The sequence below is a fragment of the Oncorhynchus gorbuscha genome, unplaced genomic scaffold (genome assembly GCF_021184085.1).
Source record: "Oncorhynchus gorbuscha isolate QuinsamMale2020 ecotype Even-year unplaced genomic scaffold, OgorEven_v1.0 Un_scaffold_141:::fragment_3, whole genome shotgun sequence".
Classification (NCBI taxonomy): Eukaryota; Metazoa; Chordata; class Actinopteri; order Salmoniformes; family Salmonidae; genus Oncorhynchus; species Oncorhynchus gorbuscha.
Window position 1 is genome coordinate 1,093,980 of NW_025744684.1, and position 137,881 is coordinate 1,231,860.

At 47.3% G+C, this 137,881-nt stretch overlaps 7 protein-coding genes across 16 annotated transcripts in view; 5 read left to right on the plus strand and 2 right to left on the minus strand.

Annotated features, from left to right (window-relative positions):
• Positions 1-9,832: 9,832 nt before the first annotated feature.
• LOC124017005 (band 4.1-like protein 4B) lies at positions 9,833-14,605 on the plus strand. The gene is made up of 6 exons (XM_046332336.1): positions 9,833-9,844; positions 9,930-10,040; positions 13,087-13,238; positions 13,354-13,489; positions 13,625-13,752; positions 13,876-14,605. The coding sequence occupies exons 1-6, from the start codon at positions 9,833-9,835 to the stop codon at positions 13,937-13,939; spliced, it is 603 nt and encodes a 200-aa protein (XP_046188292.1). The 3' UTR covers positions 13,940-14,605.
• Positions 14,606-16,532: 1,927 nt separating this feature from the next.
• On the minus strand, positions 16,533-35,110 carry LOC124017017 (epithelial splicing regulatory protein 1-like). 4 transcript variants are annotated; one of them, XM_046332355.1, is made up of 15 exons: positions 34,730-35,110; positions 34,281-34,409; positions 33,277-33,393; positions 32,367-32,478; positions 31,034-31,195; positions 30,881-30,935; positions 30,414-30,524; positions 30,184-30,316; positions 29,324-29,686; positions 23,486-23,710; positions 23,137-23,392; positions 21,001-21,178; positions 20,332-20,458; positions 19,253-19,379; positions 17,998-18,135 (listed from the first exon to the last, which is right to left on the minus strand). In XM_046332355.1, the coding sequence occupies exons 1-14, from the start codon at positions 34,859-34,861 to the stop codon at positions 19,278-19,280; spliced, it is 2,202 nt and encodes a 733-aa protein (XP_046188311.1). In that variant the 5' UTR covers positions 34,862-35,110; the 3' UTR covers positions 17,998-18,135; positions 19,253-19,277. The 4 variants fall into 4 exon arrangements, with proteins under 4 accessions (XP_046188308.1, XP_046188309.1, XP_046188311.1 ...); XM_046332354.1 differs by having other exon boundaries at positions 23,125-23,392; XM_046332352.1 differs by lacking the exon at positions 19,253-19,379 and having other exon boundaries at positions 16,533-18,135; positions 23,125-23,392.
• An 860-nt stretch (positions 35,111-35,970) lies between these two features.
• Positions 35,971-61,707, plus strand: LOC124017022 (protein virilizer homolog). Its single transcript, XM_046332359.1, is given in 27 exon segments — positions 35,971-36,079; positions 36,712-36,824; positions 39,187-39,273; positions 41,055-41,103; positions 41,215-41,377; positions 41,489-41,608; positions 41,798-42,037; positions 45,593-46,311; positions 46,411-46,548; positions 46,928-47,154; positions 47,232-47,914; positions 48,638-48,720; positions 52,473-52,955; positions 53,044-53,199; positions 53,392-53,627; positions 54,074-54,323; positions 55,265-55,482; positions 55,613-55,745; positions 55,898-56,047; positions 56,145-56,299; positions 60,164-60,260; positions 60,344-60,507; positions 60,603-60,672; positions 60,675-60,848; positions 60,850-60,955; positions 61,055-61,207; positions 61,348-61,707. Coding segments are annotated over 27 exon segments (5,403 nt in total). The 5' UTR covers positions 35,971-36,016; the 3' UTR covers positions 61,521-61,707.
• A 189-nt stretch (positions 61,708-61,896) lies between these two features.
• LOC124017023 (RING finger protein 151-like) lies at positions 61,897-67,967 on the minus strand. 3 transcript variants are annotated; one of them, XM_046332362.1, is made up of 7 exons: positions 67,772-67,967; positions 66,003-66,211; positions 65,634-65,840; positions 65,374-65,489; positions 63,771-63,933; positions 63,465-63,585; positions 61,897-63,386 (listed from the first exon to the last, which is right to left on the minus strand). In XM_046332362.1, exons 3-7 carry the CDS (start codon positions 65,837-65,839, stop codon positions 62,991-62,993), a joined length of 1,002 nt encoding a protein of 333 aa, XP_046188318.1. In that variant the 5' UTR covers position 65,840; positions 66,003-66,211; positions 67,772-67,967; the 3' UTR covers positions 61,897-62,990. The 3 variants fall into 3 exon arrangements, with proteins under 3 accessions (XP_046188318.1, XP_046188316.1, XP_046188317.1); XM_046332360.1 differs by having other exon boundaries at positions 65,374-65,513; positions 67,772-67,966; XM_046332361.1 differs by having other exon boundaries at positions 65,374-65,513; positions 66,003-66,214; positions 67,772-67,966.
• A 218-nt stretch (positions 67,968-68,185) lies between these two features.
• Positions 68,186-106,712, plus strand: LOC124017055 (DNA repair and recombination protein RAD54B-like). Of its 5 annotated transcripts, XM_046332426.1 has the most exons (15): positions 68,186-68,269; positions 68,745-68,917; positions 70,456-70,651; positions 87,115-87,336; positions 87,531-87,830; positions 87,944-88,106; positions 88,270-88,495; positions 90,228-90,314; positions 90,467-90,587; positions 90,668-90,807; positions 103,292-103,582; positions 103,651-103,814; positions 104,586-104,847; positions 105,026-105,290; positions 106,334-106,712. In XM_046332426.1, exons 2-15 carry the CDS (start codon positions 68,750-68,752, stop codon positions 106,546-106,548), a joined length of 2,820 nt encoding a protein of 939 aa, XP_046188382.1. In that variant the 5' UTR covers positions 68,186-68,269; positions 68,745-68,749; the 3' UTR covers positions 106,549-106,712. The 5 variants fall into 5 exon arrangements, with proteins under 5 accessions (XP_046188382.1, XP_046188384.1, XP_046188383.1 ...); XM_046332428.1 differs by lacking the exon at positions 103,292-103,582; XM_046332427.1 differs by lacking the exon at positions 90,228-90,314.
• LOC124017056 (fibrinogen silencer-binding protein-like) lies at positions 76,510-80,015 on the plus strand. Its single transcript, XM_046332432.1, has 2 exons — positions 76,510-77,466; positions 79,463-80,015. Exons 1-2 carry the CDS (start codon positions 77,051-77,053, stop codon positions 80,010-80,012), a joined length of 966 nt encoding a protein of 321 aa, XP_046188388.1. The 5' UTR covers positions 76,510-77,050; the 3' UTR covers positions 80,013-80,015.
• A 24,467-nt stretch (positions 106,713-131,179) lies between the features above and the next one.
• The window catches only part of LOC124017038 (cadherin-17-like), a 37,225-nt gene continuing 30,523 nt past the window's right edge, over positions 131,180-137,881 (plus strand). Inside the window, exon 1 of the mRNA XM_046332389.1 lies at positions 131,180-131,267. The gene's annotated coding sequence lies outside the window, so the exon portion shown is untranslated. The remainder of the gene's footprint in view (positions 131,268-137,881) is intronic.

Sequence of the window (137,881 nt, forward strand, 5' to 3'; positions counted from 1 at the left end):
CCTCGGGAGCCAGGTTATAGACACCATAGGTAGCCAGGTTATAGACACCACAGGTAGCCAGGTTATAGACACCAGGTTATACACACCACGGCAGCCAGGTTATTGTCACAATAATGAGTGAAGAGGTGTGGAGTCAGGCGCAGAGAGCAAAAGATGTGGGAAAAACAACACGCTTTAATGTCCCGGAAACATAACATGTACAAAGTGAAAACATAAATGAACAGAAATATAAACGGACAGCGTGAAACCCAAAATGCAAACAAAATACACTCAACCAACAAAACAGACGAACAAGCCCGCACGAAACAGAAGCGGGCTAAACAGACTATATATAACCGTATCCTAACAACCAAACTAGAAACAGGCGCTACCAATTAGACAAAACTAAACGAACACAGAACAACGGATCGGCGATAGCTAGTAGACCGGCGACGACGACCGCCGAGCGCCACCCGAACAAGAAGGGGAGTCACCTTCGGTAATATTCGTGACAGTTATACACATCTCGGCAGCCAGGTTATAGACGCCACGGCAGCCAGGTTATACACACCACGGCAGCCAGGCTATACACACCACGGCAGCCAGGCTATACACACCACGGCAGCCAGGCTATACACACCTCGGCAGCCAGGTTACAGACACCACGGCAGCCATGTTACAGACGTCACGGCAGCCAGGTTATACACACCACGGCAGCCAGGTTATACACGCCTCGGGAGCCAGGTTATACACACCACGGCAGCCAGGTTATAGACACCACAGGTAGCCAGGTTATAGACACCAGGTTATACACACCACGGCAGCCAGGTTATACACACCTCGGCAGCCAGGTTACAGACACCACGGCAGCAAATGTTATAGACGCCACGGCATCCAGGTTATACACACCACGGCAGCCAGGTTATACACGCCTCGGCAGCCAGGTTATACACACCACGGCAGCCAGGTTATAGACACCACAGGTAGCCAGGTTATAGACACCAGGTTATACACACCACGGCAGCCAGGTTATACACACCTCGGCAGCCAGGTTATAGACGCCACGGCAGCCAGGTTATACACACCACGGCAGCCAGGTTATACACACCTCGGCAGCCAGGTTATAGACGCCACGGCAGCCAAGTTATACACACCACGGCAGCCAGATTATACACACCTCGGCAGCCAAGTTATACACACCACGGCAGCCAGGTTATAGACACCACAGGTAGACAGGTTATAGACACCAGGTTATACACACCTCGGCAGCCAGGTTATAGACGCCACGGCAGCCAAGTTATACGCACCACGGCAGCCAAGTTATACACACCACGGCAGCCAGGTTATACACACCTCGGCAGCCAGGTTATAGACGCCACGGCAGCCAGGTTATACACACCACGGCAGCCAGGTTATACACACCACGGCATTCAGGTTATCGACACCAGGTTATACACACCACGGCAGCCAGGTTATACACGCCTCGGCAGCCAGGTTATAGACACCAGGTTATACATACACCACAGCAGACAGGTTATACACGCCTCTGCAGCCAGGTTATAGACACCACAGGCAGCCAGGTTATAAACACCTCGGCAGCCAGGTTATACACACCACGGCAGCCAGGTTATAGACACCACAGGTAGCCAGGTTATACACACCACGGCAGCGAGGTTATACACACCTCGGCAGCCAGGTTATAGACGCCACGGCAGCCATGTTATACACACCACGGCAGCCAAGTTATACACACCACGGCAGCCAAGTTATACACACCTCGGCAGCCAGGTTATAGACGCCACAGGTAGCCAGGTTATAGACACCAGGTTATACAAACCACGGCAGCCAGGTTATACACACCTCGGCAGCCAGGTTATAGACGCCACGGCAGCCAGGTTATACACACCACGGCAGCGAGGTTATACACACCTCGGCAGCCAGGTTATAGACGCCACGGCAGCCATGTTATACACACCACGGCAGCCAAGTTATACACACCACGGCAGCCAAGTTATACACACCTCGGCAGCCAGGTTATAGACGCCACGGCAGCCAGGTTATACACACCACGGCAGCCAGGTTATACACACCACGGCATTCAGGTTATCGACACCAGGTTATACACACCACGGCAGCCAGGTTATACACGCCTCGGCAGCCAGGTTATAGACACCAGGTTATACACACCACAGCAGACAGGTTATAAACACCAGGTTATAGACACCAGGTTAAACACACCACGACAGCCAGGTTATACACGCCACGGCATTCAGGTTATAGACACCAGGTTATACACACCACGGCAGCCAGGTTATACACGCCTCGGCAGCCAGGTTATAGACACCAGGTTATACACACCACAGCAGACAGGTTATACACGCCTCTGCAGCCAGGTTATACACGCCTCGGCAGCCAGGTTATAGACACCAGGTTATACACACCACAGCAGCCAGGTAATAAACACCACGGCAGCCAGGTTATAGACGCCACGGCATTCATGTTATAGACACCAGGTTATACACACCACGGCAGCCAGGTTATAGACACCAGGTTATACACACCACGGCAGCCAGGTTATAGACGCCACGGCAGCCAAGGTATACACACCACGGCATCCAGGTTATACACGCCTCGGCAGCCAGGTTATACACACCACGGCAGCCAGGTTATACACACCACGGCATTCATGTTATAGACACCAGGTTATACACACCACGGCAGCCAGGTTATACACGCCTCGGCAGCCAGGTTATAGACACCAGGTTATACACACCACGGCAGCCAGGTTATACACACCACGGCATTCATGTTATAGACACCAGGTTATACACACCACGGCAGACAGGTTATACACGCCTCTGCAGCCAGGTTATAGACACCACAGGCAGCCAGGTTATAGACACCAGGTTATACACACCACGGCAGCCAGGTTATACACACCACGGCATTCATGTTATAGACACCAGGTTATACACACCACGGCAGACAGGTTATACACGCCTCTGCAGCCAGGTTATAGACACCACAGGCAGCCAGGTTATAGACACCAGGTTATACACACCACGGCAGCCAGGTTATAAACACCACTGCAGCCAGGTTATAGACACCAGGTTATAGACACCAGGTTATACACACCACGGCAGCCAGGTTATACATGCCATGGCAGCCAGGTTATAGACACCACAGGTAGCCAGGTTATAGACACCAGGTTATACACACCACGGCAGCAAGATTATACACATCTCGGCAGCCAGGTTATAGACGCCACTGCAGCCAGGTTATACACACCACGGCAGCCAGGTTATACACACCACGGCAGCCAGGTTATACACACCACGGCAGCCAGGTTATACACACCACGGCAGCCAAGTTATACACACCACAGCAGCCAGGTTATACACACCAGGTTATACACACCATGGCATTCAGGTTATAGACACCAGGTTATACACACCACAGCAGCCAGGTTATACACGCCTCGGCAGCCAGGTTATAGACACCAGGTTATACACACCACAGCAGCCAGGTTATACACGCCTCGGCAGCCAGGTTATAGACACCACAGGCAGCCAGGTTATAGACACCAGGTTATACACACCACAGCAGCCAGGTTATAGACACCAGGTTATACACACCACGGCAGCCAGGTTATAAACACCACGGCAGCCAGGTTATAGACACCAGGTTATACACACCACGGCAGCCAGGTTATAGACGCCACGGCAGCCAAGGTATACACACCACGGCAGCCAGGTTATACACGCCTCGGCAGCCAGGTTATACACACCACGGCATCCAGGTTATACACACCACGGCATTCATGTTATAGACAACAGGTTATACACACCACGGCAGCCAGGTTATACACGCCTCGGCAGCCAGGTTATAGACACCAGGTTATACACGCCTCGGCAGACAGGTTATAGACACCAGGTTATACACACCACAGCAGACAGGTTATACATGCCTCTGCAGCCAGGTTATAGACACCACAGGCAGCCAGGTTATAGACACCAGGTTATACACACCACAGCAGCCAGGTAATAGACACCAGGTTATACACACCACGGCAGCCAGGTTATAAACACCACGGCACCCAGGTTATAGACACCTGGTTATACACACCAGGTTATACACACCCGGCAGCCAGGTTATACACGCCATGGCAGCCAGGTTATAGACACCACAGCAGCCAGGTTATACACATCACGGCAGCCAGGTTATACACGCCTCGGCAGCCAGGTTATACACACCACGGCAGCCAGGTTATAGACACCACAGGTAGCCAGGTTATAGACACCAGGTTATACACACCACGGCAGCCAGGTTATAGACACCACGGCAGCCAGGTTATACACACCACGGCAGCCAGGTTATAGACACCACAGGTAGCCAGGTTATAGACACCAGGTTATACACACCACGGCAGCCAGGTTATAAACACCACTGCAGCCAGGTTATAGACACCAGGTTATACACACCACGGCAGCCAGGTTATACATGCCATGGCAGCCAGGTTATAGACACCACAGGTAGCCAGGTTATAGACACCAGGTTATACACACCACGGCAGCAAGATTATACACATCTCGGCAGCCAGGTTATAGACGCCACTGCAACCAGGTTATACACACCACGGCAGCCAGGTTATACACACCACGGCAGCCAGGTTATACACACCACGGCAGCCAGGTTATACACACCACAGCAGCCAAGTTATACACACCACGGCAACCAGGTTATACACACCAGGTTATACACACCACGGCATTCAGGTTATAGACACCAGGTTATACACACCACAGCAGCCAGGTTATACACGCCTCGGCAGCCAGGTTATAGACACCAGGTTATACACACCACAGCAGCCAGGTTATACACGCCTCGGCAGCCAGGTTATAGACACCACAGGCAGCCAGGTTATAGACACCAGGTTATACACACCACAGCAGCCAGGTTATAGACACCAGGTTATAGACACCACGGCAGCCAGGTTATAAACACCACGGCAGCCAGGTTATAGACACCAGGTTATACACACCACGGCAGCCAGGTTATAGACGCCACGGCAGCCAAGGTATACACACCACGGCAGCCAGGTTATACACGCCTCGGCAGCCAGGTTATACACACCACAGCAGCCAGGTTATACACACCACGGCATTCATGTTATAGACAACAGGTTATACACACCACGGCAGCCAGGTTATACACGCCTCGGCAGCCAGGTTATAGACACCAGGTTATACACGCCTCGGCAGCCAGGTTATAGACGCCACTGCAGCCAGGTTATACACACCACGGCAGCCAGGTTATACACACCACGGCAGCCAGGATATACACACCACGGCAGCCAGGTTATACACACCACGGCAGCCAAGTTATACACACCACAGCAGCCAGGTTATACACACCAGGTTATACACACCACGGCATTCAGGTTATAGACACCAGGTTATACACACCACAGCAGCCAGGTTTTACACGCGTCGGCAGCCAGGTTATAGACACCAGGTTATACACACCACAGCAGCCAGGTTATACACGCCTCGGCAGCCAGGTTATAGACACCACAGGCAGCCAGGTTATAGACACCAGGTTATACACACCACAGCAGCCAGGTTATAGACACCAGGTTATACACACCACGGCAGCCAGGTTATAAACACCACGGCAGCCAGGTTATAGACACCAGGTTATACACACCACGGCAGCCAGGTTATAGACGCCACGGCAGCCAAGGTATACACACCACGGCAGCCAGGTTATACACGCCTCGGCAGCCAGGTTATACACACCACGGCATCCAGGTTATACACACCACGGCATTCATGTTATAGACAACAGGTTATACACACCACGGCAGCCAGGTTATACACGCCTCGGCAGCCAGGTTATAGACACCAGGTTATACACTCCTCGGCAGACAGGTTGTAGACACCAGGTTATACACACCACAGCAGACAGGTTATACATGCCTCTGCAGCCAGGTTATAGACACCACAGGCAGCCAGGTTATAGACACCAGGTTATACACACCACAGCAGCCAGGTAATAGACACCAGGTTATACACACCACGGCAGCCAGGTTATAAACACCACGGCACCCAGGTTATAGACACCTGGTTATACACACCAGGTTATACACACCCGGCAGCCAGGTTATACACGCCATGGCAGCCAGGTTATAGACACCACAGCAGCCAGGTTATACACATCACGGCAGCCAGGTTATACACGCCTCGGCAGCCAGGTTATACACACCACGGCAGCCAGGTTATAGACACCACAGGTAGCCAGGTTATAGACACCAGGTTATACACACCACGGCAGCCAGGTTATAGACGCCACGGCAGCCAGGTTATACACGCCATGGCAGCCAGGTTATACACACCACGGCAGCCAGGTTATACACACCACGGCAGCCAAGTTATACACACCACGGCAGCCAGGTTATACATGCCTCGGCAGCCAGGTTATACACACCAGGTTATACACACCACGGCATTCAGGTTATAGACACCAGGTTATACACACCACAGCAGCCAGGTTATACACGCCTCGGCAGCCAGGTTATAGACACCACAGGCAGCCAGGTTATAGACACCAGGTTATACACACCACAGCAGCCAGGTTATACACGCCTCGGCAGCCAGGTTATACACACCACGGCAGCCAGGTTATAGACACCAGGTTATAGACACCACAGGCAACCAGGTTTTACACACCAGGTTATAGACACCGCAGGCAACCAGGTTATACACACCATGGCAGCCAGGTTATAGACACCACAGGCAACCAGGTTATACACACCACGGCATTCATGTTATAGACAACAGGTTATACACACCACGGCAGCCAGGTTATACACGCCTCGGCAGCCAGGTTATAGACACCAGGTTATACACGCCTCGGCAGACAGGTTATAGACACCAGGTTATACACACCACAGCAGACAGGTTATACATGCCTCTGCAGCCAGGTTATAGACACCACAGGCAGCCAGGTTATAGACACCAGGTTATACACACCACAGCAGCCAGGTAATAGACACCAGGTTATACACACCACGGCAGCCAGGTTATAAACACCACGGCACCCAGGTTATAGACACCTGGTTATACACACCAGGTTATACACACCCGGCAGCCAGGTTATACACGCCATGGCAGCCAGGTTATAGACACCACAGCAGCCAGGTTATACACATCACGGCAGCCAGGTTATACACGCCTCGGCAGCCAGGTTATACACACCACGGCAGCCAGGTTATAGACACCACAGGTAGCCAGGTTATAGACACCAGGTTATACACACCACGGCAGCCAGGTTATAGACGCCACGGCAGCCAGGTTATACACGCCATGGCAGCCAGGTTATACACACCACGGCAGCCAGGTTATACACACCACGGCAGCCAAGTTATACACACCACGGCAGCCAGGTTATACATGCCTCGGCAGCCAGGTTATACACACCAGGTTATACACACCACGGCATTCAGGTTATAGACACCAGGTTATACACACCACAGCAGCAAGGTTATACACGCCTCGGCAGCCAGGTTATAGACACCACAGGCAGCCAGGTTATAGACACCAGGTTATAGACACCACAGCAGCCAGGTTATACACGCCTCGGCAGCCAGGTTATACACACCACGGCAGCCAGGTTATAGACACCAGGTTATAGACACCACAGGCAACCAGGTTTTACACACCAGGTTATAGACACCGCAGGCAACCAGGTTATACACACCATGGCAGCCAGGTTATAGACACCACAGGCAACCAGGTTATACACACCACGGCAGCCAGGTTATAGACGCCACGGCAGCCAGGTTATACACACCACGGCAGCCAGGTTATACACACCACAGCAGCCAGGTTATAGACACCAGGTTATACACACACGGCAGCCAGGTTATAAACACCACGGAAGCCAGGTTATAGACACCAAGTTATACACACCACAGTCAACCAGGTTATACACACCAGGTTATAGACACCACAGGCAACCAGGTTTTACACACCACGGCAGCCAGGTTATAGACACCACAGGCAACCAGGTTATACACACCACGGCAGCCAGGTTATACACACCACAGGTAGCCAGGTTATAGACACCAGGTTATACACACCACGGCAGCCAGGTTATAAACACCACGGAAGCCAGGTTATAGACACCAGGTTATACACACCACAGGCAACCAGGTTATACACACCAGGTTATAGACACCACAGGCAACCAGGTTTTACACACCACGGCAGCCAGGTTATAGACACCACAGGCAACCAGGTTATACACACCACGGCAGCCAGGTTATACACACCACAGGTAGCCAGGTTATAGACACCGGGTTATACACACCACGGCAGCCAGGTTATACACGCCTCGGCAGCCAGGTTATAGACACCACAGGCAGCCAGGTTATAGACACCAGGTTATACACAACATTGCAGCCAGGTTATACACACCTCGGCAGCCAGGTTATAGACGTCACGGCAGCCAGGTTATACACACCACGGCAGCCAGGTTATACACACCACAGCAGCCAGGTTATAGACACCAGGTTATACACAGCACAGCAGCCAGGTTATAAACACCATGGCAGCCAGGTTATAGACACCAGGTTATACACACCACAGGCAACCAGGTTATACACACCAGGTTATAGACACCACAGGCAACCAGGTTTTACACACCACGGCAGCCAGGTTATAGACACCACAGGCAACCAGGTTATACACACCACGGCAGCCAGGTTATACACACCACAGGTAGCCAGGTTATAGACACCAGGTTATACACACCACGGCTGCCAGGTTATACACGCCTCGGCAGCCAGGTTATAGACACCACAGGCAGCCAGGTTATAGACACCAGGTTATACACACCACAGCAGCCAGGTTATAGACACCAGGTTATACACACCACGGCAGCCAGGTTATAGACACCAGGTTATACACACCACAGGCAACCAGGTTATCCACACCAGGTTATACACACCACGGCAGCCAGGTTATACACACCACGGCAGCCAGGTTACAGACACCACGGCAGCCAGGTTATACACACCACGGCAGCCAGGATATAGACACCAGGTTATACACACCACAGGCAACCAGGTTATACACACCAGGTTATAGACACCACAGGCAACCAGGTTTTACACACCACGGCAGCCAGGTTATAGACACCACAGGCAACTAGGTTATACACACCACGGCAGCCAGGTTATACACACCACAGGTAGCCAGGTTATAGACACCAGGTTATACACACCACGGCTGCCAGGTTATACACGCCCCGGCAGCCAGGTTATAGACACCACAGGCAGCCAGGTTATAGACACCAGGTTATACACACCACAGCAGCCAGGTTATAGACACCAGGTTATACACACCACGGCAGCCAGGTTATCCACACCAGGTTATACACACCACGGCAGCCAGGTTATACACACCACAGGTACAGGTAGCCAGGTTATAGACACCAGGTTATACACACTACGGCAGCCAGATTATAGACACCAGGTTATACACACTTTGGCAGCCAGGTTATACACGCCTCGGCAGCCAGGTTATAGACACCAGGTTATACACACCACGGCAGCCAGGTTATATGTTAACACTGTGTGTGTGTGTGTGTGTGTGTGTGTGTGTGTGTGTGTGTGTGTGTGTGTGTGTGTGTGTGTGTGTGTGTGTGTGTGTGTGTGTGTGTGTGTGTGTGTGTGTGTGTGTGTTTAGAACACAGAGCCCCTCCCTCTCCTGTAGATGAGTTGGAGGTCTGTCTGCTCCACCCCCTGGAGACAGACAGTAACACCTCTCCCTGGCCTTCGCTACATGTCAACATGGACAACAAGGTACGTTTACACACCAGGTCAGACATATTTTAGCAGTTGTTTTAATACACATTTGGACTCCATCTCTCTCTCTCTCATCTCTTAGGCAGAGGAGAAGCTGTTGTCTGAGAAGTCTCTCCAGCCCTCCTCTCCCTGCAGCCCTCCAGACCATCTCAAGTGTAACATCTACAAAGCTCAGATGGAGGCTGTCTATAGAGTGAGTACTGACCCCTAGTGATGGAGGCTCTCTATAGTAAGGACGGACCCCTAGTGAGTGACGGATGCTGTCTATAGAGTGAGGACTCACCCCTAGTGATGGAGGCTGTCTATAGAATGAGGACTTACCCCTAGTGATGGAGGATGCTGTCTATAGAGTGAGGACTCACACCTAGTGAGTGACGGAGTCTGTCTATAGAGTGAGGACTGACCCCTAGTGATGGAGGCTGTCTATAGACTGAGGACTGACCCATAGTGATGGAGGCTGTCTGTAGAGTGAGTTCTGACCCCTAGTGATGGAGGCTGTCTATAGAGTGAGTACTGACTCCTAGTGATGGAGGCTGTCTATAGAGTGAGTACTGACCCCTAGTGATGGAGGCTGTCTATAGAGTGAGTACTGACCCCTTGGGATGAAGGCTGTCTATAGAGTGAGTACTGACCCCTAGTTATGGAGGCTGTCTATAGAGTGAGTACTGACCCCTTGGGATGGAGGCTGTCTATAGAGTGAGTACTGACCCCTAGTGAGTGACGGAGGTTGTTTTTGAGTGAGGACTGACCCCTAGTGAGTGACGGAGGTTGTTTTTGAGTAAGGACTGACCCCTAGTGAGTGACGGAGGCTGTTTATAGAGTGAGGACTGACCCTTAGTGATGGAGGCTGTCTATAGAGTGAGTACTGACCCCTAGTGATGGAGGCCGTCTATAGAGTGAGAACTGACCCCTAGTGAGTGATGGAGGCCGTCTATAGAGTGAGTTCTGACCCTTAGTGATGGAGGCTGTCTATAGAGTGAGTACTGACCCCTAGTGACGGAGGCTGTCTATAGAGTGAGTACTGACCCCTAGTGATGGAGGCTGTCTATAGAGTGAGTACTGATGGAGGCTGTCTATAGAGTGAGTACTGACCCCTAGTGACGGAGGCTGTCTATAGAGTGAGTTCTGACCCCTAGTGACGGAGGCTGTCTATAGAGTGAGTTCTGACCCCTAGTGACATAGGCTGTCTATAGAGTGAGTACTTACCCCTAGTGACGGAGGCTGTCTATAGAGTGAGTACTGACCCCTTGGGATGGAGGCTGTCTATAGAGTGAGTTCTGACCCCTAGTGACATAGGCTGTCTATAGAGTGAGTACTTACCCCTAGTTATGGAGGCTGTCTATAGAGTGAGTACTGACCCCTTGGGATGGAGGCTGTCTTTAGAGTGTGTTCTGACCCCTAGTGATGGAGGCTGTCTATAGAGTGAGTACTGACCCCTAGTGATGGACGCTGTCTATAGAGTGAGTACTGACCCCTAGTGATGGACGCTGTCTATAGAGTGAGTACTTACCCCTAGTTATGGAGGCTGTCTATAGAGTGAGTTCTGACACCTAGTGATGGAGCCTGTTTATAGAGTGAGTACTGACACCCAGTGATGGAGGCTGTCTATAGAGTGAGGACTGACCCCTAGTGATGGAGGCTGTCTATAGAGTGAGTACTGACCCCTAATGATGGAGACTGTCTATAGAGTGAGTACTGACCCCTAATGATGGAGACTGTCTATAGAGTGAGTACTGACCCCTAGTGATGGACGCTGTCTATAGAGAGTACTGACCCCTAGTGATGGAGGCTGTCTATAGAGTGAGTACTGACCCCTAGTGATGGACGCTGTCTATAGAGAGTACTGACCCCTAGTGATGGAGGCTGTCCATAGAGTGAGTACTGACCCCTAGTGATGGACGCTGTCTATAGAGTGAGTACTGACCCCTAGTGATGGAGGCTGTCTATAGAGTGAGTACTGACCCCTAGTGATGGAGGCTCTCTATAGAGTGAGTACTGACCGCTAGTGATGGAGGCTGTCTATAGAATGAGTACTGACCCCTAGTGATGGAGGCTGTCTATAGAGTGAGTACTGGCCCCTAGTGACGGAGCCGGTCTATAGAGTGAGTACTGACCCCTAGTGACTGAGCCGGTCTATAGAGTGAGGACTAACCCCTAGTGAGTGTGTGTTTACAGTAGCCGTGTAAAAGCTAACATCCTCTCTCATCCTCTTGTCCTCTCCTCTTCTCCTCTGTCATCCTCTTGTCCTCTCCTCTTCTCTTCTGTCATCCTCCTGTCCTCTCCTCTTCTCCCATCCTCCTCTTCTCCTCTGTCATCCTCCTGTCCTCTCCTCTTCTCTTCTCTCATCCTCTTGTCCTCTCCTCTTCTCCTCTGTCATCCTCCTGTCCTCTCCTCTTCTCTTCTGTCATCCTCTTGTCCTCTCCTCTTCTCTTCTGTCATCCTCCTGTCCTCTCCTCTTCTCTTCTGCCATCCTCCTGTCCTCTCCTCTTCTCCCATCCTCCTCTTCTCCTCTGTCATCCTCCTGTCCTCTCCTCTTCTCTTCTCTCATCCTCTTGTCCTCTCCTCTTCTCCTCTGTCATCCTCCTGTCCTCTCCTCTTCTCTTCTGTCATCCTCTTGTCCTCTCCTCTTCTCTTCTGTCATCCTCCTGTCCTCTCCTCTTCTCTTCTGCCATCCTCCTGTCCTCTCCTCTTCTCCCATCCTCCTCTTCTCCTCTGCCATCCTCCTGTCCTCTCCTCTTCTCCCATCCTCCTCTTCTCCTCTGTCATCCTCCTGTCCTCTCCTCTTCTCCCATCCTCCTCTTCTCCTCTGCCATCCTCCTGTCCTCTCCTCTTCTCTTCTGTCATCCTCCTGTCCTCTCCTCTTCTCTTCTGCCATCCTCCTGTCCTCTCCTCTTCTCCCATCCTCCTCTTCTCCTCTGTCATCCTCCTGTCCTCTCCTCTTCTCCCATCCTCCTCTTCTCCTCTGCCATCCTCCTGTCCTCTCCTCTTCTCCCATCCTCCTCTTCTCCTCTGTCATCCTCCTGTCCTCTCCTCTTCTCCCATCCTCCTCTTCTCCTCTGTCATCCTCCTGTCTTCTCCTCTTCTTCCTCTCTTGATGAAGGATGCTCCGCTGACACCCAGAGGGAGGACCTGTAGTCTGGAGATCAACGACAGGCCAGTACTAGCAGTGATACAATACTCCTCCCAGTGTGTGTGTTTGATGGTGGATGATAATGGTATGTATGTATCTCAGGTATCAGAGCTCCAGTCAGGACTCTCGAGACTCTGCCACTTCCAGTCTGACCACAGAGAAAACCTCCCTCCGCCCCGACCACAACTCAACCACAGACAGACCCGCCAAGTCTAACCCTAACACCAACCGCAGGAAAAGACTGGTCAGGCAGTTCAGCTTGTAAGTACTGTCATAACCTAGCCACTACACAAAAACCTATGATGTTAGTTATTCACTACTCATGTGATACATTTAGAATGCTGTGGCTGAACACTGTCCTGTAATTGGTCCTCAGTAACCATGAGGACGAGGATAATCTCCCAGAGGCCCTTGCAGCGATCTCTTCCCGGAGCACTGGGAAGTGTGGATCTAACAACTCACTGGACAACCAGACACAACCCTCCATATACCCTCAGGAAACAAACACACAGGTTATCATACCCCAGAGCACTCAACAACACACACTTTTCATAGCAGAGCATTTGTCCATTTGGATCAGAGCCTTGTCTAAGCAAATACCAGGATAATAGTGGATTGTGAACTAAACTGTTTTGTGTGTGTTGCAGATGGACATGCAGATACTGGAGCTGAGGAGTCCATGCTGTGAGCGTTCTCACTCTCCCCACCTCTCCCCTTCCTTCTACCACACCTCCATCCCTCCCCTGGTACCCTGCCTCTCCTCTCACACCAACAGGTAACACACATTCAGGTTACACACACACTCAGGTTACAGACACACTTAACACACAAATCTCAGTCATGTAACATTCCTCATGATGATCTGTGTGTCCCTGTCTGTGTGTGTGTCTGTGTTTAGTGAGGAGGAGATGAGGTTGGGCAGAGAGAAGATCCTCAGGGCTCTCCTGATGACGGAGCTCTGAGTCCGTGACCCCGATGACATCATGGATGCCTCATGGACCTGGTGTGAGACGACCTTCAGGAGTCCCACGTCCACTGGCTGCACTCAGCAGTCAGCATTTACTGTACATAATGCAGTCAACCTTTCTAGATTTGCATACAAAATAATTTGCTTAAGTGTTATTTTAAAAGGAACATGTTTTATGTCTACCCACACTACACACCCTGTAATAACATGCTCCCACACTACACACCCTGTAATAACATGCTCCCACACTACACACCCTGTAATAACATGCTCCCACACTACACACCCTGTAATAACATGCTCCCACACTACACACCCTGTAATAACATGCTCCCACACGACACACCCTGTAATAACATGCTCCCACACTACACACCCTGTAATAACATGCTCCCACACTACACACCCTGTAATAACATGCTCCCACACTACACACCCTGTAATAACATGCTCCCACACTACACACCCTGTAATAACATGCTCCCACACTACACACCCTGTAATAACATGCTCCCACATTACACACCCTGTAATAACATGCTCCCACACTACACACCCTGTAATAACATGCTCCCACACTACACAACCTGTAATAACATGCTCCCACATTACACACCCTGTAATAACATGCTCCCACACTACACACCCTGTAATAACATGCTCCCACATGTACATAACATGCTCCCAATAACAATAACATGCTCCCACACTCCATGCTCCCACACTACACACCCTGTAATAACATGCTCCCACACTGTAATAACATGCACACCTGTAATAACATGCTCCCACATTACATACCCTGTAATAACATGCTCCCACACTACACAACCTGTAATAACATGCTCCCACATTACACACCCTGTAATAACATGCTCCCACACTACACACCCTGTAATAACATGCTCCCACATTACATACCCTGTAATAACATGCTCCCACATTACATAACATGCTCCCACATTACATACCCTGTAATAACATGCTCCCACACTACACACCCTGTAATAACACACCCTGTAATAACATGTTCTGAGAGAATCACATATCCCTGCAGACAAGACAGACAGACAGGCAGACAGACAGGCAGACAGACAGGTGACGATGAAAGATGAATGTTAAAGTAGTAAGGTTACTGCTGCTACACAATCAAAGCCCTAACTGTTTAAATGATGACACAAACAATTTGTCATGACCTATTGTATTGTCATGTTGATCTGCTCTGATGAAACTGCTACATGCTGGTAACTGTTCCCAGGTGAAAAGCTGCAGTCCTGGCCTTGTCCTGTAGATGGAGACAGACCCAAACAGACTGCAGCTTGGATCAGTTATAATTGCCCATAACCACTACCTGGATAAGGCCTTTTTACATCCTCCTTATGGTTAATCTTAGAACTAATCTGATCCGAGGCCTGTGGTTACATGGCACTAACTGGTAAGTTTGGGTCAGAGCTCAGGTTATACAGCTCTGCCATGTTTCTGTGCAGTTCCTTGTTGCTGTTCTTGTCTATGCTCTATACCCCTGTGTTTAACCTTAATAAAGACAACATGTTAACTTTAACAAACATTCTGGTCTCTGCTCGGGAAGTGCGTTACTGTGTGTGCGCGTGTATCAGGTGAATCAAGAGAAACTGGTGCATAAACAGGATCAGGTAGAGTGTTGTGGAGTGAACGAGAATGTGGGTGGGGTCGTAGTGTTATACAATGCTAGTTCTGCCCTCGGGGTCCTAGTGCTTCTTGTTTTCTCTCTTCCTCTACCCTCATCTCCCTCCATTTTTTACTGCTATAATTATCTGTTTCAGGATGACAATAGTACTGTTATAGTGTGAGAAAAGGTGTGTGAGGTACTGAGACTCAGTACACCGTGGCAGGGAGTTCTCAGTCTTCCTCCTCCAGCCACATTCTGTCAACAGCGGCCTCACCTTAGCAGTACGAGAGAGGTGTGGGAGTGTGTGAACGCAGCAGATCACAGACCCACTCATCATAGGCTATTCACTCCAATTTGCTCACTTGATTGTTGTAATGAATAATGAATTCGCAGACAGTGCGTTTGATTGGTAAACAATGAGTTTCCCAGACAGGCTTGTTTCACATGTTCTATTTATTAGTGTCAGTGTGGTCACAGGATAGGTCCCTGGACAGCCAGGGACCCACAGTCACAGCAGACATCAATGTATTACATCATTATGGGCCATTTATAGCTCTACTGTCTAATCTGGCCTTCATGGGAGTAAAACACACTGGTTTCAATAGTCTGAAGCGCGGTCCTCTCCTTGCCTCATCTCCTTAGTCTGCACTGATCTGAAAACTCATGATAGATGAGAACAATATGTCCTTTTATGTCAGTGAAGTAGACTGTTGAGATGCAGGCACAGTGGCATTACAGTAAGGAACCAGAGAGCACAGTGGTAAATCTCCATCACAGTGAGTTGGGACCGAGCTGGGTAAGGCAATAGGAAGTGGTGGAAATCAATTGTCATACTTGAGTAAAAGTGAAGATGACTTAATAGAAAATGACTTTAGTAAAAGTCTAAAAGTGTCTGGTTTTACATGTCCTTAAGTACACTGGTGAAAAAAGTACTCAACTGTTGTAAAAAAAGTACATTTATTTACAAACGCAGTATTTTCTTTTCTTGAGTCTGCCAGATCAGAGGCAGTAGGGATTACAACGTGTTATATTGATAGGTGTGTGAATTGGACCATATTACTCTCCTGCCTGAGCATTCCAAATGTAACTTGTACTTTTGGGTGTCAGGGAAAATGTATGGAGTAAAGGAGTAAAAAGCACATACTTTTATTTATGAACGTAGTGGAGTAGAAGTAAAAGTTGTCAAAAATATAAATAGTAAAGTACAGATACCCCGCAAAAACGACTTAAGTAGTATTTGAAAGTATTTTTACTTAAGTACTTTACACCACCGGCAACAGGAATAGTAATCTCCTGGCTCTGGGCTCAGCTTGGCATCACATACAAAAGGCAAGGGTGGAGTGGAACTAGGCAAACATAAACAGGTTAGATGGGTGGGGTGTGGGAGTGATTCAGCATTTGACTTTTATGTCAGACACTATGCTGTTGATATACAGTATAATCTGTATAGTAATCTGATTGGTTAGCAGTGCTTTATATTTTCCATAACATGTAAACATCTGAGTGTAGCTTAGCACTACTAACTTCTTCATGCAGGAGGCTTCCTAATACAATGTTCTAGTATTGGATTGTACAACTATAGAAAGTATAAAGAAATAAAATGTAATATAACGTTTTCAGACAGACAGTATAAAATATATACATACAGTATCTAGAGAGAGTAGTGCACTATGCACATTCCTCTCTCTCTCTCACACGCACTTACGCACACATCCACACACTTATACACACACACACGCATTCACAAGCACTTACACACATACACAAATGCATGCAAGTCATGAAGAAAGGTTCCGATGAATAATTAGTACTAAACGCAGCTCTACTTCTAACAGACGTCTCCTGAAGTGGTTGTAACATCTTAGAACGTCTCTCTAGAAAGCTTTTAAAAATACTATGTGCAATATAAGACAGAGCTGCTGTTTGGCTGAGGCAAAGCTCTGATATAAAATACATTTCTGCTCTCATGCATATACACTGTATATACCACAAAACTCAGACAGGGAACACACATCAGAGCTGGAGGCCAGGACATTCCCCACATGTCCTTTGGGGGGTGGGGGGGGGTGCATGTGTGTGTTGTGTGATATTATGGTGAAGGAGTGTCAAACCTTCGGCACAGTTTAATATAGAGCCATGTCTTATATTTAAAAAAGGAAATATAACCACTTTTCACTGTGGCCCTCCAGATCTGGGTGAAACCCCAATGTGGCCCTCCAAATCTGGGTGAAACCCCAATGTGGCCCTCCAGATCTGGGTGAAACCCCAATGTGGCCCTCCAGATCTGGGTGAAACCCCAATGTGGCCCTCCAGACCTGGGTGAAACCCCAATGTGGCCCTTGGGGTAAAATGAGTTTGACACCCCTGGTATAGTGTGTGGGTAGTGAGTGTCAGTGTGTGGATCTTTGAGCCTTCTACAGCATGTTTAGGTCCAGGTAGTGCCCTCCCTGCTTGGTCAGGAGAGGGGGGAAGGGCATCAGAGCATCACCGCTGCTGGACTGACCAATCATACTGCTCAGTACAGGCAATGCCTCCATAGGACTCTACAGAGTGAGGGAGAGAGGCAGGGAGAGAGGGTGAGGAAGATAGAGAGAGGAAGAGAAAAGAGAGAAAACGTCAGTACAAGGAAAGGAGTCTATGTGGTTTGAAGGTTTCCTTGTCCCAGCACCAGAGGATTCCATCACCTAGTCCACCACCTCCCCACCTGACACTAGTACAGCAGTGATAACACTATCTAGCACACTACAGCGCCCCGGGGAGGAAACGGGAACACACCTTGGAAGGGCTGAGTCAGACAGCACCAGGTAGAAATTGACCATATAGAACAGGTACGGTTCTAGGTTCCACCAGAGAATGTGGTTAGAGCGTTGGGCCAGTAACCAAAATGGTTGTTAGGTCCAATCCCCGAGCTGACAAGGTAAAAATCTGTCGTTCTGCCCCTGAACAAGGTGGTTAGCCCACTGTTCCTTGGCCATCATTGTAAATAAGAATTTGTTCATAACTGACTTACCTAGTTAAATTAAATAAACATCTGATCCTAGATCTGAGGATATGATTGGGTGTGTGTGTATTCTGATCCTAGAGGTTAGGATTGGGTTTGTGGGGTAATCTGATCCTAGATCTGAAGTTAGGATTTGATGTGTGGGATAATCTGATCCTTGGGTTTGTGGGGTAATCTGATCTGCACTGTAAAAATATAGATGTCAAGAAGGAAATTAGCTGGAATAGGATTGTGATTTTTCTCAACAAATATGTTGTTTAACAAACTCACGATCCTATTGCAGCTGGTTGCCACAGATCTATGATCAGATTATCCAACACACCCCATCCTAACCACAGATCTAGGATCAGCCCCCCCCCCACACACACACACACACAAACACACAATCCAAATGTGAACCATCAGGGGGTAGAAGACATCTGATCCTGGACCAGTGGTTGAGGGGGGAACATCTACTCTGTGTCCTGATCAACACAACCTTCTCTGGTGGAACCATCATCTTTTTTTACAGTGTGGTTTGGGGCATTGCAATCCCCCCTAGCTAGACTCTACCCCGTGACCCCCTAGTAACCCGGAATCTCAAAACACACCCACAACCACGTCGTCCCGGAGACGAAGGAAAAGAGAAACGCCCCATGACCCTGTCAGCCAATCCTTACCTTCCGCCTGCCTAGGACACACCCCTTAAATACACACCCACTCTTTGGGCTGCGTGAGCAGAGTCCGGGAGGGATCGTGATCATGCATGTTAGCATGAGCGTGCACAAGGCCATCCTCAGTAGCGTACTATAGTGTTGAGGGGGACAGAGACACAGGGGACTGAGACAGAGACAGGCTGGGCTGTGTGTTCAGAAGAGTCAGCCTTTACAAGATGATTACTGCTGATTTATCTACAGTATATAGTATCACCTCAACTTCCAAACTAGTGTTCATTAGCACAGGCTGAACTCACTGGCTATTTCCTAGTGTATCAGTGAGGAGCAGCCAAATCAAGTCCAAGCAGGCAGTGGAGATCCACCCAACAGAATGCCTGTGGGTGTTTGTGAGGGAGGGAACAGAACAGGGAGGGTAGACCTGACTAACTTGTTTGATAGCCTCCAGGTAAATACAGTGGATACCTGACAGTATAGTACACTCCTTCATTAGCAGATTGGAATACTTCCTTTGGATCGACCGTGAGACATGAGAGGACACGGCAACACAAACTATACCGTGAGACATGAGAGGACACGGCAACACAAACTATACCGTGAGACATGAGAGGACACGGCAACACAAACTATACCGTGAGACATGAGAGGACACGGCAACACAAACTATACCGTGAGACATGAGAGGACACGGCAACACAAACTATACCGTGAGACATGAGAGGACACGGCAACACAAACTATACCGTGAGACATGAGAGGACACGGCAACACAAACTATACCGTGAGACATGAGAGGACACGGCAACACAAACTATACCGTGAGACATGAGAGGACACGGCAACACAAACTATACCGTGAGACATGAGAGGACACGGCAACACAAACTATACCGTGAGACATGAGAGGACACGGCAACACACAGCGCGCACACACACACGCACATGCACAAATGCACACACACACACTCACGCGCACAAACGCACACACACACACACACACACACACACACACACACACACACACACACACACACACACACACACACACACACACACACACACACACACACACACACACTGTTTACCTGGTATCCCTGAATGGTGTTGAGCAGTTCTTTATAGGCAAGGCCATGCATACGGACCACTCCCCCAGGGGAGGGCAGAGGGGTGGGGGAGGGGTAGTAACCTATAGTGTTGGGAGAACCTGGGGGACTGGAGAGAGGGAGGGGGAGAAGAGAGGGGAGGAGAGAGAGAGGGTGAGAAGAGAGGAGAGAGAGTGAGAAGAGAGGAGAGAGAGGAGGAGAAGAGAGGAGAGAGGGTGAGGAAAGACAGGGTGAGAAGAGAGGAGAGAGATGGAGAAGAGAGGAGAGAGAGAGAGAGTGAGAAGAGAGGAGAGAGGGTGAGGAGAGAGAGGGTAAGAAGAGAGGAGAGAGATGGAGAAGAGAGTGCAAAGAGAGGAGAGAGAGAGGGAGAAGAGAGGAGAGAGAGAGAGAGTGAGAAGAGAGTAAAGAGAGGGAGAAGAGAGTGAGAAGAGAGGAGAGAGAGAGAGAAAGGTCATTGTGGTCTTAGTCTTCTGATACCACACTACTGTACAGTCATTAACTACCCTTGTGTATGTCCCCTCCCTCCCAGCCCCCAAGCCACTTACAGTATATGACTGGATGGTTAATGGGGCTAACAGTTCTTATCTGGGGCACTGATATCATTAACTACCCTTGTGTATGTCCTTCCCCACAACCTGTAATAGTCCTTACCTGGGATAGTATGCAGTGTAGTTCATGTAGAGCTGAGTGCTAGCTGGGTAGTAGGCGTGTCCAGGTCCTAGGGGGCGGGGACTCAGCAGCACCTGCCCAATGGGAGGGAAGAGGCCGGCAGCCTCAGCCGGCATGATGGAAGGGATGGGTGGGAAGGAGTAGGAGGGAGGAGACAGACCTGGGGAGGGGGGATTGTGGGTGGGTGGGGGGGGGCGGGGTAGTTAGACAACACGCCAAGGCAAGGACACGGAAAGGACACATGCCCAACACGGCACACAGAGAACTAGAGATCCCCTGGTCCCATCTAAAGATGGCTGCTGTAAGCAGACTACAGTGTGCTTCCCAGTCGTCTACAATGGCAATGTGACATGGTCCGGTCGTTGTTTGTTTCTAAAAGAGGCTTCTGCAACAACGACCCTCCTCAATGAACACCTTTAGTTTCTACAGACGTGTGTTTGGGCTTGACTCCTGACCCCACTAATGACCTCAATATTATATCACCATGACTGTTTTACATTTGAGTCATTTAGCAGACGCTCTCATCCAGTGAGACTTACAGTGTTGAGTGCACACATTTTCATACTGGTCCCCGTTCGGAATCAAAACCCACAACCCTGGAATTGCAAGTGCCATGCTCTACCAACTGAGCTACATGGGACTACACACCAGAGCTCAATGACTAGACATCACCATCAGTACACACCAGAGCTCAATGACTAGACATCACCATCACTACACACCAGAGCTCAATGACTAGACATCACCATCACTACACACCAGAGCTCAATGACTAGACATCACCATCACTACACACCAGAGCTCAATGACTAGACATCCATCACTACACACCAGAGCTCAATGACTAGACATCACCATCACTACACACCAGAGCTCAATGACTAGACATCTCCATCACTACACACCAGAGCTCAATGACTAGACACCCCCATCAGTACAAACCAGAGCTCAATGACTAGACATCACCATCACTACACACCAGAGCTCAATGACTAGACATCATCATCACTACACACCAGAGCTCAATGACTAGACATCACCATGACTACACACCAGAGCTCAATGACTAGACATCTCCACCACTACACACCAGAGCTCAATGACTAGACATCACCATCACTACACACCAGAGCTCAATGACTAGACATCTCCATCACTACACACCAGAGCTCAATGACTAGACATCACCATCACTACACACCAGAGCTCAATGACTAGACATCTCCATCACTACACACCAGAGCTCAATGACTAGACACCCCCATCAGTACAAACCAGAGCTCAATGACTAGACATCACCATCACTACACACCAGAGCTCAATGACTAGACATCATCATCACTACACACCAGAGCTCAATGACTAGACATCACCATGACTACACACCAGAGCTCAATGACTAGACATCTCCACCACTACACACCAGAGCTCAATGACTAGACATCACCATCAGTACACACCAGTGCTCAATGACTAGACATCCCCATCACTACACACCAGTGCTCAATGACTAGACATCTCCATCACTACACACCAGTGCTCAGCTCCACCCACTTCTTCCACAGCCCCATTGATTGGACACACTCCGACTGGAAGACTCAAGCCCAATCCGAAATCAATCCTGAGTCCCTCCCTTCAACTCACTTTTGTAATATTGCTTACACACCTATCCAATACTTCCAGTACATTGGGATCCATTTGGAATTAGGCAAGAGGCCTCACACATGCAAAGCACACATAAACCATTGGAACACACTGTTTTTAATCAGAGTGTGTGAAGAAGATGTTTACATTGAACAGTCAATGAACTACAGATTTCTCCCCGCATGCAAATTCACCAAAATCACACAGAATATTCCCAAACCACAAGGAGTAAGACACACAAACACTCACACACACACTCATACCCCAGGTTCCTACCCCTCTGGTCAGGTCAGACGCTCCTACCCTCCCAGAGTTCTAGATCAGAGAGAACCCAGACAGAAAAGAAGACAGGGGGCAAGATTTAACCTCTGACCTCTATCCCCTCACCCTTTCCTGCCCCCTGGTCTGTGGCAGCCCACCTACCCTGCGGTCCCGAAGCGCCCAGCTCCCAGCAGCACTTACGTCTGGACTTACATGGCGGCGGGCTGAGCCCTGTCCCACTCCTGGTCCGGGTGTGTGTGTGAATGTGTGTGTGTGAGAGGGAGCCTCCCATCAACACCAGACCCATCTCTTCAGCGCTACAGGGGAACACCTCCACATAGCGGCTGTTAACCCCTCGCTTGCCAGCCTGGCCCGGACCACACATCACCTGCTTGTGGACCCGCTGGGAGGCAGAGAAAGCCCGCTCTGCTGAACGCATCTGGATGAAACAGTCCCCTGACGGACGACCCTATGGAGATACACACACACAGCAGGGTAACTTTAGTATCAGTATGCATAGTGTGTGTGTGTGCGTGAGCAGGCTTATATAGTGTGTACCTACCTGTTGGTTGACCACCATGTGTACTCCGTGTGGTCTGATGTCGTGTGTGTATTCTCCTAGGAAGGCCAGTATGTCCTCTATGGTGGCGGTGTAGGGCAGCCCCCTCAGCCTGAGGCAGTCCCTCACACCACCAGGAGAGGGCAACAGAGACACAGAGGGCAACATTGACACCAGGGGGGCTGGAGCCACGGGGATCAGAGGGGCTGACGTGTACCTGTTCAACACCTACACACAGAGAGAGTTATACGGTTAGATGGTTATAAGTGCTGGTTCAGCAACAACATACACACATAAACAAGCATATTATCTCTGGAGTTCCTGGTTTTAATCTGCCAGGGGTATTCCGATTAAGTGTGTGTAGGTGTGTGTGTGTGTCTGTATTGAAAAGGTGTGTGTGTGTTTGTGTGTTGACAGTAGGGATCTGGCTGGTTGCCAACAGGATATCACAATGTTTACCGTCCTGGAGAAGAACTGTAACCCAGCCCCCTCAGGGTCACTCACTACCACTGAACTCTGACCTCTTGACCTCTCACCTTCAGACATCTAAAACCACGAGAACATTTACCACAGAACCTGTACTGTGTAGGAGTCTAAAACCACTAGAACATTTAAACCTGTACTGTGTAGGAGTCTAAAACCACTAGAACATTTAAACCTGTACTGTGTAGGAGTCTAAACCACTAGAACATTTAAACCTGTACTGTGTAGGAGTCTAAAACCACTAGAACATATAAACCTGTACTGTGTAGGAGTCTAAAACCACTAGAACATTTAAACCTGCACTGTGTAGGAGTCTAAAACCACTAGAACATTTAAACCTGTACTGTGTAGGAGTGTAAAACCACTAGAACATTTAAACCTGTACTGTGTAGGAGCTAAATGGCATATATTAGGAGTGTAAAACCACTAGAACATTTAAACCTGTACTGTGTAGGAGTCTAAAACCACTAGAACATTTAAACCTGTACTGTGTAGGAGTCTAAAACCACTAGAACATTTAAACATGTACTGTGTAGGAGTCTAAAACCACTAGAACATATAAACCTGTACTGTGTAGGAGTCTAAGTGCATGGGAATGTTACTACACTGAGAGCTGAGACACCTGCTTATCAATGAATAGGGCTATTAAGACTATGAGAGGTGAGGTGAGGTGAGGCGAGGTGAGGTGAGGTGTGTGTGTGTGTGTGTGTGTGTGTGTGTGTGTGTGTGTGTGTGTGTGTGTGTGTGTGTGTGTGTGTGTGTGTGTGTGTGTGTGTGTGTGTGTGTGTGTGTGTGTGTGTGTGTGTGTGTGTGTGTGTGTGTGTGTATTAGGAGGGTAATCTTTCACAGACCAGAGCATTTAAGTGTTTACTCAACAAACCTCCCATTAACCAGAACGCCAGGCGATGAGGAGGATAGCAAACACACACACACACACACACACACACACACACACACACACACACACACACACACACACACACACACACACACACACACACACACACACACACACACACACACACACACACACACACACACACACAGAGACACACATGCATGCAAACACACAGCCACAGACACACACACGCACACAGACACACACAGCCACACACACACACAGACACACACGCAAACACAGCCACAAACACACACAGACACACAGACTCACACACACAGACACACACACAATCACACAGACACACACACACACTCGCTCATCCAGTTGTTAATTAGAGTAAATGCCCGTGTTCTATTGAAGCTCTGTGTCACACCCTTAAACCTTTAAATCCTCTGCTTAGGTTTCCTACAGAAACCCCCACCAGGACTATACCAACACACACACCCTCTCTCTTTCTACCTGTTGCACCTTAGCAGACAGACAAACACACCCCTCCTCCGACATACAGATATACCTGTCGCACCTTAACAGACAGACAAACCCTCCCCCTCTTCATACCTGTCGCACCTTAACAGACAGACAAACCCTCCCCCTCTACATACCTGTCGCACCTTAACAGACGGACAAACCCTCTCCCTCTTCATACCTGTCGCACCTTAACAGACAGACAAACCCTCCCCCTCTACATACCTGTTGCACCTTAACAGACAGACAAACCCTCCCCCTCTTCATACCTGTTGCACCTTAACAGACAGACAAACCCTCCCCTCTACATACCTGTCGCACCTTAACAGACAGACAAACCCTCCCCCTCTACATACCTGTTGCACCTTAACAGACAGACAAACCCTCCCCCTCTACATACCTGTTGCACCTTAACAGACAGACAAACCCTCCCCCTGTTCATACCTGTCGCACCTTAACAGACAGACAAACCCTCCCCCTCTACATACCTGTTGCACCTTAACAGACAGACAAACCTTCCCCCTCTACATACCTGTTGCACCTTAACAAACAGACAAACCCTCCCCCACTTCATACCTGTCGCACCTTAACAGACAGACAAACCCTCCCCCTCTACATACCTGTCGCACCTTAACAGACAGACAAACCCTCCCCCTCTACATACCTGTTGCACCTTAACAGACAGACAAACCCTCCCCCTCTTCATACCTGTTGCACCTTAACAGACAGACAAACCCTCCCCCTCTTCATACCTGTTGCACCTTAACAGACAGACAAACCCTCCCCCTCTACATACCTGTTGCACCTTAACAGACAGACAAACCCTCCCCCTCTACATACCTGTTGCACCTTAACAGACAGACAAACCTTCCCCCTCTACATACCTGTTGCACCTTAACAGACAGACAAACCCTCCCCTCTTCATACCTGTTGCACCTTAACAGACAGACAAACCCTCCCCCTCTTAATTCCTGTTGCACCTTAACAGACAGACAAACCCTCCCCCTCTTCATACCTGTTGCACCTTAACAGACAGACAAACCCTCCCCCTCTTCATACCTGTTGCACCTTAACAGACAGACAAACCCTCCCCCTCTTCATACCTGTTGCACCTTAACAGACAGACCCTCCCCCTCTTCATACCTGTTGCACCTTAACAGACAGACCCTCCCCCTCTACATACCTGTTGCACCTTAACAGACAGACAAACCCTCCCCCTCTTCATACCTGTTGTACCTTAACAGACAGACAAACCCTCCCCCTCTTCATACCTGTTGCACCTTAACAGATAGACAAACCCTCCCCCTCTTCATACCTGTTGCACCTTAACAGACAGACAAACCCTCCCCCTCTTCATACCTGTTGCACCTTAACAGACAGACAAACCCTCCCCCTCTTCATACCTGTTGCACCTTAACAGACAGACAAACCCTCCCCCTCTTCATACCTGTTGCACCTTAACAGACAGACCCTCCCCCTCTTCATACCTGTTGCACCTTAACAGACAGACCCTCCCCCTCTTCATACCTGTTGCACCTTAACAGACAGACAAACCCTCCCCCTCTTCATACCTGTTGCACCTTAACAGACAGACAAACCCTCCCCCTCTACATACCTGTCGCACCTTAACAGACAGACAAACCCTCCCCCTCTTCATACCTGTTGCACCTTAACAGACAGACAAACCCTCCCCCTCTTCATACCTGTTGCACCTTAACAGACAGACAAACCCTCCCCCTCTTCATTCCTGTTGCACCTTAACAGACAGACAAACCCTCCCCCTCTTCATACCTGTTGCACCTTAACAGACAGACAAACCCTCCCCTCTTCATACCTGTTGCACCTTAACAGACAGACAAACCCTCCCCCTCTACATACCTGTCGCACATTAACAGACAGACAAACCCTCCCCCTCTTCATACCTGTTGCACCTTAACAGACATACAAACCCTCCCCCTCTTCATACCTGTTGCACCTTAACAGACAGACCCTCCCCCTCTACATACCTGTTGCACCTTAACAGACAGACAAACCCTCCCCCTCTTCATACCTGTTGTACCTTAACAGACAGACAAACCCTCCCCCTCTTCATACCTGTTGCACCTTAACAGACAGACAAACCCTCCCCCTCTTCATACCTGTTGCACCTTAACAGACAGACCCTCCCCCTCTTCATACCTGTTGCACCTTAACAGACAGACCCTCCCCCTCTACATACCTGTTGCACCTTAACAGACAGACAAACCCTCCCCCTCTTCATACCTGTTGTACCTTAACAGACAGACAAACCCTCCCCCTCTTCATACCTGTTGCACCTTAACAGACAGACAAACCCTCCCCCTCTTCATACCTGTTGCACCTTAACAGACAGACAAACCCTCCCCCTCTTCATACCTGTTGCACCTTAACAGACAGACCCTCCCCTCTTCATTCCTGTTGCACCTTAACAGACAGACAAACCCTCCCCCTCTTCATACCTGTTGCACCTTAACAGACAGACCCTCCCCCTCTTCATACCTGTTGCACCTTAACAGACAGACCCTCCCCCTCTACATACCTGTTGCACCTTAACAGACAGACAAACCCTCCCCTCTTCATACCTGTTGTACCTTAACAGACAGACAAACCCTCCCCCTCTTCATACCTGTTGCACCTTAACAGATAGACAAACCCTCCCCCTCTTCATACCTGTTGCACATTAACAGACAGACAAACCCTCCCCCTCTTCATACCTGTTGCACCTTAACAGACAGACAAACCCTCCCCCTCTTCATACCTGTTACACCTTAACAGACAGACAAACCCTCCCCCTCTTCATACCTGTTGCACCTTAACAGACAGACAAACCCTCCCCCTCTTCATACCTGTTGCACCTTAACAGACAGACCCTCCCCCTCTTCATACCTGTTGCACCTTAACAGACAGACCCTCCCCCTCTACATACCTGTTGCACCTTAACAGACAGACAAACCCTCCCCCTCTTCATACCTGTTGTACCTTAACAGACAGACAAACCCTCCCCCTCTTCATACCTGTTGCACCTTAACAGACAGACAAACCCTCCCCCTCTTCATACCTGTTGCACCTTAACAGACAGACAAACCCTCCCCCTCTTCATACCTGTTGCACCTTAACAGACAGACCCTCCCCCTCTTCATACCTGTTGCACCTTAACAGACAGACAAACCCTCCCCCTCTTCATACCTGTTGTACCTTAACAGACAGACAAACCCTCCCCTCTTCATACCTGTTGCACCTTAACAGATAGACAAACCCTCCCCCTCTTCATACCTGTTACACCTTAACAGACAGACAAACCCTCCCCCTCTTCATCCCTGTTGCACCTTAACAGACAGACAAACCCTCCCCCTCTTCATACCTGTTGCACCTTACATTTACATTTACATTTAAGTCATTTAGCAGACGCTCTTATCCAGAGCGACTTACCTTAACAGACAGACCCTCCCCCTCTTCATACCTGTTGCACCTTAACAGACAGACCCTCCCCCTGTACATACCTGTTGCACCTTAACAGACAGACAAACCCTCCCTCTCTTCATACCTGTTGTACCTTAACAGACAGACAAACCCTCCCCCTCTTCATACCTGTTGCACCTTAACAGACAGACAAACCCTCCCCCTCTTCATACCTGTTGCACCTTAACAGACAGACCCTCCCCCTCTTCATACCTGTTGCACCTTAACAGACAGACCCCCCCTCTTCATACCTGTTGCACCTTAACAGACAGACAAACCCTCCCCCTCTTCATACCTGTTGCACCTTAACAGACAAGACAAACCCTCCCCCTCTTCATACCTGTTGCACCTTAACAGACAGACAAACCCTCCCCCTCTTCATACCTGTTACACCTTAACAGACAGACAAACCCTCCCCTCTTCATACCTGTTGCACCTTAACAGACAGACAAACCCTCCCCCTCTTCATACCTGTTGCACATTAACAGACAGACAAACCCTCCCCCTCTTCATACCTGTTGCACCTCAGCGGCGGTGCTCTTGAACAGCTCAATGTATCTCTTTCCCAGGATGTCTTTGTGCTTCCTGAGAGCGCACTGAGCATGCTCCTCACTGGCGAATAGGACAAACGCGTCGCCTGTCGGCCTTCCATCAGGGAAACGCACAAATAGGATGCCATCCTTGTCACCACTGACAGGACACGCCTCTTTAGGCCCCTCCCCTTGGGAGAAGAAGGCCAGCACCTGGTCAGGTGTGGCGGTGAAGGGAAGACCTCTCATCCTGATAATCACCTGGTCCTCTCGAGACAGAAACAACGCCACCTCACTGGAGGTACCGCCTGCTATCTTAAGGAAGTCTTCTCCTGTTGCCTTGTACACCTGCAGCAGAAAAGACATGGCATTAACTCTTGCTCTTTGTGCTCCAGCTGTTATTTACAGGTTATGTTTACTTATTTACTGGTGTTGTTAGTATCTGAGCCACACCATAGATAGAGTTAGTAAAAGGTTGATAATAGGTTATTAACAGGTCACCTCTATGTATCGTTGGTTAGTGGTAGGGTGAGTTAAAGGTTGAAAATAGGTTATTAACAGGTTACCTCTATGTACCGTTGGTTAGGGTTAGTAATAGGTTATTAACAGGTTACCTCTATGTACCGTTGGTTAGGGTTAGTAATAGGTTATTAACAGGTTACCTCTATGTACCGTTGGTTAGGGTTAGTAATAGGTTGATAATAGGTTATTAACAGATGACCTCTATGTATCGATGGTTAGGGTTAGTAATAGGTTGATAATAGGTTATTAACAGATGACCTCTATGTATCGATGGTTAGGGTGAGGGTTAGTAATAGGTTGATAATAGGTTATTAACAGATTACCTCTATGTATCTGTTGCCCATGTGGTGTTTGTGTCTCTGCAGGGCCATGTCTCTGTGCTCTTCACTGATGAAGCGGACCATAGCCTCTCCGTTCCTCCGACCCTGGGCGTTCAGACACAACGCAGCACCACCTCTGGACAACACATATTAAAACAATTTCAATACACTACACACCATCATAACAGAAATTAGTCAAACACAACACACCACTAGACAATGAACACACATACTTGGCAATGTTGAGTCCTCTGAAGAAGCGAGCGATGTCCTGGTCAGATGACTGCCACGGCAACCCCCTCGCTCTGATCACTGTGTTGTCACTCACACGCTCCATCTTACTGCTACACACATGCGCGCACACAGACACACACCAGTTAGCATCAAACCACTCACACGCTCCATCTTACTGCTACACACATGCGCGCACACAGACACACACCAGTTAGCATCAAACCACTCACACGCTCCATCTTACTGCTACACACACACCAGTTAGCATCAAACCACTCACACGCTCCATCTTACTGCTACACACACACCAGTTAGCATCAAACCACTCACACGCTCCATCTTACTGCTACACACACACCAGTTAGCATCAAACCACTCACACGCTCCATCCAACTATGTAAGAACACCAATGAATAGTGTCTTATCATCTACCTTACTGCTAATCTATCTTAACGAGTCTAGTTACCAAGTGCCACTTTCAAACTTCTCAGTGACTCTCTCTGGATTTGAGAATGTGTGACCTACAACAAACAGAAGACCAGAGCAGAAGTCAAAGATAAGCAACAACGACAACATTGTGAGAAAAGTCAGAGTTTGTGTAAGTTAGTGTGTCACTCACATAAGGGTTCCAATAGCAGGGCTAGAACGATGTTGGCCATGGTCTGGACCTGCAGTGCTGCTGTGACCGGTGACAACATGGCCGTCGGATCCAACACAGCCGTTGGATCCAGTACGGTTGGCGGCTCCAATATGGCTACTGGCTCCACAGTTACACTGAGAGCTGAGGAAACCGTGGTCAAGGAGAAAACTACAGGAGAGGAGCAAGCAAGGTGTGTGTGCATGTGTGTGTGTGTTAGTCCTGCTTCCTGGTAGGTGTGTAGGGCTGGTCCTGTTGGCTCAACACACAGCATGTTCCTCTTGGAGCTACAGTGAGACACGTCAATTGTGTCTCTATTTGCATTTCAAAACCTCTAGTCCCACAGCCAACACCCTGAGGCCTGCAGACACTTCCCCCATGGGAGTGTGTCAGTATCACACACACTTTAGTGCTCTCTCTCTCTCTCACAACCACGCACACGTGTTAGCGAGCACACACACACACATGCACTAACAGCATGAAGCTACACTACAGAAGCAGGGTTCATGCAAAGCTGTAAAATGAACCAAGTGTCATTTCTGTGTGTCATTGCTGTGAGTGTCTTTGCTGTGAGTGTCTTTGCTGTGAGTGTCATTGCTGTGAGTGTCATTGCTGTGAGTGCCATTGCTCTGAGTGTCATTGCTGTGAGTGTCTTTGCTGTGAGTGTCATTGCTGAGAGTGCCATTGCTGTGAGTGTCTTTGGTGTGAGTGTCATTGCTGTGAGTGTCTTTGCTGTGAGTGTCATTGCTGTGAGTGTCATTGCTGTGAGTGTCATTTCTGTGAATGTCATTGCTGTGAGTGTCATTGCTGTGAGTGTCATTGCTGTGAGTGTCTTTGCTGTGAGTGTCATTGCTGTGAGTGTCATTGCTGTGAGTGTCTTTGCTGTGAGTGTCATTGCTGTGAGTGTCTTTGCTGTGAGTGTCATTGCTGTGAGTGTCTTTGCTGTGAGTGTCATTGCTGTGAGTGTCTTTGCTATGAGTGTCATTGCTGTGAGTGTCTTTGCTTTGCTGAGTGTCATTGCTGTGAGTGTCTTTGCTGTGAGTGTCATTGCTGTGAGTGTCTTTGCTGTGAGTGTCATTGCTGTGAGTGTCTTTGCTATGAGTGTCATTGCTGTGAGTGTCTTTGCTGTGAGTGTCATTGCTGTGAGTGTCTTTGCTGTGAGTGTCATTGCTGTGAGTGTCTTTGCTGTGAGTGTCATTGCTGTGAGTGTCTTTGCTGTGAGTGTCATTGCTGTGAGTGTCTTTGCTGTGAGTGTCATTGCTGTGAGTGTCATTGCTGTGAGTGTCATTGCTGTGTTTCTCAGTTGTAAGGATACATTCTGCCATGTACTGCACCTCCAGGCTCTTGGTGTCTGCAGATGGGAAGTGCTTCCTGAACTCTTTCCTCAGGTCAAAAAAGGAGTTGAAACATTCTGGCAGTGCCAGGTTCTGCCGAGGAAGACAACTGCAGACATTACACACTGGGCACTGACGTCAATTCAACGTCTATTCCAAGTTGGTTCAGCGTAATTCTATTGAAATGACGTGGAGACAACGTTGATTCAACCAGTGTGTGCCCAGTGGGTAAAGTCACATACATTAACCCAGGGGAACTGAATGTGGCATATGCTTGGATCACCAGTGTTTGAGTCTTGCACGGACCAAATATACTGTAGTATGTTCCTTTAAAAACGTTCTGACCATACTATTATTGATTGGACAGTAGAGAGGAGGAAGAGAACATGTGCAGCCAACCATTGACAGATGTTAGGTGTTGGGTCGTATCAGGAGCTACGCTGTCTGTTTACTACCCTCATATACATATTTACTCATGTCAATAAAGTTAGGTTCCCCATGGGTCTGTACATCATACTAGATGTGAGGGGGGGGACTCAAGATGTAATAGGAAAACGGTGTGTGTGTGTGTGTGTGTGTGTGTGTGTGTGTGTGTGTGTGTGTGTGTGTGTGTGTGTGTGTGTGTGTGTGTGTGTGTGTGTGTGTGTGTGTGTGTGTGTGTGTGTGTGTGTGTGTGTGTGTGTGTGTGTGTGTGTGTGTGTGTGTGTGTGCGTGCGTTCATGTTCAAACAAAGCCAAGAGAATATGTCAAGACAACCTCCCATTTCAACATCATGTAGAGCAGGATCTTGACAAAACATTTGACATAACACATGTCTTTATGGTTCTGTGAACACCAAACGCTTCTGCTGGAGGTAATTGTGCTCCCCGCCCTGCCAGCCTGTACCCTTACCTTGCCCGCAGCTTCGGGGTGGAGAACCTGGCGAATGTGGAGCTGCCCGTCCGTACACACACACACTGACGTGCCCGCGCCTAAGCTGTTCACCTCATTGGTCAATCTCAGATGAAACTATTCATAACATAGGAAGAGAACAGCTACAATGTAAACTCTTGAAATCAAGATCAGATAATACATCTGTAATAAACAATTACAGAACAACTCACTGGTAATATTGAAAATCCACTAACATTTTATTGGTTAAAAGTGTGATCATTATTCTGGTGATGATGAATAACAATGCAACCATTTATAATTTCATTATTCAGCAAGCGGCATAACATTGACCACAGTATACAATTTCATCCAATGAGTTATAACTGTTTCCTACTGACTAATAAACAACCTATTAATGCTGTTTATAGACTATTTAAACTGAGTCTACCTTAATGGAAAGTATTACCATGAAGACAAAATATTTACAAAAACATCCAAATATAGGCTTACAAATTACTGCTTGTTATAAAATCAAATTTGAAAGGCTTGTTGTTACTTTCAAGTGGCTGGAAACGATTTGTGGGGTGATGTCATCGATGTTTGTGTGTGTATGTCTGTCTATTGTCTTTTGTCTATGTATGGTTTATATTTTTGGTTTCAGAGAACAAGCACTTTAATTGCTGCTAGTTGTATAAGCCTCATTATGCAAATAGGGTGTGCATTTGCATTACTAAGCTCTAAAGATCCACACCTTCTCATCACTCAATGGACTTTTATAAATGTCCCTCAGGCTGTCAAGTGAAATTCCATCAAATATATAGGGATCAAAAACGATGATTCATTATTAGCCAATTATAATTAGATATCCCAGGATCAAGGCTTAAATAAACAATCAATTGTTATAAATCCCCAATCAATGCATTGGTGCACCTGATTTCAAGTGAATGGATGGTAAAGCAGAATATGATGAGTTCAAAAATGTATTTCATAAAAAATCACGAGACAACAGATACTGTCTGTACCTGGTTTAGCGCGTTCTCCAAGCCTGTGACTGTAGAGACAGACTCCTCGCTGTCCTCTCTCTCCCCCAGACAATCTTCTGTAAGATCTGAGTGCTCAGGCCTTATTAACACCTCATTCACCTTTCCCAACTGGACCAGAGAGAAAACACACACACTTCAGTACATTTAAAATAACAATGTGTACACTTAAAAAACACACTTTAATATGCAGAATGGAGTAGCCGATTTATGGCACACTTATGATCAGTTTTGTCATTAGACCTCATAAACAAAAGAAAGATAGTGTATTTTAAACCAAATAGGGCACATTGATGCAGAGAGCATTCTGGTTATGTTGGATGAATATTTTGTCTTTCTATAGATGACCTCATCTAGCTCCTCCTGAAAAAAAGAATAATAGTCATTATCCTATTATCTTAACGAAGAAATGAAAATGTTTTAAAGATGACCTTTTTGTTCTTCAGGTCCACGAGCTGCCACACCAACTGCTCGAGCTCCGTCTCGTCCGAACCCAAGAGGTCTCCGCTCGCGCCAGATGTGGTCGTGAACAACACCGCCAGGTAGTCTACCTGAGCCGTCATTTTCAGGGTAAATACAAAAAGAAACTACTCTAATTACACCCAAAGAAATAGAAAATAACCTATAGCTACACCCCCAGAACAGTACAGAACCCAAAGAATCCAGCCACCCACACCCAGACACCTATGCGCAAAGGTGTGCTCAGCAACTCCAGATATTTTTAGTTGCTTCTTGATTGCTTGATAATCTATGCAAAGTCTCCGGCACACCTCATCGCAGTGTAATGGCTGAATGTTCCCTTTTTGTGATGCACCTACCTGTGTGCGCTGCGCACCACGTGACCCAGGTAGCTACCTGCATGGGGCGTATTCATTACGCCTATTCCGTTGCATAGCGCTTCTTAAACGAAAGCAAACGGGACGAAACGGAGAAGGGCCTACCTGCATTTGTCCAATAGAAACTCTTGTTTCCTCTGTTTGCTTCCGTTTGGTTCTTAACCTGTTAACGGTGTCGGTAATGAATATACACCCTCTCTTTCTGAGTGCTGTCCCTATTGGTGCTTTCAAACAGGGACGTGGCATGGCATCGCGACAAACCCATCGGCCCGACCTGAACAACATACATGAGAAGAACAACAATCTCATATACCTACACACTGATCTTTGCCTAGTTTTTATCTCTATTCATGAGTAGACGAGTGCATAGGCTATTTCCAAATGCTACAATTGACATATAGGCTGCAGTGGGAAATTTTATTGAAAACAATGTAATATAACATAATGTTGTTTTATGCATTTCTGCTACTGCTGAGAAAATATTGAGACCAGCCAATCGTGGCAAATCAGTGAAATCATTACAATAAAGTTTATAAGGCCTATTTACCAATAAACACTGATGAAAAATATGTAGATCCATTGTTTTAATTTAGGCTATTGTAAAATACATATATCAAATAGTCAAAGTCAGGCTACTGCCTGTTTTATTACGGCATCTTTAATAACCTATTATGAGAGTGCCATTGGCAGAAGCCTGAATAACGTTGAATGAACTCTCCAATATGCACCGATATCAGATCAGTTTGTATTTTTACATATTAGAAAAAAAAGTTAGATTTAAACTGATTCGGGGTCTGTCTTTACAGCTCACCGTCGGGTTTTAAAACCCGGAAACCGTTGTGGCTAGATCCGGAAGTTTACCCCAAGTGAAAACAGAAAAACATGGCGGGTGACACTTTAACGGAGCTACTTTTTCTGGATACGTTCAAACATCAAAGTGCAGAGGTAGCTAAATCTGTTAATAGCACTTGCTATTTTATCCCAGGAGTGTACTTTGCTGAGATTCCAGTTAGCTAGTTAACTACGACTTCTGATCCCCCCGTTCCCCTAGGCTAATGCTAACACGGTGGCCACCTTGCATAATAACTCAGTCGTCCATCCAAACTAAGTGTGATGCATTGTTTCCTAAAAAAGGTATTACGTTTTTAAGTAGGTCACGGGTTCTTATATTCAGTGGTCTCTTCTACAGTTGCAGCGGGGATAGGGATACGCAAAACTAGCTAGCCATAACAGATAACGGGACAGTCGGCAACAGCGTGTGCGCAGATTGTTTACCCGCTTGTTACTCACACAGCTAACGTGTATGTTTACTTGCTCGTTTGCGACTCACACTGTTTACGTGACACAGACAGTTTACCGACTGTTCATCTTAACAGATACAGTCTACAGTTACTGTCTGCAGATGAATACACGAAATTCCCAGTTTTGTTTTTGTATGGCACAAAAAGTGCTGACTGTTTTTGTTGAACACTAACATGGTCTAAATAAAAATCTAATCACATTTTATTGTTCACATACGCTGAATACAAAGGATGTAGGCCTTACAGTGAAATTATTCAAACGTGTTCTGTCTGTAGCTGACCAATGTGGATGTGGTGCGGTTCCCGTGTGGGGTCCTGATCACAGAGGTGCGCGTCATTCCCCCTGGAATTAAAGCACACACCAGCCTGCCAGACAACCGGGCATTCGGGTAAGAAACCATCATTCAAGGTGTATAAGGGAGAGCTAAATAAATATATACTACTAGCTATGTGCATGTGACATCTGAGACTGGGATGTGTATGAGGGGAACTTCAGGGGCCTCAAACAATCATGCATAGGCACAAATATGTGCGTAAACCATGCGTGGGATCCTTTCCACTCAAAGTGTGCCATGACCGTGCTCACACAGTGCCATGTGGTGGAATAATGCCTTGATCACACCTACAGCCTCATTGCGCAAAATGGTATGAGCGTGAGTTCAACATTCACCTTCTGCTACCATTAAATGTCAAACCGTCTACCATACAATTTGATGCATACATTCAAGAAATCCAATGTATGCACCACATAGAACAGACTGCAAGGCAAACACAGCATTCCATTGGAAATGAATGTACTTCTAGTGTACCAAAGCGCAATGACGCTGTCAGTGTGATTGAGATGTAAGTGAACTGTCAAGCGTAGAATGGGGGGAAATATATGTTGAAAATGTCTGAAATTGTGATGGAGTAATAATTCTATAATTTTTGGATGTTATTGTATTTCCATTGTGAATTCATGTAACATATCTTGACAGCCATATAATTTGACCACCAGTGCATTTGTTACTATAATAATTCACATAAAGTACAGTCATTTGTTAAATGTATTTAAACTTTATTTAACTAGGCAAGTCAGTTAAGAACAAATTCTTATTTACAATGACGGCCTACCCCGGCCAAACCCAGACGATGCTGGGCCAATTGTGCGCCACCCTATGGGACGCCCAATCACGGCAGGATGTGATTTGAGCCAGGGACTGTAGGGATGCCTCTTGCACTGAGATGCAGTGCCTTAGACTGCTGCGCAACTCGGGAGCCCAAAGTTAGAGGCACGTGTGAAAGTGAAACCATTGTTGAAATATGATAAAAGGCTTTAAATAATGGGAAATTGAATGAAAGGTTGATCAAATTTGACACATATTTAACAGATGTTATTGCAGGTGTAGTGAAATGCTTGTGTTCGTAGCTCCAACAGCAGTAGGATCTGTGCAGTAGTATGATCTTTCTCAGAAAGTACTGATTGGTTTTGGGAAATTATATCTGATGAGCCAATCTTCTAGGATTTTTGTGAGGACTTAAGACTTACTTTAAAAAGGCAACCTTATGCCATTCCGGTGCACATCCAAGTGCTGTCCACCCTCAGGTTTTTGGCTTCGGGAGCTTGCCGATCGGCATCTCACAGCTTCGATGAGACAGTGTTTTGGATGCAATCATCAGTAAAACAAACTGTAATGTACAATTTCCTTACACCGTCGCCCAACAGGTTGAAGTCAAGAGGGGTTTCTTTGCCATCAATGGGTTCCCAAATACGAACAGAGCAATAGACGGCACCCACATCGCCATAAAAGCACCATCCCAAAACGAGTTGAACTATGTGGACAGAAAAGGCTTCCACTCTTAATGTGCAGGTGATCATTTATGAGATGGGCAGAAGACGCTGCTGAATGTTGTGGCCAATGTTGGCCTATACGCCTACAGGAAGGAGCTGTTGAGGATGGATGGCTTATTTCTGACTGTTGTCTACTCATTTGATGTAGATTTGCCATTGCTAATGCACCTCATTGTCTTAATGGTTATACTGGTCAAGCCACAACTGAGAGAGACAAATAAAACCTTTTGGTTGTACTCAATCTCTGACACTAGCACTTCCTATTTTCTTTGCTTTCTTTGGTTGCGACGTTGTATATCCTGGTACGGTGTGGTATATTCCCCACAGGCTTTAAAGGGATGATTTTGACCATGTATGATTAATTGGGGGCACTTCAAAATGCAAATAGCCACGGTCGTGCACGAGCACTGAGGCTGAGAATATTTGGTATTTATCAGCGATTATCTCCTTCCAGTCTACGCATGAAGCTCGTAGGATTGTTTGATAAATCAAACTTTTTCTATGTTTACGAACATTCTAAATTCCGTTCGTAAGAAGTATTTTATAGAAGTTTCTACTCAATATTGATTTGGGGAGGCAGGGTAGCCTAGTGGTTAGAGCGTTGGACAAGTTCAAACCCCCGAGCTGACAAGTTACAAATCTGTCGTTCTGCCCCTGAACAGGCAGTTAACCCACTGTTCCTAGGCCGTCATTGTAAATAAGAATTTGTTCTTAACTGACTTGCCTAGTTAAATAAAGGTAAAATAAAACAATTAATTGATAAATGAGGCCCCAGAGCTGTAATGTTCAGTTTGGCCTCATTCTCACCGGGTAGTTGGGTGATTTGTGAGGTAATCGTAGCCGGACAGACAGCATCTCTCATGTGGCTGAAAGGGGGGCTAAGTGGTGATGTCATATCCTGTTCCTGTCTGTGTTTCCAGGGAGACATCGCCTCATTCCTTCCAGCTGGAGCTTTTCTTCAACAACCTCACTAAACCCAGCAGCGCCTGCTTCCACAGACTGGGCAGGTCAGTAACACTTTGTACATTCTATTTGAATTGAATGTGTTTGTGTAAAAGACACATACAACAGAAATGTACAATGTGGACCCAGAGGATAGCACTTAAAAGTATTCATTAAAGCACTTGTTTCCAAAGAGTGGTTCTCGACTATACCTCTACTTCTCTCAAGCTCTGTATCCCTCTGTCTCTACCTCTGTCTCTCTCTGTCTGTATCCCTCTACCTCTACTTCTCTCAATCACTGTATCCCTCTGTCTCTACCTCTGTCTCTCTCTGTCTGTATCCCTCTCTCTCTACCTCTACTTCTCTCAATCACTGTATCCCTCTGTCTCTACCTCTGTCTCTCTCTGTCTGTATCCCTCTCTCTACCTCTTCCTCTCTCTGTCTGTATCCCTCTCTCTCTACCTCTTCCTCTCTCTGTCTGTATCCCTCTCTCTCTACCTCTTCCTCTCTCTGTCTGTATCCCTCTCTACCTCTTCCTCTCTCTGTCTGTATCCCTCTCTCTCTACCTCTTCCTCTCTCTGTCTGTATCAGTCTCTCTTTACCTCTCTCTGTCTGTATCCCTCTCTCTCTACCTCTCTCTGTCTGTATCCCTCTCTCTCTACCTCTCTCTGTCTGTATCCCTCTCTCTCTTCCTCTCTCTGTCTGTATCCCTCTCTCTCTACCTCTTCCTCTCTCTGTCTGTATCCCTCTCTCTTTATCTCTTCCTCTGTCTGTATCCATCTCTCTCTACCTCTTCCTCTCTTTGTCTGTATCCCTCTCTCTCTACCTCTACCTCTTCTCTGTCTGTATCCCTCTCTCTCTACCTCTACCTCTCTCTGTCTGTATCCCTCTCTCTCTACCTCTACCTCTCTCTGTCTGTATCCCTCTCTCTCTACCTCTCTCTGTCTGTATCCCTCTCTCTCTACCTCTCTCTGTCTGTATCCCTCTCTCTCTACCTCTCTCTGTCTGTATCCCTCTCTCTCTATCTCTCTCTGTCTGTATCCCTCTCTCTCTATCTCTCTCTGTCTGTATCCCTCTCTCTCTACCTCTATCTCTCTCTGTCTGTATCCCTCTCTCTCTACCTCTATCTCTCTCTGTCTGTATCCCTCTCTCTCTACCTCTCTCTGTCTGTATCCCTCTCTCTCTACCTCTCTCTGTCTGTATCCCTCTCTCTCTACCTCTACCTCTCTCTGTCTGTATCCCTCTCTCTCTACCTCTGTCTCTCTCTGTCTGTATCCCTCTCTCTCTACCTCTTCCCCTTCCTCTCTCTGTCTGTATCCCTCTCTCTCTACCTCTTCCCCTTCCTCTCTCTGTCTGTATCCCTCTCTCTCTACCTCTTCCTCTCTCTGTCTGTATCCCTCTCTCTCTACCTCTTCCTCTGTCTCTCTCTGTTGCTCCTGCCCTCCCAGTATCTGTCTATTTCTCTCTCCCCACCCCTCCCATTTTTTCACTTCCCAGAATGTGTCTATAAAAGTATTTGAGAGCTCAAGTCTCACCTGTAGAAGCTGTCAGGGCAGAGACCAATCTGTGACTACTGTCTTAGTCCTTGTTCACTCCAAGACGGGTCGCCAAACACTTAGCCCTGTTGCTGCACCTGCAGAATCACACACAACAGAATATCCCAGAATACCACATCGATCATTCCAACCGAGAACACAGGCACAACCTAATGTTAGTCAAGCGCTCACAGGCCGTTGTTCACCTGAGAGAACTTGCAGTACACCAGCCCCTCTACTGTAGCCTGCTCCACTACTAATGAAAATGTGATAATTCTGTCTCTCTTTCTCTCGCTGTCTCGTCCTTACAGTTTTGAATATGATGAAAACAAGTCCATCGTTTTCAGGCCCAATGGAAAGGTAAAGACTCCTTCCCCCTCTGTCTGTAGAAAGGTCACTGTTCTCTCTACAGGTGAACTGTGTTGTGTGTGTCGCTGTGTGTTTGTCATGGTGAGTGTGTGTGTTGTGTAGGTGAACACAGATGGTCTGGTGCTGCGTGGATGGTACACCAGTCTGACGGTGGCAGTGTACGGTACAGCAGAAAGGTCACATGGTCACGACCGGGACTCTCCCCCACCTCCCCCTCCCCCACCCCCCCAACAACAGACGGGCCTCAAGAGGATCATCAAACAAGGTGAGTAAAGACTCATAGTAGGGTTGCCAGGATACCACTATCACAATACTATCATATTTCCCATGGCAAAAAGGAAAACACAAGGTGGACTCAACTGTGTGTGTGTCTTAGAGTGGGATAAGGAGGAGCAGTATAATGGCAGTCCCCCCAGACCAGCTCCCAGAGGGCCCCGCACCCCTCCTGGACCGCCCCCACCAGATGATGATGATGAGGAGCCGGTCCCAGTGACCGGTAACACACACACTTCTCTGCGTCTCTATGTTCATCTCACAGGGACAGATTTCATACTGTATATTCAACTAGCTAACCTTGCCAAAAGAAGCGTTTCCATGTATTTATGCAAGCTTGTATCTGTGTATACCTGATGCCCTCTTTGGTTGCCTTGATAACCGACTGTGGTGTCCATGGTGACTGTCTCAGTTGGAGTGGCCAAGGCGGAGCCGACTGAAAGAGGGGAGGACTACCTGGAGGCGGTCTCACCTGAGCGCAGCTCACTGCCTGCCGACGAACCTTACTCAGACGCCGAGCCTGAGGAAGAGGGGGAGGAGGAAGAGGATGAAGAGCCGGAAGAAGAGGACGATGCACGGACGGAGTGTAGCGCCCCTGAGGATGAGGAGGAGGAAGAGGAGGAGGGTGAGGAGGAGGAAGAGATGGAGGAAGGTAGGGGGGCTCCTGTGTGACGGCAGGACAGACAGTTTGTGTGCCTCGGCATGCTGCTCAGACCCCTCAACCCTACACCCTTCTCAGACCCTTCAACCCTACACCCTTCTCAGACCCCTCAACCCTAACCCTGCTCAGATCCCTCAACCGTACACCCTGCTCAGACCCCTCAACCCTACACCCTGCTCAGACCCTTCCACCCTGCTCAGACCCCTCCACCCTGCTCAGACCCCTCCAACCTGCTCAGACCCCTCAACCCTACACCCTGCTCAGACCCCTCCAACCTACTCGGACCCCTTCACCCTGCTCAGACCCCTCCACCCTGCTCAGACCCCTCAACCCTACACCCTGCTCAGACCCCTCAACCCTACACCCTGCTCAGACCCCTCAACCCTACACCCTTCTCAGACCCCTCCACCCTACACCCTTCTCAGACCCCTCCACCCTACACCCTGCTCAGACCCCTCAACCCTACACCCTAACCCTACACCCTGCTGAGACCCCTTAACCCTACACCTTTCTCAGACCCCTACACCTTTCTCAGACCCCTCAACCCTACACCCATCTCAGACCCCTCAACCCTACACACTGCTCAGACCCCTCAACCCTCCACACTGCTCAGACCCCTCAACCCTACACCCTGCTCAGACCCCTCAACCCTACACCCTGCTCAGACCCTTCCACCCTGCTCAGACCCCTCAACCCTACACCCTAACCCTACACCCTGCTCAGACCCCTCAACCCTACACCCTTCTCAGACCCCTACACCCTGCTCAGACCCTTCCACCCTGCTCAGACCCCTCAACCCTCCACCCTTCTCAGACCCCTCAACCCTACACCCTGCTCAGACCCCTCAACCCTACACCCTGCTCAGACCCCTCCAACCTGCACAGACCCCTCCACCCTGTTCAGACCCCTCAACCCTACACCCTAACCCTACACCCTGCTGAGACCCCTTAACCCTACACCTTGCTCAGACCTCTCAACCCTACACCTTGCTCAGACCCCTCAACCCTACACCCATCTCAGACCCCTCAACCCTACACACTGCTCAGACCCCTCAACCCTACACCCTGCTCAGACCCCTCCACCCTACACCCTTCTCAGACCCCTCCACCCTACACCCTGCTCAGACCCTTCCACCCTGTGCAAACCCCTCCACCCTGCTCAGACCCCTCCAACCTGCTCAGACCCCTCAACCCTACACCCTGCTCAGACCCCTACACCTTTCTCAGACCCCTCAACCCTACACCCTGCTGAGACCCCTTAACCCTACACCTTTCTCAGACCTCTCAACCCTACACCTTTCTCAGACCCCTCAACCCTACACCCTGTTCAGACCCCTACACCTTTCTCAGACCCCTCAACCCTACACCCTGCTCAGACCCCTACACCTTTCTCAGACCCCTCAACCCTACACCTTTCTCAGACCCCTCAACCCTACACCCTGCTCAGACCCCTACACCTTGCTCAGACCCCTCAACCCTACACCCTGCTCAGACCCCTACACCTTTCTCAGACCCCCTCAACCCTACACCCTGCTCAGACCCCTCAACCCTACACCTTTCTCAGACCCCTCAACCCTACACCCTGCTCAGACCCCTCAACCCTACACCCTGCTCAGACCCCTCAACCCTACACCCTGCTCAGACCCCTCAACCCTACACCCTGCTCAGACCCCTCAACCCTACACCCTGCTCAGACCCCTCAACCCTACACCCTGCTCAGACCCCTCAACCCTACACCCTGCTCAGACCCCTCAACCCTACACCTTCTCAGACCCCTCAACCCTACACCCTTCTCAGACCCCTACACCTTTCTCAGACCCCTCAACCCTACACCCATCTCAGACCCCTCAACCCTACACCTTTCTCAGACCCCTCAACCCTACACCCTGCTCAGACCCCTCAACCCTACACCCTGCTCAGACCCCTCAACCCTACACCCTGCTCAGACCCCTCAACCCTACACCCTGCTCAGACCCCTCAACCCTACACACTGCTCAGACCCCTCAACCCTACACCCTGCTCAGACCCCTCAACCCTACACCCTGCTCAGACCCCTCAACCCTACACCTTTCTCAGACCCCTCAACCCTACACCCTGCTCTGACCCCTACACCTTGCTCAGACCCCTCAACCCTACACCCTGTTCAGACCCCTACACCTTTCTCAGACCCCTCAACCCTACACCCATCTCAGACCCCTCAACCCTACACACTGCTCAGACCCCTCAACCCTACACCCTTCTCAGACCCCTCCACCCTACACCCTGCTCAGACCCCTTCACCCTGCTCAGACTCTTCAAACCTACACCCTGTGCAAACCCCTCCACCCTGCTCAGACCCCTCCAACCTGCTCAGACCCCTCCAACCTGCTCAGACCCCTCCACCCTGCTCAGACCCCTCAACCCTACACCCTGCTCAGACCCTTAACCCTACACCCTGCTCAGACCCCTCCACCCTGCTCAGACCCTTCCACCCTGCTCAGACCCTTACACCCTGCTCAGACCCTCAACCCTCCACCCTGTTCAGACCCCTCAACCCTACACCCTGCTCAGACCCTCAACCCTGCTCAGACCCCTCCACCCTGCTCAGACCCCTCCACCCTGCTCAGACCCCTCCACCCTGCTCAGACCCCTCAACCCTACACCCTGCTCAGACCCCTACACCCTGTGCAAACCCCTCCACCCTGCTCAGACCCCTCCAACCTGCTCAGACCCCTCCAACCTGCTCAGACCCCTCCACCCTGCTCAGACCCCTCAACCCTACACCCTGCTCAGACCCTTAACCCTACACCCTGCTCAGACCCCTCCACCCTGCTCAGACCCTTCCACCCTGCTCAGACCCTTACACCCTGCTCAGACCCTCAACCCTCCACCCTGTTCAGACCCCTCAACCCTACACCCTGCTCAGACCCCTCCACCCTGCTCAGACCCCTCCACCCTGCTCAGACCCCTCCACCCTGCTCAGACCCCTCCACCCTGCTCAGACCCCTCAACCCTACACCCTGCTCAGACCCCTCCACCCTTCTCAGACCCCTCCACCCTGCTCAGACCCCTCCACCCTGCTCAGTCCCCTACACCCTGCTCAGTCCCCTACACCCTGCTTAGACCCCTCCACCCTGCTCAGACCCCTCCACCCTGCTCAGTCCCCTCCACACTGCTCAGTCCCCTACACCCTGCTCAGACCCCTACACCCTGCTCAGACCCCTCCACCCTGCTCAGTGCTGTTATAACCAGCCTAACCAGCTGTAATCATAAGGCTTAGAGCCATGTCTGTTGCTGCTGTAGTATCAGATCCCCTTCCATGACAAACTAACTGTGCCTGTCTGCTGTGGTTCTCTAACATTCTTAACTATTGGTTGAGTGAACTGTAATTAATGTTATTAATGTTTTAGCACTTATGTGAGTGTTGTGAGTGAGGCCTTTTCTTTTGCTGTGTTTGTGTTTTTGTTGTTTTACAATATTTTTCCCTCCCTCACCCTCCTTCTCTCACCCTCCTTCTCTCACCCTCCTTCTCTCACCCTCCTTCTCTCACCCTCCCTCCTCTCTCCAGGTGATGGTTATGAGGAGATCAGTAGTGATGAGGATGACTTGGACAATGGGAGTTTTAAGCTGCCCAGTTTTGACATTGACTATACCCCTGAAGACCTGGCCTCTGTGCCCCCAGTCCAGTACGACCCCTATGAAAGAGAGCTACGCCCACTGCTCTACTTCACCCCTCCCTACAAGACCCGCTTCGACTCCCAGCTGGAGAGGGCTACGGGGGCTGTGTGTGTTGGTCCAGAGGGGCCTGGAGGTGGAGAAGGGGCAGAGGCTGAGGTTGTTGCCCAGATGAGAGAGCTCCTGGCTGGGATAGGAGAGGACCGTGACTCCCGCTGGGTCACGGCCCTAGAGCAGGCATCAGGGCTGCTCGCTAGAGGTCTGGGCTTTCTGATTGGACAGGGGGAATGGGAGGGGCCTATTGGAGCTCTGGTCCAATGGGCTCTCCAGGGTCTTAGTATGGAGATAGCGCTGACCCAACCCATTGCTCTAAACCTCAGGCAGCTGAAAGCTGGAGCTAAGCTGGCTTCCTGCTTGGCCGAGTGCCCACAGGGCCTCACTGCGCTGCTGCACGAGGGAGCCCTGGAGCTCCTACTGGAGCTGCTCCAGGTGGACCATGTGTCGTCCACACTGAAGCTGTGTATCCTAAGGGCTCTGGATGCTCTGACCAGTGCCCCCGCTGGTGTGGAGGCCTTCCTACAGGAGGGGGAGATAGAGAGGAGTGGATACCAGGTGAGAGGGGCCATAGACATACGGTACACATGAAGACCTTATAATAGAGAGGCTGTGTGTGTTTCTAACTGAGGTTGTGTGTTCCCCCCCCCCCCGCAGCGGTTGGTGCAGCTGTTCCTGGGGGAGGAAACTGTGCGTGTGGTAACCGCGGGCAACGCCATTTTGCAGAAAGGCCACGCCTATGAGGTTATGACTGACTTGCAGAGGACAGCGGCAGCCTGGAGCGAGCCTCTGCAGGTAAGCACACGCTGACTGGAGATCTGCGTTTTAAGAACAGGGTCTGATAAAGTTTCCCATTTCATAACCAGCTCCCAGTTCAGTGTGGAACTCTGGGGTTTCTATGACTGAGGTTCTACTGTCCACATAATTACTACAGTATATCAGTATATGGGGCGGTAGGGTAGCCTAGTGGTAAGAGCGTTGGACTAGTTGCAAGTTCGAATCCCCGAGCTGACAACGTGCAAATCTGTCGTTCTGCCCCTGAACAAGCAGTTAACCCACTGTTCCTAGGCCGTCATTGAAAATAAGAATTTGTTCTTAACTGACTTGCCTTGTTAAATAAAGGTAAAAAATATATATAAAAAATATATAATAATTATTAGCGGGTTTTTTTCAGGATGAGGGGGAGGAGCCTGACATAGCCATGGAGGAGGAGACATCATTAGGCCCCTCCCCTGTCAGCGAGGCTGAGCTGGATAGGTTGGCTGGAGTTCTAGAAGAGTTACATCACCTTCTAGAGACCGCCCCCCACACCATGGTCCAGCCCCCTGGAAAGGCCTTCCCTACAACCGCACGCATTACTGGTCCACAAGAGAGAGACGACCCCTACCCTACACTGTACAGGTAGGTACAACACCGACACACACGCACACACACACACACAGTCATTTGTACTAATAACTCTCCCTCCCACCCTACAGGTACATGCATGCATGTCACTTCCTGGAGAGCTCGGCGGTGGTGTTGTCAGCAGCAGTGGCAGCAGGGCATACAGGTGTCACTCACGCCACCAGGGAAGTCCTGCACTTTCTGTCTCTCACCCAATCAGGACTGCTTTTCATGCTGGCCCAGCCCACGCCAACCAACCTGCTGCTCCGCCTCCTAGCAACCATCGCTGAGGTTGAGGGAGAGGAGCCTATGGTCACTGGGGGCGACGGTGGGTTCTCGGGCCCCGGATTGGGTGAAGAGGGTTTGGGGGTGTGGCTGATGCAGGCGCTGCATGCCCTCCAGAGCGTGTCTGAGCTGATGAGTCACGTGACTGCCGGCGGGGAGGGAGGGGTGGGGCTAGAGGAGGGGGACAGTGCGGAGGTACTGAGCATGCTCCATGCCCTCTACCTCATCACCTTCACACAGACTGGGAGGAGCGCTGTGGCCCACGTCTTCAGCCTGGAGAACAACCTCTCCTGTCTGGTTACGCTGCTGCAGCACCACAGCAAGGACGGACACGGGGAGGCCAAGGCCCGGAAGGCGGTGACCTATAACTATGCGTGTATGCTGGTGCTGATGGTGGTTCAGAACTCCAGTGATCTCCGTAACATGGAACAACACGCTGCTCCTCTACTCATCCTGGCCAAGGCTGATGACACCAACGCTAAACTACAGGGTGCGTAGCTCCTGACCCCTGACTATAACAACGCCAGGTTGGTATCCAACCTTAACCCCTAACCTCTGACCTATAACTCCAAACCAACCTTATCAACAATGGGTGAACCGGTAGTCCCTAAACCTTCATCTTAAAAATACTTCTACACCCAACTCTATCATTGTAATGACATAGCCCTACCCATCACCCCTTAGAAATGTGTTGAAGGCCTCCCAAGTGGCGCAGCGGTCTATGGCACTGCATCGACAGATTCGATCCCAGTATGCATCACAGTCGGCCGTGACCGGGAGACCCATGAGGCGGCGCACAATTGGCCCAGCGTCGTCCGGGTTAGGGGAGGGTTTGGCCGGCTGGGATTTCCTCGTCCTATCGCTCTCTAGCGACTCCTTGTGGCGGGCCGGGCACCTGCAAGCTGACTTCGGTCGCCAGCTGGACAGTGTTTCCTCCGACATGTTGCGGCTGGCTTCCGGGTTAAGCGAGCGGTGTCTCAAGAAGCTGTGCGGCTTGGTGGGTCGTGTTTCGGAGGACACATGGCTCTCAACCTTCGCCTCTCCCGAGTCCGCAGGGGAGTTGCAGCGATCGGACAAGACTGTTACTATCAATTGGATATTACGATATTGGGGAGAAAAGTACCCCCCAAAAAACAACAAAAACGTGTTAAACTACTATTCAGAATTTCTTGCAGCACTAAGTGATCCTCTCAGTGTTGTTGTTGTGTTCCAGAGCTGAGTCAGTGGCTGGAACCTCTGGACAAGGTGAAGTTGGAGATGGGCAGCATCCCCAGCCTCATAGACTACATCAAACAGGTGAGCCGTTACACTACATGTCCCCAAGGAGTGATAACCTGTTGTTGCTGTTTGTTTAATCCTTCATAATGATGACATGGCTGCAGGCTCCTTACACGCACACACACACCCACAAACACACACACACACACACACACCCACACACACACCGACTTGCTTTGATATAACTAGCTGACTAAACTCCACTGATTGGTAAAGGAAGATTCTGATGAAATCCACCAACGAGTGAAGCAGAGATCAGGCTTTGTGGAATTCAGCAACGACTACATCGATTCGCCCAAGGTCAATACTTTAAAAAAATATATATTATAATTATGAAACGTTAACTTGTACCTGTGTTTGTCCTCTGTAGTTGCGTGCCTTTTGTTTTGCTGAAATCCATACTTTTTCAATAACGTTATTCAAAAACATCCACCGACTGTTTCCTTGTTGAGATTCAATTGACAAATGCTAATTTGCGCTGAGTTGCCATCTTAGAGCAACAGCAACTGGCAAACAGTTGGTGGTTGTATTTGATTAGCGTCTATACTTGAAAAAGTATGGATTTCAGCTAACAAAGAAAGGCACGCAACTAAAGGACAAACATAGGTACACGGTAAGCGTTTCATAATCCCATTTTATTCATATAGTCAGACCTAAATTCCACAAAGCATGGTCTCTGCACCACTCCTTGGTGGATTTCAGCAGAGACGTCCTTCACCATGGAGTCAGCTAGTTTGATTTGAATTATTAGGATCTTCAATGGCGACAGCTAGTCTTACTGGGGTCTTACTGGGGTCCCACTGGGGTTCCGACTGGGGTCTTACTGGGGTCCCACTGAGGTCCCACTCGGGTTTGACTGGGGTTCCAACTAGGGTCCTATTGGGGTTCTGACTAGGGTCTGACTGGGGTTCTGACTGGGGTCTTACTGGGGTTCCCACTGGGGTCCCACTTGGTTCCGACTGGGGTCTTACTGGGATTCCGACTGGGGTTCCAACTGGGGTCTTACTGGGGTTCCGACTGGGGTCTTACTGGGGTCCCACTGGGTTCCTACTGGGGTTCTGACTAGGGTCTGACTGGGGTTCTGACTGGGGTTCCCACTGGGGTCCCACTCGGTTCCGACTGGGGTCTTACTGGGGTCCTACTGGGGTTCCGACTGGGGTCTTACTGGGGTTCCGACTGGGGTCCTACTGGGGTTCCCACTGGGGTCTGACTGGGGTACGACACATAACAAAAAATACATTTGAGACAAAAGACTTGACAAAATTTCAAAACATTAACGTGTGTGTGTGTTAACGTGTGTGTGTGTCGATCGGTTATACATACGTCAGTACATATGCACAACAAGTAGGTCACATGCGGGAGAGACCTTGTGCCGTGAGGTGTTCGTTTATTTGTTCTTTTCAACCAGGTTTGTAGTTCACTAGTGCTGTATAAGATGGAAGGGAGTCATGGCTCTGTATAATACTGTACAAGACCCCTCGTGGCATGTCTAGTTGACTATGCAAACAATTTGGAATTTCCAACACATTGCTTCACTTCTTGTTTTTATAAGAAGCAGTCAGTCTTTCCTCAACTCTTAGCCAAGAGAGACTGGCATGCATAGTGGGGCGGCAGAGTAGCCTAGTGGTTAGAGCGTTGGACTAGTAACCGGAAGGTTGCAAGTTCAAAACCCCGAACTGACAAGGTACAAATCTGTCGTTCTGCCCCTGAACAGGCAGTTAACCCACTGTTCCTAGGCCGTCATTGCAAATAGAAATTTGTTCTTAATTGACTTGCCTAGTTAAATAAAGCTAAAATAAAAAAAATAGTGTTAATATTAGCCCTCTGATTACAATGAAGAGCAGGACGTGTCGCTCTGTTCTGGGCCAGCTGCAGCTTAACTAGGTCTTTCTTTGCAGCACTTGACCATATGACTGGAAAATAATCAAGATAAGATACAACTACAGCCTGTGGAGTGTGGTGTCAAAAAAGCATCTTTCCAACCAATGAATCTATATTTTGACCATGACAGTTTACAATCTAAGGTAACACCAAGTAATTTAGTCTCCTCAACTTGTTCAACAGCCACACCATTCATTACCAGATTCAGCTGAGGTCTAGAACTTAGGGAATGATGTGTACCAAGTTTAATGTTCTTAGTTTTAGAGATGTTCAGGACCAGTTTATTACTGGCCACCCACTCCAAAACAGACTGCAACCTTTTGTTAAGGGATTCAGTGACTTCATTAGCTGTGGTTGCTGATGCATTTACACTTTAATCATCAGCATACATGGACATACATGCTTTGTGTAATGCCAGTGACAGGTCATTTGGTTAAAAAAAGTAAACAGTAGAGAGCTGCCCTGCGGTACATGCAAATAGTTGTGACAGTGGCTGACCCAGGTCTTAGAGAGAGAGAGTCCACCTGTGATTGGACATGATTTGGAAAGGCACACACCTGTCTATATAAGGTCCCACAGTTGACAGTGCATGTCAGAGCAAAAACCAAGCCGTGAGGTTGAAGGAATTGTCCGTAGAGCTCAGAGACAGGATTGTGTCGAGGCACAGATCTGGAGAAGGGTAACAAAACATTTCTGCAGCATTGAAGGTCCCCAAGAACACAGTGGTCTCCATCATTCTTAAATGGAAGTTTGGAACCACCAAGACTCTTCCTAGAGCTGGCCTCCCGGCCAAACTGAGCAATCGGGGAAGAAGGGCTTTGGTCAGGGGGGGGGACCAAGAACCCGATGGTCACTCTGATAGAGCTCCAGAGTTCTTCTGTGGATATGGGAGAACCTTCCAGAAGGACAACCATCTCTGCAGCACTCCACCAATCAGTTCTTTATGGTAGAGTGGCCAGACGGAAGCCACTCCTAAGTAAAAGGCACATGACAGCCCGTTTGTAGTTTGCCAAAAGGCACCTAAAGACTCTCAAACCATGAGAAACAAGATTCTCTGCTCTAGATTGAACTCTGTGGCCTGAATGCCAAGTGTCAAGTCTGGAGGAAACCTGGCACCATATCTACTGTGAACCATGGTGGTGGCAGCATCATGCTGTGGGGATTTTTTTCAGCAGCCAAGACTGGGAGACTAGTTAGGATCGAGAGAAAGATGAACAGAGCAAAGTACAGCGTGATCCTTGATGAAAACCTGCTCTAGAGCACTCAGGACCTCCGACTGTGGAGAAGGTTCACCTTCCTACATGACAACAACCCTAAGCATACAGCCAAGACAATGCAGAAGTGGCTTCGGGACAAGTCTCTGAATGTCCTTGAGTGGCCCAGCCAGAGCCCGGACGTGAACCCGATCGAACATCTCTGGAGAGACCGAAAAATAGCTGTGCAGCAAACTCCCAATTCAACCTGCAGAGCTTGAGAGGATCTGCAGGGAAGAATGGGAGAAACTCCCAAATACAGGTGTGCCAAACTTGTACCATCATACCCAAGAAGACCCAAGGCTGTAACGTCTGCAAAACGTGCCTCAACAAAGTATTGAAAAAGTACTTATGTAAATGTGATGTTTCATTTATTTATTTATATTTGCAATGTTTATTTTTTTTAAACTGTTTTTGCTTCATCATTATGGGGTATTGTGCGAAGATTGAGGGGGGGAACTATTTAATCAGTTTTAGAATAAGGCTGTAAAGTAACAAATGTGGAAAAAGTCAAGGGGTCTGAATGCACTGTGTGTGGCTGATGTAAATAAAATAGTGTATGTACATGTGTATTATTGGCCATATTACTAACAGAAAAGACATTCTGTCCTGTCTGTCCTGTGTGTGTCCATGTAGAACGTCCAGAACGTGTTGACTCTAGAAGGAAGTGGACTGATCTCTGCTCTGAGGGTCCTCTGCCAGATCGCCTGTCCACCTCCCGCCGTAGAGGCTCAGCAGAGAGATCTGAAGTGGAGTCTAGCAGGGGTGCAGTTGTTTTCTGGGGAGGGCTTGGACACGTGTGTTTGTGTGCTCCAGAAGCTGTGTAGCGTGCTGCTGCCTGCCTGGCGTGTGCACGGACACATGGGACCCACCCCACAGCGCTGTATGATCCTTGGCGTGTGCGCTAACACGCTAAGGCTGCTGCGGACCATGCTAACAGAGCTGTTGCGCAGCGGGGCCTTCCAGTTCAGGGACACGCGTGTGGCGAGCACGTTGGTGATTCTACACATGGTCGTGTGTTCAGCCCCGTCCTCTGGACGTCTAGACTGGGAGGAGACCAAGGTTCAGGCCCTCATCGTAGATGTGCTGCTCACCTTCACACAGGGAGTCAGCGAACAGGTAGAGCTCTTTTCTGATTGACCTTTAACATAATGTTGTGTGTGTGTGTTGCGTGCATGTAATAAATTGGGTATCATTTCCCCTGTAGATGACCCACACAGAGGAGACTCTGCTCAGTAACACATGGTCTCTGATGCTGAAGGAGGTGTTGGGCTCTCTACTGAAAGCACCAGAGGGACTCTTCTCTGGCCTCACCCTGCTGTCTGAACTGCTGCCACTTCCCCTGCCCATGCAGAGCACGCAGGTACACACACACACACCTGCTGCTTCTCATGTTGCTACAGCCATCATCAGCAACAGTCTGGAGGTCGTTGGATTGACAATTAACAAACTAGTCAATGCATGAGGATTGAAAGCTGTAGGACTTTCATGTTGGAAACATCTAAACCGAAGGGAAACAGATTTCTAATTATGTGTTGTGCTGGTCCCCTTCCAGGTGATCTCTGACCAGGACGTGGCTGTAGCGTTGAACACCAGGAAGTTGTGGAGCATGCACCTGCGGGTGCAGTGGGGTGTGTTTGCGGACGCCCTCGGGTGTGTGTGTGGAACTAGCTGTCCTCCGCTGCTGGCCATGCTGCGACGTGTTTGTGTCCAGCTGGCTGACCTCTCCTCTCCCACCGCCACCCTCATCATGAAGACCCTGCTGGAATTCCTGCTGGCGGAACTACAGCCGTAAGACAGTCGCAAACACACCCTTATGCACCTCTTGAACTAAGATGGCAAGCCAAATAAATCCCAAATTGGCTTTGGATAATATTTAATGTCCATATTAGAACCACCTTCTCTGATGTGTTTGTGATTTTGGTATGTGTGGTTGTGTTTTTGATTTTGGTATGTGTGGTGGTGTTTTTGATTTCGGTATGTGTGATTCTGTTTGTGATTTTGGTATGTGTGGTTGTGTTTTTGATTTTGGTATGTGTGGTTGTGTTTTTGATTTCGGCATGTGTGGTTGTGTTTTTGATTTCGGTATGTGTGGTTGTGTTTTTGATTTTGGTATGTGTGGTTGTGTTTTTGGTATGTGTGGCTGTGTTTTTGATTTCGGCATGTGTGGTTGTGTTTTTGATTTTGGCATGTGTGGTTGTGTTTGTGATTTCGGTATGTGTGGTTGTGTTTTTCAGTGTTGAGGGTAAGAGTCCGGGTTGGGGGCAGGTCCTGCGTCTCCTCTCTCTATTCGACACCCTGGTTTCCCAGAGAGCCTGTAAGATCGCAACGTTACACCTACTCTCTGGCTCCGCCCCTGGAGACGAGCCATTGGCTGATATCTTCCCCCTGCTACTGTCCCTATTGGTTCCCGCTGGTGACCACGCCCTGCCACAACAGCACTGTGCAGAGCTGGTGGGAACTGTCCTGCAGTCACTGTGTGACCAGGTAACACACGAAGCACCTGGTATTGTATGAAGCTAATGCACTTCGTCCACTAGCTGATAACAATGGAGAGGTATGGGGTGAATTGGTGCGTATTATATTCATAAACATGTAGGTCTTTGTGGATGCTCTTTAGTCTGAACTATTTGTCAGACTAGCAGGGGGTCGTATATCAGGCTGAGCCAGGTAAGAGGGAGCGGTAGAGGGATAGAGAAAGGTGTTTAACCCCATCAGTCCCAAGACATTGATCTGACTTTCATTTATCTGCATGTCCAGCTGTTATATTTAGTCTCACGATGAAGTGTTTTACCATGTTCTTTTCAGGACAACCAGGGCCACAAGTAGAACACCTAACTATTTGACATAAACAGTTGCATTCTTGAGTTTTATTGACAGTTCAAAAACTCGATAGAAATGTAGTACCCAATTTGTAAGTCGCTCTGGATAAGAGCGTCTGCTAAATGACTTAAATGTAAATGTAGTTATAAGAATGCTCTAAGTACAGAAATGGTTTGCTCACTGGAAAATGAATATCTAACTAGTCAGTGACAACTGTTCAGAGTTTATAACAGCAACTATGTGAGTTTATCACAGTGTTATAGACACTATGTCCTGCGATTTACTATGGTCTTCTATGTAGAAGAACCCCTTACCTTCTAACGACTCGTGTAGTTTATGAGCATCAGAGACGAAACATGTTACGTGTTTGTGTTCCTGACAGTCAGCCTTCGCCAAGCATCTCAAATCATTCTGACTCTACAGACGTTTTTGTAAATGGTGAGACTCATTGGGTTAACTCTGCTGTGTGTGTGTGTGTGTGTGTGTGTGTGTGTGTGTGTGTGTGTGTGTGTGTGTGTGTGTGTGTGTGTGTGTGTGTGTGTGTGTGTGTGTGTGTGTGTGTGTGTGTGTGTGTGTGTGTGTGTGTGTGTGTGTGTGTGTGTTAGGACATCTCTCTGGTGGTGCCACACCCAGCCGAGGGGTGTGTGTCAGAGGCCGAGCAACTGGCCAATGCCCTGCCAGGACGGGAAATGATCTCATCAGTGTGCGACTCTCTGATGGAGGTTTTGGGGAACGGAGAGAGCAGTGCCGCTCTGCTCCTCACCTGTCTCAGGACACTCATGTTCCTCACAGAACATGACTATGGACTCTACCACCTTAAAGGGTACACACACACTCCTCACTGCCAGGAATTTAGATCAATGCAAGTGTAGCATCTGTATATAGACAATAGTAGTGGTTAAAGCACTGATCCCTGTGGAACACCAAATTCAACTTTAGAGGTGTGTTTTTAGGGCTCTGAAGAAGCACAGTGCCAGTGTGTGTGCTCTGTTGAAGAGACAGGTGTTCTCCTTCAGGAAAGACTCGGCTGAACTCCTCTCTGCTTTGCTGGACTTCCTACGACAGATCCTCAACACTGACCCTCTGGTAAAACCCTAAACAAGTCCATTTCAACATGATCAACCATTATTAACATGATCAACCATTATCCAGTCAACCATTATCTGCCGATGTGAAGGCCGATCCGCCCATATATCATTAATCATTGTCTCTGTCACTTTCTCTCTTCTCATACCCAGGGTTGCTGTGGGGAGGAGAGTGGAGGGGAAGAGTCCGGGCTGGTTCCGCCCCCAAGGTCTGTGGCTCTGACTGGCTCAGAGATGAAGGCTCTGCTGCAGTGGGAGGAGGCTGACACACACCCTCTAAACACACTAGAGAAACACATCAAGGTACACACACACACACACTTTGTGCATAGTAATGATTATAAATGCAAGTACAGATCTCCGGTCGGAAGTAGTGGAAGTAACTGTTGTGTGTGTGTAGAAGCTGTGCAAGGAGGAGGATTCATTGGAGACCCTGTTGGAGAATGTGATTGGTCTACGACAGACGCTGGAGAGCACTATGGACACATCTTCTCCCCCTGAGACGGAGCCCACTCTACCCAATCCTGACACGCTATTGGCCCAGTTCAACCACAGGTACCGCCCACTGACACTGTTGGCCCAATAGACACCGTTAAAGCTGCAATATGTAACTTTTTGTGCGAGCTGAACAAATTCACATAGAAATGTGAGTTATAGATCTGTCATTCTCACTGAACGCATGTCTACATTTACATTTTACATTTAAGTCATTTAGCAGACGCTCTTATAAGCGGTAGGTCTGTTATATGTGCGCTATTTTTATGCTTCCAGTTCTTAAATTTAATTTTTGCATCTTTTACTTTCGGTTTTGCACACCAGCTTCAAACAGCAGAAACAGTCATGGAAGATATATTTCACTTAAGCAATAAGGCCCGAGGGGGTGTGGTATATGTCCAATATCAAATCAAAGTTTATTTATCATGTGCGCCGAATACAACAGGTGTAGTAGACCTTACAGTTAAATGCTTACTTACAGGCTCTAACCAATAGTGCGAAAAAAATGTGTGTGTGTGTGTAGGTAAGTAACAGTAGCAAGGCTATATACAGACACCGGTTAGTCAGGCTTGTTGAGGTAGTATGTACATGTAGGTATGGTTAAAGTGACTATGCATATATGATGAACAGAGAGTAGCAGTAACATAAAAAGAGGGGTTGGCGGGTGGTGGGACTCAATGCAGATAGCCCGGTTAGCCAATGTGTGGGAGCACTGGTTGGTCGCGTCAATTGAGGTAGTATGTACATGAATGTATAGTTAAAGTGACTGTGCATATATGATAAACAGAGTAGCAGCAGCATAAAAGAGGGGTTGGGGGAGGCACACAATGCAAATAGTCCGGGTAACCATTTTGGTTACCTGTTCAGGAGTCTTATGGCTTGGGGGTAAAAACTGTTGAGAAGCCTTTTTGTCCTAGACTTGGCACTCCGGTACTGCTTTAAAAAAATATATATATATTTTACCTTTATTTAACTAGGCAAGTCAGTTAAGAACAAATTCTTATTTTCAATGATGGCCTAGGAACAATGGGTTAACTGCCTGTTCAGGGGCAGAACGACAGATTTGTACCTTGTCAGCACAGGGATTTGAACTTGCAACCTTTCGGTGACTAGTCCAACGCTCTAACCACTAGGCTACCCTGCCGCCCCATGCGGTATTAGAGAGAACAGTCTATGACTGGGGTGGCTGTGGTTTTTGACTATTTTTAGGGCCTTCCTTTGACACAGCCTGGTGTAGAGGTCCTGGATTTTTTTATTTTTTTATTTATTTCACCTTTATTTAACCAGGTAGGCTAGTTGAGAACAAGTTCTCATTTACAACTGCGACCTGGCCAAGATAAAGCATAGCAGTGTGAACAGACAGCAACACAGAGTTACACATGGAGTAAACAATAAACAAGTCAATAACACAGGAAAATAAGGGAAAACAAGAGTCTATATACATTGTGTGCAAAAGGCATGAGGAGGTAGGCGAATAATTACAATTTAGCAGATTAACACTGGAGTGATAAATGATCAGATGGTCATGTGCAGGTAGAGATACTGGTGTGCAAAAGAGCAGAAAAGTAATTAAATAAAAACAGTATGGGGATGAGGTAGGTAAATTGGGTGGGCTATTTACCGATGGACTATGTACAGCTGCAGCGATCGGTTAGCTGCTCAGATAGCAGATGTTTAAAGTTGGTGAGGGAGTTAAGTCTCCAACTTCTACGATTTTTGCAATTCATTCCAGTCACAGGCAGCAGAGAACTGGAAGGAAAGGCGGCCAAATTAGGTGTTGGCTTTAGGGATGATCAGTGAGATACACCTGCCGGAGCGCGAGCTACGGGTGGGTGTTGCCGTCGTAACCAGTGAACTGAGATAAGGCGGAGCTTTACCTATGTACTTGTAGATGACCTGGAGCCAGTGGGTCTGGCGACAAATATGTAGCGAGGGCCAGCCGACTAGAGAATACAGGTTGCAGTGGTGGGTGGTATAAGGTGCTTTAGTAATAAAGCGGATGGCACTGTGATAGACTGCATCCAGTTTGCTGAGTAGAGTATTGGAAGCCATTTTGTAGATGACATCGCCGAAGTCAAGGATCGGTAGGATAGTCAGTTTTACTAGGGTAAGGCTTTACTAGGGAGGCTTTGTTGCAAAATAGAAAGCCGATTCTAGATTTGATGGAGATGTTTGATATGAGTCTGGAAGTCTGGAATATGTGGACTTATAGATGTCCACATATTCTAGGTCGGAACCATCCAGGGTGGTGATGCTAGTCGGGCGTACGGGTGTAGGCAGCGAACTTTTGAAAAGCATGCATTTGGTTTTACTAGCGTTTAAGAGCAGTTGGAGGCCACGGAAGGAGTGTTGTATGGCATTGAAGCTCGTTTGGAGGATAGATAGCACAGTGTCCAAGGAAGGGCCAGAAGTAGACAGAATGGTGTCATCTGCGTAGAGGTGGATCAGGGAATCGCCCGCAGCAAGAGCAACATCATTGATGTATACAGAGAAAAGAGTCGTCCCGAGAATTGAACCCTGTTGCACCCCCATAGAGACTACCAGAGGACTGGACAACATGCCCTCCGATTTGACACACTGAACTCTGTCTGCAAAGTAGTTGGTGAACCAGGCAAGGCAGTCATTAGGAAAACCGAGGCTACTGAGTCTGCCGATAAGAATATGGTGATTGACAGAGTCGAAAGCCTTGGCAAGGTCGATGAAGACGGCTGCACAGTACTGTCTTTTATCGATGGCGGTTATGATGTCGTTTAGTACCTTGAATGTGGCTGAGGTGCACCCGTGACCGGCTCGGAAACCAGATTACACAGCGGAGAAGGTACGGTGGGATTCGAGATGGTCAGTGATTTTGGGCACAGGGACTATGGTGGTCTGCTTGAAACATGTTGGTATTACAGACTCAATCAGGGACATGTTGAAAATGTCAGTGAAGACACCTGCCAGTTGGTCAGCACATACCCGGAGCACACGTCCTGGTAATCCGTCTGGCCCCGCAGCCTTGTTGACCTGTTATAAGGTCTTACTCACGTTGGCTACGGAGAGCAAGATAAGATCACACAGTCGTCCGGAACAGCTGATGCTCTCATGCATGCCTCAGTGTTGCTTGACTCAAAGCGAGCATAGAAGTGATTTAGCTCATCTGGTAGGTTCGTGTCACTGGGCAGCTCGCCGCTGTGCTTCCCTTTGTAGTCTGTAATAGTTTGCAAGCCCTGCCACATCTGACGAGCGTCTGAGCCGGTGTAGTATGATTCAATCTTAGCCCTGTATTGACGCTTTGCCTGTTTGATGGTTCGTCGCAGGGCATAGCGGGATTTCTTGTAAGCTTCCGGGTTAGTCTCGCACCTTGAAAGCGGCAGCTCTACCCTTTAGCACAGTGCGAATGTTGGCTGTAATCCATGGCTTCTGGTTGGGGAATGTTCGTACAGTCACTGCGGGGACGATGTCCTCGATGCACTTATTGATAAAGCCAGTTTCTGATGTGGTGTATTCCTCACTGTGCCTTATTGCTATTATAAACTGATTACCAACGTAATTAGAGCAGTATAAATAAGTGTTTGTCATATTCTGATGTACTACAGCTGTCAGCCAATCAGCATTCAATGCTTAAACCACCCAGTTTATAATGCGGTTTAGATCGTACAATGATTCTCTACACTGTACTTGCCTGTTTTGTCACATAAACTGAAATTAGGCGAACTATTAGAATTTTAGCAACCAGGAAATGACAAAGCGATTTCTGCATAGTGCACCTTTAACAAAAGTTACATTTTAATCAACTGTTTTTTAAAATTATGCGCCTGTATGAACTCAAAATCTTTTGGGGGAATTTGGCTTGTCTTGAATGACCCACTGACACGCTATGGACCAAGTTTTGAGCCGAAGCTGTGTGGGTCCTGTTCTGACTGTCTGTGTTCTCTCCTGCAGGACGGTGTTTGTGTTGTCGGAGGTGTTGGATGAGCAGCTGAAGGCTCTGTGGTTCTCCCCCTTCCACACTGACGACATGGAGGCTGAACTAGACATGGTGAGACACCTGTGTGTTATTTGAATGTGTGTGTGTGTGTGCGTGTGTGTGTGTGGGGTGTGAGTAAACCTCTCTGTCTCTAGGTGAAAGTGGACCTGCTAGGCCTGGCCCAGGAGTGTTGTCCAGAGTTGGACCTGAAGTCAGAGCTGGAACGCTCCTTCCTGTCTGAGCCTTTGTCTCCCAGTCATACCAAAACTAACAAGGGCTTCAGGCTGGGCAAGCACAAACACGAGACCTTCATCACCAGGTACACACACTTTTATCACCTTCAGGTACATAATGTGATTGTATGTGACCCACATGTTAACAAAGATGCCTGTGTCGTCCTCTTCCTCCCTGCAGTGGTAAGTCAGACTACATCGAGCCAGCTAAGAGAGCCCACATGATGGCTGCTCCTCGCGGTCGAGGTAGGGGGGGGGCTTCGGGGGACAGCCCTTTCGCTCCAACGACATCTTCCGGCAGCGCAAACAGAACACTTCGCGCCCTCCCAGCATGCACGTGGATGACTTTGTGGCGGCAGAGTTTAAAGATGTTGGGACTCCCCTGGGCCTGTTGCCCCCCAAGCGACCCCCTAAGAGCTCCCCCAAACCCCCCCACCAGAGGCCTGTTCACTGGGAACAGAGGCAGGGCTGCTTTCCACAGCCAGCAGACACGCTTTTTCACCCCACCGCAGCCTAAAGGAGTGCTGCTGTCTGGTATGTTGACACACACAGATCGCTGTAAACTAACAAGTGGGTCTGTTGTCTTTTAAAGAAACTTTGACTAACATGTCTTCCCATCCCCCTCCCTTCTAGGTAACTATAATGCCCGCCGTGAGGGTGGGCGAGGTGGCACGTCGTGGAGTGGTCTGTTGCCACCGGTTACCCACAGAGGAACATACAGTGATGCCAGGGGCGGGCAGAGCAACTTCACACGCGGCCCCCTGCCCTCACGCCAGCAGCCTGCAGGTACACACATACTCGTATGCACACGTACATACTGTATAAGCACACACATACATATTCAGAGAACAACATGAATACAAGATAATACTTTCATGCACAATTACTGATGGTCACCCTTGTTCTTCTCGCTCCCTCTCTTCCAGGTGCATATCGCCTGGCTCCGCGGGACCGCGCCCCTCGAGGTCGTGGGGGTACAGGCCTGTCGTGGCTGAGTCAGGGAGGAGGAGGGGGGAGGGGGTCCCAGGGGGGGAAGTTTAGCGGTGGGGGAGGCAGCGGAGGAGGGAGGGGACGACACGTTCGCTCCTTCACCAGGTAAACAAACCTGGCCAATGACTGCAGCCCATCACGGCTCTTAACGGACCAATCAGGAATAATGAGTACATCATCTCCATGGAAACGTGTGCTCTGTGGGATTCTATTGATGATGATGTGTGGAATTTGTTGTATTATGTTTTAGTTCTTTTACATTGTTGTTCAGACTCAATAAAGTTCTGTGATTGAGAGCGCCGTCTGGAGTAGTGTGTTAGTGTTCCTCACTGTGGTATGTTAGTATGGATGGTTGGATGGATTGACAGACGGATCGATGCATGGGGTATATGCAATGTAAGAAATGCATGATGAGCTGTATATAATTCCATTAGAGTAGATGGAGTAAAATACTATTGTACCTTAAGAGGACCAGAGATCAGAGGTGTTTCAGCAGACTTTATTTAGGATCTCAGCAGGCTGGTTTTCTCTGAGTTGAAGCAATGTCACAGGTATCTGCCAATCATCAAGGGTGCGTTCAGGGGATGCAACAAGGGTGGGTTCAGGAGATGCAACAAGGGTGCGTTCAGGGGATGCAACAAGGGTGCATTCAGGGGATGCAACAAGGGTGGTTCAGGAGATGCAACAAGGGTGCGTTCAGGGGATGCAACAAGGGTGGGTTCAGGAGATGCAACAAGGGTGGGTTCAGGAGATGCAACAAGGGTGGGTTTAGGGGATGCAACAAGGGTGGGTTCAGGAGATGCAACAAGGGTGCGTTCAGGGGATGCAACAAGGGTGCGTTCAGGAGATGCAACAAGGGTGCGTTCAGGAGATGCAACAAGGGTGGGTTCAGGAGATGCAACAAGGGTGCGTTCAGGGGATGCAACAAGGGTGGGTTCAGGAGATGCAACAAGTGTGCGTTTAGGGGATGCAACAAGGGTGCGTTCAGGGGATGCAACAAGGGTGCGTTCAGGAGATGCAACAAGGGTGGGTTCAGGAGATGCAACAAGGGTGGGTTCAGGAGATGCAACAAGGGTGGGTTCAGGAGATGCAACAAGGGTGGGTTCAGGAGATGCAACAAGGGTGGGTTCAGGAGATGCAACAAGGGTGGGTTCAGGGGATGCAACAAGGGTGGGTTCAGGAGATGCAACAAGGGTGGGTTCAGGAGATGCAACAAGGGTGGGTTCAGGAGATGCAACAAGGGTGGGTTCAGGAGATGCAACAAGGGTGGGTTCAGGAGATGCAACAAGGGTGGGTTCAGGAGATGCAACAAGGGTGGGTTCAGGAGATGCAACAAGGGTGGGTTCAGGAGATGCAACAAGGGTGGGTTCAGGAGATGCCACACCAGATTTAAAAAATCTGTGACTGTTAAATGAAGGAGGAATTGAGGAAGTTAAAGCATTTTCTCTCATTTGTGCCTACTGAACATAACCCAGTACTGAACATAACTCAGTACTGAACATAACCCAGTACTGAACATAACCCAGTACTGAACATAACCCAGTACTGAACATAACCCAGTAACATTAGGAATGGCCCCTCAGATGACGGTGACCTCTCTGCTCTTGATGCAGTCGAGGGTAAGGCTGCGGGGGCAGGCCTTGCGTGACCCCTCCCCTGGCTGTGGGGAGGTAGGCGGGTATAAGGCTGGAGTGGGCAACGCCGAGGTTAGTGATTGAGTAGAAGCCTGTGTTGGCCCCGCCCTCAGCAGGCCCCTGGTTGGGTGTTCCACTTGATGCTGGCTCCTAATTGTCCCGTCTTGATGCAGTCCTCTGATTGGCTCGTCTCTGTTCCGCTGGCCCCTGCATGGCTGCAGGCTCCGGAGCATCTCCAGTAGCTCCCTCTTCTCTAGATCCGCTTCTGCCAGCTCCTGTCTCCGCAGGCGCTCAGCCCCCAAGAGAGCCCGCACATCACACATCACCCTCGACACCTGGCCCTACACACACACACAGGGATGTGTCATAACACACACACAAACACACACATTCCTATAGGTAGTACATATGTGTGTCACCTTGAGGTCCTCCACCTCGCTCTTCAGCAGAGCCTCTTTCTGCACCATGTGTCTCCTCTGAGAGTCCAGCCTCGACTCCATCTCACGCCTCACCTCCTCCACCTTACCCAACATCTCTGCCCTGCAACACACACAAACACACACGTGTCACAATAAATCACAATATCCATTGTAGAAAAGCAATGACGTCGCCCTTGAGGATCTAGAATATTGTAAATATTGACACAGCTTTGTCAAGGATTTGTTAGGAACGACACAGATATAACATCCTAATATATCTCAATCCATCACCTCAAACACACAAACCTGAGCAGCTCCAATTCTGTTCGTAGCTCCGCAACAGAGTTGTGCTGTGATTGGTCTACAGAGAGGGGCGTGTGGCCACAGCCGCTAAGACACGCCCTGCTGCGGAACTCACACTCTAACAGGTGAGACTCTAGACCCCTCCTCTCCACCTGCACCGGACAACCTGGGGTGGTGGAGAGAGGAAAGAGAAGTTGAGAGGGATACAGAAAGTAACAGAAAGACGAAGTTAGAGAGCAACACTTGAGACCTACTGAAAGTCTCTCACTGTCTTTCTCACCCCCAATCCCTTCCTCTACCCCCTCTACCTCACTCCACCTTCCTCTACCCCGCTCCACCTTCCTCTACCTCACTCCACCTTCCTCTACCTCACTCCACCTTCCTCTACCTCACTCCACCTTCCTCTACCTCACTCCGCCTTCCTCTACCTCACTCCACCTTCTTCTTCCTCTACCCCACTCCGCCTTCCTCTACCCCACTCCGCCTTCCTCTACCCCACTCCGCCTTCCTCTACCCCACTCCGCCTTCCTCTACCTCACTCTGCCTTCCTCTACCTCATTCCGCCTTCCTCTACCCCACTCCGCCTTCCTCTACCTCACTCTGCCTTCCTCGACCTCACTCCGCCTTCCTCTACCTCACTCCGCCTTCCTCTAACCCGCTTACCTTCCTCTACCCAACTCCGCCTTCCTCTACCCCGCTTACCTTCCTCTACCCCACTCCGCCTTCCTCTACCCCACTCCGCCTTCCTCTACCTCACTCCGCCTTCCTCTACCTCACTCCGCCTTCTTCTACCCCACTCCACTGCATTGCATGGCACTCAAGCACTCCCCCACTCAGAGAGGCAGTAGCAAAAGGATGAGGATGAAGGATGAGAACTTATGTTTTTAATCATGCAAATGAATGAAACACAATCCAATCCAATACCACACAAACGCCAACACCCTGATACCTACCGCACTGGTAACATATGTAGTCTCCACCTGCCAACAACAGGTCATAGACACGTGAGAGTTCACCTAATACCCCCCCCACCCAATGCCCCCCACCCCCCCACCCATCTGTTGCATTGGCTCTCATCCTCTGGGGGATGTTTCTCATTAAAAATGTAGGTGGGATCCCTCCCTGAGTAGTTGTATGTTTCCCCAATACAGATCTAGTGTCTTTTATTTGCATTTCACCCATAATCGTAAAGGTTGGGATTTGGTTAAGATAAGATGATCCTAGATCTGTACCTAAGAGCATCTGCTACCTGGAGCTAAGGTCATTGTTCATCCCAGCTGGGCGCTGTATGATGTCACCATGACGACTGGTCTACCACCTGCTCCCCTCACACAGGTGTCATATCATTTCTGCTCCGTCTAAACTAAACACACTTCCATGTAGTATACTATACAATTCACTAATACACTTACACACACTCTATTGTAATACACTGTAATCAGTGGAGGCTGCTGAGAGGAGGATGGAATGGAGTCAATGAAATGGTATCAACCACATGGAAAGAACATGTTTGTTACCATTCCATTGAATCCATTCCAGGCATTATTATGAGCCGTCCTCCCTTCAGCAGCCTCCCCTGACTGTAATACACACAGAGCTGTAGTACCTGTGGAGGAGCAGGATATGAAGGTGAATGGACACTCGTCCTCGTGTGTGTGAAGTGTCTCCAGGCAGCAGACGGCATCACAGCCCTGGCCAGAGTTAACACAACGGATCTGGAGCCTAGACAGGTCATTACGCATGTACCTAACACAGACCAGACCAGCCAGTGGTTGTTGGAATAACCATATTATAGAGTGTGTAATCGAGTGTTTCTGTGTGAGTGTGTATGTGTCTGCGTGGGTGTTTCTGTGTGAGCGTGTGTACCTGTGCAGTGGTCTCAGAGTGCTGATGTCCAGTGGAAGTCTGTCCTCAGGGCAGGAGTGGTGGTGTATGAGCCAGGAGCTGATGCAGGCGTCACAGTAGGCATGTTCACAAGGGGCCTGGAGGGGGAGCTCCAACACATCCCGACACACACAGCACAGAAGCCCCTCGTTCACGTACCCCACAAACCTCTCCAGGTCATAACCCATCCTACAGCACACAGACACACAGATCCATGCAGAGCAAAAACAGCCAGACACCCATACAGCAGTGTTAACTTCCTCCTCAATGTTCCTGGTTTTCTCTGTTTTTGAGCCCCTATGACTCTCTATTCTAATGGCATTTTATTTGACAGAATACACTGACCCTTACCTGAGACTCTCTATGACTCTCCTTCTCTTCCCTCAGTCCTTTCTTCCTCTTTGGACCTCTCCTTTCTCCTCCTCTTCTTCTCTTTCCTGTCTCTGTAGTTTACCCTAGGTGAGGGTTTCTTCTGACCCCTCCTCTATTTGCTCTCTCAAGTTCCATGTCTCTGTGGTGAAGTCTCCCTAGCAACAGGGATCCTCTGCCCAGGCAGCCATCTGCTGGACGAGACCGCAGACAGACAGAGTTACACACACACACACACACACACACACACACACACACACACACACACACACACACACACACACACACACACACACACACACACACACACACACACACACACACACACACACACACACACACACACACACACACATACACACACACACACACACACATATGTTAAGAGCAAGTGATGAAAGGAAGACTAGGCCTACTGTAAGTAATTCTGATTTATCTATTTGTTTTATTCAGACATTTTGGCAGGATACATCCCTTGGGATGAATTATTATATTCTACAGGGGGTCCTGATGAAGCAACAAACACATTAAAGGCAGTTCCATTCAAACAGGAACATGTGTATCTACAAATATGTTTTCTCCCTCATCCCTTTCCCTCTCTGTCTCTTTGGATGTGGGATTATCATGGATTACGCTCCCATTTTCTCTGATTGGATTACAGACTCCATGACAACATCCCCACTGCACTCTTACCCCACATCAGACATCAAAAAGCAAACCCGAAAGAGTGAGTGAGTGAGTGAGTGAGTGAGTGAGTGAGTGAGTGAGTGAGTGAGTGAGTGAGTGAGTGAGTGAGTGAGTGAGTGAGTGAGAGATATTAGAGATACATATTTCCCTCAGATTACACAGACCTACAAAGAATTCAAAAACAAATCCAATTTTGATAAACTCCTATATCTATTTGGTGAAATACCACAGTGTGCAATCAAAGCAGCAAGACTTGTGACGACCTGTTGCCACAAGAAAAGTGTCCACAAGAAAAGGGCAACCAGTGAAGAACAAACATCATTGTAAATACAACCTGTATTTATGTTTATTTATTTTCCTTTTTATACTTTAACTATTTTCACATCATTACAACACTGTATATTACATTATATGACATTTGAAATGTCTTCATTCTTATGGAACTTTTGGGAGTGTAATGTTTACTGTTATTTTTTTATTGTTTATTTCACTTTTGATTATTATCTATTTCACTTGCTTTGGCAATGTAAGCAAATTGGTCCCATGCAAATAAAGCCCTTAAATTGAATTGAAATTGAATTGAGAGAGACAAAGAGAGAGAGAGAGAGATGAGAGAGGGAGATGTCAACCAAACAGGCAATAAACAAAGAGATATCATAGTTATGATGATGACATCGCCACCACGTGTCAGCAACACCATAGGATATAAAGCCTAGCTCTCTAGCCTACTACAGCCCACTACTTATACCATGGCCATCGACAATGCGCTTTCAATATGCATTTTTAATATCATGCATTATGATAATATGGAAAATATCAACTCTAGTGTAACTCAATAGCAGTTTATGCATTTCAGTAAAACGTCTGTATTCTGCGATGTTGAATATCAATTCTGCATGCAGCAACCTTCTGACCAGTACCTGCTTTTTGCAATGTGTGGGATTTAGCAGAAATGCTTGCCAGGATGTAATTTATTTGACCATTTATTTGACTTTTATTCTCTAGAGTTGTTTACTTACCACCAGCGCTTATTTGACTTTTATTCTCTAGAGTTGTTTACTTACCACCAGCGCTCAGTCCATGACAGATGACATCTCAATTGGAATAATAATTTAATTCCGCAAACTCCTTCAAATTGACGTGACATTTTATAACACAAGTATCCATGCAATCAATATCGATCGGTTTCATAAATGAGTCTGAATGTCCTAGGCAGGCTATTATCGTAAATCGGTTAAATTAACCATGGCATCAACTGGCGAAAATCAGATTATTTAGAAGTCAAACTGTACACTCGTTTTTACCTCTACCGGCATGACACCAGTTGACAGCGGCAGATTGTGTTTCTTGTCGCAAGACGACCGAACTAGAGCAAACGCCACCGTTTGGGGGCGCGGGAGCAGAAAACGAGTGCACCCACTAACACTAGACTCCACCCCTCTACGTAAGACGTAGCCAATAGCAGTTTACGCCACTTTAGCGGGAGAATTCCTCTCGGAAGAGTTGTGTATCATTGTTTTCTTGTAACTAACTGTAAAGCAGAGGCTTGCTTGACTAAATAGGTATGTATTAAACACACATTTATGCCTTATGTTATCTTTCCAACATATTGTCACAAGCTAGTTGGTTGTTATAGACGATGAGATGAAAATGTTGAAGTGTTCTGCACTAATTTGGGCTAACTAGCTACACTAACAGTTAACGTAATGTATCTATCTGAACCAACAATGACGTGTATAAACTCATCATTGGTATAAACCCATACATCTCATTGATCTGAACTAACTATTCAAGGGCCATGTTCACTGAATGGAATTAATATATAGCTATGTTATGTAAATCTGTTATTTAACTAGCTGCCTTTTACTAATCAGCTGCTTACTAGAACATTGGTTAGCTAGTTAGCTAGCTGAATAAGGTGTTACAGTAGGGAACAAAAGCCTCCATCTCCAGGGGGCTCAGGGTTGGCTACCCATAAGCCCTCTTATAGATGTGAAATGATTTTATCAAATATTACAAATACCCCCTCACTCACAGACAGGATGCGTCGCTCAGGGGCCCCCAGCCAGGTCTTTGGTAACATGGCGAAGAAGCCCCGGTTCGTCCCTCCTGGAGCCTCCCTGGCTGGTCCTCCTGATTCCCCTGTGGGTACTCCGCTTGAACTGGAGCCTCTGGCCCCTAAACTCGCCCCGGGGAACGTGCTCTACAAGGTGAACACACGGTCCACTTCACTTTCATCCTTCGCCACAAATGTGACCCCTATTACTATTGTAGTAATTAAGTAACTAAACATAGGAGTCATATTGGAGCTACTTCTCTCTCTAGCCGATGTGAGTAAGACCTTTAACAAATGAACATTCACAAGGCCGCAGGGCCAGACAGATTACCAGGACGCGTACTCAGAGCATGCACTGACCAGCTGGGAAGTGTCTAAACTGACATTTTCAACCTCTTCCTGACCCAGTCTGTAATACCTACATGTTTCAAGCAGACCACCATAGACCCTGTGCCCAAGAACACCAAGGTAACCTATCTAAATGACTATTGCCATGTAGCATCTGTAGTCATGAAATGCTCACATGGCTCACATCAATACCATCATCCCAGACACCCTGGATCCACTCCAGTTCGCATACCTCGCCAACAGATCCACAGATGACACCATCTGTATTGCACTCCACACTGCCCTTACCCACTTGGACAAAAGGAACACCTACGTGAGAAGGCTGTTCATTGACTACATCTCAGCGTTCAACACCATAGTGCCCTCCATGCTCATCACTAAGGTAAGGACCCTGGGACTGAACATCTCCCTCTGCAACTGGATCCAGGACTTCCAGTCAGGGTGCCCCCAGGTGGTGAGGGTAGGCAACAATGACATAACGGTGATAGGCCTGATCACCGACAACAATGAGACATCCTATAGGGAGGAGGTCAGAGTCAACAACCTCTCCCTCAATGTCAGCAAGACAAAGGAGCTGATGGTAGACAACAGGAAACGGAGGGCCGAGCCACATTCATATCGACAGGGCTGTAGTGGAGGGGCTGCATCACCGCTTGGTATGGCAACTGCTTGGCATCCGACCGCATGGCACTACAGAGGGTAGTGCGTACGACCCAGTACATCACTGGGCCAAGCTCACTGCCATCAAGGACCTCTATGCCAGGCGGTGCCAGAGGAAGGCCCTAAAAATGTTCAGACTCCAGCCACCCAGAACATCGACTGTTCTCTCTGCTACCGTACGGCAAGCACTACCAATGCACCAACAGGACCCTGTACAGCTTCTAGCCCCAAGCCATAAGACTGCTAAATAGTTAGTTTTAAAAAACAATTCAATGGTTTACATTTACATTGTAGTCATTTAGTAGACACTCTTATCCAGAGCTACTTAGTTAGTGCATCCGTCTTCAGATAGCAAGGTGGAACAACCACACATCTCAGTCATAGTAAGTACATTTTTCCTGAAAGTAGCTATCAGCACAGTCAGGCCTAGTAAGGGGGTGTTAGTTAACAAATAGCTTTTTTGTCAGCTTCTCGTTACTCATTGTGTATCTATTATTTTATTATTACGTGTTTTTTTCTATTATTTCTCTGTTGTAAAGTAAGTAAGCATTTCACTGTTAGTCCAGACCTGTTGTTTATAAAGCATATGACAAATAACATTATCCAAAACTGTGTAAAGGGTTTCACTCATATTGCGACAGATCTGAGAAGGTCCACATATCTAACAGTTCTCCTTCCTTGCAGGTCCAGAGGAGCCTCTCAGCCCCTGCACCGCCCCTTGCCCTGCCTGTGAAGGCCTTCAGCCTGACTAAGAGCAGCCCCCAAGCCCCAGGCCTGTCCAGAGCTCTAGCCAGGGTGCTAGGTGCAGCAGACAGTAAGAAGAATGAGCTAGAGCCTGAAGACCTTTCCTTTACAGAGGAGAACACTGGAGACCCAGCTGGTGAGTCAGACATGGGAGGATGGGAGGTGGGTTGTGGTGGTGGCACAGTAAACGTTGCCATTGAAACCAGGTATTCCTGGTGTAGATCTAATGCATTTAAATCTGGAGCAGTACTCCTGGTAAGCTTTGGATTTACTCTCTGTATGTCAAAAGCAGAAATCCTGGTGGTGAAAATCACAGATTTATAAAGCAACAAAGTTACTACAAACCAACGATGATGGTAAGAATAGTCAGGAACATTTTGTGTGCCATAAGAAATGCAGTATATTAACTATGTAGCATATATTGTTTACATTTTACTGCTGTTGCTAAAGATGTTCTGAAACATTGTTTGAGAGATGCTGGGATTTTGTATAGGTTAACGATTGAGTTTAAGGCCCAAAAAGGTGAGGCACGGGTAGAAACTGTATTTTTCAATTAAGAACAATTCAGAAAGTATTCGGACCCCTTGACTTTTTCCGCACTTTGTTACGTTACAGCCTTATTCTAAAATGGATTAAATAAAAACAAATCCTCAGCAATCTACACACAATACCCCATAATGAAAAACCGAAAACAGGTTTTTCAAACATTTTCTAAATTCATACAGAATGTAAAATGTATACCTTATTTACTTAAGTATTCAGACCCTTTGCTATGAGATTCGAAATTGAGCTCAGGTGCATCCTGTTTCCATTGAGCATCCTTTTTTTTTTCACCTTTATTTAACCAGGTAGGCTAGTTGAGAACAGGTTCTCATTTGCAACTGCGACCTGGCCAAGATAAAGCATAGCAGTGTGAACAGACAACACAGAGTTACACATGGAGTAAACAATTAACAAGTCAATAACACAGAGAAAAAAAGGGGAGTCTATATACAATGTGTGCAAAAGGCATGAGGAGGTAGGTGAATAATTACAATTTTGCAGATTAACACTGGAGTGATAAATGATTAGATGATCATGTACAGGTAAGATATTGGTGTGCAAAAGAGCAGAAAAGTAAATAAATAAAAACTGTGGGGATGAGGTAGGTGAAAATGGGTGTGCTATTTACCAATAGATTATGTACAGCTGCAGCGATCGGTTAGCTGCTCAGCTAGCTGATGTTTGAAGTTGGTGAGGGAGATAAAAGTCTCCAACTACAGCGATTTTTGCAATTCGTTCCAGTCACAGGCAGCAGAGTACTGGAACGAAAGGCGGCCGAATGAGGTGTTGGCTTTAGGGATGATCAATGAGATACACCTGCTGGAGCGCGTGCTACGGATGGGTGTTGCCATCGTGACCAGTGAGCTGAGATAAGGCGGAGCTTTGCCTAGCATGGCCTTGTAGATGACCTGAAGCCAGTGGGTCTGGCGACGAATATGTAGCGAGGGCCAGCCGACTAGAGCATACAAGTCGCAGTAGTGGGTAGTATAAGGTGCTTTAGTGACAAAACGGATGGCACTGTGATAAACTGCATCCAGTTTGCTGAGTAGAGTGTTGGAAGCAATTTTGTAGATGACGTCGCCGAAGTCGAGGATCGGTAGGATAGACAGTTTTACTAGGGTAAGCTTTGCAGCGTGAGTGAAGGAGGCTTTGTTGCGGAATAGAAAGCCGAATCTAGATTTGTTTTTCGATTGGAGATGTTTGATATGGGTCTGGAAGGAGAGTTTGCAGTCTAGCCAGACACCTAGGTACTTATAGGTGTCCACATATTCAAGGTCGGAACCATCCTGTGTGGTGATGCTAGTCGGGCATGCGGGTGCAGGCAGCAATCGGTTGAAAAGCATGCATTTGGTTTTACTAGCGTTTAAGAGCAGTTGGAGGCCACGGAAGGAGTGTTGTATGGCATTGAAGCTCGATTGGAGGTTAGATAGCACAGTGTCCAATGACGGGCCGAAAGTGTATAAAATGGTGTCGTCTGCGTAGAGGTGGATCAGGGAATCGCCCGCAGCAAGAGCAACATCATTGATATATACAGAGAAAAGAGTCGGCCCGAGAATTGAACCCTGTGGCACCCCCATAGAGACTGCCAGAGGACCGGACAACATGCCCTCCGATTTGACACACTGAACTCTGTCTGCAAAGTAATTGGTGAACCAGGCAAGGCAGTCATTAGGAAAACCGAGGCTACTGAGTCTGCCGATAAGAATATGGTGATTGACAGAGTCGAAAGCCTTGGCAAGGTCGATGAAGACGGCTGCACAGTACTGTCTTTTATCGATGGCGGTTATGATGTCGTTTAGTACCTTGAATGTGGCTGAGGTGCACCCGTGACCGGCTCGGAAACCAGATTGCATAGCGGAGAAGGTACGGTGGGATTCGAGATGGTCAGTGACCTGTTTGTTGACTTGGCTTTCGAAGACCTTAGATAGGCAGGGCAGGATGGATATAGGTCTGTAACAGTTTGGGTCCAGGGTGTCACCCCTTTGAAGAGGGGATGACTGCGGCAGCTTTCCAGTCCTTGGGGATCTCAGACGATATGAAAGAGAGGTTGAACAGGCTGGTAATAGGGGTTGCGACAATGGCGGCGGATAGTTTCAGAAATAGAGGGTCCAGATTGTCAAGCCCAGCTGATTTATACGGGTCCAGGTTTTGCAGCTCTTTCAGAACATCTGCTATCTGGATTTGGGTAAAGGAGAACCTGGAGAGGCTTGGGCGAGGAGCTGCGGGGGGCGGAGCTGTTGGCCGAGGTAGGAGTAGCCAGGCGGAAGGCATGGCCAGCCGTTGAGAAATGCTTGTTGAAGTTTTCGATAATCATGGATTTGTCGGTGGTGACCGTGTTCCCTAGCCTCAGTGCAGTGGGCAGCTGGGAGGAGGTGCTCTTGTTCTCCATGGACTTCACAGTGTCCCAGAACTTTTTGGAGTTGGAGCTACAGGATGCAAACTTCTGCCTGAAGAAGCTGGCCTTAGCTTTCCTGACTGACTGCGTGTATTGGTTCCTGACTTCCCTGAACAGTTGCATATCGCGGGGACTGTTCGATGCTATTGCAGTCCGCCACAGGATGTTTTTGTGCTGGTCGAGGGCAGTCAGGTCTGGAGTGAACCAAGGGCTGTATCTGTTCTTAGTTCTGCATTTTTTGAACGGAGCATGCTTATCTAAAATGGTGAGGAGGTTACTCTTAAAGAATGACCAGGCATCCTCAACTGACGGGATGAGGTCAATGTCCTTCCAGGATACCCGGGCCAGGTCGATTAGAAAGGCCTGCTCACAGAAGTGTTTTAGGGAGCGTTTGACAGTGATGAGGGGTGGTCGTTTGACTGCGGCACCGTAGCGGATACAGGCAATGAGGCAGTGGTCGCTGAGATCCTGGTTGAAGACAGCGGAGGTGTATTTGGAGGGCCAGTTGGTCAGGATGACGTCTATGAGGGTGCCCTTGCTTACAGAGTTAGGGTTGTACCTGGTGGGTTCTTTGATGATTTGTGTGAGATTGAGGGCATCTAGCTTAGATTGTAGGACTACCGGGGTGTTAAGCATATCCCAGTTTAGGTCACCTAGCAGAACAAACTCTGAAGCTAGATGGGGGGCAATCAATTCACAGATGGTGTCCAGGGCACAGCTGGGAGCTGAGGGGGGTCGGTAGCAGGCGGCAACAGTGAGAGACTTATTTCTGGAGAGAGTAATTTTCAGAATTAGTAGTTCGAACTGTTTGGGTATGGACCTGGAAAGTATGACATTACTTTGCAGGCTATCTCTGCAGTAGACTGCAACTCCTCCCCCTTTAGCAGTTCTATCTTGACGGAAGATGTTATAGTTGGGTATGGAAATCTCTGAATTTTTGGTGGCCTTCCTGAGCCAGGATTCAGACACGGCAAGGACATCAGGGTTAGCAGAGTGTGCTAAAGCAGTGAGTAAAACAAACTTAGGGAGGAGGCTTCTGATGTTGACATGCATGAAACCAAGGCTTTTTCGATCACAGAAGTCAACAAGAGATGTTTCTACAACTTGGAGTCCACCTGTGGTAAATTGAGTTGTTTGGACATGATTTAGAAAGGCACACACCTGTCTATGTAAGGTCCCACAGTCAAAGGAATTGTCCGTAGAGCTCAGAGACAGGATTGTGTCGAGGCACAGATCTAGAGAAGGGTAACAAAACATTTCTGCAGCATTGAAGGACCCCAAGTACACAGTGGCCTCCATCATTCTTAAATGGAAGAAGTCTCTGAATGTCCTTGAGTGGCCCAGCCAGAGCCCGGACTTGAACCTAATCGAACATCTCCGGAGAGACCTGAAAATAACTGCAACAACGTTCCCCATCCAATCTGCAGAGAAAAAATACAGGTGTGCCAAGCTTGTAGCGTCATACCAAAGAAGACTGAGTAAAAAGTACTGAGTAAAGGGTCTGAATACTTATGTAAATGTAATATTTCAGTAAAGGAAAGATCTAAATGAGCAAACATTTCTAAAAACCTGTTTTTGCTTTGTCATTATGGGGTATTGTGTGTAGATTGATGAGGAGAAAAAAAAGTGATTTAATCAATTTGACATTAAGGCTGTAACATAACAAAATGTGGAAAAAGTCAAGGGGTCTGAATAATTTCTGAAGGGACTGTACACTTATTTACAATGACGGCTTAGCAAGAGGCAAAAAGGCTAAACTGTCCAGTTTGAGTGTGTTTTGCAGCTTGTTCCAGTCGCTAGCTGCAGCGAACTGAAAAGAGCAGTGACCCAGGGATGTGTGTGCTTTGGGGACCGTTAACAGAATGTGACTGGCAGAACGGGTGCTGTATGTGTATTTGTATTGTTTTATTTAACCTTTATTTAACTAGTCAGTAAAGAACAAATTCATATTTTACAATGATGGCCTACCCCGGACAAACCCTCCCCTAACCCTGATGACACTGGACCAATTTGTGCGCCGCCCTATGGGGTTCTCGATCACGGCTGGTTGTGATACAACACGGGATAGAAACTCACCAACCTATAGATCCTGGGACTGAACCGCTCCCTCTGCAACTTAACCACAAAGCACTACAGAGGTTGGTGGGGAAACCCAGTGCATCACTGGGGCCATGCTCAACAACCATCCAGGACCTCTATATCAGAGGAAGGTCTGAACAATTGCCAAAGACTCCAGCCATCCTAACCATAGACTGTTTACTCTGCTACCGTCTGGCAAACGGTATTGGAGCACCAGCTCTCAGACCCACAGGCTCAGTTAAAAAGCTGTTAATTTTTGTCAGCCTGATTTAGGCTTTAGCCGATACTCGTTGGTGTATTTTAGTTATGACTACATATCAAAGGATTTTTAATTTGCAAACCCTCACGTGTGCCTGGACTTGGAATTTTTTATGCCACTTAACACCTATTTGTGGTTAGAATTTTTCCTTGAAACCAAGATCATGTATATGCTGCTTTAGAAAGGAAATGCAGCAAACTGAAATGGCCTTTCTAAGGTGAGTGACATTTAGTCTATCCATTTAGGACTGGCAGGGATTTATTTGATGCTCTGGCTTGGGCTTCAGGGAAACAAACACACACTGAATGAAGCCTAGCCAACTGTAACAAGCCTATGTTTTAATGACAGCAGGTCCAGCATTATGCAAATGAGCGTGGGTAGTGCAGCGGCAGCGCGAGGCAGATTAGAGCTGTGCCTGGGATCATTGAGCACACGCGCTCTGTCCCCCTCCCTCTCAGAGCAACTAGTGCCTCTGTCTGTCTCTCCTTTCTCCGCTTTTCCTCTCTCTTTAGCTTTTCACTAGTTTCCCCTCATTCTGTTGTTTCCGTCGGCGGATGATTCGTGTGTTTCTCTTTGAGAAGCAGCTCTGATTTTCCTTTGTGTAAAAAAAAAAAAAATCGCGCATTCGCACGGACTCGCGCTGCGCGCACACCTCTCCGGTTAAACCAGCGCCGTTTCTTCTTTTCTAGTTAAACGGAAATAAGAATAAAGCAAATGCATCTTTACAATTTCCATGTAAGCACACACATTCCCCCCATATGTTAGTATTTGGTGTATAGCAGTTAGAACGAGCGCTGGTTTGAGGTTTAGAGAGACCGGGCTGTAAGTAGGTCGGGCTGGGTTTAAGCGGCTTTAGCCTGCGTCAGCCTAAGCTGGGAGGAATTCACCCAAAGCCCTCCGCAGTAGGCGGGGGCCTAAACGAGGCTGGCCTAGTTAAGCCTGATTCTTATTGTTGCCCGTGTGTGTTGTGTAACACAGAGCAGAGAAGACCTCGATGAGAGAGAGTACATGCAGTTAGACAGAGACTGTTTGATTGAGAATCCATGAAGGGGGAGAAAGAAGAGGGACAAGGAAGAGAGTGAGTGAGAGTTAAACCAGTATTAGCCTGAGCCTCATCACAGAACAGAAAGAAAGGGGAGGTAGAGAACCAGACCAAATCTCAAAAGAAGGAGAGGAAAAGAAGCGAGATATTGTGTTGAGTTAGTGCTGGTGTCTAGGCCTGGCTCGGTACATTCTGGTTCCCTGGGCTATGTTCTAAGATGGCGTCTGGGTCCGTCTACATGTCGTCCAGTATGGTGGGTAAGGCTCGCTCCTCCAACTTCACCCTGTCTGAGAAACTGGACCTGCTGAAGCTGGTCCGCCCACACATTCTCATCCTGGAGGAGCACACCAACAAGCATGCTGTCATCGTGGACAAGAACAAGTGCTGGGACACAGTGTCTGAGCAGTACAACGTCCTGGGGGGGGACAGGCCCCCCCGCACTGCCCAGGGCCTACGCACCCTCTACAAGAGGCTGAAGGAGTCGGCCAAACAGGAAGTGATGCAACGGAGACACGCCCAGCCAGAGTACAGAGGAAGTATATCTGAACCAACCAGGAGAGTGATGGAGATGATACCTCACCTTTTCCGTCACGGAGCTATTCACCATGATAAAGACCCAGCGACGATGCACAGGTGACACACACACACACACACACAGTCTGCTCTATACAGCTCTCAGAGAGGGGAGGGGCTGCTCTACTAGGGAGGGGCTGCTCTGTAGAGCTCTACTAGTAACTAGAGGAGAGGGGAGGGGCTGCTCTGCTAGAGAGGGGAGGGGCTGCTCTACTAGAGGAGCTGCACTGTAGAGCTCTACTAGAGAGGGGAGGGGCTGCTCTGTAGAGCTCTACTAATAACTAGAGGAGAGGGGAGGGGCTGCTCTGTAGATCTATACTAGTAACTAGAGGAGAGGGGAGGGGCTGCTGTACTAGAGGAGCTGCTCTGTAGAGCTCTACTAGTAACTATAGGGGAGGGGCTGCTCTACTAGAGGGGAGGGGCTGCTCTCTAGAGCTCTACTAATAACTAGAGGGGAGGGGCTGCTCTGTAGATCTATACTAGTAACTAGAGGGGAGGGGCTGCTCTACTAAAGAGGGGGGCTGCTCTGTAGAGCTATACTAGTAACTAGAGGGGAAGGGCTGCTCTACTAGGGGGAGGGGCTGCTCTGTAGAGCTCTACTAGTAATTGGAGGGGAGGGGCTGCACTACGAGAGAGGGGAGGGGCTGCTCTGTAGAGCTCTAGTAACTAGAGGAGAGGGGAGGGCTGCTCTACTAGAGAGGGGAGGGGCTGCTCTGTAGAGCTCTACTAGTAACTAGAGGGGGTGGGGCTGCTCTACTAGAGAGGAGAGGGGCTGCTCTGTAGAGCTCTACTAGTAACTAGAGGGGGTGGGGCTGCTCTACTAGAGAGGAGAGGGGCTGCTCTGTAGAGCTCTACTAGTAACAAGAGAGGGGAGGGGCTGCTCTGTAGAGCTCTACTAGTAATTGGAGGGGAGGGGCTGCTCTGTAGAGCTCTACTAGTAATTGGATGGGAGGGCTGCTCTGTCGAGCTCTACTAGTAATTAGAGGGGAGGGCTGCTCTGTCGAGCTCTACTAGTAATTAGAGGGGAGGGCTGCTCTGTAGAGCTCTACTAGTAATTAGAGGGGAGGGTAGTGGCTGCTCTGTAGAGCTCTAGTAACTAGAGGAGAGGGAAGGGCTGCTCTACTAGTAACTAGAGGTGGGGGGAGGGGCTGCTCTACTAGAGAGGGGAGGGGCTGCTCTAGAGCTCTATTAGTAATGAGAGGGGCTGCTCTGTAGAGCTCTATTAGTAACGAGAGGGGCTGCTCTGTAGAGCTCTACTAGTAATTAAAGGGGAGGGCTGCTCTGTAGAGCTCTACTAGTAATTAGAGGGGAGGGGAGTGGCTGCTCTGTAGAGCTCTAGTAACTAGAGGAGAGGGAAGGGCTGCTCTACTAGATAGGGGAGGGGCTGCTCTGTAGTGCTCTACTAGTAACTAGAGGGGGAGGGGCTGCTCTAGAGCTCTACTAGTAACGAGAGGGGAGGGGCTGCTCTGTAGAGCTCTACTAGTAATTACAGGGGAGGGGCTGCTCTGTAGAACTCTACTAGGGAGGGGCTGCTCTATAGAACTGAACACAGAGCTAACCTCAATCAGTTTACACACGCACACATACACACTCCTCATGCTCACACTTTTGACCTCAACAGCCTAAATTCGTCAGGACATGGACTGACGAATCTGGTCAATTCACATTTGAAACGTAGGAGAGGTATTAGCACACAGTAGGAGAATGCATTCTTTAGCAAAGTATGAGATGGTCATGAAAAGGGTTTTAAGAAGAATGTTTTTGACCATCCCGAAGACCGGTTGTGTTTCTACACAGCCGGTCTTCTACACCTGCATTGCTTGCTGTTTGGGGTTTTAGGCTGGGTTTCTGTACAGCACTTTGTGACATCGGCTGATGTAAAAAGGGCTTTATAAATCCATTTTATTGATTGAATACTCTCCATACCCCCACCTAGTGTCACTTATACATGTATGGCTGTAGTAATAAAGCTGTATTCTATTCCATATTGTCTCTGTAGGGTGATGTAGAATGATACAGTATTAAAGCTGTATTCTATTCCATATTCTCTCTGCAGGGTGATGTATAAGCATGACTCTCCCATGGAGCAACCTGGCAGCAGCTCCTCCCTCCCAGACTACCCATCAAACCCCGTCACCCACCACCTGGACCAGGATGTGGTCAGGCTGGACCAGGACGTGGACGTGAAGCCTCCGCCAGACCTGACCATCCTCTCCACCCGTGTGGGGGTGGTGCTAGGAGGAGAGGGGGCGGAGGAGGAAGATGAGGACTTGGGCAGTGTCCATGGTTATGATGGCTCCCTCTCTCCCTGCCCATCCTCTGTCGTCCTGCCCCTCTCCACCTCACCCGTTCCACTGCAACGTGACCTTTACCCTCATGACCACTACCCCCGCTGTGACCCTGACAGGCTCCGTCCCCTTCAGCTGGCCATGGAGGAGCATGAGCAGGTCATGACCAATCACAGAAAGATGGGCGTATACCTGGAGGAGAAGAGGGAGGGGCTAAAGAGGAAGCAGGAACTGGAGGAGGAGCTTCTGAGAGCAAAAATCAAAGTAGAGAAACTGAGGGCAGCCAGGCTGAGACGCGGACTACCACTGCCCCTATAACTAACACACCCATGGCCTGACTGGACTGACCATATGGAACTCAGGAGGATGCTCTGAACTTTCTATGTGTGGAAGAGGGGTTTGGCCTGAGAAATCATGTTTGTGTGATGAGCAGTGAGTTCGAGGGAGGATTTAAAGGTCCAATACAGCCTTCTCAATCTCAAATCATTTCTGGGTAAAAATGAATTACATTACTGTTATTGTTTTCTATTAAAATGCTCAAAAAGAGACAAAAATAGATTCTTGGCGAAGTTCAATTTCTCAAGTAAGAATTTTGCTCGGACTGTCTGCGAGTGTTCTGAGTGGGGAGGGGGAAACTGATAACAAACTGTTATTGGCAGAACGGTTTGGAACTCTCTTTCTTACTGGTCTATTAACACATTAACACTGATGTCACCAGGCAGGCCAAAACTCCATCCCGTCAAAACAGGCTGAAATTTCAGCCAATCTTTTCAAATCAAATGTATTTATATAATATAATATATAATATATATATATATGCCATTTAGCCTTTTATCGCGACTTACATCATGCTGATATCTCAAAGTGCTCTACCAACTGAGCTACAGAAACTGATATCTCAAAGTGCTGTACAGAAACCCAGCCTAAAACCCCAAACAGCAAGCAATGCAGGTGTAGCAGCACGGTGGCTAGGAAAAACTCCCTAGAATGGCCAAAACCTAGGAAGAAACCTAGAGAGGAACCAGGCTATGTGGGGTGGCCAGTCCTCTTCTGGCTGTGCTGGGTGGAGATTATAACAGAACATGGCCAAGATGTTCAAATGTTCATAAATGACCAGCATGGTCAAATAATAATAAGGCAGAACAGTTGAAACTGGAGCAGCAGCACGGCCGGGTGGATTAAGGGACAGCAAGGAGTCATCATGTCAGGTAGTACTGAGGCATGGTCCTAGGGCTCAGGTCCTCTGAGAGAATTAAGAGAGAGCACACTTAAATTCACTAAATAGGACAGGAGAAGTACTCCAGATATAACAAACTGACCCTAGCCCCCCGACACATAAACTACTGCAGCATAAATACTGGAGGCTGAGACAGGAGGGGGCAGGAGACACTGTGGCCCCATCCGAGGACACCCCCGGACAGGGCCAAACAGGAAGGATATAACCCCACCCACTTTGCCAAAGCACAGCCCCCACACCACTAGAGGGATATCTTCAACCACCAACTTACCATCCTGAGACAAGGCCGAGTATAGCCCACAAAGATCTCTGCCATGGCACAACGCAGGGGGGGGGGGCGCCAACCCAGACAGGAAGACCACATCAGTGACGCACCCCTCCTAGGGACGGTATGAAAGAGCCCCAGTAAGCCAGTGACCCAGTAAGCCAGTGACTCAGCCCCTGTAATAGGGTTAGAGGCAGAGAATCCCATTGGAAAGAGGGGAACCGGCCAGGCAGAGACAGCAAGGGTGGTTCGTTGCTCCAGAGCCTTTCCGTTCACCTTCACACTCCTGGGCCAGACTACACTCAATCATATGGCCCACTGAAGAGATGAGTCTTCAGTAAAGACTTAAAGGTTGAGACCAAGTTTGCGTCTCTTACATGGGTAGGCAGACCATTCCATAAAAATGGAGCTCTATAGGAGAAAGCCCTGCCTCCAGCTGTTTGCTTAGAAATTCTAGGGACAATTAGGAGGCCTGCGTCTTGTGACCGTAGCGTATGTGTAGGTATGTACGGCAGGACCAAATCGGAAAGATGGTTATGAGCAAGCCCATGTAATGCTTTGTAGGTTAGCAGTAAAACCTTGAAATCAGCCCTTGCCTTGACAGGAAGCCAGTGTAGGGAGGCTAGCACTGCTGTAATATGATCACATTTTTTGGTTCTAGTCAGGATTCTAGCAGCCGTATTTAGCACTAACTGGAGTTTATTTAGTGCTTTATCCGGGTAGCCGGAAAGCAGAGCATTGCAGTAGTCTAACCTAGAAGTGACAAAAGCATGAATGATTTTTTTCTGGACAGAAAGTTTCTGATTTTTGCAATGTTACGTAGATGGAAAAAAGCTGTCCTTGAAATGGTCTTGATATGTTCTTCAAAAGAGAGATCAGGGTCCAGAGTAACGCCGAGGTCCTTTACAGTTTTATTTGAGACGACTGTACAACCATTAAGATTAATTGTCAGATTCAACAGAAGATCTCTTTGTTTCTTGGGACCTAGAACAAGCATCTCTGTTTTGTCCGAGTTTAAAAGTAGAACGTTTGCAGCCATCCACTTCCTTATGTCTGAAACACATGCTTCTAGCGAGGGCAATTTTGGGGCTTCACCATGTTTCATTGAAATGTACAGCTGTGTGTCATCCGCATAGCAGTGAAAGTTAACATTATGTTTTCGAATGACATCCCCAAGAGGTAAAATATATAGTGAAAACAATAGTGGTCCTAAAACGGAACCTTGAGGAACACCGAAATTTACAGTTGATTTGTCAGAGGACAAACCATTCACAGAGACAAACTGATATCTTTCCGACAGATAAGATCTAAACCAGGCCAGAACTTGTCCGTGTAGATCAATTTGGGTTTCCAATCTATCCAAAAGAATGTGGTGATCGATTGTATCAAAAGCAGCACTAAGGTCTAGGAGCACGAGGACAGATGCAGAGCTTCGGTCTGATGCCATTAAAAGGTCATTTACCACCTTCACAAGTGCAGTCTCAGTGCTATGATGGGGTATAAAACCAGACTGGAGCATTTCGTATACATTGTTTATCTTCAGGAAGGCAGTGAGTTGCTGCGCAACAGCCATTCCAAACATTTTTTGAGAGGAATGGAAGATTCGATATAGGCCGATTAGTTTTTTTATATTTTCTGGGTCAAGGTTTGGCTTTTTCAAGAGAGGCTTTATTACTGCCACTTTTAGTGAGTTTGGTACACATCCGGTGGATAGAGAGACGTTTATTATGTTCAACATAGGAGGGTCAAGCACAGGAAGCAGCTCTTTCAGTAGTTTAGTTGGAATAGGATCCAGTATGCAGCTTGAAGGTTTAGAGGCCATGATTATTTTCATCATTGTGTCAAGAGATATAGTACTAAAACACTTGAGTGTCTCTCTTGATCCTAGGTCCTGGCAGAGTTGTGCAGACTCAGGATAACTGAGCTTTGAAGGAATACGCAGATTTAAAGAGGAGTCCGTAATTTGCTTTCTAATAATCATGATCTTTTCCTCAAAGAAATTCATGAATTTATCACTGCTGAAGTGAAAGCCATCCTCTCTTGGGGAATGCTGCTTTTTAGTTAGCTTTGCGACAGTATCAAAAAGGAATTTCGGATTGTTCTTATTTTCCTCAATTAAGTTGGAAAAATAGGACGATCGAGCAGCAGTAAGGGCTCTTCGGTACTGCACGGTACTGTCTTTCTAAGCCAGTCGGAAGATATCCAGTTTGGTGTGGCGCCATTTCCATTCCAATTTTCTGGAAGCTTGCTTCAGAGCTCGGGTATTTTCTGTGTACCAGGGAGCTAGTTTCTTATGAGAAATGTTTTTAGGGACGCAACTGCATCTAGGGTATTGCGCAAGGTTAAAACTTTTCAAACATCTCTTACGCTAAAAAGGCATCACAGTTTTCACCATTTCACAGTATTCCAATCTCATAGTGTGGAAATATACAGTACCAGTCAAAAGTTTGGACACATCTACTAATTCAATTGTACTATTTTCTACATTGTAGAATAATAGTGAAGACATCAAAACTATGAAATAACACATATTGAATCCAAAAAACAACAACACATATTGCGCCAAAAAAGTGTTCAACAAATCAAAATATATTTTATATTCTTTGAAGTAGTTACCCTTTTGTCTTGATGACATTTTTGCACACTCTTGGCATTATCTCAACCAGCTTCATAAGGAATGCTTTTCCAACAGTCTTGAAGGAGATCCCACAAATACTGACCACTTGTTGGCTGCTTTTCCTCCACTCTGAAGTCCAACTCATCCCAAACCATCTCAATTGGGTTGAGGTCGGGTGATAGTGGAGGCCAGGTCAGCTGATGCTGTACCATCTCTCTCCTTGGTCAAATAGCCCTTACACAGCCTGGAGGTGTGTTTTAGGTCATTGTTCTGTTGAAAAACTAATGATAGTACCACTAAGCGCAGATGGGATGGCGTATCGCTGCAGAATGCTGTGGTAACTATGCTGGTTATGGGTATCTCGAATTCTAAATTAATCACAGATAGTGTCATGAGCAAAGCACCATCACGCCTCCTCCATGCTTCACGGTGGAATCCACATGCGGAGATCTACCTACTACTCTGTGTCTCACAAAGACATGGCGGTTGGAACCAAAAATCTCACACTTGGACTCGTCAGACCAAAGGACAAATTTCCACCCATCTAATGTCCATTGCTCATGTTTCTTGGCCCAAAAAAACCATCTTCTTATTGGTGTCCTTTAGTCGTGGTTTCTTTGCAGCAATTCGACCATGAAGGCCTGATTCAAACAGTCTCCTCTGAACAGTTGATATTGAGATGTCTGTTACTTGAACTCTGAAGCATTTATTTGGGCTGCAATTTATGAGACTGGTAACTCTGATGAACTTATCCTCTGCGGCAGAGGTAACTCTGGGTCTTCCTTTCCTGTGGCGGTCCTCATGAGAGCCAGTTTCATCATAGTGCTTGATGGTTTTTGCGACTGCACTTGAAGAAACTTTTAAAAGTTCTTAATGTTTCCTATTGACTGACCTTCATGTCTTAAAGTAATGATGGACTGTTGTTTCTCTTATTTGAGCTGTTCTTGCCATAATATGGACTTGGTCTTTTACCAAATAGGGCTATCTTCTGTATACCAACCCTACCTTGTCACAACACAACTGATTAGCTCAAACTCAATAAGAAGGAAATAAATGTTTTAACAAGGCACACCTGTTAATCGAAATGCTTTCCAGGTGACTACCTCATGAAGCTGGTTGAGAGAATGCCAGGTGTGTGCGAAGCTGTCATCAAGACAAAGGGTGGCTACTTTGAAGAACCTAAAATATATTTTGATTTGTTTAACACTTTTTGTTGGTAACTACATGATTCGGTATGTGTTATTTCATAGTTTGGATACCTTCGCTATTATTCTACAATGTAGAAAATAGTAAAAAGAAAGAAAAACCATTGAATGAGCAGGTGTGTCCAAACTTTTGACTGGTACTGTATATAAAACACAGGAAAATCTAGTTTTGCACTGGGCCTTTTGAACAGTGTATTTGCATAAGGAAGTGTGTGTTTTGAGTGAGGATTTAAACAGTGTGTTTGCATGTGGGACAGTGTGTGTGGTGACTACGGTTGAGTTATGACTCTGGAGCTAAAAACAATACAAATCTCTGCTTTTGTCAGACGAGAGGCGCTAGTATCACTGGTTTCGGGTACTAACGGGTACTATTTTGACTGGTTTCATTTGGTTCAAAACCCTGTGTTGCTTTACCATCCCATTAGGAGGGAAGATGATAGGTAATGAGGAGGGGTTTAGAAGGGGGTGTTGCTGTTACAGTGGTGTGACGTTCAGTGTTTGTTGTTCAGATCTGTGGTTTCTATTAAAATAGTTTTTCTAGTTTGGTTTTGTGCTTTATCATCTTCCTCTTCCCTTCTCCAACCTCCCCTTCTCTATCCCTCTCTCTTCCCTTCTCCAACCTCCCCTTCTCTATCCCTCTCTCTTCCCTTCTCCAACCTCCCCTTCTCTATCCCTCTCTCTTCCCTTCTCCAACCTCCCCTTCTCTATCTCTCTCTTCACTTCTCCAACCTCCCCTTCTCTATCTCTCTCTTCACTTCTCCAACCTCCCCTTCTCTATCCCTCTCTCTTCCCTTCTCCAACCTCCCCTTCTCTATCCCTCTCTCTTCCCTTCTCTAACCTCCCCTTCTCTATCCCTCTCTCTTCCACTTCTCCAACCTCCCCTTCTCTATCCCTCTCTCTTCCCTTCTCCAACCTCCCCTTCTCTATCCCTCTCTCTTCCCTTCTCCAACCTCCCCTTCTCTATCCCTCTCTCTTCCCATCTCCAACCTCCCCTTCTCTATCCCTCTCTCTTCCCTTCTCCAACCTCCCCTTCTCTATCCCTCTCTCTTCCCTTCTCCAACCTCCCCTTCTCTATCCCTCTCTCTTCCCTTCTCCAACCTCCCCTTCTCTATCCCTCTCTCTTCCCTTCTCCAACCTCCCCTTCTCTATCCCTCTCTCTTCCCTTCTCCAACCTCCCCTTCTCTATCCCTCTCTCTTCCCCTCTTCTTTAGCCCCTCACCCCCATATATCTCTCCTCACCTTTCCCCTTCGGTCTGGACTCAATATGAAGTTATCTTCACTGTAAGCCTGCTACCTGTAAGAGTGAATGTTTAATTCAGACCCTGTCTGCAGGTAACTGTTACACTAGTGAAGAAGTGAGGTAAAGCACAGATGCAGTGATGCTTAACAACTACAGTGACTATACAGTCCTAATATGGTAATGCTAGAGGAAACTGGATTAAATGTTTACCTGTATGGCAAGGGAGACCCTCTTTCGAGATAAATATAGTGAAATGGCTTGGACAGCCTTTTGCAGCCCAGGGCTGATGTCTCATCCTGGGCATGGCACTGTAGGAAAGTCTCAGGCTGCAAGTAGGGTGGAGGCCTCAGTGAAGTAGCAACCTCAACTGGTGAACGTGTGAACTGCCACTCAGCAGATCTTGCTTAAAACCTTAGTGAATCATAATTTGACATTTGTGTACACACGCAATTCACACTTTCCTAAATTGTATGTTGCTGCTGTCAATAACATAATTGAAAACAAATGTATTTTAAAGAGCAATTCAAAGCCTTGGTTCAGGGTGTAGTATTTTATTATTAGGAGCCCCATTAGCTACTGCTGAAACAGCAGATACTCTTCCTGGTGTCCACACACAACATGAAACATGACATAATACTGAACATTAATGGACAGAACTACACACATTTAAAATAGGAATTCATGCTTTAGCTCATGTAAAAGACCAATCAGTATCTTGTACTGAAAAAGAGTTGAGCTACTTGTCTCCACTGGTGTTTGTTCCAGTATATTTAGAGTTTGCAGGCTGCTGTTTGTGTGAGCAGTAATGTGTGTGTTAATGCTCTGATTATTAGTGTTGATGTTTTTTGCGTTTCAGATTTCAGATGTTCCTCACAGAGTCCGGCAGGAGGCTGTGGTCCAGTTGGGGTCGGGGCAGGGTCTGGTAGCAGTGCTGGTTCTGACGGGCCGCGGTACTTCAGTGTGATGTGGTGTAAGGCCAGTGGGAGGAAACACAAACGCTGGCAGGGAGACGCTGTCCTGGTGACACGAGGGCGCACCGCCACGCTTAAAGACATGGAGGGCAAGGACATCGGCAAGGGTGAGTGTGTGAACATTTTAGGTTTCCCCAAACACAGATTAAACATAGTCCTTGACTAAAAATCATGCTCAATGGAGAATTCTGATTTGAAAGTGGTTTTAGTCCAGAACTAGGGCTACTCTGTGGCCAGGAGAGCGGCCCTGAGAGGGTTATTTTCCGAGTGCATCGGAGAGTGATTCAGATTGTGTGTGTAGGTAGTGGCTATAAGGTATCAGAGCTGGCATCGCTGGGTGAAGGAGAGACCTTGATGATAGGAGCTAAACAGGTGGAGGTGATGGGACTCATATCAGAGCTGGACTACAATAAGGGCCGCGGTTTCCTTGACGTCCATGTGGAGAAGGAGGAGCCTAAGATATCAGCTCCTCCCCCCTCACGACGCCCAGCTTCCAAACCGTTCTGCCGTCCGACGCTATTGGGCGGAGAGACTGATAGGGGAGTGGCCAAGCCTCAGGAGGAGGGGCCCTGTAAACCACGCCATGACCCTCTAGCACCAGGTAAATACACAGACATACAGTACACTTTCTCTCATCACACACACACATGAAGTTACACATTCTCACACACTTCAAACACACCATACTTATCATCTCTCTAATGGTGTGTGTAGGAGCCATTGTTATGCCCCGGCCCTCAACCAATCACCAGTGGGCGTATAACAAGGCAGGCCTCCCACTGGTGGACGTGGTGGTTGACCCCTACTTGACCGCTCACCTCCGACCCCACCAGCGAGACGGCCTGCTGTTCCTCTACGAGTGTGTCATGGGGATGAGGTAATAGGAGATGTGTGTCTGCTCATGATGAATCCTCTGATCACTCCAAAATTTAATGTTGTGTTCCACAAGGCTCTGTGCTGGGGCTGCTATTTATTTACTTTGATTTGAATATGTGTGTGTGGTGTGTTTTTGTGTGTGGGGTGTGGGTGGTGTGTGTCAGGGCTACATGTAGGTACGGTGCTATCCTGGCAGATGAGATGGGTCTGGGTAAGACCCTCCAGAGCGTGGCTTTGACATGGACGCTGCTAAAGCAGGGCCCATACGGCGGGAAGCCGGTTGCTAAGCTTGTGCTGGTGGTTGCCCCTGGCAGCCTGGTGCAGAACTGGGGGGCGGAGTTTAAGAAGTGGCTTGGCCGTGAGAGGATCAACGTCTACACTGTTAACCAGGTAGGGGTGTGTTTGGTCAGCGTCTACACTGTTAACCAGGTAGGGGTGTGTTTGGTCAGCGTCTACACTGTTAACCAGGTAGGGGTATGTTTGGTCAGCGTCTACACTGTTATCCAGGTAGGGGTGTGTTTGGTCAGCGTCTACACTGTTAACCAGGTAGGGGTATGTTTGGTCAGCGTCTACACTGTTATCCAGGTAGGGGTGTGTTTGGTCAGCATCTACACTGTTAACCAGGTAGGGGTATGTTTGGTCAGCGTCTACACTGTTAACCAGGTAGGGGTGTGTTTGGTCAGCGTCTACACTGTTAACCAGGTAGGGGTTGTTTGATCAGCATCTACACTGTTAACCAGGTAGGGGTTGTTTGATCAGCATCTACACTGTTAACCAGGTAGGGGTGTGTTTGATCAGCATCTACACTGTTAACCAGGTAGGGGTTGTTTGATCAGCATCTACACTGTTAACCAGGTAGGGGTTGTTTGGTCAGCGTCTACACTGTTAACCAGGTAGGGGTTGTTTGATCAGCATCTACACTGTTAACCAGGTAGGGGTTGTTTGGTCAGCGTCTACACTGTTAACCAGGTAGGGGTTGTTTGATCAGCATCTACACTGTTAACCAGGTAGGGGTGTGTTTGGTCAGCGTCTACACTGTTATCCAGGTAGGGGTTGTTTGATCAGCATCTACACTGTTAACCAGGTAGGGGTTGTTTGATCAGCATCTACACTGTTAACCAGGTAGGGGTTGTTTGATCAGCATCTACACTGTTAACCAGGTAGGGGTTGTTTGATCAGCATCTACACTGTTAACCAGGTAGGGGTTGTTTGATCAGCATCTACACTGTTAACCAGGTAGGGGTATGTTTGGTCAGCGTCTACACTGTTAACCAGGTAGGGGTTGTTTGGTCAGCGTCTACACTGTTAACCAGGTAGGGGTTGTTTGGTCAGCGTCTACACTGTTAACCAGGTAGGGGTTGTTTGGTCAGCGTCTACACTGTTAACCAGGTAGGGGTGTGTTTGGTCAGCGTCTACACTGTTAACCAGGTAGGGGTATGTTTGGTCAGCGTCTACACTGTTAACCAGGTAGGGGTGTGTTTGGTCAGCGTCTACACTGTTAACCAGGTAGGGATGTGTTTGGTCAGCGTCTACACTGTTAACCAGGTAGGGGTGTGTTTGGTCAGCGTCTACACTGTTAACCAGGTAGGGGTGTGTTTGATCAGCATCTACACTGTTAACCAGGTAGGGGTATGTTTGGTCAGCGTCTACACTGTTAACCAGGTAGGGGTGTGTTTGGTCAGCGTCTACACTGTTAACCAGGTAGGGGTGTGTTTGGTCAGCGTCTACACTGTTAACCAGGTAGGGGTGTGTTTGGTCAGCGTCTACACTGTTAACCAGGTAGGGGTGTGTTTGGTCAGCGTCTATACTGTTAACCAGGTAGGGGTGTGTTTGGTCAGCGTCTACACTGTTAACCAGGTAGGGGTGTGTTTGGTCAGCGTCTACACTGTTAACCATGTAGGGGTGTGTTTGGTCAGCGTCTACACTGTTAACCAGGTAGGGGTGTGTTTGGTCAGCGTCTACACTGTTAACCAGGTAGGGGTGTGTTTGGTCAGAGTCTACACTGTTAACCAGGTAGGGGTTGTTTGGAGGAGGAGGAAGAGGGGTAGTGTGTTTCCCTGTAGTGCTGTTTCTGATCTATATGGTGATGTGTGTGTGTGTTCTGTGTTGTGTTGGTCATTAGGACCACAGGGTGGAGCTGTTTGCAGCGTCTCCTCTCCACAGTGTATTAGTGATCAGCTATGAGATGCTGCTTCGCTCTCTGGAAGTGGTGAGTTGGTTCACAGCAGCTTATCTAACGGGTGGGAAGTACCACTGTTACAACACTGTTGAATTACACCTCAACTCCTAAATGACACAGATTAGTAGTACGATGGATGATACACGCATGAGACATTATAATGTTGTGTGTGTGTTGTGTAGGTACAGAAGCTGGAGTTTGGGCTGGTGATCTGTGATGAGGGTCACAGGTTGAAGAACAGCAGCATCAAGACTTCCTCTGCCCTCAGCGGTCTCAGCTGTACACGCAGAGTTATTCTGACAGGTACACACACAGCCCTCTGTTTTATTGACCGTTTACTTTCTCCTAGTCTTTTCTCATCTATTGTGTTTGCTGTGCTGTAGGTACTCCTGTCCAGAATGACCTGCAGGAGTTCTATTCCATCATAGAGTTTGTGAACCCGGGAATTCTGGGGTCGTCTGCTGCCTACAGGAAGGTGTACGAGGAGCCAATCCTCCGCTCCCGACAGCCCATCTGCACTGAGGTACTGTCTGCATCTCTATCTCTGTCTCTATACCTCTACACTATCTCTCTATTGTACGCTCACAACAGCCCATCTGCACTGAGGTACTGTCTGCATCTCTATCTCTGTCTCTATACTTCTACACTATCTCTCTATTGTACGCTCACAACAGCCCTCCTACACTGAGGTACTGTCCCCATCTCTATCTCTGTCTCTATACCTCTACACTATCTCTCTATTGTACGCTCACAACAGCCCATCTGCACTGAGGTACTGTCTGCATCTCTATCTCTGTCTCTATACCTCTATGCTATCTCTCTATTGTACACTCACAACAGCCCATCTGCACTGAGGTACTGTCTGCATCTCTATCTCTGTCTCTATACCTCTACGCTATCTCTCTATTGTACGCTCCCGACAGCCCATCTACACTGAGGTACTGTCTGCATCTCTATCTCTGTCTCTATACCTCTACGCTATCTCTCTATTGTACGCTCACAACAGCCCTCCTGCACTGAGATACTGTCTGCATCTACACTCTCTGTCTCTATACTTCTACACTATCTCTCTATTGTACGCTCACAACAGCCCTCCTGCACTGAGATACTGTCTGCATCTCTATCTCTGTCTCTATACCTCTATGCCATCTCTCTATTGTACGCTCACAACAGCCCTCCTGCACTGAGATACTGTCTGCATCTACACTCTTTCTCTCTATACCTCTATACTATCTCTCTATTGTACGCTCACAACAGCCCTCCTGCACTTAGGTACTGTCTGCATCCCTATCTCTGTCTCTATACTTCTACGCTATCTCTCTATTGTATGCTCACAACAGCCCTCCTGCACTGAGGTACATTACCCATCTACACTCTGTCTCTATACTTCTACACTATCTCTCTATTGTACGCTCACAACAGCCCTCCTACACTGAGGTACTGTCTGCATCTACACTCTCTGTCTCTATACCTCTACACTATCTCTCTATTGTACGCTCACAACAGCCCTCCTGCACTGAGATACTGTCTGCATCTCTATCTCTGTCTCTATACCTCTACACTATCTCTCTATTGTACGCTCACAACAGCCCTCCTACACTGAGGTACTGTCCCCATCTCTATCTCTGTCTCTATACCATCTCTCTATTGTACGCTCACAACAGCCCTCCTACACTGAGGTACTGTCCCCATCTCTATCTCTGTCTCTATACCTCTATGCTATCTCTCTATTGTATGCTCACAACAGCCCTCCTGCACTGAGATACTGTCTGCATCTACACTCTCTGTCTCTATACTTCTACACTATCTCTCTATTGTACGCTCACAACAGCCCTCCTGCACTGAGGTACTGTCTGCATCTACACTCTCTGTCTCTATACCTCTACACTATCTCTCTATTGTACGCTCACAACAGCCCTCCTACACTGAGGTACTGTCCCCATCTCTATCTCTGTCTCTATACCTCTACACTATCTCTCTATTGTACGCTCACAACAGCCCTCCTACACTGAGGTACTGTCTGCATCTCTATCTCTGTCTCTATACCTCTACACTATCTCTCTATTGTACACTCACAACAGCCCATCTGCACTGAGGTACTGTCTGCATCTCTGTCTCTGTCTCTATACCTCTACACTATCTCTCTATTGTACACTCACAACAGCCCATCTGCACTGAGGTACTGTCTGCATCTCTATCTCTGTCTCTATACCTCTATGCTATCTCTCTATTGTACACTCACAACAGCCCATCTGCACTGAGGTACTGTCTGCATCTCTATCTCTGTCTCTATACCTCTACGCTATCTCTCTATTGTACGCTCCCGACAGCCCATCTACACTGAGGTACTGTCTGCATCTCTATCTCTGTCTCTATACCTCTACGCTATCTCTCTATTGTACGCTCACAACAGCCCTCCTGCACTGAGATACTGTCTGCATCTACACTCTCTGTCTCTATACCTCTACACTATCTCTCTATTGTACGCTCACAACAGCCCTCCTGCACTGAGGTACTGTCTGCATCTCTATCTCTGTCTCTATACTTCTACGCTATCTCTCTATTGTATGCTCACAACAGCCCTCCTGCACTGAGGTACATTACCCATCTACACTCTGTCTCTATACTTCTACACTATCTCTCTATTGTACGCTCACAACAGCCCTCCTACACTGAGGTACTGTCTGCATCTACACTCTCTGTCTCTATACCTCTACACTATCTCTCTATTGTACGCTCACAACAGCCCTCCTGCACTGAGATACTGTCTGCATCTCTATCTCTGTCTCTATACCTCTACACTATCTCTCTATTGTACGCTCACAACAGCCCTCCTACACTGAGGTACTGTCCCCATCTCCATCTCTGTCTCTATACCTCTACACTATCTCTCTATTGTACGCTCACAACAGCCCTCCTACACTGAGGTACTGTCCCCATCTCTATCTCTGTCTCTATACCTCTATGCTATCTCTCTATTGTATGCTCACAACAGCCCTCCTGCACTGAGATACTGTCTGCATCTACACTCTCTGTCTCTATACTTCTACACTATCTCTCTATTGTACGCTCACAACAGCCCTCCTGCACTGAGGTACTGTCTGCATCTACACTCTCTGTCTCTATACTTCTACACTATCTCTCTATTGTACGCTCACAACAGCCCTCCTACACTGAGGTACTGTCCCCATCTCTATCTCTGTCTCTATACCTCTACACTATCTCTCTATTGTACGCTCACAACAGCCCTCCTACACTGAGGTACTGTCCCCATCTCTATCTCTGTCTTTATACCTCTACACTATCTCTCTATTGTACGCTCACAACAGCCCTCCTACACTGAGGTACTGTCTGCATCTCTATCTCTGTCTCTATACCTCTACACTATCTCTCTATTGTACGCTCACAACAGCCCATCTGCACTGAGGTACTGTCTGCATCTACACTCTCTGTCTCTATACCTCTACACTATCTCTCTATTGTACGCTCACAACAGCCCTCCTACACTGAGGTACTGTCTGCATCTCTGTCTCTATACCTCTACACTATCTCTCTATTGTACGCTCACAACAGCCCTCCTACACTGAGGTACTGTCTGCATCTCTATCTCTGTCTCTATACCTCTACACTATCTCTCTATTGTACGCTCACAACAGCCCTCCTGCACTGAGGTACTGTCTGCATCTACACTCTCTGTCTCTATACTTCTACACTATCTCTCTATTGTACGCTCACAACAGCCCTCCTACACTGAGGTACTGTCCCCATCTCTATCTCTGTCTCTATACCTCTACACTATCTCTCTATTGTACGCTCACAACAGCCCATCTGCACTGAGGTACTGTCTGCATCTCTATCTCTGTCTCTATACCTCTATGCTATCTCTCTATTGTACACTCACAACAGCCCATCTGCACTGAGGTACTGTCTGCATCTCTATCTCTGTCTCTATACCTCTACGCTATCTCTCTATTGTACGCTCCCGACAGCCCATCTACACTGAGGTACTGTCTGCATCTCTATCTCTGTCTCTATACCTCTACGCTATCTCTCTATTGTACGCTCACAACAGCCCTCCTGCACTGAGATACTGTCTGCATCTACACTCTCTGTCTCTATACTTCTACACTATCTCTCTATTGTACGCTCACAACAGCCCTCCTGCACTGAGATACTGTCTGCATCTCTATCTCTGTCTCTATACCTCTATGCCATCTCTCTATTGTACGCTCACAACAGCCCTCCTGCACTGAGATACTGTCTGCATCTACACTCTTTCTCTCTATACCTCTATACTATCTCTCTATTGTACGCTCACAACAGCCCTCCTGCACTTAGGTACTGTCTGCATCCCTATCTCTGTCTCTATACTTCTACGCTATCTCTCTATTGTATGCTCACAACAGCCCTCCTGCACTGAGGTACATTACCCATCTACACTCTGTCTCTATACTTCTACACTATCTCTCTATTGTACGCTCACAACAGCCCTCCTACACTGAGGTACTGTCTGCATCTACACTCTCTGTCTCTATACCTCTACACTATCTCTCTATTGTACGCTCACAACAGCCCTCCTGCACTGAGGTACTGTCTGCATCTACACTCTCTGTCTCTATACCTCTACACTATCTCTCTATTGTACGCTCACAACAGCCCTCCTGCACTGAGATACTGTCTGCATCTCTATCTCTGTCTCTATACCTCTACACTATCTCTCTATTGTACGCTCACAACAGCCCTCCTACACTGAGGTACTGTCCCCATCTCTATCTCTGTCTCTATACCATCTCTCTATTGTACGCTCACAACAGCCCTCCTACACTGAGGTACTGTCCCCATCTCTATCTCTGTCTCTATACCTCTATGCTATCTCTCTATTGTATGCTCACAACAGCCCTCCTGCACTGAGATACTGTCTGCATCTACACTCTCTGTCTCTATACTTCTACACTATCTCTCTATTGTACGCTCACAACAGCCCTCCTGCACTGAGGTACTGTCTGCATCTACACTCTCTGTCTCTATACCTCTACACTATCTCTCTATTGTACGCTCACAACAGCCCTCCTACACTGAGGTACTGTCCCCATCTCTATCTCTGTCTCTATACCTCTACACTATCTCTCTATTGTACGCTCACAACAGCCCTCCTACACTGAGGTACTGTCTGCATCTCTATCTCTGTCTCTATACCTCTACACTATCTCTCTATTGTACACTCACAACAGCCCATCTGCACTGAGGTACTGTCTGCATCTCTGTCTCTGTCTCTATACCTCTACACTATCTCTCTATTGTACACTCACAACAGCCCATCTGCACTGAGGTACTGTCTGCATCTCTATCTCTGTCTCTATACCTCTATGCTATCTCTCTATTGTACACTCACAACAGCCCATCTGCACTGAGGTACTGTCTGCATCTCTATCTCTGTCTCTATACCTCTACGCTATCTCTCTATTGTACGCTCCCGACAGCCCATCTACACTGAGGTACTGTCTGCATCTCTATCTCTGTCTCTATACCTCTACGCTATCTCTCTATTGTACGCTCACAACAGCCCTCCTGCACTGAGATACTGTCTGCATCTACACTCTCTGTCTCTATACTTCTACACTATCTCTCTATTGTACGCTCACAACAGCCCTCCTGCACTGAGATACTGTCTGCATCTCTATCTCTGTCTCTATACCTCTATGCCATCTCTCTATTGTACGCTCACAACAGCCCTCCTGCACTGAGATACTGTCTGCATCTACACTCTTTCTCTCTATACCTCTATACTATCTCTCTATTGTACGCTCACAACAGCCCTCCTGCACTTAGGTACTGTCTGCATCCCTATCTCTGTCTCTATACTTCTACGCTATCTCTCTATTGTATGCTCACAACAGCCCTCCTGCACTGAGGTACATTACCCATCTACACTCTGTCTCTATACTTCTACACTATCTCTCTATTGTACGCTCACAACAGCCCTCCTACACTGAGGTACTGTCTGCATCTACACTCTCTGTCTCTATACCTCTACACTATCTCTCTATTGTACGCTCACAACAGCCCTCCTGCACTGAGGTACTGTCTGCATCTACACTCTCTGTCTCTATACCTCTACACTATCTCTCTATTGTACGCTCACAACAGCCCTCCTGCACTGAGATACTGTCTGCATCTCTATCTCTGTCTCTATACCTCTACACTATCTCTCTATTGTACGCTCACAACAGCCCTCCTACACTGAGGTACTGTCCCCATCTCTATCTCTGTCTCTATACCATCTCTCTATTGTACGCTCACAACAGCCCTCCTACACTGAGGTACTGTCCCCATCTCTATCTCTGTCTCTATACCTCTATGCTATCTCTCTATTGTATGCTCACAACAGCCCTCCTGCACTGAGATACTGTCTGCATCTACACTCTCTGTCTCTATACTTCTACACTATCTCTCTATTGTACGCTCACAACAGCCCTCCTGCACTGAGGTACTGTCTGCATCTACACTCTCTGTCTCTATACCTCTACACTATCTCTCTATTGTACGCTCACAACAGCCCTCCTACACTGAGGTACTGTCCCCATCTCCATCTCTGTCTCTATACCTCTACACTATCTCTCTATTGTACGCTCACAACAGCCCTCCTACACTGAGGTACTGTCTGCATCTCTATCTCTGTCTCTATACCTCTACACTATCTCTCTATTGTACACTCACAACAGCCCATCTGCACTGAGGTACTGTCTGCATCTCTGTCTCTGTCTCTATACTTCTACACTATCTCTCTATTGTACGCTCACAACAGCCCTCCTGCACTGAGGTACTGTCTGCATCTACACTCTCTGTCTCTATACTTCTACACTATCTCTCTATTGTACGCTCACAACAGCCCTCCTACACTGAGGTACTGTCCCCATCTCTATCTCTGTCTCTATACCTCTACACTATCTCTCTATTGTACGCTCACAACAGCCCTCCTACACTGAGGTACTGTCCCCATCTCTATCTCTGTCTTTATACCTCTACACTATCTCTCTATTGTACGCTCACAACAGCCCTCCTACACTGAGGTACTGTCTGCATCTCTATCTCTGTCTCTATACCTCTACACTATCTCTCTATTGTACGCTCACAACAGCCCATCTGCACTGAGGTACTGTCTGCATCTACACTCTCTGTCTCTATACCTCTACACTATCTCTCTATTGTACGCTCACAACAGCCCTCCTACACTGAGGTACTGTCTGCATCTCTATCTCTGTCTCTATACCTCTACACTATCTCTCTATTGTACGCTCACAACAGCCCTCCTACACTGAGGTACTGTCTGCATCTCTATCTCTGTCTCTATACCTCTACACTATCTCTCTATTGTACGCTCACAACAGCCCATCTGCACTGAGGTACTGTCTGCATCTACACTCTCTGTCTCTATACCTCTACACTATCTCTCTATTGTACGCTCACAACAGCCCTCCTACACTGAGGTACTGTCTGCATCTCTATCTCTGTCTCTATACCTCTACACTATCTCTCTATTGTACGCTCACAACAGCCCTCCTGCACTGAGGTACTGTCTGCATCTACACTCTCTGTCTCTATACTTCTACACTATCTCTCTATTGTACGCTCACAACAGCCCTCCTACACTGAGGTACTGTCCCCATCTCTATCTCTGTCTCTATACCTCTACACTATCTCTCTATTGTACGCTCACAACAGCCCATCTGCACTGAGGTACTGTCTGCATCTCTATCTCTGTCTCTATACCTCTATGCTATCTCTCTATTGTACACTCACAACAGCCCATCTGCACTGAGGTACTGTCTGCATCTCTATCTCTGTCTCTATACCTCTACGCTATCTCTCTATTGTACGCTCCCGACAGCCCATCTACACTGAGGTACTGTCTGCATCTCTATCTCTGTCTCTATACCTCTACGCTATCTCTCTATTGTACGCTCACAACAGCCCTCCTGCACTGAGATACTGTCTGCATCTACACTCTCTGTCTCTATACTTCTACACTATCTCTCTATTGTACGCTCACAACAGCCCTCCTGCACTGAGATACTGTCTGCATCTCTATCTCTGTCTCTATACCTCTATGCCATCTCTCTATTGTACGCTCACAACAGCCCTCCTGCACTGAGATACTGTCTGCATCTACACTCTTTCTCTCTATACCTCTATACTATCTCTCTATTGTACGCTCACAACAGCCCTCCTGCACTTAGGTACTGTCTGCATCCCTATCTCTGTCTCTATACTTCTACGCTATCTCTCTATTGTATGCTCACAACAGCCCTCCTGCACTGAGGTACATTACCCATCTACACTCTGTCTCTATACTTCTACACTATCTCTCTATTGTACGCTCACAACAGCCCTCCTACACTGAGGTACTGTCTGCATCTACACTCTCTGTCTCTATACCTCTACACTATCTCTCTATTGTACGCTCACAACAGCCCTCCTGCACTGAGGTACTGTCTGCATCTACACTCTCTGTCTCTATACCTCTACACTATCTCTCTATTGTACGCTCACAACAGCCCTCCTGCACTGAGATACTGTCTGCATCTCTATCTCTGTCTCTATACCTCTACACTATCTCTCTATTGTACGCTCACAACAGCCCTCCTACACTGAGGTACTGTCCCCATCTCTATCTCTGTCTCTATACCATCTCTCTATTGTACGCTCACAACAGCCCTCCTACACTGAGGTACTGTCCCCATCTCTATCTCTGTCTCTATACCTCTATGCTATCTCTCTATTGTATGCTCACAACAGCCCTCCTGCACTGAGATACTGTCTGCATCTACACTCTCTGTCTCTATACTTCTACACTATCTCTCTATTGTACGCTCACAACAGCCCTCCTGCACTGAGGTACTGTCTGCATCTACACTCTCTGTCTCTATACCTCTACACTATCTCTCTATTGTACGCTCACAACAGCCCTCCTACACTGAGGTACTGTCCCCATCTCTATCTCTGTCTCTATACCTCTACACTATCTCTCTATTGTACGCTCACAACAGCCCTCCTGCACTGAGGTACTGTCTGCATCTACACTCTCTGTCTCTATACCTCTACACTATCTCTCTATTGTACACTCACAACAGCCCATCTGCACTGAGGTACTGTCTGCATCTCTGTCTCTGTCTCTATACCTCTACACTATCTCTCTATTGTACACTCACAACAGCCCATCTGCACTGAGGTACTGTCTGCATCTCTGTCTCTGTCTCTATACCTCTACACTATCTCTCTATTGTACACTCACAACAGCCCATCTGCACTGAGGTACTGAATGCATCTCTATCTCTGTCTCTATACCTCTATGCTATCTCTCTATTGTACACTCACAACAGCCCATCTGCACTGAGGTACTGTCTGCATCTCTATCTCTGTCTCTATACCTCTACGCTATCTCTCTATTGTACGCTCCCGACAGCCCATCTACACTGAGGTACTGTCTGCATCTCTATCTCTGTCTCTATACCTCTACGCTATCTCTCTATTGTACGCTCACAACAGCCCTCCTGCACTGAGATACTGTCTGCATCTACACTCTCTGTCTCTATACCTCTACACTATCTCTCTATTTTACGCTCACAACAGCCCTCCTGCACTGAGGTACTGTCTGCATCTCTATCTCTGTCTCTATACTTCTACGCTATCTCTCTATTGTATGCTCACAACAGCCCTCCTGCACTGAGGTACATTACCCATCTACACTCTGTCTCTATACTTCTACACTATCTCTCTATTGTACGCTCACAACAGCCCTCCTACACTGAGGTACTGTCTGCATCTACACTCTCTGTCTCTATACCTCTACACTATCTCTCTATTGTACGCTCACAACAGCCCTCCTGCACTGAGATACTGTCTGCATCTCTATCTCTGTCTCTATACCTCTACACTATCTCTCTATTGTACGCTCACAACAGCCCTCCTACACTGAGGTACTGTCCCCATCTCCATCTCTGTCTCTATACCTCTACACTATCTATCTCTATTGTACGCTCACAACAGCCCTCCTACACTGAGGTACTGTCCCCATCTCTATCTCTGTCTCTATACCTCTATGCTATCTCTCTATTGTATGCTCACAACAGCCCTCCTGCACTGAGATACTGTCTGCATCTACACTCTCTGTCTCTATACTTCTACACTATCTCTCTATTGTACGCTCACAACAGCCCTCCTGCACTGAGGTACTGTCTGCATCTACACTCTCTGTCTCTATACTTCTACACTATCTCTCTATTGTACGCTCACAACAGCCCTCCTACACTGAGGTACTGTCCCCATCTCTATCTCTGTCTTTATACCTCTACACTATCTCTCTATTGTACGCTCACAACAGCCCTCCTACACTGAGGTACTGTCTGCATCTCTATCTCTGTCTCTATACCTCTACACTATCTCTCTATTGTACGCTCACAACAGCCCATCTGCACTGAGGTACTGTCTGCATCTACACTCTCTGTCTCTATACCTCTACACTATCTCTCTATTGTACGCTCACAACAGCCCTCCTACACTGAGGTACTGTCTGCATCTCTATCTCTGTCTCTATACCTCTACACTATCTCTCTATTGTACGCTCACAACAGCCCTCCTACACTGAGGTACTGTCTGCATCTCTATCTCTGTCTCTATACCTCTACACTATCTCTCTATTGTACGCTCACAACAGCCCTCCTACACTGAGGTACTGTCTGCATCTCTATCTCTGTCTCTATACCTCTACACTATCTCTCTATTGTATGCTCACAACAGCCCTCCTGCACTGAGGTACATTACCCATCTACACTCTGTCTCTATACTTCTACACTATCTCTCTATTGTACGCTCACAACAGCCCTCCTACACTGAGGTACTGTCTGCATCTCTATCTCTGTCTCTATACCTCTACACTATCTCTCTATTGTACGCTCACAACAGCCCTCCTACACTCAGGTACTGTCTGCATCTCTATCTCTGTCTCTATACCTCTACACTATCTCTCTATTGTACGCTCACAACAGCCCTCCTACACTGAGGTACTGTCTGCATCTCTATCTCTGTCTCTATACCTCTACACTATCTCTCTATTGTACGCTCACAACAGCCCTCCTACACTGAGGTACTGTCTGCATCTCTATCTCTGTCTCTATACCTCTACACTATCTCTCTATTGTACGCTCACAACAGCCCTCCTACACTGAGGTACTGTCCCCATCTCTATCTCTGTCTCTATACCTCTACACTATCTCTCTATTGTACGCTCACAACAGCCCTCCTACACTGAGGTACTGTCTGCATCTCTATCTCTGTCTCTATACCTCTACACTATCTCTCTATTGTACGCCACAACAGCCCTCCTACACTGAGGTACTGTCTGCATCTCTATCTCTGTCTCTATACCTCTACACTATCTCTCTATTGTATGCTCACAACAGCCCTCCTACACTGAGGTACTGTCTGCATCTCTATCTCTGTCTCTATACCTCTACACTATCTCTCTATTGTACGCTCACAACAGCCCTCCTACACTGAGGTACTGTCTGCATCTCTATCTCTGTCTCTATACCTCTACACTATCTCTCTATTGTACGCTCACAACAGCCCTCCTACACTGAGGTACTGTCTGCATCTCTATCTCTGTCTCTATACCTCTACACTATCTCTCTATTGTACGCTCACAACAGCCCTCCTACACTGAGGTACTGTCCCCATCTCTATCTCTGTCTCTATACCTCTACACTATCTCTCTATTGTACGCTCACAACAGCCCTCCTACACTGAGGTACTGTCTGCATCTCTATCTCTGTCTCTATACCTCTACACTATCTCTCTATTGTACGCTCACAACAGCCCTCCTACACTGAGGTACTGTCTGCATCTCTATCTCTGTCTCTATACCTCTACACTATCTCTCTATTGTATGCTCACAACAGCCCTCCTACACTGAGGTACTGTCTGCATCTCTTTCTCTGTCTCTATACCTCTACACTATCTCTCTATTGTACGCTCACAACAGCCCTCCTACACTGAGGTACTGTCTGCATCTCTATCTCTGTCTCTATACCTCTACACTATCTCTCTATTGTATGCTCACAACAGCCCTCCTACACTGAGGTACTGTCTGCATCTCTATCTCTGTCTCTATACCTCTACACTATCTCTCTATTGTACGCTCACAACAGCCCTCCTACACTGAGGTACTGTCCCCATCTCTTTCTCTCCCTTCATTCATTTACATTTTTTACATTTAAGTCCTTTAGCAGACGCTCTTATCCAGAGCGACTTACAAATTGGTGCATTCACCTTATGACATCCAGTAGAACAGTCACTTTACAATAGTGCATCTAAATCTTAAAGGGGGGTGAGAAGGATTACTTATCCTATCCTAGGTATTCCTTAAAGAGGTGGGGTTTCAGGTGTCTCCGGAAGGTGGTGATTGACTCCGCTGTCCTGGCGTCGTGAGGGAGTTTGTTCCACCATTGGGGGGCCAGAGCAGCGAACAGTTTTGACTGGGCTGAGCGGGAACTGTACTTCCTCAGTGGTAGGGAGGCGAGCAGGCCAGAGGTGGATGAACGCAGTGCCCTTGTTTGGGTGTAGGGCCTGATCAGAGCCTGGAGGTACTGAGGTGCCGTTCCCCTCACAGCTCCGTAGGCAAGCACCATGGTCTTGTAGCGGATGCGAGCTTCAACTGGAAGCCAGTGGAGAGAGCGGAGGAGTGGGGTGACGTGAGAGAACTTGGGAAGGTTGAACACCAGACGGGCTGCGGCGTTCTGGATGAGTTGTAATGTTTAATGGCACAGGCAGGGAGCCCAGCCAACAGCGAATTGCAGTAATCCAGACGGGAGATGACAAGTGCCTGGATTAGGACCTGCGCCGCTTCCTGTGTGTGGCAGGGTCGTACTCTGCGGATGTTGTAGAGCATGAACCTACAGGAACGGGCCACCGCCTTGATGTTAGTTCCTTCTCTATGTCTTTCCCTGTAGGAGGAGAGAGATTTGGGGGAGGAGCGAGCGGCTGAGCTCTCTCGTCTGACTGGTCTGTTTATTCTGAGGCGGACCCAAGAGATCATCAACCGCTACTTGCCACCTCGTCTTGATTGGACAGTGTTCTGTAGCCCCTCCCCCTTGCAGCGGGAGCTGTACCAGGCTCTCCTCTCGCACCGTGTCATCCGAGCCTGTCTACAGGGGTTGACACAGACTCACACACATCTCGCCTGCATCACCGCCCTGAAAAAGCTCTGCAACCACCCAGGACTGCTCTACTCCACTGTACAGGTATGACACACAAAGACACAATGATGATGACAGCAATGATGATGATGATGATTGTGTGTGCGTTCCAGGAGCGTTCTGATGGCAGCTCAGCAGAGGGTTCTCTGTATGAAGGGCTAAGAGGTGTCTTTCCAGAGTCTTACTCTTCTGGGGGCTTCAGTACAGCTGACTCGGGGAAACTACTGGTCCTGTCTGACCTACTGACCACTATTCACCACCTCAGCCCTACTGACAGGTAGGTGTGTGTGTATGCGTATATGTGTCTGTGTGTACGTGTTTGTATGAAGTGCGTCAAGGGATCCGGGCACACTGGCATTGGTTTGTTGACACCATAGGGATCCTATTAAATAACTAGATGGGCTGTCATAAACCCTCAAAGTTCCAGAATGGAGTGAAAATGGCAGCCATATTGGCCAGGGAGAAATCCAAACCTGTCTAATTGGAATGAATGGCCACAGAGGCAGGATCCAGATGTTTCTTATAGAGGAAAATAAAAGCATGTGATATCAGAAATTGTGTAATAGATTTGTCAATTGTCAACCTAAAATATTGTCATATAATTATAAATACAATTTATATGGATTTTATACACATTTTCTTTATAAATAGCCTTTGAAATATATGTAAACAGACCATAAATGTCAACATTTTTCTTGTAAAGCTGTTTTATGTTGCATTTACAACTGGTCTCAGTCCCATCATCAACTGATTGACTGTGTTGTTTCAATGGAATGTTGGCAGTTAATTAGAAACATTTCTATAATCATTCCTCTAAAACTGGCTGGCTTAAAATGCATTACTTTATACAATATCTTATCACAGCACAATATCTTATCACAGAACTCCCTGACCAACATGGCTGATCTTTAGACCATCATAAGAAGGTTCATGTCCAATCTAGTATTCTAATTCTATGGTTGACCCACTCATACTCTGGCACATAACCGTGAGATGATCTTGACCATCTTGATCCTGTGTGTGTGTGTTGCTGTATGTGTGTGTACAGGGTGGTGTTGGTGTCCAACTACACTCAGACGTTAGACCTGATCCAGGACCTGTGTGTCCACCTGGGCTACACCTACTGTCGCCTGGACGGCAACACCCCCACCATCCAGAGGCAGCGATTGGTGGACAACTTCAACAGCCCTCACTCCGCCCACTTCCTCTTCCTCCTGAGTTCTAAAGCCGGAGGGGTGGGGCTTAACCTGATCGGGGCCTCCCACCTGGTCCTATACGACATCGACTGGAACCCTGCCAACGATATACAGGTACACACACACACTCACTCACCAGCAGTAGTGTATGTTTCGTTCACATCTGAAACACACATTTACATGTTACTGGTCAGTCAGTACCTGCTATGCTCTTGGAGGAGTGAGGATGAGGAAGAAGCCTTCCTCCTGATGTGATAGTTTGGCTGAGGTGTGTGTGTCTGTCCCCCTCCAGGCAATGTCACGAGTGTGGAGAGACGGACAGAAGAAGACTGTTCACATCTACCGCCTGCTCACTGCAGGTACCATAGAGGAGCGTATCTTCCAGAGGCAGGTGTCCAAACAGGGGCTTTCTGGGACAGTGGTGGACTTGGGGAAAGGGGCGGAGCACACCAGCTTCTCCTCCAATGAGCTGCGAGATCTCTTCAGCCTGACGGACACACCCTGTCTCACTCACGACCTGCTACACTGCAGCTGCAGTATGGACGGATCAGCCCCGGGTAATATATATATATATATACACTGCAGCTGCAGTATGGACGGATCAGTCCCGGGTAATATATATATATATATACACTGCAGCTGCAGTATGGACGGATCAGTCCCGGTAATATATATATATATATATATATATATATATATATATATATATATATATATATATATATATATATATATACACTGCAGCTGCAGTATGGACGGATCAGCCCCGGGTAATATATATATATATACACTGCAGCTGCAGTATGGACGGATCAGCCCCGAGTAATATATATATATATACACTGCAGCTGCAGTATGGACGGATCAGCCCCGAGTAATATATATATATATATACACTGCAGCTGCAGTATGGACGGATCAGCCCTGGGTAATATATATATATATATACACTGCAGCTGCAGTATGGACGGATCAGCCCCGGGTAATATATATATATATATACACTGCAGCTGCAGTATGGACGGATCAGCCCTGGGTAATATATATATATATATACACTGCAGCTGCAGTATGGACGGATCAGCCCCGGGTAATATATATATATATATACACTGCAGCTGCAGTATGGACGGATCAGCCCCGAGTAATATATATATATATACACTGCAGCTGCAGTATGGACGGATCAGCCCCGAGTAATATATATATATATATACACTGCAGCTGCAGTATGGACGGATCAGCCCTGGGTAATATATATATATATATACACTGCAGCTGCAGTATGGACGGATCAGCCCCGAGTAATATATATATATATACACTGCAGCTGCAGTATGGACGGATCAGCCCCAGGTAATATATATATATATATATATACACTGCAGCTGCAGTATGGACGGATCAGCCCCAGGTAATATATATATATATATACACTGCAGATGCAGTATGGACGGATCAGCCCCGGGTAATATATATATATATGTATACACTGCAGCTGCAGTATGGACGGAACAGCCCCGGGTAATATATATATATATATATCACACCCGTTGTCTGCTTGTGTTTTTATTTAATGTGTTTCTTGTGTGTATTATAGAAGGAGGAGAGGATGCTGCGTCTGATAGGCCGTGCCAGCTGGGTCGTCAAGGTGACCGTGGTGGGGCGGGGCAGAAGCATCTGAGCATGTCAGAACTGATGCAGTGGAGACACTTCGCAGGGGACACACACACCTTCAGAGATGCTTACCTGGACCATGCACGAACCCACATCTCCTTCGCCTTCCAGTCCACCATCTCACACACCACTCAGTAACACACACATACACAGGCTTTCCACAAATTACCTCATGCAGAGACCAAAGAAGTGTCCCTTTCTGAGAAACATTGGACTATGTTATTCTTTCTTTATATTCTCTACTGTTTTTACAGTTTTATAGAAGAGAACGTGTAAATTATGGAATAAACTGCTACGTTATACTGCGTATTCCATCTGTCTTTTTTTCTGTTGCAGAAATAACAAGATGAATCAAATCAAATGTTATTTGTCACATACACATGGTTAGCAGATGTTAATGGTCACATACACATGGTTAGCAGATGTTAATGGTCACATACACATGATTAGCAGATGTTAATGGTCACATACACATGGTTAGCAGATGTTAATGGTCACATACACATGGTTAGCAGATGTTAATGGTCACATACACATGGTTAGCAGATGTTAATGGTCACATACACATGGTTAGCAGATGTTAATGCGAGTGTAGCAAAATGCTTGTGCTTCTAGTTCCCGACAATGCAGTAATAACCAACGAGTAATCTAACCTAATAATTTCACAACAACTATCTTAAACACAGAAGTGTAAAGGAATATGTACATAAAAATACATGAGTGATGGTGCAGAACGGCATCGTGTACAGTACATACATATGAGATGAGTAATGTAGGGTATGTAAACATATAAAAGTGGCATAGTTTAAAGTGGCTAGTGATACATGTATTACATAAAGATGCAGTAGATGGCATCGTGTACAGTATATACATATGAGATGAGTAATGTAGGGTATGTAAACATATAAAAGTGGCATAGTTTAAAGTGGCTAGTGATACATGTATTACATAAAGATGCAGTAGATGGCATCGTGTACAGTATATACATATGAGATGAGTAATGTAGGGTATGTAAACATATAAAAGTGGCATTGTTTAAAGTGGCTAGTGATACATGTATTACATAAAGATGCAGTAGATGGCATCGTGTACAGTACATACATATGAGATGAGTAATGTAGGGTATGTAAACATATAAAAGTGGCATAGTTTAAAGTGGCTAGTGATACATGTATTACATAAAGATGCAGTAGATGGCATCGTGTACAGTATATACATATGAGATGAGTAATGTAGGGTATGTAAACATATAAAAGTGGCATTGTTTAAAGTGGCTAGTGATACATGTATTACATAAAGATGGCAAGATGCAGTAGATGGCATCGTGTACAGTACATACATATGAGATGAGTAATGTAGGGTATGTAAACATATAAAAGTGGCATAGTTTAAAGTGGCTAGTGATACATGTATTACATAAAGATGCAGTAGATGGCATCGTGTACAGTATATACATATGAGATGAGTAATGTAGGGTATGTAAACATATAAAAGTGGCATTGTTTAAAGTGGCTAGTGATACATGTATTACATAAAGATGCAGTAGATGGCATCGTGTACAGTACATACATATGAGATGAGTAATGTAGGGTATGTAAACATATAAAAGTGGCATAGTTTAAAGTGGCTAGTGATACATGTATTACATAAAGATGCAGTAGATGGCATCGTGTACAGTATATACATATGAGATGAGTAATGTAGGGTATGTAAACATATAAAAGTGGCATTGTTTAAAGTGGCTAGTGATACATGTATTACATAAAGATGCAGTAGATGGCATCGTGTACAGTATATACATATGAGATGAGTAATGTAGGGTATGTAAACATATAAAAGTGGCATTGTTTAAAGTGGCTAGTGATACATGTATTACATAAAGATGCAGTAGATGGCATCGTGTACAGTACATACATATGAGATGAGTAATGTAGGGTATGTAAACATATAAAAGTGGCATAGTTTAAAGTGGCTAGTGATACATGTATTACATAAAGATGCAGTAGATGGCATCGTGTACAGTATATACATATGAGATGAGTAATGTAGGGTATGTAAACATATAAAAGTGGCATAGTTTAAAGTGGCTAGTGATACATGTATTACATAAAGATGCAGTAGATGGCATCGTGTACAGTACATACATATGAGATGAGTAATGTAGGGTATGTAAACATATAAAAGTGGCATAGTTTAAAGTGGCTAGTGATACATGTATTACATAAAGATGCAGTAGATGGCATCGTGTACAGTATATACATATGAGATGAGTAATGTAGGGTATGTAAACATATAAAAGTGGCATAGTTTAAAGTGGCTAGTGATACATGTATTACATAAAGATGCAGTAGATGGCATCGTGTACAGTACATACATATGAGATGAGTAATGTAGGGTATGTAAACATATAAAAGTGGCATAGTTTAAAGTGGCTAGTGATACATGTATTACATAAAGATGCAGTAGATGGCATCGTGTACAGTATATACATATGAGATGAGTAATGTAGGGTATGTAAACATATAAAAGTGGCATAGTTTAAAGTGGCTAGTGATACATGTATTACATAAAGATGGCAAGATGCAGTAGATGGTATCGAGTACAGTATATACATATGAGATGAGTAATGTAGGGTATGTAAACATATAAAAGTGGCATAGTTTAAAGTGGCTAGTGATACATGTATTACATAAAGATGCAGTAGATGGCATCGTGTACAGTACATACATATGAGATGAGTAATGTAGGGTATGTAAACATATAAAAGTGGCATAGTTTAAAGTGGCTAGTGATACATGTATTACATAAAGATGCAGTAGATGGCATCGTGTACAGTATATACATATGAGATGAGTAATGTAGGGTATGTAAACATATAAAAGTGGCATAGTTTAAAGTGGCTAGTGATACATGTATTACATAAAGATGGCAAGATGCAGTAGATGGTATCGAGTACAGTATATACATATGAGATGAGTAATGTAGGGTATGTAAACATATAAAAGTGGCATAGTTTAAAGTGGCTAGTGATACATGTATTACATAAAGATGGCAAGATGCAGTAGATGGTATCGAGTACAGTATATACATATGAGATGAGTAATGTAGGGTATGTAAACATATAAAAGTGGCATAGTTTAAAGTGGCTAGTGATACATGTATTACATAAAGATGGCAAGATGCAGTAGATGGTATCGAGTACAGTACATACATATGAGATGAGTAATGTAGGGTATGTAAACATATAAAAGTGGCATAGTTTAAAGTGGCTAGTGATACATGTATTACATAAAGATGGCAAGATGCAGTAGATGGTATCGAGTACAGTACATACATATGAGATGAGTAATGTAGGGTATGTAAACATTATATTAAGTGGCATTGTTTAAAGTGGCTTGTGATAACATTTTTTACATAAATGTTTCCATTATTAAAGTGGCTGGAGTTGAGTCAGTATGTTGCCAGCAGCCACTCAATGTTAGTGGTGGCTGTTTAACAGTCTGATGTCCTTGAGATAGAATCTATTTTTCAGTCTCTCGGTCCCTGCTTTGATGCACCTGTACTGTTACTAGAACCTAGTACTGTAGTTACTACTGGTAGAGATGGAGCCTCAGTACTGCAGTTACTACTGGTAGAGATGGAGAACCTCAGTACAGTAGTTACTATTGGTAGAGATAGAGAGCCTCAAGAGAGCGAGAGTTGCACCCCTTCTGAAAAAACCTACACTCGATCCCTCCGATGTCAACAACTACAGACCAGTATCCCTTCTTTCTTTTCTCTCCAAAACTCTTGAACGCGCCGTCCTTGGCCAGCTCTCCCGCTATCTCTCTCTGAATGACCTTCTTGATCCAAATCAGTCAGGTTTCAAGACTAGTCATTCAACTGAGACTACTCTTCTCTGTATCACGGAGGCGCTCCGCACTGCTAAAGCTAACTCTCTCTCCTCTGCTCTCATCCTTCTAGACCTATCGGCTGCCTTCGATACTGTGAACCATCAGATCCTCCTCTCCACCCTCTCCGAGTTGGGCATCTCCGGCGCGGCCCACGCTTGGATTGCGTCCTACCTGACAGGTCGCTCCTACCAGGTGGCGTGGCAAGAATCTGTCTCCTCACCACGCGCTCTCACCACTGGTGTCCCCCAGGGCTCTGTTCTAGGCCCTCTCCTATTCTCGCTATACACCAAGTCACTTGGCTCTGTCATAACCTCACATGGTCTCTTCTATCATTGCTATGCAGACGACACACAATTAATCTTCTCCTTTCCCCCTTCTGATGACCAGGTGGCGAATCGCATCTCTGCATGTCTGGCAGACATATCAGTGTGGATGATGGATCACCACCTCAAGCTGAACCTCGGCAAGACGGAGCTGCTCTTCCTCCCGGGGAAGGACTGCCCGTTCCATGATCTCGCCATCACGGTTGACAACTCCATTGTGTCCTCCTCCCAGAGCGCTAAGAACCTTGGCGTGATCCTGGACAACACCCTGTCGTTCTCAACTAACATCAAGGCGGTGGCCCGTTCCTGTAGGTTCATGCTCTACAACATCTGCAGAGTACGACCCTGCCTCACACAGGAAGCGGCGCAGGTCCTAATCCAGGCACTTGTCATCTCCCGTCTGGATTACTGCAACTCGCTGTTGGCTGGGCTCCCTGCCTGTGCCATTAAACCCCTACAACTCATCCAGAACGCCGCAGCCCGTCTGGTGTTCAACCTTCCCAAGTTCTCTCACGTCACCCCGCTCCTCCGCTCTCTCCACTGGCTTCCAGTTGAAGCTCGCATCCGCTACAAGACCATGGTGCTTGCCGACGGAGCTGTGAGGGGAACGGCACCTCAGTACCTCCAGGCTCTGATCAGGCCGTACACCCAAACAAGGGCACTGCGTTCATCCACCTCTGGCCTGCTCGCCTCCCTACCACTGAGGAAGTACAGTTCCCGCTCAGCCCAGTCAAAACTGTTCGCTGCTCTGGCCCCCCAATGGTGGAACAAACTCCCTCACGACGCCAGGACAGCGGAGTCAATCACCACCTTCCGGAGACACCTGAAACCCCACCTCTTTAAGGAATACCTAGGATAAAACCCCACCTCTTTAAGGAATACCTAGGATAGGATAAGTAATCCTTCTCACCCCCCCCCCTTTAAGATTTAGATGCACTATTGTAAAGTGACTGTTCTACTGGATGTCATAAGGTGAATGCACCAATTTGTAAGTCGCTCTGGATAAGAGCGTCTGCTAAATTACTTAAATGTAAATGTAAAAAATGTACTGTAGTTACTACTGGTAGAGATGGAGAACCTCAGTACTGTAGTTACTATTGGTAGAGATGGAGAACCTCAGTACTGTAGTTACTATTGGTAGAGATGGAGAACCTCAGTACTGTAGTTACTATTGGTAGAGATGGAGAACCTCAGTACTGTAGTTACTATTGGTAGAGATGGAGAACCTCAGTACTGTAGTTACTATTGGTAGAGATGGAGAACCTCAGTACTGTAGTTACTATTGGTAGAGATAGAGAACCTCAGTACTGTAGTTACTATTGGTAGAGATGGAGAACCTCAGTACTGTAGTTACTATTGGTAGAGATAGAGAACCTCAGTACTGTAGTTACTATTGGTAGAGATGGAGAACCTCAGTACTGTAGTTACTATTGGTAGAGATAGAGAGCCTCAGTACTGTAGTTACTACTGGTAGAGATGGAGAACCTCAGTACTGTAGTTACTATTGGTAGAGATGGAGAACCTCAGTACTGTAGTTACTATTGGTAGAGATAGAGAGCCTCAGTACTGTAGTTACTAGAACCTCAGTACTGTAGTTACTATTGGTAGAGATGAAGCCTCAGTACTGTAGTTACTACTGGTAGGGATAGAGAACCTCAGTACTGTAGTTACTACTGGTAGGGATAGATAGCCTCAGTACTGTAGTTACTACTGGTAGGGATAGAGAACCTCAGTACTGTAGTTCCGATTGGTAGAGATAGAGAGCCACAGTACTGTAGTTACTACTGGTAGAGATAGAGAGCCTCAGTACTGTAGTTACTATTGGTAGAGATAGAGAGCCTCAGTACTGTAGTTACTACTGGTAGAGATGGAGAACCTCAGTACTGTAGTTACTACTGGTAGAGATGGAGCCTCAGTACTGTAGTTACTACTGGTAGGGATAGAGAACCTCAGTACTGTAGTTACTACTGGTAGAGATGGAGAACCTCTGTACTGTAGTTACTACTGGTAGAGATGGAGAGCTTCAGTACTGTAGTTACTAGAACCTCAGTACTGAAGTTACTACTGGTAGAGATGGAGCCTCAGTACTGTAGTTACTACTGGTAGGGATAGAGAGCCTCAGTACTGTAGTTACTACTGGTAGAGATGGAGCCTCAGTACTGAAGTTACTACTGGTAGAGATAGAGAACCTCATTACTGTAGTTACTACTGGTAGAGATGGAGAGCTTCAGTACTGTAGTTACTACTGGTACTGATGGAGAACCTCAGAACTGTAGTTACTACTGGTAGAGTGTCAGGGTTTACCAGAATTGGACCCAGAAGCAGACCAGGACAAGGTGAGTATAAAGATGGTGAGTATTTATTAATCAATGAGAACGTGGAGGTAGATAGTTCCGGGTGGAGGAGCGGGCAGCGGAGGTGCGTTGATAGGAGTGGATAGGCAGATCCAATGGATAACAACACACTGGCGACGAGCAGACGGGGATGGGGTATGGGTTCCGGGTGAATGGTGTTCATGGCTAACGATCCGGCAGGGAATGGATGTCAGGTCAGAGCTTTTGAAGGGAAGAGGTGATGATCAGGACAGGTGTGCAGATTACTGATGGGATACAGGTGCGGGTGAACATCGATCTCCCAACAAGCTAATTCACCCGGCAACCAGACAGGGTGCGTTCCAGGACACCGGAAACACACTCCAGGACAGAAACACAGGCAAACACAGACTCAGGAAGCGGGATTTGTGACAGTACCCCCCTTCCGACGAACGCACCGGGCGGACTACCTGGAGCGCCAGGGTGGAGGCGGTAGAAGTCACGAAGCAGGTCGTCATCAAGGATCTGACGCCGAGGAATCCAACTCCTCTCCTCTGGACCATATCCTTCCCAATCCACAAGATATTGGAAACCTCGACCCTGCCGTCTGGAATCAATTATGCGGCGCACCGTGTAGGCAGGACCACCTCCGATCATCCGAGGAGGAGGAGGACGAGGAGGAGGGGGCAACAGAGGACTGAGGAGAACCGGCTTGAGGCAGGAGACATGAAAGGTGGGGTGTACTCGAAGCGTTGCCGGCAATTTGAGTCGGACCACAGCAGGGTTAATGATTCTCTCCACCACAAACGGACCAATGAACTTTGGTGACAGTTTCCTCGACTCAGTCCGTAGAGGAAGATCCCGTGTAGCCAACCAAACCTTATCAATATATCGGGAGCAGGAATACGGCGACGATTCGCCTGGATCTGATACCGGTCAGAAACTCTAAGGAGGACCTTCCTGGCCCGATGCCAGGTCCGGTGGCAACAACGAATGTGGGCCTGGACAGAAGGAACCGAAAGATCCCTCTCCTGAGAAGGAAACAAGGGAGGTTGGTATCCGTACAGGCATTGGAAGGGGGACATCCCAGTGGCAGTTGAAGGAAGGGTATTATGGGCATACTCGACCCAGGGTAATTGAGATGACCAAAAGGTGGGATCAGAGGAGACAAGACAATGCAGCGTGGACTCCATCTTCTGGTTGGCTCTCTCCGCCTGACCATTAGATTGTGGGTGAAATCCAGAAGTGATACTGACTGTAGCTCCAATGGCTAAACAGAAGGATCTCCAGACAGCAGAGGTAAACTGAGGACTACGGTCAGAAACAATGTCACTGGGCAATCCGTGGACCCTGAAAACCTCCCTAACCAGGATCTCGGACGTCTCCGTGGCAGATGAAAGCTTGGAGAGAGGGACAAAATGAGCAAACTTGCTGAATCTGTCCACAATGGTCAGAATGACCGTGTTCCCAACAGAAGTGGGCAATCCCGTGACAAAATCCAGGGCCAGATGTGACCAAGGTCGACGAGGAATAGGTAGGAGGTGAAGAAGCCCAGAGCTGGGCCGATTGGTACTTTTGTTCTGAGCACAAACAGGACATGCGGCAACAAACCTCCGGGTATCTTCTCCCATGGCAGGCCACCAAAATCGTCTGCGCAGTAGCGCCATAGTCCGAGCAACGCCAGGGTGACAAGCTATCTTGCTGGTGTGGGACCACTGAAGAACAGCAGAACGGACCGACTCAGGCACGAACAACCGACCGGGTGAACCGTTACCGGGGCCGGGCTGCGTCCGAAGGGCCGCCATCACATCCTCCTCAATCTCCCATGTAACGGCTCCCACGACAAGGTTCTGGGGAAGAATCGTCTCAGTCTTGGCCCCACTCTCATCCGTCTTGGAGAACATCCGGGACAAGGCGTCCGCTTTGCCGTTCTTCGACCCAGGTCGGAACGTCAGGGAAAAATTGAAGCGTCCAAAAAACAAAGCCCACCTGGCCTGACGGGAGTTGAGACGTTTAGCCGATTGCACGTAAACCAGATTCTTGTGGTCAGTCCAGACCACAAACGGTTGCTCCGCTCCCTCCAACCAGTGACGCCACTCCTCCAAGGAAAGCTTCACAGCGAGAAGCTCCCGGTTACCCACATCGTAGTTTCTCTCAGCTGGTGAAAGACGACAAACGTAGAAGGCGCGGGGATGGAGTTTACCGTCAGTGGAGCTACGCTGGGACAGGATGGCGCCCACCCCCACATCAGACGCGTCCACCTCAACAACAAACTGATGGGAAGTGTCAGGTTGAGAGAGAATCGGCGCGTTGGTGAATTGGCTCTTCAAGTTCAGAAATGCTCGGTCTGCCTCAGGAGTCCAACAGAAAATTCTGGTGCAAGACGTCAGAGCAGTTAAAGGGGCGGCCACCCGGCTGTAATCACGGATAAACCTCCGATAGAAGTTCGCAAATCCCAGGAATCTCTGGAGCTGCAATCTCGTACCGGGCCGGGCCGGGTCCAATCCCGAACCGCCCGAACCTTCTCTTGGTCCATCTTGATCTCACCCCTGGAGATGATGTACCCGAGGAAGGATGTAGTGTGGGCGTGAAAATCACACTTCTCTGCCTTCACAAACAGATGGTTCTCCAATAACCGCTGCAGGACCTGCTTAACATGCTGGATGTGGCTGGAAAGCTCCTTGGAGAAAATCAGGATGTCATCCAGGTAAACGAACACAAACAGAGACCGATCATATCCCTCAGCACGTCATTCACCAAACTTTGGAACACTGCTGGAGCGTTGGAAAGTCCAAACGGTATCACCTGGTACTCAAAATGTCCCATAGGTGTATTGAATCCAGTCAACCACTCGTCCCCCTCTTTGATTCGAACCAGATGATACGCATTGCGTAGATCAAGCTTCGTAAACACAGTAGCACCCTGTAAAGAATCGAAAGCGGAGCTCATCAAGGGCAAGGGGTACTTGTTCTTGACCGTAATATCATTCAACCCCCGATAATCAATACACGGTCGAAGAGAGCCAACCTTCTTACTCACAAAAAAAAATCCAGCTCCCAGGGGTGATGACGAGGGGCGAATGAGACCTGCAGCAAGAGACTCCTTTATGTAGGTCTCCAGGGCTTCCCGCTCAGGTCGAGAAATACTGTATAACCGTCCCTTGAGAAAGGCAGCTCCAGGGAACAGCTTAATTGTACAATCATAAGGTCGGTGGGGAGGAAGTGACTGAGCTTTCTGCTTACTGAACACCTCACCCAACTCGTGATATGTTTCAGGAACCAGGGAAAATCAGGAGGAGCAGACTCACTGACCCGACTGGGGACAGCATGAGAACAGGCAGTCCTGAGGCAGTTAGCATGGCACTCAATGCTCCAACTAGTTACCTTACCAGTCACCCATTCGAACGAAGGATTGTGTTCTCTTAGCCAGGGGTATCCAAGAACCAGAGGAACATGGGGGGGAAGACAAAATGAAAAAAGAAATAACTTCTGAATGATTCCCCGACAACAACATCTTAACCGGTTCAGTCCTCATAGTGATCCGTGCCAGACTACTGCCGTTCAGAGTGTTTGCTTCAATGGCTTCCGGTAATTGCTCCTTGGAAAGCCCCAGCTGTTCCACTAAGTCGGCATCAATGAAGCTGTCATCGGCACCTGAATTGATGATTGCGTTAATCGCTAAACTCTGATTCTTTTTATGAGGGTAGCAGGAAAACGAGGTCTGACAGGGCTCTTGAGAGGTTGAAACTGGCTCGCTAACAAACCTCCCAAACTTAACGAGCCGAGCAGTTTAACGGGTGCTGAGGACAAACGGAGATGTAATGTCCCGAGCTACCACAGTAGAGGTAGCTGTTGGTCTCACGTCTACGTTGGCGCTCGTCCTTAGTTAACCCGTGCCGCCCCACTTGCATAGGTTCAGGATCTGGCGGCAGGACTCCTCCACTAATCCCGTGTGAGGGAAAATGATCAACCCGTTCTGGTCCACTTCCTGACCCGAATGGTAACCGAGTCTCAGATTGATTAGATGGACCCCACTGCTTCTCCCTCCTTCTCTCTCAGACTCTATTATCTACCCGAATAGCTAAGGTGACCAAACTATCTAGGTCACTAGGCTCTGGATAGGAGATCAGCTCGTCCTTGAGTTGCATCCGACAACCCCTGGTAAAAAAACGCTTGTAGTGATTCCTCATTCCAACCACTCTCCACAGCCAATGTCCTGAATTCTATCACAATGTCTGCCACACTGCGAGCTCCTTGGCGAAGAGAGAACAAACGTTTAGCTGCGTCCTTACCTCGGACTGGATGGTCAAAAAGCTTTCTCATCTCTGCCGTGAAACCCTGGTATGATGTCATGCATGTGTCCCGTCGTTTCCAAACAGCTGAAGCCCATTCCAGAGCTCTACCACGCAGCAGCTCACAAACAAAAGCTATCCTAGCCTTATCTGTGGCGTAAGAGTAGGGCTGCAGATCAAAAACTAACCCACACTGTAAAAGAAATGAACGGCATCCTCCGAGATCTCCCTCGTACTTCTCCGGTGTCAGAACCTTGGGCTCACGGAAGGAACCCGCTCCCGAATCGGCAGGTGATATGGGTGAAACAGGTGGTGGATGATCCGCCGGCAACCTGAGCTGATCCTGGATACTCGTTAATCTGTCCGATTAGTTCCGGATTGAACCCGCTATCTCGTGTAGCGCCGTGTTGTGTTGTCCCAACATCTTCTCCTGCTGGGTAATTGTATGGCAAATGGAGTCCAGGTCCGCTGGTTTCATCACTGGCCGGATCGTTCTGTCAGGGTTTACCAGAATTGGACCCAGAAGCAGACCAGGACAAGGTGAGTATAAAGATGGTGAGTATTTATTAATCAATGAGAACGTGGAGGTAGATAGTTCCGGGTGGAGGAGCGGGCAGCGGAGGTGGGTTGATGGGAGTGGATAGGCAGATCCAATGGATAACAACACACTGGCGACGAGCAGACGGGGATGGGGTATGGGTTCCGGGTGAATGGTGTTCATGGCTAACGATCCGGCAGGGAATGGATGTCAGGTCAGAGCTTTTGAAGGGAAGAGGTGATGATCAGGACAGGTGTGCAGATTACTGATGGGATACAGGTGCGGGTGAACATCGATCTCCCAACAAGCTAATTCGCCCGGCAACCAGACAGTTCCAGGACACCGGAAACACACTCCAGGACAGAAACACAGGCAAACACAGACTCAGGAAGCGGGATTCGTGATATAGAGATAGAGACAGAAACACGATTATTATAATTATTACACAACACAAGTGATCAGGCCCACACCATGTGTTTGTCAGCTAGTATGGTTGTGTAATAACATGGTCTGAATGGCATTCGGCTCTCCCTTTTAGTGTAGTGATATTGGGGAAAATGCTGGAGTAGGCCTTGAACCAGTAACCCTTGAACCAGTAACCAGTAACCCTGTGCTTAGTAGGCAAGTGCTCTACCTCCTTTGCCATACATGAGGATGTAGGTGTAACCCACTTGGTATTATTGAACCCGAGTTCATCCCCTATCCTCAAGACCATTAGCCTACAGAGCTAAAGCCTAAATATATTGGCACCTTTACACAATTTATAATTTCTTCTAAAATCAGTTGAAATTTAAAAATGTTCGGTGTTCACACGTGTAATTGTTTGATTAACAATTTCACAGGACCTAAACAATTATAATAATCAAAACTGAAATTGAGATTTGTCACTTTAAAATAAAAAGTGTATTATTACAAATTTTCATTACTTTGGTTCGAGGCAAGTGATACTCAGCAAGTGTAGTTTATCTCACCTGTGGTAAGTTACAGGTGCGTACTGGGTAAAAATAGCCATTCAAGCAGTTTTGAAAGAGAAACAAAACATTCTGCCCCATTGCACTCCATTGTAAAGTACAAGGTTGCCAATATATTTGACCGTATTTGTATATGCATGAGATTCGAGTCTTCATGGCACAGACAAGATGACTCATCATACGAATGCAGTTTTCCAAACCACTTCCTCTACATCTGCATCCATACAGAGAGAAGAGACAGTTAAAGTACTACCTTGAGTTCTTTGAAAAATGGCATCACCATAGCAACCATCTCTATATAACTCATGATCACATTCAGCCTCACACTTCCGCTTAGAGCACGCCATGGTGCCATGAGACGCATCTCGCCCCAGACACAGTGCATTGTGGGTTCTATAGACCATGTTGTTTTTCACGTGTCCAGCAGACGAAAGAGTCAGTCACTCTCTATCCAGACAGTGATCTTTGTTGAGAGGACATGATACACACTAATGGAAAGATGTTAGAAACACTCCTGTGTGTCTAACACGCACACACAAGGACACACACACGCACACTCACAGACAAGTAGACTGTGTGTGAGTCCAGGCTTATTGTTGAAGGAGGTATGAGTAAAGATGTGGTATTAACCTTATAGGTCACTGCAATAGTGTATTAGTGCACATCCATTCACTAGGCTTTAAGGGCCCACAGACTCACCGTTTTACTGTCGTGTCTATTCATCAAAAGTATATTAATAGCAAACAACAAGCATTAGCAGCAGATGATAAATGGGCATGTTTGGGACTGGATTGGCTGCTCTGACTCTGACTGGACTGGCTGCTCTGACTCTGACTGACTGGACTGGCTGCTCTGACTCTGACTGGACCGGCTGCTCTGACTGACTGGACCGGCTGCTCTGACTCTGACTGACTGGACTAGCTGCTCTGACTCTGACTGACTGGACTGGCTGCTCTGACTCTGACTGACTGGACTGGCTGCTCTGACTCTGACTGACTGGACCGGCTGCTCTGACTCTGACTGACTGGACCGGCTGCTCTGACTCTGACTGACTGGACTGGCTGCTCTGACTCTGACTGACTGGACCGGCTGCTCTGACTCTGACTGGACCGGCTGCTCTGACTCTGACTGACTGGACCGGCTGCTCTGACTCTGACTGGACCGGCTGTTCTGACTGACTGGACTGGCTGCTCTGACTCTGACTGACTGGACTGGCTGCTCTGACTCTGACTGACTGGACTGGCTGCTCTGACTCTGACTGACTGGACTGGCTGCTCTGACTCTGACTGGACCAGCTGTTCTGACTGACTGGACTGGCTGCTCTGACTCTGACTGACTGGACTGGACTGGCTGCTCTGACTGACTGGACTGGCTGCTCTGACTGGACTGGCTGCTCTGACTCTGACTGGACTAGCTGCTCTGACTCTGACTGACTGGACCGGCTGCTCTGACTCTGACTGGACCGGCTGTTCTGACTGACTGGACTGGCTGCTCTGACTCTGACTGACTGGACTGGCTGCTCTGACTCTGACTGACTGGACTGGCTGCTCTGACTCTGACTGACTGGACTGGCTGCTCTGACTCTGACTGGACCGGCTGTTCTGACTGACTGGACTGGCTGCTCTGACTCTGACTGACTGGACTGGACTGGCTGCTCTGACTGACTGGACTGGCTGCTCTGACTCTGACTGGACTGGCTGCTCTGACTCTGACTGGACTAGCTGCTCTGACTCTGACTGGACTAGCTGCTCTGACTGGACTGGACTGGCTGCTCTGACTCTGACTGACTGGACTGGCTTCTCTGACTGACTGGACTGGCTGCTCTGACTCTGACTGGACTGGCTGGCCTCTCCTCTCCTCTCTGACCAGGACTAGATACCACAGCAGCCTCTCCTCTCTGACCAGGACCTGTTAGCACAGCAGCCTCTCCTCTCTGACCAGGACCTGTTACCACAGCAGCCTCTCCTCTCTGACCAGGACCTGATACCACAGCAGCCTCTCCTCTCTGACCAGGACCTGTTACCACAGCAGCCTCTCCTCTCTGACCAGGACCTGATAACACAGCAGCCTCTCCTCTCTGACCAGGACCTGTTACCACAGCAGCCTCTCCTCTCTGACCAGGACCTGTTACCACAGCAGCCTCTCCTCTCTGACCAGGACCTGTTACCACAGCAGCCTCTCCTCTCTGACCAGGACCTGTTACCACAGCAGCCTCTCCTCTCTGACCAGGACCTGTTACCACAGCAGCCTCTCCTCTCTGACCAGGACCTGATACCACAGCAGCCTCTCCTCTCTGACCAGGACCTGATACCACAGCAGCCTCTCCTCTCTGACCAGGACCTGATACCACAGCAGCCTCTCCTCTCTGACCAGGACCTGATACCACAGCAGCCTCTCCTCTCTGACCAGGACCTGATACCACAGCAGCCTCTCCTCTCTGACCAGGACCTGATACCACAGCAGCCTCTCCTCCCTGGACTACTGCACCTTATAGACATGTGAAATGAAACATGGCCCAATAATGTGAATAGTATAAGTGTGGATGACAGAACTCTTGTCTGGTGCCTGAATTGTAAAAGAGTGTGTGAGTGGATATGTGTATGTGGAAGTGTGATTGTGGGGACTTATCACTGTCATTATTTTAGTTTGTGAGTTTGTGAGGTAGGAAAAGAGGAAAAGAGATGCCAATGCATAGGTTGGGTGAGGACATCAGAGGACTGTGACTCGTAATGTAACTCCTGGCCCAGTGTGACTCATGGTGTAACTCCTGGCCCAGTGTTACTTGTGGTGTAACTCCTGGCCCAGTGTGACTTGTGGTTTTACTCCTGGCCCAGTGTGACTTGTGGTTTAACTCCTGGCCCAGTGAGACCTGTGGTGTAACTCCTGGCCCAGTGTGACTCATAGTTTTATTCCTGGCCCAGTGTGACTCATGGTGTAATTCCTGGCCCAGTGTGACTCATGGTGTAACTCCTGGCCCAGTGTTACTTGTGGTGTAACTCCTGGCCCAGTGTGACTCGTGGTTTTACTCCTGGCCCAGTGTGACTCATGGTGTAACTCCTGGCCCAGTGTTACTCGTGGTGTAACTCCTGGCCCAGTGTTACTTGTGGTGTAACTCCTGGCCCAGTGTGACTCATGGTGTAACTCCTGGCCCAGGGTTACTTGTGGTGTAACTCCTGGCCCAGTGTTACTCATGGTGTAACTCCTGGCCCAGTGTTACTTGTGGTGTAACTCCTGGCCCAGTGTGACTCATTGTGTAACTCCTGGCCCAGTGTTACTTGTGGTGTCACTTCTGGCCCAGTGTCACTCGTGGTTTTACTCCTGGCCCAGTGTGACTCGTGGTGTAACTCCTGGCCCAGTGTGACTCGTGGTTTTACTCCTGGCCCAGTGTGACTTGTGGTGTAACTCATGGCCCAGTGTGACTCATGGTTTTATTCCTGGCCCAGTGTTACTTGTGGTGTAACTCCTGGCCCAGTGTGACTCATGGTGTAACTCCTGGCCCAGGGTAACTTGTGGTGTAACTCCTGGCCCAGTGTTACTCATGGTGTAACTCCTGGCCCAGTGTTACTTGTGGTGTAACTCCTGGCCCAGTGTGACTCATTGTGTAACTCCTGGCCCAGTGTTACTTGTGGTGTCACTTCTGGCCCAGTGTTACTCTTGGTTTTACTCCTGGCCCAGTGTGACTCGTGGTGTAACTCCTGGCCCAGTGTGACTCGTGGTTTTACTCCTGGCCCAGTGTGACTTGTGGTGTAACTCCTGGCCCAGTGCGACTCATGGTTTTACTCCTGGCCCAGTGTGACTTGTGGTGTAACTTCTGGCCCAGTGTGACTCGTGGTTTTACTCCTGGCACAGTGTGACTTGTGGTGTAACTCCTGGCCCAGTGTGACTCGTGGTTTTACTCCTGGCCTAGTGTGACTCGTGGTGTAACTCCTGGCCCAGTGTTTCATCTCATTGGCGGTATTAATCTAAGTCTTCCGTAAGCCTACTGCAGTAAGGCGACCTCTAAATCTATCTGTTCATTCAGCTTTTTTACCAGTCAGAGGTTAATGGAGACATAGACCTGCTTCAGGAGGAGTGATAATAACATCATAAAGGCATTCCGATGCCCTATATACCTCATCTAGAGGCAACAAAGTACCTGGGGATGGGGGGAGAGGGGGGAGGCACTAAAGAAACAAATGATTCTATGCTAAAATCTGGGTAAAAGATGAAAAGGAATGTGAGTCTTATTCATTAGGTTTAGTAATGTCTTTCTTTTCTAAAGTCTACCAACCTTGCCAGCAGGCTTGTTAGTTAGACAAGCTACAGTGCATTCGGAAAGTGTTCAGACTCATTGACTTTTTCCACATTTTGTTACATTACAGTCATATTCTAAAGTGGATTAAATAATGTTTTTACCTCATCAGTCTACACAAAATACCCCATAATGACAAATGAAAACATTTTTGCAACTTTATTCAAAATGAAAAACAGAAATACCTTATTTACAGAAGTATTCAGACCCTTTGCTATGAGTCTCAAAATTGAGCTCAGGTGCACCCTGTTTCCATTGATCTTCCTTGAGATGTTTCTACAACTTGATTTGAGTCCACCTGTGGTAAATTGAATTGATTGTACATGATTTGGAACGGCAAACACCTGTGCCTTTTCTGGTCCCAAGGTTGACAGTGCATGTCACAGCAAAAACCAAGTCAAGAGGTCAGGTCGAAGGAATTGTCCATACAGCGCCTTGACAGCATTGATGGTCCCCAAGAACACAGTGGCCTCCATCATTCTTAAATGGAAGAAGTTTGGATTCTTCCTAGAGCTGGCCACCCGGCCAAACTGAACAATCGGGGGAGAATGGCCATGGTCAGGGAGGTGACCAAGAACCCGAAAGTCACTCTGACAGAGCTCCAGAGTTCCTCTGTGGAGATGGGAGAACCTTCCAGAGGGACAACTATCTCTCAGGCATTTATGGTAGAGTGGCCAGAAGGAAGCCTCAGTAAAGGCACAAGACAGCCTGCTTGGAGTTTGCCAAAAGGCACCTAAAGGACTCTCTGACCATGAGAAACAAGATTCTCTGGTCTGACGAAACCAAGATTTAACTTTTTGGCCTGAATGTCAAGTGTCACGTCTGGAGGAAACCTGGCACCATCCCTACGGTCAAGCATGGTGGTGGCAACATTATGCTGTGGGAATGTTTTTCAGCGGCAGGGACTGGGAGACTAGTCAGGATCGAGGCAAAGATGAACGGAGCAAAGTACAGAGAGATCCTTGACGAAACCTGCTTCAGAGTGCTCAGGACCTCAGACTGGGGGCGAAGGTTCACTTTCCAACAGGACAATGACCCTAAGCACACAGCCAAGAAAACGCATGAGTGGCTTTGGGACAAGTCTCTGAATGTCCTTGAGTGGCCCAGCCGGAGCCCGGACTTGAACCCGATCTAACATCTCTGGAGAGATCTGAAAATAGCTGCGCAGCAACGCTCCCCATCCAACCTGACAGAGCTTAAGAGGATCTGTAGAGAATAATGTGAGAAACTTCCCAAATACAGGTGTGCCAAGTTTGTAGTGTCATACCCAAGAAGACTTGAGGCTGTAATCGCTGCCAAAGGTGCTTCAGCAAAGTACTGAGTAAAGGGTCTGAATACTTACGTAAACGGAACGTTTCCATTTAAAAAAAATACATTTGCAAACATTTCTATAAAAACCTGTTTTTGCTTTGTCATTGTGGGGCATTGTGTGTGGATTGGTGAGGGAAGAAACTATGTAATCAATTTTATAATAAGGCTGTAACGTTTAAAATGTGGAAAAAGTCAAGGGGTCTAAATACTTTCCAAATGCACTGTAGCAGACCCCCTCAACACCACTGGTCCCGAGCCGTGAGAACGCACAAGGGTGAAGGAGGAGACACAGACTTTCTCGCGCCGAGCCCTTCTTTATATAAATCTCGCCGCGGAAGAAATCCCATGATAACATTATCAGAGAGAGACCAATTTACGGGATTACACGCGCTCACAGTGTTCAGAGACCTCAACAACCAAACAGCCTCTTTCTTTCCCATCTCGAGGATTTAACTGTCTACCTGCACTAATGCTTGACTTCCACTGATGTGGGACAACTTCTGACATTTGCTCGTAGCTCTTGATGAACTCTTATTCCTGAGTTTGGACATTCGGTTGTATCCAGTCTCAATCAATTTCACTAAATTATGGTTTTGTAGGATTTATTTTACTTTCTGAGAATACTTTGGAGATTCCCATCTGTTCCATTATTTGTTTTATAGCCCAGTCCAGGGGTGTTTCTTCAGCGCACCTTCATTTTTAAAGGGCGAGTTTTATTAGTTTGATTGCTTTTCTTTTCTTATCATCATGCTGTTGAGTATGCGACGACACAGTCTGCGGCTGCAGCACCAACTCCACCGGAGGAGCATCAGTGATTCGCGTCTACAGCGTGCATGTCCCGCTCCAAATCCTGTACGAACTCCGCCGGGGAATCGGATGGGAGCCGCGACAGCTGGGGCTCTTTAGACTCCACAGACTCCGTCATCTTCACTGGGTCTACCGGGAATACCGGCGGCAGCTCGAGACCGTTTCGCGTGGTGCTGCTGGGCGCCAAGGTTCGGTAAATCCGCGATTGCCAGCATCTTCCCTGGAGCGGCGGACAGCATGGAGGTGAATGAATTACAATGCGCTTGTTAATAAGGAACATATGCTTTATAGGGTAGGTCAGTATTATGACTTTGTGATGGATGAATTTAATGCTGTGCGTAATGGGCACATAGGGAAACATCCACTTGGCCTCCTTTTTAGGCATCCATATTACATCAATATAAAAGTAAGATGCTTGAACAATTCTACTTGTATGAATCTAGATGTTTGTTAAAGAAATTAAATTACTCTATTTTTTAATATCCAATTCAATTAAACACTATGTCCATTCACCCTTATTCTATAATAATAGACAGAGCCCAGTCTCAAAATCAAACAGCAGAGTTTATTCTCGAGAATACTGAGTACTTACACATTTAACCACAGGTTATAAACTGAAAATGACGTCATCGTTTCTAAATGTTCCATCGCTTCTTGACACTGGTAGAAATGCTCTATAGTTCTCAAGCCTTCCCTCCTCGCCTAGAGCCAAGGTCAGCCAGTGTAGATAAACATTCTAGTCAGCCTGGAGATATAGTTAATTCATTTGTACCAAGGAACAGACTGTCATTGTTCTAACTCTTGACCACATTCACCACATTATATTCAGTACTGGGATCAAGAAAGACAATTCATACATGTACAGTAACATAATAGTATTCTGATTAGTACATATACAGTAACATAATAGTATTCTGACTCGTCAGGCCTAATTGAAATGTATACGTAATTAGTCATTATAGGTAAAAATTCCCTTAACAATGTTGTTTTTGAATGTGGTTCTTAACACAGTGATTGGTTTGTTCTTCAGATGAGGTGTGTGAGCAGACCATCACAGTGGATGGAGAGAAAGCCACAGTCACTCTAGTGGACAACTGGGACTCAGAGGTAAGAGAGAAACTTCTAATGGTTACTTGATGAAACTCTAGTATGTAGGCCTCTGTCTTGCTGTGTGTGTGTTTTAGCCATACTCTAACAGTTTGTTTACATATCACAGCTCTAACGTAGTCTCTATTTGTGTTCCCTTCAGGATGAGGGAGGGTCATCTCAGGACCAGTGTATACAGACAGGTGATGCGTACCTGCTGGTCTACTCTATAACTGACCGGTCCTCCTTCCTGAAAGCCTCAGAGCTACGTATATCCCTCCGCCAACACCGCACTGCCCACCACAGGCCAATCATCCTGGTCATACGTTTGTGGCCCATTCCTCCTGACAGAGCTGGTGTAACTTAGTCAGGTTTGTAGGCCTCCTTGCTTGCAAATGCTTTTTCAGTTCTGCCCACACATTTTCTATAGGGTTGAAGTCAGAGCTTTGTGATGGCCACTCCAATACCTTGACTTTGTTATCCTTAAGCCATTTTGCCACATCTTTGGAAGTATGCTTGGGGTTATTGTCCATTTGGAAGACCCATTTGCGACCTAACTTTAACTGATGTCTGAAATTGTTGCTTCAATATGTCCATATAATTTTCCTCCCTCATGATGCCATCTATTTTGTGAAGTGCACCAGTCCCTCCTGCAGCAAAGCACCTCCACAACATGATGCTGCCACCCCGTGCTTCATTGTTGGGATGGTGTTCTTCGGCGTGCAAGCCTCCCCCTTTTTCATTTAAACATAACGATGGTCATTATGGCAAAATAGTTATATTTTTGTTTCATCAGACCAGAGGACATTTCTCCAAAAAGTACGATCTTTGTCCCCATGTGCAGTTGCAAACCGTAGTCTGGCTTTTTTGTTTTTTTTGCAGCAGTGGCTTCTTCCTTGCTGAGCAGCCTTTCACCTTATGTTGATACAGTACTTGTTTTACTGTGGATATAGAAACTTTTGTACCTGTTTCCTCCAGCATCTTCACAAGGTCCTTTGCTGTTGTTCTGGGATTGATTTGCACTTTTCACATCCAAGTACGTTCATCTCTAGGAGACAGAAGGCGTCTCCTTTCTGAGAAGTATTCCGGCTGCGTGGGCCCATGGTGTTTATACTTGCGTACTATTGTTTGTACAGATGAACGTGGTACCTTCAGGCATTTGGAAATTGCTCCCAAGGATGAACCAGACTTGTGGAGGTCTTGGATGATTTCTTTAGATTTTCCCAGTGCACGTTAACCAAGGTTGCCAGGTGCACGGTGTTTCCTCCGACACATTGGTGCGGCTGGCGTCCGGGTGTGTTAAGAAGCAGTGCGGCTTGGTTGGGTTGTGTATCGGAGGATGCATGACTTTCAACCTTCGTCTCTCCCGAGCCCGTACGGGAGTTGTAGCGATGAGACAAGATAGTAGCTACTAACAATTGGACACCACGAAATTGGGGAGAAAAAAAGGGGTAAAATTCAACAACAAAAAACAAACAAAAAATGTAAATGCAATGTAAACTTCCGACTTCAACTGTATGTTACAGAGGGCTGTGGATGAGCTATGGTGTTTGATAGTGTGTTTATGTGTTTCTCAGCAGCGATCTGACTGTGTGTGACTGTTTTTCTCACCAGAGAAAGAGTGAGATTGTAAGTTCATCGAGACGTCAGCAGCAGCTACACAACGTCTGGCCAGCCTTCCATGGCATTGTACAGCAGCTACGACTACGCAGACACACCAAGGAGAACAACGACCGCCGCAGACACACACACTCACACACACGCCGCGATAGCATACCCAAAAAGGCCAAACACTTCCTGGACAAGATGGTAGCCAAGAACAATGCCAACGTCGCATTCCGTCTGGTCCAAATCCTGCCATGACCTTTCAGTGCTCTAAGACCCAGGACACACACACAACCCCACCCCTACTGCAGTCTACATTAGATTGACCCCTCAAAACTGTCTCCCCATTCACCAGCCTCCGTGACGGTCTGGAGAATCAACCAATGGACATGCAGTGTTCTGACAATCTCAGCCGACAGAGAGATTGAAAAAGGAAAAGAGAGAAAGGTGCTAGATAATTAGTGATCTCTAATCCTTTTAGGGTCATGAGAGAGATGTTAATTCCTGTCCTTTTTTCATCCCTCACTGAGACTCTCTCCTCTCTCTCTATCATCCCTCATTCTCTTTCCCAAGTGCTTTACCAAGGTTACCCAGACAATTTGAAGCCTGATAACAAGGTGTTTGTATGTCCGTGGTTTTGTACATAGTCCTATCTGTCCGATTGAGATAACTGACAATCTGCACTGCTCATCCTGTGTATGTTTTGCTGTGTGTGGATATTTTCCGTTGGTTTTGTTTAGCAGTGGAATAAAATCCATATTTTCTTTAAAATGTCATAATGTTCACTTGTCTTTGTCTTGCTAGACCTCAATAACATCACACACACAAACATGCTATTGGAACATGACTCAGCAGGTGACAGAGCACTTATCCTCCCCTCAGAGGTAACTCCATAGTGTGTGTGTTCCTACCAGGATGATTGGTACTGACCCCCTAGAGACCTGGGATTGGGGTCAGGGCAGTGTGAGAGAGGGATAATTCGGCTACCTTCAGCCAGTGTGTTTGGGGTCCAGCTAAGTCTGTTACGAGATTGAAGCCAGCGGGGAATGAGAGAGCCATGTCTGGATTAATGATTGACTGGAGAGGGCTGCCTTTAGAAACACTCCTTCAATTCATGAAGGGAAACTGGACACACAGACATGTCTTGTACAGTGGCATCTCAGATTATGTGAAGTAAGTGAGTTGTCAAGGTAACATGCTGGAGGAGGAGTCAAGAACCAGGAAGGGGTTAGATAGAAGCCTGATTCAATTGTATTTGTCTGTCTGTATGTGTCAGGGGCATAGGCATGGGTGGGCTGGGGAGGACACAGGCCCATTCATTGGGGAGACAGGCCCACCCAATTAGATTGAGCAAAAACAAAAAAATGCAGGCCTATCCACAAACACATTTTTGGCTATTCCCCTGGTGTATCTGTATGTGTGCATGCGTGTGTATTTGCCTTCCTTATCTCAGAGAAAAGGTAGATTAGGTTGATATCCTAATCTTGTTTCAGTACTTTAACACTGATTGATCAAAGTAGACAATTATCAATTATGGATCACCTACTGAACAAGTCAGCAGGGAGATGAATACCTTCATCCTCATCATCATCATCATCATCATTGAAGGGTTTGCAGGATGGCAGCACGATTACAGACCAACCTTTCATGGAGGGACAGAGAACTACAGAGATTGTAACGCCTGTCATTGGAAGGAGTGGACCAAAGAGCAGCGTGAAAAGTGTTCATGATTCTTTTATTATCAAAAACCACTCGAACAAAGTAACAAAACGAAAGTGACCAGTTCTGTCAGGTAACAGAGACTAAACAGAAAATAACTAGCCACAAACACAGGTGGGGAAAAAGGCTGCCTAAGTATGATTCCCAATCAGAGACAACGATAGACAGCTGCCTCTGATTGAGAACCACACGCGGCCAAAAACAAAGAAATAGACAACATAGAATGCCCACCCCAAATCACACCCTGACCTAACCAAATATAGAAATAAAATGGCTTTCTGAGGTCAGGGCGTGACAGAGATATGGGTTTGTGGTTATACATTTTCGTAATTCTCAACTAACCACATGGTACCTTTAGATTAGACCAGTAGTTTTGAACTTTTGTATTTATTAATTTTTTATTTTACCTTTATTTAACTAGGGAAGTCAGTTAAGAACAAATTCTTATTTACAATGACGGCCTACCCCGGCTAAACCCAGATAACGCGGGGACAATTATGCGCCGCCCTATGGGACTCCCAATCACGGCCGGATGTGATGCAGCATGGAGTCTTTTGAATCTTCTTGTGATGCTAAGTGCACAACACCAAGTCAGCAACTGTAAATACGACAAGATCACCTGGCAGGTCTGACTATTTGGTTCCTTATTCCACCAATCAGGACACTGTATCAGTTCATTATTACAGGGACATGTAAGAGGTGTGTGTCTGTGTGAGAAGCAGTCATATCTGTGTCTCAGCTAAGCTCCTCTAAACAGCTTACGACTAGACATTCTCAGACAGGAAGCAGTCATATCTGTGTCTCAGCTAAGCTCCTCTAAACAGCTTACGACTAGACATTCTCAGACAGGAAGCAGTCATATCTGTGTCTCAGCTAAGCTCCTCTAAACAGCTTACTACTAGACATTCTCAGACAGGAAGCAGTCATATCTGTGTCTCAGCTAAGCTCCTCTAAACAGCTTACTAGTAGACATTCTCAGACAGGAAGCAGTCATATCTGTGTCTCAGCTAAGCTCCTCTAAACAGCTTACTACTAGACATTCTCAGACAGGAAGCAGTCATATCTGTGTCTCAGCTAAGCTCCTCTAAACAGCTTACTACTAGACATTCTCAGACAGGAAGCAGTCATATCTGTGTCTCAGCTAAGCTCCTCTAAACAGCTTACTACTAGACATTCCCAGACAGGAAGCAGTTCATAAAGTTCAAGGTTAAAGTCTGCTTTGAGTGAGAATCTTTTCCAGTCCTTTGTAATCCCCACCTCCACCCTTACAGATTGTTCAGTCTGCCGGCTGGTTTTGACTGTGCGGTGATGAGTCCAGTAGGCAGTTGTATGGTTCTACAGAGATGAGCCTTTAGCTTGTAGTAACAGTAAGAACTCTAATAGGGGCTTAGCACTGAATATTCATACATACATTACAACCTACAGTACTTTGGTTCCTGTGTCCTGTTCATGGTTGCCATTCTGTGACGATCATGTTATATTATACTATAATAATGTTATATTAATTTATTACACCCCTTAGTTACACTCACTTCTCCTGTCCCCCTGTTTCTCTATTGGCTCGGCCTGTTGTAGGGGCGGGGAGATTAGACAATGAATAGGTTCAATAAAGTATTGCGTGTTAATGCTGAGTTAACGTTTGACCAGGCTGGATGGGGCAGCAGTGATCACACTACAGTCGAAGGAGTGAAACGGGAACTCTTAAGCAAGGTATGTCTCTCCCTCTTCCTCTCTCACTCTTTCTCTCCCTATCTCTCTCTCTTTCTCTCTCTCTCTCTCTCTGTCTTTTTCTGTGTCATCAATGTTGAGTTGAAGCCTGTATCTATGTTGGTTACTTCTGTTTTCTATATGCGTGTTTAATATTGAGCATTTTCCATTAGGGGATTTCTTTTGGGGTGTGTGTTGTGATCTTGACTTGACTTTGCCAGGGCCTGTGTGAATATATGGCATCTTGAAGTCTGTGTTATTGAGCACCACTGTCCTGGTGGCACTGTGGCCTCTGGGCTCTGGTTTCTGGGTCAGACACAGGGGCCTGGGTTTGATCAGTCTGGTCTGGTTTGGTCTGGTCTTGGGGGCAGAAAGACACTAAAGGTCACTCAGTGTCGGCCTTCTAGAGACAGGCCTACATCAGGCCTTACACAAAGTTAGAAAAAATGCATTCTACAGGTTGAGATTCATCTGTTTTTATAAAGGAGACATGTCCCAACATGTCAGAGTAGTGTGTTTCCTTTAGTCCTCCATTTGGTGCTTGTCTGGAAGTGCTGGTTTGCTGTGTTCTGATCCCAATGTGTTGAGCATGATTAGTTATGGCGATTCTGGCGTGTGTCAGTCAGCCAGTCAGCAGGGACAGAACTCCTGGTGACACAGTGACTAACAGAAGACAATTTTTGTTTTAGGAGAAGGTCGTAGAAAAGGTCGTAGCAGTAGGTAGATAGTGAGACAGGTAATGGAAGTTCTATGTAGACACCACAGGAGGTTGGTGGCATCTTAGTAGGGGAGGACAGGCTCATAGTAATGGCTGGCATGGAATAAAGGGAATGGTATCGAACACGTTAAACACATGGTTTCTATGTGTTTGATACCATTCACTCCATTCCAGCCATTATTATGAGTCATCCTCCCCTCAGCAGCCATCTGAGGTAGGGGAAGTGAAATGGAGTGTCAGGTGGAGCCTATCGTGCTGTGAGCGAAGCAAAGGTCATCTGCAGCGGCAAGCCTCAAAGTCACATTCACACTCTTAATGTCCCCCTATCACCTCTCTCTGCCCTCTGCAAGACTGGTCATTCACATAGACTCACACGTACTGGACACACTATAGACTCACATGTACTGGACACACTATAGACTCACATGTACTGGACACACTACAGACTCACATGTACTGGACACACTATAGACTCACATGTACTGGACACACTATAGACTCACATGTACTGGGCACACTATAGACTCACATGTACTGGACACACTATAGACTCACATGTACTGGACACACTATAGACTCACGTGTACTGGACACACTACAGACTCACATGTACTGGACACACTATAGACTCACGTGTACTGGACACACTATAGACTCACACGTACTGGACACACTATAGACTCACACGTACTGGACACACTATAGACTCACATGTACTGGACACACTATAGACTCACATGTACTGGACACACTATAGACTCACATGTACTGGACACACTATAGACTCACATGTACTGGACACACTATAGACTCACGTGTACTGGACACACTACAGACTCACATGTACTGGACACACTATAGACTCACATGTACTGGACACACTATAGACTCACACGTACTTGACACACTATAGACTCACACGTACTGGACACACTATAGACTCACATGTACTGGACACACTATAGACTCACGTGTACTGGACACACTACAGACTCACATGTACTGGACACACTATAGACTCACATGTACTGGACACACTATAGACTCACACGTACTGGACACACTATAGACTCACACGTACTGGACACACTATAGACTCACATGTACTGGACACACTATAGACTCACACGTACTGGACACACTACAGACTCACATGTACTGGACACACTATAGACTCATATGTACTGGACACACTATAGACTCACATGTACTGGACACACTACAGACTCACATGTACTGGACACACTATAGACTCACACGTACTGGACACACTATAGACTCACATGTACTGGACACACTATAGACTCACATGTACTGGACACACTATAGACTCACATGTACTGGACACACTATAGACTCACATGTACTGGACACACTATAGACTCACACGTACTGGACACACTATAGAGTCACATGTAGTGGACACATTATAGATTCACATGTACTGGAAACACTATAGTCTCACATGTACTGGACACACTATAGACTCACACGTACTGGACACACTATAGAGTCACATGTAGTGGACACATTATAGACTCACATGTACTGGGCACACTATAGTCTCACATGTACTGGACACACTATAGACTCACACATACTGGACACACTATAGACTCACATGTACTGGACAGACTGTAGACTCACATGTACTGGACACACTATAGACTCACATGTACTGGACACACTATAGACTCACATGTACTGGACACACTATAGACTCACATGTACTGGACAGACTGTAGACTCACATGTACTGGACACACTATAGACTGACATGTAAAACACACTGACACAGATGGAGAATCAGGTAAAACACACTGACACCAATAGAGAAACGGGTAAAACTGTCACGTATACTCCCTCCCTCTAGGTCATCAGGCCGCTGATTATATCCCACACCTGTCACCATCGTCTCACACACCAGCGCATCATGACACTCACCTGGACTCCATCACCTCCTTGATTATCTTCCCTAAATCTGTCACTCCTCTTGGTTCTTTCCTCAGGTGTTATTGACTCTGTTTCATGCCGGTGCGTTGTTTGTGTTTCGTGTTTATTGTTTTATTTATTTAATAAAACATTCACTCCCTGTACTTGCTTCCCGACTCTCAGCGCACATTGTTACAAAAACACACTGACACAGATCGAGAAACGGGTAAAACACACTGACACCGATAAAGAAACAGGTAAAACACACTGACACAGGTAGAGAAACAGGTAAAACACACTGACACAGACAGAGAAACAGGTAAAACACACTGACACAGACAGAAAAACAGGTAAAACACACTGACACAGACAGAAAAACAGGTAAAACACACTGTACAGATGTACATCCTGTTGAGGTATAATATATCTACTCTGTTGTCGTTGTACATAACAGAATGTCCTGTAGCCTGTCATGGAGACGTGTACATAACAGAATGTCCTGTAGCCTGTCATGGAGACGTGTACATAACAGAATATCCTGTAGCCTGTCATGAAGACGTGTACATAACAGAATGTCCTGTAGCCTGTCATGGAGACGTGTACATAACAGAATGTCCTGTAGCCTGTCATGGAGACGTGTACATAACAGAATGTCCTGTAGCCTGTCATGGAGACGTGTACATAACAGAATATCCTGTAGCCTGTCATGAAGACGTGTACATAACAGAATGTCCTGTAGCCTGTCATGGAGACGTGTACATAACAGAATGTCCTGTAGCCTGTCATGGAGACGTGTACATAACAGAATGTCCTGTAGCCTGTCATGGAGACGTGTACATAACAGAATGTCCTGTAGCCTGTCATGGAGACGTGTACATAACAGAATATCCTGTAGCCTGTCATGAAGACGTGTACATAACAGAATGTCCTGTAGCCTGTCATGGAGACGTGTACATAACAGAATGTCCTGTAGCCTGTCATGAAGACGTGTACATAACAGAATGTCCTGTAGCCTGTCACGGAGACGTGTACATAACAGAATATCCTGTAGCCTGTCACAAAGACGTGTACATAACAGAATGTCCTGTAGCCTGTCATGAAGACGTGTACATAACAGAATGTCCTGTAGCCTGTCATGGAGACGTGTACATAACAGAATTTCCTGTAGCCTGTCATGAAGACGTGTACATAATAGAATGTCCTGTAGCCTGTCATGGAGACGTGTACATAACAGAATGTCCTGTAGCCTGTCACAGAGACGTGTACATAACAGAATGTCCTGTAGCCTGTCATGAAGACGTGTACATAACAGAATGTCCTGTAGCCTGTCATGGAGACGTGTACATAACAGAATGTCCTGTAGCCTGTCATGGAGACGTGTACATAACAGAATGTCCTGTAGCCTGTCATGGAGACGTGTACATAACAGAATATCCTGTAGCCTGTCATGAAGACGTGTACATAACAGAATGTCCTGTAGCCTGTCATGGAGACGTGTACATCAACGTTTTGATTGTGTGTGTTATGGAGTATATTTACATGTTAGTCATTTAGTAGATGCTATTATTCAGAGTGACTTACAATAAGTGTGTTCATCTTAAGACACTGTAGCTAGGTGAGACAACAACACATCACAATGGTATCTGGTACATTTTCCCTCAACAAAGTATTTATCAGCAAAGTCCGTGCTAGTGGAGAAAGGGAAGTACCTTTTTTGTGGGGTGGGGTTTAGATGTTTTCGAAAGATGGACAAGGACTCTTCGGAAAGCATTCAGACCCCTTGACTTTTTCCACATTTTGTTACGTTACAGCGTTATTCTAAAATGGATTAACTACATGTTTTTCCTCATCAATCTACATTACAATCCTTATTTACATAAGTATTCAGGCCCTTTGCCATGAGACTCGAAATTGAGCTCAGGCGCATCCTGTTTCCATTGATCATCCTTGATGTCACGTTCTGACCTTAATTTATTATGTTTTTGTGTTAGTTTGGTCAGGGCGTGAGTTGGGGTGGGTAGTCTATGTTCTTTTTTCTATGTTGTGTTTATGTGTTTGGCCTGGTATGGTTCTCAATCAGAGGCAGGTGTCATTCGTTGTCTCTGATTGAGAATCATACTTAGGTAGCCTGTTTTTCCCATTTTAGTTGTGGGTGATTGTTTTCTGTCTCTGTGTCTTCACCAGACAGAACTGTTTCGTTTTTCGTTTCTGTCTTTCACTTTGTTATTTTGTATTTCCGTGTTCAGTATCTTTTCATTAAAAATTACGAACACCTACCACGCTGCACATTGGTCCGATCTGTCATACTCCTCGTCAGAGGAAGACAAATTTCGTTACACTTGAGATGTTTCTACAACTTGATTTGAGTACACCTGTGGTAAATTTAATTGATTTGACATGATTTGGAAAGGCACACACCTGTCTATAAAAGTTCCCACAATTGACAGTGCATGTCAGAGCCAAAACCAAGCCATGAGGTCGAAATAATTGTCCGTAGAGCTCAGAGACAGGATTGTGTCAAGGCACAGATCTGGGGAAAGTTACCAAAACATTTCTGCAGTGTTGAAGGTCCCCAAGAACACATTGGCCTCCATCATTCTTAAATGGAAGAAGTTTGGAACCACCAAGACTCTTCCTAGAGCTGGCCTCCCGGCCATATTGAGCAATCGGGGTAGAAGGGCCTTGGTCAGGGAGGGGACCAAGAATCCAATGGTCACTCTGACAGAGCTCTAGAGTTCCTATATTGACATGGGAGATACTTCCAGAAGGACAACCATCTCTGTAGCACTCTACCAATCAGGCCTTTATGGTAGAGTGGCCAGACGGAGAAACAGATTCTCTGGTCTGATGAAACCAAGATTGAACTCTTTGGCCTGAATGCCAAGTGTCTGGAGGAAACCTGGCACCATCCCTATGGTCAAGCATGTTGGTGGCAGCATCATGCTGTGGGAACGTTTTTCAGCGGCAGGGACTGGGAGACAAGTCAGGATCGAGGCAAAGATGAATGGAGCAAAGTACAGAGAGATCCTTGATGAAAACCTGCTCCAGAGCGCTCAGGACCTCAGACTGTGGCGAAGGTTCAGCTACCAACAGGACAATGACCCTAAGCACACAGTCAAGACAACGCAGGAGTGGCTTCGGGACAAGTCTCTGAACGTACTTGAGTGGCCCAGCCAGAGCCTGGACTTGAACCCGATCTAACATCTCTGGACAGACCTGAAAATAGCTGTACAGTAACGCTCACCGTCCAACCTGACAGAGCTTGAGAAGATCTGCAGAGATGAATGGGAGAAACTCCCCAAATACAGGTGTACCAAGCTTGTAGCATCATACCCAAGAAGACTTGAGGCTGTAATCGCTGCCAAAGGTACTTCAACAAAGTACTGAGTCAAGTGTCTTAATACTTATGTAAAGGTGATCGTTCCGTTTTTTATTTGTAAGAAATTAGTCAAATGTTCTAAAAACCTGTTTTCACATTGTCATTATTGGGTATTGTGTGTAGATTAATGAGGGGGAAATAAAACAATTTAATCTATTTTAGAATGAGGCTGTAACGTAACAACATGTGGAAAAGGTCAAGGGGTCTGAATACTTTTCGAAGGCACTCTGTATATATTTCTATATATATATATATATATTTGTAAGGTTTACAGGTGTGTGGGTGTGTGTTGTGAATCCTCATGAGTGTTAATAGTGAAGGAGTGTCAGTAGAGATAAGAATTGGCTCTCAGTAGATGCATTCTGTTCCTCATATCTGTCTCTGTCTCTCTATGACTGTGCTGCTGTTGAGGCAAGGAGGAGCTCACAGACGGACACTATTTCAATCTACAGTAATACACACACCTTTAGTGTGGTTTTACTCTCTCTGTTCACCTGCCCTAAACTGTTATATCAGGCTCTGAGGTTACTGTCAGGTCATGGGGGGGTCTGACACCTGAGTGTCCTGTCACTAACGAATGAGTCACGT

What these genes read in the sequence shown, in the direction of transcription:
- LOC124017005 (XM_046332336.1), top strand. An exon ending in AGATGGAGGCTGTCTATAGA is followed by an intron (nt 10,041 to 13,086) that starts GTGAGTACTGAC and finishes CTCAGGTATCAG; the next exon opens with AGCTCCAGTCAGGACTCTCG. An exon ending in CTCAGGAAACAAACACACAG is followed by an intron (nt 13,490 to 13,624) that starts GTTATCATACCC and finishes TGTGTGTTGCAG; the next exon opens with ATGGACATGCAGATACTGGA.
- LOC124017017 (XM_046332352.1), bottom strand. Translation starts at nt 34,861, where the DNA reads ATGACGGCTCAGGTAGACTACCTGGCGGTGTTGTTCACGACCACATCT. An exon ending in AAGTTTGAAAGTGGCACTTG is followed by an intron (nt 30,525 to 30,880) that starts GTAACTAGACTC and finishes GCATGTGTGTAG; the next exon opens with CAGTAAGATGGAGCGTGTGA. An exon ending in GCCGCCATGTAAGTCCAGAC is followed by an intron (nt 21,179 to 23,124) that starts GTAAGTGCTGCT and finishes CCCCCTCCCCAG; the next exon opens with GTCTGTCTCCTCCCTCCTAC.
- LOC124017023 (XM_046332360.1), bottom strand. Translation starts at nt 65,839, where the DNA reads ATGGGTTATGACCTGGAGAGGTTTGTGGGGTACGTGAACGAGGGGCTT. An exon ending in ACTCTGAGACCACTGCACAG is followed by an intron (nt 65,514 to 65,633) that starts GTACACACGCTC and finishes GGTCTGTGTTAG; the next exon opens with GTACATGCGTAATGACCTGT. An exon ending in GCGAGGTGGAGGACCTCAAG is followed by an intron (nt 63,387 to 63,464) that starts GTGACACACATA and finishes GTGTGTGTGTAG; the next exon opens with GGCCAGGTGTCGAGGGTGAT.
- LOC124017055 (XM_046332426.1), top strand. Translation starts at nt 68,750, where the DNA reads ATGCGTCGCTCAGGGGCCCCCAGCCAGGTCTTTGGTAACATGGCGAAG. An exon ending in GACAGCCCATCTGCACTGAG is followed by an intron (nt 90,808 to 103,291) that starts GTACTGTCTGCA and finishes CTTTCCCTGTAG; the next exon opens with GAGGAGAGAGATTTGGGGGA. An exon ending in ACCCTGCCAACGATATACAG is followed by an intron (nt 104,848 to 105,025) that starts GTACACACACAC and finishes GTCCCCCTCCAG; the next exon opens with GCAATGTCACGAGTGTGGAG.
- LOC124017056 (XM_046332432.1), top strand. Translation starts at nt 77,051, where the DNA reads ATGGCGTCTGGGTCCGTCTACATGTCGTCCAGTATGGTGGGTAAGGCT. An exon ending in GACCCAGCGACGATGCACAG is followed by an intron (nt 77,467 to 79,462) that starts GTGACACACACA and finishes TTCTCTCTGCAG; the next exon opens with GGTGATGTATAAGCATGACT.